Below are 144,179 nucleotides of genomic sequence, written 5' to 3' on the forward strand. Positions count from 1 at the left end.
CCGGAATAGATGGTAAAGTGTACGCCTTTGCAACTAAAAACAGCATTTACAAACGCGTTGAAGTCCCCTCCGGTGGTACTAGCAATCTAAAAGCGATATAGTAGATACCTCAAGAGCGGCAGTCAACACTAAGTACACCCTTGTCAACACCGGTAATGATAATTGGATAATATACCCATCGTTCGGTGGCAAACTGCTCGACTTAGACGATGTTGAGAGCAACGTGACGGCTATCACAAAAAATAAACCATATACACTCGTCTTCACCGACGATGACAAGTGGGTGTTATTACCCGATAAAGCCGACTGGATTCTCAATATTAAGCTCGGCTCCCCCTACGTGTTCACGGATAATAAAGACAACTACCTAAACAAAGTCGTTAACAACGGAACCCTGCTAGTGGCTTACGTTCCGGCTCAGAGGCGTAGTGTAATCATCAGTCCAGTCGCCAGTACACCATCTCACATGCTATCGAGTAAACCGAGCATGCAAAACGTGGTATTGCAGTTGGTGTCTGAATTCGAAGGCGTGATCAAGATCCTGGAGAGTATACCGGCGAACTCAACACTTATCATCCAAGTCTACCTAGGGGAACCATCGCGGAATGATGTAGAGATCGTGAAGGGGGTCAAACTCCGGTGGGGGAAACAACAACAGTATCACGTTTGTAACATTTACGTGCGGGTGGGTGTCAACTCCAAAACCAGTCTGCAGGGAGTCAACGTGATCGTGGAAGACGTGATATCACTAACCAAGATATTCCTACCCGACAATATACATTTTATGGGGTTGTACTTCACCCCTGAACTATTATCAGAAAAACAGTTGGAAATTATATCGTAATAGTATTATAGCAATGTCTTGGCTTCGTCCCAACACTACACTTAACGACTTAGGTGACACGGAGGGATTGGATCAGACTGGTGAGGAAGACGACTTGTACATCCTGCACTTGAAAGACAACGTGTATAGACGGGTGTCGTTATCAGATTTTAAAGAGCCTGAATGGTTACTAAACTTAACCCTCACCGCACCTTATATCTCCTTGAAACAAAATAATACTATCTCCGAGATAAGGAACAACGGTATGATTATAGGATCGTTCGTTCCGGAATCTAGTGTACAAGTCATACCAATACCAGACCACTCTGGCAACATGTTAGCTTCCAGTGGGGAGGTAAAGACAGAGATAAAATTACTCGAAGACCAAGCGGTCTTTAGAAATGTAGCGGAAAACTTCACATTCCTCATAGACGTCTATCTCGGAGATACCTCGTTTCCTGGGCATCGTAACATTATAGATATGATTATACGGTGGAAAGATAGGGCTAGTAACAAACGTTGCCTTATTATTAAGGTATCGGGAAATAACCCTGTACCAAGTCTTGAGGGGGTTCGTCTCTTTAATGGGCGTAGAGCTAAGACCCCGTTTTTTTACACGCACGCTGATCTAAGTATTATCGGCTTTAAGTACATTAATCGAAGGTTAAATACAACCCAATTAAAATACATCACGGGGTTGGACTATATCCCCGAACTAGTACCAGAACACTAGTTGGAAACTAGATCGGCTATTAACTGAAACCCAATTAAAATATCTTTTGTAATATATATTATAGGATGGGACTGTACCCAGGCGTAGATGAAGTAGCGAAGACCCTGGAAACCGTAGACGGGTTCCGCTTGAGACAATTATGCGATGTAAGACGTGAATTAGAACAAGATCGTGATAAGCGGAAAGCACTTTATAAGAAGTACCATAGAGCTTTCAATGCCGTGGATGGGACTGATACCACCCTTATGACAACCAGCATGGGTCTAGGGGTGACAGGTGTTGGGCTGTTAGCTACCATCGTGGCCGCACCTATAGTGATGGGACTCGAAATAACGGCTGGAGTGACAGGAGTGTTGGGGTTGATACTTAAGCTGGTATCCCGTAGACTGCATCGTAAGGCATTAAAACACGACGAGATAAGGGTTTTGGCTGAAGCGAAGTTAAACACGGTGAGTGAACGTATTTCCACGGCACTCGCTGATAGTAAGATCTCCGAGGAGGAGTTTCGTTTGATCCTCTCTGAACTCGCAAAATATAACGAAATGAAACAAGAGATTCGATCCAAGTCTCGTAAGTCTGCTATAAGCGAGGACGAGAAAAAAAAGTATATAGAACAGGGGGTACAAAAAGCCCGGCAAGCCTTTATAACGAACACCAAAAATATAACAGACGATTTACATTAAACTGTTTCGTTGAGGTCAACGTGACATAGCGGCACGTGGACATAGATAAAACGAACTATTTGATGGATGGCCCCGGCAGAGGGTTTGTGAGAGAAGAATTATTAATCATACCGTATGACACAATGCTACCTCCCGTCAACACGACATAGAGGATATTTGATCAAATAAACGTTTTCATAGCTTGACCCAACTAAAGTATTATTTGAGAAATAAGGCTTTCTGTATAGGTAATAACAGTAAAAATAAGGTATCCGACTAAAGCTTCATCTATGTAATGAAGCTTTAGCTACCTTGATCCCGGACTGTCATCCTGTCTACTACTCAGCCATCAACCACGGCATCAGGGGCAGCGACAGCGACATCAGCAGCAGCGACATCGGCGTCAGTCAGCGTAACCACTCAGACAGTGCCAGTTGTAAGTATGATTCCTTCCTATACTGATTATGACTAATGACTGATAAACAAGCAGCTTTATACGACATAATATTTACAATCTTTTATATATTGTTAAATGTTAAAATGTGACCTGAATGTTTCCTTTCTACAATAAATTACAAACGTCTTACTGGAAAACATTCACTTAAATCACCTAGACGTTCTCCATAATTGGATGTACAAATAGTAGTGCAGTCTTAGTGTGTAAATGTTAACGAATGCACTCTATGAAAACTATTTTATCCCTGCAGGTTTTCCTTCCGTATCCGGCATCGTCTTTGGCATCGACCTCCGCTTTGGCATGTACCTCCGCCTCGAATTCCGCCTCAGCCTCGACTTCGGCCTCCACCCCAGCATCAGCATCTGTAGCGACAGTCACGCTGGCGACATTGGCAACGGTGCCAACTGTGAGTAACCAAAATTTCAAGAACAGTTAAACCCGCTTTTACCATGTTTAACTGACATACCTGAATGACCTTAAACACTGCAATAAGGTTATTTTGTTATCTGTCTTCCCTTGATCTTGATGCCCACATTCTGTTTAAACGGCATTTTCCACACATGTGCAGAGCAGTATAATCAATATGCTACCCCATGAGGATGTTGGGTTTGAAGTTATCCCTGGTAGTCGGTGCTGGACCATCTGATCAATTAAGTAGTCTCCTCCGACCAGCACAAACACTTGGCAGATTAATTATCATGGACCCCGATGATACTGACCATTGATCACATTCAGTTTTGTCTGTCTTATCCATATGGCATTATTTTCAGTCACGGCTACCTTCTCCAACACCCCTGCCAACTACACCGCTTCATGTTTAGGAATTGATACCTTCAGTTAGTCCATATTCAACTCTCTACATATACTTTTTCCTCCATCTCTACATGTAGGTATGAACTCAGTCTGTTTTGTATGTACACCTGGCACGATCGTCCACACATACAAATCCTTTATGGATGTCTTGTGAGAGCCTACTGATGACTCGGCAGCTTTGAGGTGTTGAGGGGTCTTTCATGTTTCATGGCTCACATTCCTACCTGAAATACCCGCTACCACCTTCTAACTGAACGATGATTCGGTTTACATGCACACACATCTTCTGGGTAACTTGTAGGTGAACGTCTGTGTATGTCTGAAAGTCGTAAATTACCTGAACAAATATTTTAGTATCCTTGATATTGTAAGTCCAAAAGGGACATTCCGAACCATGTGCGGTGCTACAGAATGGTGTTGGCTTTATCACGCTTCCCAAAGATGCATGATAGCAACAAATTCACAACAGTATAAGGTGAGTTTTATACTGCCCTTATCTGATTTTTACAAACACTGAAACGTAATGGTCCCAGCAACCTTTTTTGTAACGTATGGAAGACTTTAGCCTTTCTTCTCCTCAATTGAACAAACCTGACAACTGTTATTCTAAATATTTGTTTCTAGCAATTTTAAAATGACATTTGATCAAAATCTATCCATTTACAGGTGCCCTTGCCAAAGCTGTGCACACCACATCCACGACACCCGGCCCCACTCTTGTACATGGTGAGTAATAAGGCCCATAGCTGCAGTTAATTAAATACCATATATTCAACAGAGACTGAACATTAACAAACAACACTTACCGCGTTTATCATTCTACTTTCCTCTCTGTATGTCCAGGTCATATATTACCTTAATAATGTTGACTGCAGCGTTTAGCAACTTTCCCCTCACACTTGAAAGAGTCCATTAAAACCTAAAGATTTATTTGTTTAACATTGCTCTCAATGTTCAAGCTATATAGCAGCAACCAAACTGCAAACAAAGGTCCACACTCGTGAATCCATTACTATGGTTCTTTATTGAAGTAACTAATACCGAAAAACTACAAATACTATGGTTTTTTTCAGATAGCAAGACAATGTTCATCCTCGATCAACTGCCACCAAAACCGCTTCACATGCAGGAATTCATTCCCTCTGATACTCGCTATATTCATGACTAACTAATCCAGACCAGTTTCTATATAAACTATTTTATTGTGTGTGAACTTGGACCACTTACAATATCCTATCGAGGAAGGAAACTATTTCCGCAATTTGAAATTCCCATTACGATCCCAAGATTACGTCTTAGTGTAATCTGTTTACAGTTGAAATGTGAATTGATCGTCCATTTACAAACCCCAGGTGGTGTCCCGTGAGTACCTACTGATGACTCGGCAGCTTTGAGGTGTTGAGGGGTCTTTCAAGTTTCATGGCTCACATTCCTACCTGAAATACCCGCTAACACCTTCCAGCTGAACGATGATTCGGTTGTATTCTGAAGCATCTTCTGGGTCGCTTGTACTTGGTGAACGGCTTTTGGCATATAATCGTTTCAAAGCTTTGGCAGGAAGAGATTGTTCTAGTGTTTATAAACATATCAAATTACCTTTGACTGAACAATCACTATATATGAAAGTTTTTTTTATTATCATGCATAATGAGTTGAATACACTTGTTCCTAATGATGAGCGGCACTAAGGTATGGCGATGGCACATACCACTAAGATGGCACCTACCACTAGGATGGCACCTACCACTAGGATGGCACCTACCACTAGGATGGCACCTACCACTAGGATGGAATCTACCACTAGGATGGCACCTACCACTAGGATGGCACCTACCACTAGGATGGAATCTACCACTAGGATGGAATCTACCACTAGGATGGCATCTACCACTAGGATGGCATCTACCACTAGGATGGCATCTACCACTAGGATGGAATCTACCACTAAGATGGCATCTACCACTAAGATGGCATGTACCACTAAGATGGCATCTACCACTAGGATGGCACCTACCACTAGGATGGCACCTACCACTAGGATGGCACCTACCACTAGGATGGCACCTACCACTAGGATGGCACCTACCACTAGGATGGCACCTACCACTAAGATGGCACCTACCACTAGGATGGCATCTGCCACTAAGATGGCACCTGCCACTAGGATGGCACCTACCACTAGGATGGAATCTACCACTAGGATGGCATCTACCACTAGGATGGCATCTACCACTAGGATGGCATCTACCACTAGGATGGCATCTACCACTAGGATGGCATCTACCACTAGGATGGCATCTACCACTAGGATGGCATCTACCACTAGGATGGCATCTACCACTAGGATGGCATCTACCACTAGGATGGAATCTACCACTAAGATGGATATATGAACGGAATGAGGTAATAAGGTTAGTATAACAACTGCACTTATGTATGGATATGCTAGAAAATATACCACTCCCTTCACCTTCTGCCTTCAGTCTGTCGTCATTGTCTTAAGGATAAGCTCCAGTAGACTGTTTACCCAATGACTGCTACGTCAATCTAGAAATATCACTGGAATTAACTTACAACCTTGAACTTTAGTTGTTGAATAACCCCAATTGTCAGAATCTATTACCATAGGAATATGTCCATTATCACTGAAAAATGAGCTTTCATGCAGATATTGTCGGTATAGAGTACTTTGCTCATCAAGACATCACCCGTTATAGCAGTTGCTACAATATGTCATTCGGTTCTAATCTCTAAAATCTTTCATTGATATTATATCTAGAACTTGTCGTGCATCTCTAATGATCTACCATATGTCGCCAACAGGCATTTGCTCCAGATCAAATCTCAAGGAATGGACTGACCCAATGGCCATGCTGCCCTCCCCTGTCGATGAAGACAACAATACCACAATCATCATCATCATCAGTACGATAGAGTTAACATGAATGCATGAATGGATGCCTCTATTTCCTCAGATAGGTCTGAACGCCGAAGACCCGGGTTCGATTCCCCACATGGGCACAATGTTTTAAGCCCATTTCTTGTGTCCCCCGCCGTGATATTGCTGGAATATTGCTAAAAACGGCGTAAAACTAAACTCAGTCAGTCAGATAGGTCCGAAGATCATCAAAACATAATGCTTATATAATTATATAATTAACAGAACACTCGACATACACTCACATATATGTACATACATAGAATATGGGAACATTTCCCCAAATATATACAGGTTATTTACAGTCGGGTATCGGTTAGATTATTACCACTGGTGGTCGAGTATATCTTTTAGCTTTTACAAATACATTGAGAATTCTATAATAGTAAAATGCCATGTTATTTTATCAATATCATTGTTATTGGCCCGAAGAAAGAATGCCAGCATGTCATGCTCTTCCATCATCTCTATTTTGATATACATGTCAATATCAAGATTATCTATTAGAGTTGAGAAAAATACATCACTCTCTGAAAGTAGATGTCCACAGTTTAGGATAACATGGTGATAGTAATCATTAGCAAAGATATTACACTTTTTAAATTCTGTTAGTTTGCTTCCGGATCCAATCCTCATTACATATTGCAATTCTTCTCTCAGTTCTAGATATATAAATGCCATGCTGTATGGATTTTAGAATATTGAGACAAGTCAGCTCTTCATGATAGTTACATTTCCATACTTCTTCCTCGTGGTTACTTATTTCATTTACTACAATCTTTCTCCACTTATGTTTCGCCGGGAATTCTCCTGTGCAGATGTAGTGCAATACATAATAAAGTAAGTTATATTTCTTAGCTGTTGAAAGCTGTGCTCCACAAACTGTCTAAGTTCTTGGTATGAGAATAATAAAGTGTGGTAGATGCCCTGTTAAATTATACATTGCCAGTAAACTTTCTTTTTAGTTCAACGTATGCTTGGGTTAAATGGACACCAACCCTATTGTCAGTGTTCCATAACACCATCACAACATATATAGAAACCCTATTGTTTGTCAAGACAAATTGCCCATGTTGTGTTACCGCTTTTTAAATCCTCACTTGAAATGTATATTGGTCTCTATTGGGAGAATGGATATATACGGGTGTAGTTGAGCCATGCTGCCCTGGATGTATACATTCAAATTTAAATATGCACTGAATTAATCTCAGTGTTTTTCTAATGTACAGAATTTAATTTCTAGTTTAGTCTGTATACCTGTAAAGGTTCACATACACTCCCAAATTCTCCCCTCATTGGTCAAGATCATATTATAACACTTTACTTCGTCCTCGGTTAGAAAAATGAATATATACAGATGTGGTGGAGCCATGCTACTCTGGATGTATTCATTTCATACTATCAAACAAACTTTGGAATTTACGATGGGAGTCTCAAAAGGATTACACTGTATCGAAGTCACTTTCATAGAAACTTTCAATAGATCTTTGTTAACAATTTCCAATTGTACTATCAAATACAATCGCCAAAGTCTTAATTTAGTCATTAAGTATTTAGTTTACTAAAGGGGGACATCATGGCATAGTAAATTCGGTAGTTGCGGTTCGTTAGCTAACATAGTAGAAGATCTCTATTGATATTTTGGAATGCTATTTAAAGCGGCAACAATGCCACAAACTTTCAATATATATCCATATGCAAAGCCTGTTTCCTTGTATCAAAATGGTTTTATCCCGTCGTTCGTCAAACTTCAGTAGCATTGAACGAGCGCAGTGTTGAATAGACGTTTGTATACCACATAATTGCGTGCTTATTTGTAAGTTGTGCTTTCAATAAAGTTTTAATGAATAACTATGTAGTTTTGTTAACTTTCAACCTGTTCACATGTCGTACCAGGATCCATCGTTCGTCAGGTCGAATTCTACATAAGTTTGTAAGCATCACGGCACTATCCGCTCGGTTTCTGGTGCCATACGTGCACGAACGCCATCACTTCAGAAATGTGAAGATATAACTAAAATACTGTACACAAGTGTGTGATCCTCTCCAATAGGGTCCCATTGCTTGACTGTACACTAGTTTGGCATGAAATGCATGTGGACCCGGTTTTTTGTAAATATCTCTCCATCCAATGACCCAATCGATCTCAAACTGTGCACGTGGATGTTTTGTCACACAACCTAATCACATTGTAAATCACCGATTGTATGCATTTGTATTAAAGAATCTGTCTATGTAACTGTCAACAAAATAAACAGCAGAACGGAGACTGCTTGAAGAGGGAAGGAGCCAATGACCTGTAACAGCGGCAGTGTTTGGTTATAAAGGTAAATGCACGTGCAGTTCATGATAGTTACCTGTACACTGCACAGTGATAGACCGTTTGGATCATTCACATTGACTACTTCTAGCTGTCATCATGAAAGCTTATTCAGATGATGCTAAACGTTAAATTAGAAATATGTTGAGTTTTTTTTAAAAGAGCAAACGTAGCAAACCGATTTATAAGGTGTCGGATTAAATGAAACGTACAACTTTTGCTCTTGGCATGCAAAAGAACATCGTGCTAAAAATTGTGAAAAATAAACCAATAACAACCAATTAACAAAACCTTGTACAAAAACGTAGGTATCCAAAGTTAGATTCTTTTGACATCAGGGTCATCAGAGATGTCATTCGCCAGCTATATGCTAGAAATGAACACCTCTTCATACCTGTCACGTGCATAGCTGACCTACATTGACGAACGTTGACCTTTGACCAAACACTGCCGCTGTTACAGGTCATTGGCTCCCTCCCTCTGCAAGCAGTTTGCGTTCTGCTGTTTATTTTGTTGACAGTTACATAGACAGATTCTTTAATACAAATGCATACAATCGGTGATTTACAATGTGATTAGGTTGTGTGACAAAACATCCACTTGCACAGTTTGAGATCGATTGGGTCATTGGATGAAGAGATATTTACAAAAAACCGTGTCCACATGCATTTCATGCCAAACTATAGGACACGTGCCTTTAGTCCTTAGTAACCATTACACAACCCCTGTGGTCGACGTACGAACATGATTATGTACACGCAGATTGAAAACCTTTCGTAAATCAGGCTAACTCCGACGTCCAAGAGCCCAGGCGCCAAACCTGTTACAGACAGGTCACCAATTAGCCCAGGGAACCAACTTCACGTCGATGGGCAACATGTGCATGGGTTGTGCATATGCAACGTCTAATAGAAGTTTTAAACGACGGCACCCAATGTGCCTGACCCATGTCATAAACCGCCGTCAGTACGGATATCTATAAATCTATAAATATATATGCACTCTATAGTGCATAGGCCATATATTTGTCGAGTGACGGAGCTATGCTAGCCCGCCATTTCTATTTACAGGTGGGTTTTCTCGCTGGCATAAAGCCAAGGTTGTGTTTCTACTTTCGGTTTAGTGAGATCGTAGTTGTTGACACGGACGTCCAGATATTGCTGTGGAGACTTTCACATCTGTGATATCCTGGTAAGTGTAACAGTTATAATAACACGATTATATTCATAATACATGCCCATGTTATGCTGCACCCACTCATGTTACGTTGTGTTATTGTGAGAATGTATGAACTGTACCTATTCGATCTTGTCATGTACAGTGGCGTAGCTACAGCGTAGCACAAAAAGCACGTGCTCACACTTTAAAATTGACCAAAAAAATGTTGTGATTCAAGATGCTAAAAAATATATAACATTTAATTTGTGTTCATGTTTTCTGTGTGGTTTCTGGTACAATACCGTGGTACCCGAACGCAACTTGCCCCGCGGATCATTTATAGCAATATACATTATGCAATAAGTTATGTCTGGAAACAGGTTGACACTTCAGTCCGAAATCGTTCCTTCTATAGGCGACATTGTTGATCTATTCTTTGAAATTGTTTTACCCCCTTAAGTATTGTATATTTTGTTATGTGCAGAAATGAGGAAGAAATCAGCAACACGTTCATCAGGTCCATTGATTATTACTTCGTTAAACAACCCAAATTGACTGAAACAATCGTTACCTCTTCATGACCACATCTCTCAGGAAATGGGGCAGAGGTTGATAAAAATTGTCCTTAACGGTCGTTTTGAAGCACACTACCTAGTGCCTAGCTCACTGCACAACCTTACTGATGAAATGTAGGGGCATGTTGCGTCAAAGCGACATTGTGCAACTAAAAGTTGAAGTCCGATGTAGGAAATGCCGTTGGCAGGACATAGCCATCGAAGAAAGGCCATCTTATCTGCTAACAACTCTCTACTTTGCCAAGGAGGATCTTTATCCTCACATCCATTGGCCGTGAAAACCTTGGCGACAATGCCAGTGTCCTATGCAACAGGGTGCGGTCTTTCAGCACAATGAGACGCTTTAAGACTTATCTCAGGTCAGCATCTGTTAACTGGCAGGTTGTCTTCACTTGCACTTATTCACGTATATTGTGATTTCGTGGTACACATTGACAAATTAGGTCAATTATGCTTTGAAGCTGAAGTGTTTCGAGTTTTCTTTAAGATGTTTTAGTACTTAACTATTTACAATATGAACTTGGTCAGGGTCTGCTTCAGTTCGATCTGGTAGATTGGAGTGAATTTTTATAGTTTACATGTCTTACCAGGTTATTGATGTTTGTCTTAACTTTGTCTCGTGTTCAGAAGAATGTTTTACTTTGAGTGTGATATACTCTCCCTGATTTCAAAATGTTTCATCATTTGTGCCTGCACTCTGCATTATCCTTGCTATGTGCCTGATGTAGAAATGTAATAATGCACAATGGCATATCACGACAATGATATATATACAATGTAAGTAATATATAGGTGTTCCTTAACTAAAACATCAGCTTAAACATGTTTGATACACTTTTTTTGTATAAACGTAAAATGTTGAACTGGCTGAGTTGGAGATATGATAGATGACCTGATCACTGACATTTCAATAGGGTTCTGTTTACACTTGACCGTGAATCTGTTTACCAGTCATACGTCCGAGGTGTATCTTATCGCTAATGCATTTTCTTTCCTTGTTCTGGTCTTTATTGGCTGTACAACGATTCGCTAATTCACGTTAGATGCTCGTGTTGCCGGGTTTCCGTTTTCCGTTTTCCGGGTCATGTGATCAGCTAATGTATTCGCTGTTCCGGGTCATATTGTCACCATGCTCCACACACAAATCCCCACGCTTTTCACACCACACACCAGTCACCACACACTAATCACCACGCTCCACACACCAATCCCCACGCTTTTCACACCACACACCAGTCACCACACACTAATCACCACGCTCCACACACCAATCCCCACGCTTTTCACACCACACACCAGTCACTACACACTAATCACCACGCTCCACACACCAATCCCCACGCTTTTCACACCACACACCTGTCACCATACACTAATCACTACGTATATACACCTCTCCCCACGCTCCACACTCCAATGCCCACGCGCCACGCTCCACACACACGTGGTCAACCAGCAAGGAGCCCCACGTCGACCCCGTGACAACCTCAGATACTTCATGCACATGGCATCATTTTGATATATGATATGCCTGCATATATATCTTTCTCCCTGTGTGAGACAATTGGGGCAAACGGGATGTCACTGATCAAACATGTTTGTTATCAAATCTGAGCTGTTTTGGCCCCCGTCACACGCATAGGACTTGCCTTCGGGTGGCTTGAGAGTGGGAAAACGTGACATCATCCAAACATGTCACAAATGACGTGAAAGCTAGGACACGTGCCTTTTAGTCCATAGTAACCACACAACCCTGTGGTCGACGTACGAAACATGACATGTACACGTAGATTGAAAACCTGTCGTAAATCGGGCTAACTCCGAGTTCCAAGAGCCCCGGCGTCAAACCTGTTAAAGACAGGTCACCAATTAGCCCAGGGAACCAACTTCACGTCGATGTGCAACATGTGCATGGGTTTGTGCATATTCAACGTATAATAGATGTTCAAACGACGGCACCAATGTGCCTGACCCATGTCATAAACCGCCGTCAGTACGGATATCTATAAATCTATAAATAAATATGCACTGTATACTTCTGTAGGCCATATATATGTCGAGTGACGACATTTCTATTTACAGGTGGTTTTCTCGCTGGCATAAAGCCAAGGTTGTGTTTCTACTTTCGGTTTAATGAGATCGTAGTTGTTGACAAGGACGTCCAGATATTGCTGTGGAGATTTTCACATCTTTGATATCCTGGTAAGTGTATCAGTTATAATAACACGATTATATTCATAATACATGCCCATGTTATGCTGCACCCACTCATGTTATTGCCAGGTTATTGTGAGAATGTATGAACTGTACCTATTCGATCTTGTCATGTACAGTGGCGTAGCTGTACAGCGTAGCACAAAAGCACGTGCTTACACTTTAAAATTGGACCGAAAAATGTTGTGATTCAAGATGCTAAAGAATAACATTTAATTTGTGTTCCTGTTTTCTGTGTGGTTTCTTTTACCATACCGTGGTACCCGAACGCAACTTGCTTCAGTGGATCATTTATAGACAAAGCGTGTTTTGTCTACTCTACTCAATGCAAATAAGTTATGTCTGAAACAGGCTGACACTTCAGTCCGAAATCGTTAGTTCTTTGAGATTGTTTTACCCTTAAGCTATTGTATATTTTGTTATGTGCAGAAATGAGGAAGAAATCTGCAACACGTTCATCAGGTCCATTGATTGCTACTTTGCTAAACAACCCAAATTGACTGAAACAATCGTTACCTCTTCATGACCACATCTCTCTGGAAATGGGGCCGAGGTTGATAAAATTGTACCTAATGGTCGTTTTGAAGCACAGTACCTAGTGCCCAGCTCACTGCACAACCTTACTGATGAAATGTAGGGGCATGTTTCTGTCAAAGCGACATAGAGATTGAGACACTGACATGTTGAAGTCCTGATGTAGGAAATGCCGCTGGCAGGACATAACCATTGAAGGAAGGCCATCTTTATCTGCTAACAACTCTCTACTTTGCCAAGGAGGATCTTTATCCTCACATCCATATGGCCGTGTCCTATGCAACAGGGTGCGGTCTTTCAGCACAATGAGACGCTTTAAGACTTATCTCAGGTCAGCATCTGTTAACTGGCAGATTGTCTTCAACTTGCACTTATTCACGTATATTGTGATTTTCGTGGTACACATTGACAAATTAAGTCAATGACATATTCGCACAATGTCAAGCTAGAAGACTGGCTCTTCTATGACCAACAACTGTGATGACCCGATGCTGCTGTGATAGTTTGTTGAATCCCTCTGTCGAGATCCAACGTATGCTTTTGAAGCTGAAGTGTTTCGAGTTTTCTTTAAGATGTTTTAGTACCTTCTAACTATTTTTTACAATATGAACTTGGTCAGGGTCTGCTTCAGTTCGATCTAGTATATTGGAGTGATCTTTTATAGTTTACATGTCTTACCAGGTTATTGATGTTTGTCTTAACTTTGTCTCGTGTTCAGAAGAATGTTTTACTTTGAGTGTGGTATACTCTCCCTGATTTCAAAATGTTTCATCATTTGTGCCTGCACTCTGCATTATCCTTGCTATGTGCCTGATGTAGAAATGTAATAATGCACAATGGCATATCACGACAATGATATATATACAATGTAAGTAATATATAGGTGTTCCTTAACTAAAACATCAGCTTAAACATGTTTAATACACTTTTTGTATAAACGTGTAAATGTTGAACTGGCTGAGTTGGAGATATGATAGATGACCTGATCACTGACATTTCAATAGGGTTCTGTTTACACTTGACCGTGAACCTGTTTATCAGTCATACGTCCGAGGTGTATCTTATCGCTAATGCATTTTTTTCCCTTGTTCCTTGTTCAGAGGCTGTACTACGATTCACTAATCCACGTTAGAAGCTCGTGTTGCCGGGTTTCCGCTTTCCGTTTTCCAGATCATGTGGTCCGCTAATGTATTCGCTGTTCCGGTTCATGTGATCAGCTAATGTATTCACTGTTCCAGGTTATGTGATCAGCTAACATATTCGCAGTTCCGGGTCATGTGATCTGCTAATGTATTCACTGTTCCAGGTCATGTGATTAGCTAATGTATTCGCTGTTCCAGGTCATGTGATCAGCTAATGTATGCGCTGTTCCAGGTCATGTGATTAGCTAATGTATTCGCTGTTCCAGGTCATGTGATCAGCTAATGTATTCGCTGTTCCAGGTCATGTGATCAGCTAATGTATTTGCTGTTCCAGGTCATGTGATCAGCTAATGTATTCACTGTTCCAGGTCATGTGATCAGCTAATATATTCACTGTTCCGGGTCATATTGTCAGTTGATTTATTCGCTGTTCCAGGTCATGTGATCAGCTAATGTATTCGCTGTTCCAGGTCATGTGATTAGCTAATGTATTCGCTGTTCCAGGTCATGTGATCAGCTAATGTATTCGCTGTTCCAGGTCATGTGGTCCGCTAATGTATTCACTGTTCCGGGTCATATTGTCAGTGGATTTATTCACTACTGCAGGTCACGTTGTCAGTTGACTTAGTTACATAATTGTCAGGTTATCTATTTAATTTTTCCGGTCTTTATGTCAGGTTGTTTTAGTGATTGTTTATGGCCATTTTGTCGGATGGTTACGTTTGTTATTTCAGGTCATTTTCTCAGTTGATATGATATTAATTAATTGTTGCGAGTCATGTTGTCAGTTGGTTAATCGTGGGACGCTGTTAGCTGGTTTATTCACTGTTTCAGGTCATGTTGTTAATTGATAAACAAATTGTATCTATTGTTTCAGGGCATATTGTCAGGTTATTGGTTCACTTTGGCGGGTCATGCTGCAGGTGTATATTTACGTGTCATATCATGTCAGTTAAATGTGTATTTCTTAGGTAGTATTGTCAGCTGCTTGTTGTATTGGCTCAGACCATGTTTTCATTTCAAACTGATCTTGACGTCATTTGCTTCTTTTGCTTCTGTGATGTTGTCATCTGATTGTTTGAACATGTCAGGTTTTATAATGATTTATTGTATTTTAGTCCATAATTTATTGTTGATATACCAATACTGACAATTACGATTATGGCTCTCGCAATCGCAGGACTGTGATCAGGCTATATCGGGGATTCGAACTGATGAGCATAGCTTTCGCAGTCGGCTAACACTTAATGGCAAAAGATTACACAGGCACTTCCGGTTGAGGTGATGTGGCATCGCAACCACGAGAAATGGTTGCATGATGTTTAACCCAGAGCATACTTTTACATTTTCTCTTTAATAAACATGTGTCTACTCATTGCCTCTATAGTGTCCCCAAACGATGACTGCTACTGACCCTTTCCGAGTATGAGAGTGGTCACATGTAGAACTTTACCACCGTTTCAAGCTAATGCTGATTTTGAAACTTATTCTCTATCATTGCTCTTCAGTGTGTCCACTCACGATGACCGCTACCTACCCATGTCCGGGCATCAGAGTGGTCAGAGGTCCCGACTGGGCCGGGAGAGATCTAGATGGCGGCGAAGGTCACGTGGGAACGGTTGTGAAGATAGAAGATTCTGATTGGCAAAAGGCAAAGTGTCTGTTGGTCTGGGACAGTGGCCGAGAGATCCAGTACCGGGCAGGATATGATGGCAAGTTCGAGCTGTTGGTGTTTGACTCAGGTCCTACAGGTATGATACTGAAGATTGAAGATTGACCGAATGTCAGGAAGTTTGCACTGAAAATGAACGATGTCAAAGCGGTGTTCAAACTCGTGTGAACGAGCGAGTTTACGAGCGAGTTCACGCGAGAGTTTGAACAACGCTTTGACATCGTTCATTTTTCAGTGCAAACACACAAACTGACATTCAATCTCCTTATATGGCCTTCGCACTTTGAAGTTTACACATATGTTTTCCAAATCCAATTTGTAGATGATCATTGTTTAGTGTGTTTTAATACCTGTAAAATGTTGTAATGCCATTCGGTTCAAGAACGTACGTATTATTAAAGCGATGTTTGTATACACAGCGATTATTTTACACATGTATCCCAAACCCTTGAAGAAATAGTTCTCAAAGTATTCGATCTTTAAAATATAACAACAAATTCGTTATGAGGTTTGAAACTGCTTTAATAAATATAATCAATAACAGTATCAAACAGAAACAAATATCAGAAGCAATAACAATACCATTTTAACAAACTGGCATTGTACCTTTCACTTGTAAATACCTTGTTTGACCGCGTAATAATACACTGACCGACTTCGAAGTTGTGCGGCGTGGCGAATGGGAAACAGATCTTGTTGTATTCTATTTATTTGTGATTGTTTATTGTGAAATTTATTGAGCAGTTGTTAAACAGACCTCGGGCAGAAAACCTGCGGGATTAACCCGCAACTGCGAGACATTAAACTCCTGTGAAAAGGAACAATGTTCGGCAATCCGTTTGGTAGTGACATTGCCAAACTTGGGGTGACTTGAAACAGGTTCGTTCGCGAAATTGGTATAACCAATTATTGGGGGTCCTTGAAACCGAAGCGAAAAACGTTCACACACGTATGAACGGTGTTTACACGAGTATGAACGATTAGAGGGGTTCAAGAGTAATGAACCTTGAAATTTAGATCACATGACCGCTCTCTCAACCAACCAACGTTCGGGAATCTGTGTAAACTTGAAAGCACGAAATTATATGAAGATGATATCTTGAACTCTGCTCATTGACAAAAATTGCGTACTGTTGAGCAGTGACATTTGAAAAAATATCCTGCCCAAAATTCAAACATATTTATTACCCTGGTGTGTAAAGCTGTGATATATAGAAATATTCAGAGTTTTAGAACATGTTATGTGACCAGTTGTAATTTGCTGTTTCCGATTAAAGGCAGCTATCACACATGCACAACAGTTAGTGAGTGAAAGTCAGCTCAACGCTGCTTTGAGTAATTTCCAGTTATATTACGGCATGTAAGCTTTACGCGGGAGGAAAGTTCAATGCAGTTCTCCGAGTTTACTACATTAATAAAATCCACCAGCAGGGTATGGTGTTTAAAACCCAGAAACACAATCAGGGCGAATCGATATTCGAAATCTCAAACCGTAGGCTCCTTGTTTCACCCAGGGACGCAACTCATAGTTCATAAGATGACTGGGGATCCTGGGTCCACAAAACCATTATAAATTACATACCATGTATTGAATGGAAGATTTATTTCAATAAAAGCACAGATCACCACAATATTAATTTTAACTTCCTGAATTGTTTTACGAGATGATTTTAATTAAGAATTATATTTATATTATTATTATTTTTACCTTTTAATCGTCTAGAATCAAAAATACATTCTGTGTTAAGTTACAGTTATGTTTGCATCTTACTAACATGCCTTTGTATATTGTCCAGGAGACCAACAGAAAGGCGTCATGTGTGATGGATGTGGAGAAGTTAACTTTTCAGGGATGATATGGACGTGCTCGACATGCACGGACTTCGACTTGTGCACCCTGTGTTACAACACAGAACGCCACGACACAGACCACGCCTTCCTCCGCTGTCTCACCAACAACTCACCACTGTGAGTACGCGTCTCAATGTCACGCATACACAATCTTGTGGTGTTAGCAATTTCTTAAGCAAGTTGTGTTGGAGAGGTGTATATCTAGGCACTTTTATAGATAATAAACATATTTCAGTCTCCATATTTGCCATAATGTAATCAGTTATATCTAGGGCATCATCACGGAAGTCATGAAACTGTTGTAAATTTTTTTTTAAGCTTTTGGGTTTAATTGTCATATAGAAAGCTTCGTGTGTGTTTTTTATCATAGTAACTACTAAAGTTGGCATCTTCTGCGCTTGACGTGTTAAAGTCAACAGATGAGGCTCATTTCTTTGTCATATTTTAGATATCGTGTGATACTGGGGTCAGGGTTATTCTGTCTCACAGTCCCTCAACCTTAGTATTTTCCCTATAGCAGAGCCCTCCCTGCAAAGCTAAAACCCTAAATGAAGCAAGTTTAATTTATATGGGTTTATTATTAATAAAATCCACCAGCAGGGTACGATGTTGATAAACCCAGAAACACAATGAGGGCGAATCGATATTCGAAATCACAAATTAGGCTCCTGGGTTCACCAAGGGACGCAACTCATAGTTCATAAAATGAGAGAAACAAAAATGTGGCGGATATTGTTCCCTTCGCTCTTTGATATTCTTAATTTTGTCACATATGTTAGGATGTTTTAAGTTTCAAAAGCACAATCTACAGTATCTTGTTAATAGTGCTGATCATCAGAGGAGTAATAATTTTTATTACTCGGAAATATAGTCAGTGTCAGCAGTTGCCTATCATGCAAAATCCAAATATCAAATTAATTCATATGGGTGCCTATAAAACGATGCTTTAAATATTTCAGAATTTTTATAAAGAGTTGCATGGGACCTTCAATTGAATTATCATCCTCCATGTGGATCGAATACAAAAACTATGTGAGAAGAATAGTGACTTTCTGGAGTAATGGACGGAGTGAAATACTGTGTATTTCTTAATTATGAGAACATTATTTGAAGTTTTGTTACAACATAAATTATTCGCATATATTGGTATATTTTAGGAGTATTACTACAACAGTATTTTGATTAATTCACTGGAAATGATAGCAAGGTATGTTTTAAGATTCTTTCTTTCTTAAGTAAATGTGGGCGGGTAATAAAATAAATAATAATGTAATCAATTATAAATAATTATTTAATTGATAGACATATCCTATTCATATGATTTTAAAGCAGAACTAGACAAACGAACACTATGCATATCATGGCAGGACAATCACTTGGTATTAACTTAGTTTGTTGGCTCCTGCTTTTAGATATTTTTTTTAATTAATGTATTTACTAATAAGATAATTCTAAAAGTGAATGCTAGTACCATAACTCATCAAAGTTATCTCAACGTTCAGAGAATCTGAAAAAGCAAAGTCTACGTTTTGGTCACGCCCTGGTCACGCATTATCCAATCCTGGAACAGAATAACTTTATTAAGTTACAAAAATCTAAGTTGACTTTTCTTTTAACGGAATGAATATTGAAACATATATTTAACCCAGATTTGATGTAATTCGATCTTCTTATAAATCATCAGCTTTTGGGGAGGTTACTAATATTTGAAGACTCAGCCAAAGCTAGTGTTTTATTCAGATGTTGGTTTTGGACAAATTGTACAAGGTTTGTAGGAGGTGAACGCTTCAGGACAATTTCATGTGTGTTTTCCTAAACTTTTGTTATGACTTTTACCAAATTTTGAATCAACTTACTATAAATTTTATGACACTACTAAGCATCTCAGAAAAGGAAATAGTGTTATTAGTGTTATGTCCTCTAGGGTTATATTCTCAGATCTGATAAAACAAAGATTATCATTGTTTAAGAAGCAATAATGTCAATATGTAATTGTATTGACGAGAAGCTTTGAACTTAGGGTATATTCTTTGCACCTTATTTACACTAGTAGTTAGCAGTGAAATATCTCTGATGAAAAAGCAATGTATTTTATTTTGTATTTTGTGTAACATTCTATTTCAATGCTAGTTCTTTGTTCGGATAACTGTGGATCCTCTTTTCAAAGATTTTGCATCACAGGTTTCCTATTTCTGCAAGATGGGTCTGCTAGTGTACATGTGCAGACTGTATCTGGGATCTTCTTTGTGTTCTGGTGCTATGGCATACCTTTTCATAAACGCTGGCAGTTCAGGAAGTCCATTATTGTATTACAACTCTGTCCTTCCAAGTCACTTGTAATGATGACCCGGGGTCATGCACGTTAATTGCGCTCTGACCTAACCGGTAAGCTGTTACGTTTACTGCGACTACATCCCGTCTCTTGACACCAAAACAAACATACATTTCACTGATAGTTACTGAAGTAGCTTTTCCCCAAGTGACCAACAAAATTTAAACTATTTTTTTCTTATTACGTCCAAGGGGATCATTAAGATATACGTTAATGGCATGTGGTCAGTTGGTGTTATTAGGAAGATATTTCACAAAAAGGGTTCCCCAGCACCGCACCAAATGTCACATACTTGAACATATCTGTACTCAAATTAAGCATAAGTCATGGTGATGAAAATGACAGCACTAAATACTTAAAACTGTGGTTAGTTGTAATTACTATAATGTATGTGCTTTTGAAAAATATAAAGGTCTTACACTATTTCATCCAATCACAGATGACACATTTCCCTATCACTTCAGATGTCTACAAACGCTATTCGCTCAAGGAGCCTATGATTCTGATTTAGTGTAGTGGAATCTGTAGGAACATTAGGAAACATGTGACGTAGGCAAATCTGTGATTCATGTATTGTATATACATGTAGCTTTTCAGAAAAAAATATCGGATGAAGCTTCAAAACGTTTTCTTGTCCTACATGTCTATATGCCACAAGAGAGCTTTGAGAGTTTATGTTTATTTCATCAATGCTTTGGAAAATGTATTTTTGCATTAATATAGAAAATTAATAATCATACATATACCATGGGACTTTACTCATATTTCACACTAGAAGGCTGTCCTGGGTTAATTCCATGCATGACTGGGGCTGCCTAGATCATATCAACCCAAAATATATTATGAACGACAAAAATCATGGAATTCAGGCCAGAAATTGGATAGGTTTCACATTAAGCAGCTTTAACATCCTGACATATGAAAGGCTGGATGATGAACTTTGCCAGAAAGTTTAACGAAAGGGGTTGGATTATACCCAGCAGTCTAAAACACTCATTAGAGAACCCTACCGCGTGTTAGGCGAGGAAGGAAAATGACCCCTTAAACAGATGGAATCGTTTTCAGCACACAACATGGTAAGGACTTACACTTGATTTTATTGATTCCTCAAACTAAGACTTTGTAATACTTCCAGGAAATCAAAATTATTACTGTGTCCCGAAAATATTGATACAGGTTAGTGTAGTGGAACCTGGAACCTGTAGGGAGGATTTCTGCGTTGATCTCAAAACGAGACTTGTGATTATTCATGGCAGCCTGAATGCTCGAAGATACAGAGTTAAAGTTTTGCGACCGGATGCGTTGCCAGTTATCCGTCTACAACCACGTGGCATTGTCTACCAACGCGGTAACGCAAGGCCTAATACACCAAGACTGACAAACGACTTTCTGCATGACGCTAACATCGTTGTTTCGCCGTGATCAGCATGTTCTCCCGACATGAATCCGAACACCTGGATCGACAAATCAGAAGACTACCAGCGCCTCCTGTCACCGCTCAACAACTGGAATAATTCCTGCCAGCAATGGCAACGGATCACGCCTAACGTCATTCGTCGTCTTAAGTCATCAATGCGTCCACGTGTTTTGAAGCCAATGGTGCTCACAATCACTATTGATTCAACATTTGATGACATTTTGCAGAATAAAACGGCTTGTTGAGTTGTATAAAAGTTCAGACTACGACACTACGTGTGTTTTAATGTCAGTCAAACGGTACGTTCGACTTTGTAGGAAATGAAACTGTGCACATTTGCTGTAGAATTGAATAGTCACTCAATTGAAATTCAACATTTCATTTATAAAATGATGTTCTCTTCTTTTTAGGTTTGGTCAAACACACTGTATACTTTCTTTTGAGCACTTGTTTTATATGAAAACAAAAAGTTTAAAGGCTTTACTGGAATGACCTAGAGGATCGAGCTGATGTGAAAAACTAATCTGTTTCTATTCACATTTTCAGGGTGCGCGTGCCGCCTCGTTCTGGCGCTCAACGAATAGCTGCTATTGGTCTATTCAAGAATGCAAAGGTCATTCGTGGACCGCACTGGAAATATGGAGATCAAGACGGTCAGTTTTGAAAAGGATTGTCCTTTCAAAAGGATTGTAACCGGAGTGTCAATATTCCGTGAATGTTTCACGAGTCTAATAAGGCAAAAAGCTTAACCTATAACCAGTTCATCATTCTCTCATAAGCCAAGGTCATGTATCATTATCAATATCTATATTCGAATGGTCAGTTTCTCAGTGTTGTATATGACAAAGGCCTGTGTCAGTTTCAATATTTATATCCGAATAAATAGTTCTTCAATTCAATATAACTTTAGAGCCTGTATCAATATATACGCTCCCGTATACGTCAGGTGACTCTGTGTCAATATCGATATATGTTTCCGAATGATCAGTTTATCTGTATTAGCATCAGCATCTGTCGTTAAGACAACCGTTACTTCCATCTTTTAATACACACCCGTGTCAGTCGTTGTATTAAGTACCCTTTGTTGTAAGGGGGCCTCGATAAAAGGGCGATCTCACCTTAAGTTTACATTTGTAGTCTTAAATTTGATCAAGTCTTGACCTGTAAATAAGCATAGAATCATCAGCTATATGACTTCGATCTGCACATAATCGAATCTGGACGAGCCAAACCGGTGATTAACAAGAGCATCAATCTACACAATTGAGATACGATGACATGTGCCAACCTAATCAACGACCCTGACCACCCCATCCCGTTAGTCGCCTCTTACGAGGCATGGATTGCTGAAGACTAGTTCTAGAATCTTCAGGAGATATTCTGGTGCACAGAGAGTATCCAACCATGACATGACTGTGGTTTCTACGTTTGCAGGTGGAGAAGGAACCACCGGGGACGTCGTACAGCTCGGGGCGTTGTCGGGAGGGTACAGTCGGGGGGCTGTCAAAGTGAGGTGGAGGGGTGGACAGGACAGTCTGAAGGGATACCGTATAGGAGCCCAGGGCAAGGTAGACGTCATCACAGTGGACGAGACTCAAGGCTGGAGGTACTACAAGGACCATCTCCCGCTGCTGGGTGAGTTGATTCTAACGACACACCACCTTTCTGGGCATCCAGGATGTTAAACCAACATTACTGACAGGCGAAGCCTGAAGTAAAAAAATTTCATGTTGCGGAAGCAAATGATACTTTTGTCATTGTTGTCAATAACGTGGATATCAAAATTTCTTGATGCATTTCAAAATACCTGATACACGTTCAAATTGATTTTCTGAAAGACCAACAGGTTTGGAATCTATGGATGTTATTTGTGTAACATAGGAAAACGAACTGACGAAGTATATTATATTCTTAGGATCACGAACTTAGGGTTTTGAGATTTCCGTTAAAATGGTGTGTTAATTGTAATGATTTTCTGGCTGGTCAGTAATGCTGTTTGATAACATATGAAGGAATATGTTCACTGGACGAATGTAGAGGCCAAAGCGTATTAACTACTTGTTCTCATTTGTGCCTTTAGTTTCTGGACATTTTAATACATGATGTTGGTTCCAGTTGTCGTTGTTTATGGTGTCGTCCTTGTTCAGAAGGGGGGAGATGAGGGGGAGGGGAAAGGAGCGCTTTTCTATCAAATGCACCAGTTAAAGAAAACCATTCCCGACAAACCTTATTTTTTTCTGCTATATGAGCTAGGTTATGAGTCAAGTTTGGTAAAATTTTAAGCGATTCCAGAAAAGACTCCTTAATTTGATATGTGATTCCAGCAACATTTGATAGTCGAAATAGATATAACTTGATTGAAGATTGAAAGTATTATTCGAACATATCATAATTCTTTTTTTAATTTTCTTATTTATTGTGTACGCTCAGCAAAAAAACGGAAATTCCACCATATTTAAGACAAAAACACAGTACGCCAAAACGTATTCTGCTTCGCGGAAAACATTTACTTTTAATGTTAATTATCCTTTAATTATTGATTTTCTAAAGAAATATAATTATTAGATAATTTTTGGTAAATGGTTTGTAAATAGATAAATATTCTATTATTAGTAGTTTAATTGAGCAGCTGAGATTGATAGTGGTTGTATCTTCAAAGGGGGTTAAAGTGGTAAAATTATTGTCCTGCTGAGAGGGTACGTAAGTCCCAAAAAGTTCGAAGTAAATTTAAATCTACCTCTTTATAATCGTAGAATATGTGTTCTATTGGTGTATGGCTAGATTTGTCTAAATTGCTAACTTGTTTGATAGGCAGTTAGAATTTGGTGTGATGAACAACGAGGATAGTTCTATGGATATACATCTTCTTTGATATACTATGAGCGACGTTTCGGTGTAGCTACTAACGTTGCTTGATAACGGTGTTAGTAGCTACACCGAAACGTCGCTCATATTATATTAAAGAAGTTGTTTATTCATAGAACTCTCCTCGTTGTAAATTGCTAACAGCTGCAGGGACGGTTTAAATCCAGCTAGGGTCCATGCAAGAAGCAAATGTACTGTAAGTCACCATAGTCCCTGGTATGGTGATGCACCTTCAGTAGTTGACGATCTATAGCCTGTGTTTTATAATGGTTGAGAATAAATTATTACTTTTAAATTTATATCTGTGATAAACAAGTTGTTTTACAGTCCATTGTTGACAGGTTTTTATAATTTACCTTTAATTATTATTAATCTATAACTTGATATAGTCAGGATATGGCTGAAATACTGCCGATGAGAATTAAAACTTTAGCTCACTCACCCACCCCATGTGCCTGCAATCCCATGTACACTGTCAACTTATCTCGTGTCCCAGTGCCGTTTTTTCTCAATTGATCAAATGTTCCCGGATTTTTTGATCGAATACGATAGGTTTGGAGCATGGGAAACGCTCAACATTTTGGGCACTTTTTCGAACAGTTTGAAGATAAATTATGCAAATGTGACATGGCGACATATCATTATGGTACAGTTACACATTTCTACTTGCTGACACCCTAGACTGATGAAATATACAAGTTTTATTAAAATATATTGATTGCTTTTTTTTTCCAACTAGTTGGACAATCGGTATTATTGTCCCGCTACATAACCAAGGGAGTATGGATAATCCAAATAATTACAGAGGCATTATTCTTTTGAGTATTTTTAGTAAGGTTTTCACTTCTTACATTAACAGAAGATTAGTAACTTGGGGAGAGGCATTGAATAAAATAAATGAATCCCAGGCAGGATTTAGACACGGATATACGACTCCTGACAATATGTTTATATTACAAAGTATTATACAGAGATACCTCAACACCAAAGGTGGTAAACTCTATACACTTTTCGTTGATTTCGAAAAAGCATTTGATTCAGTTGACAGACAAAAGCTATGGTCTATTTTAATACACACGGTCTAAGTCCTAAAATGAAAAAGTTGATTCATAATATGTATGAAAATGTTAAAGCTTGTGTTAAGAATAACAATGAATTCTCAGATTCTTTTGAACTACAACTCGGGGTAAGACAAGGCTGTATAGCCCATTTTTATTCTCATTTTTCATAAATGAATTAGCAACCCAAATTGAAAGCAATTGTGAGTTTGGAATACAGTTACACCCTGACCTGGTACATATCTTCCTTCTGCTTTTTGCAGACGATATCGTGCTATTCTCAAGCACTGTTGCAGGTTTACAAAGAGTTATACAAGAACTTGAGAGTTATTGTGACAAATACAAATTAACTGTAAATAGAAATAAAACTTAAGTAGTAGTTTTTAAAAAAGGGGGACGTTTATCAAAAAAGGTATAAAGGTAAAGAATTAGAATGCACCAGTTCGTACAAATATATGGGAATGTTCTTCAGTAATTGTTTATCTTGGACAGCACATGTTAATTACGCTTGTTTGCAAACACAAAAGGACATGATAGATATCTTTAAACAATTAAATGCACTTGGAGACATAGATATAAGTTCATACTTTAAAATATTTGATGCCAAAATTAAGCCAATTTTATTGTATGGAGCCGAAATATGGGGTAATATGCACTTATTTCCAAATATCAGCGTTATAAAATACTGGTTAAAATTACTGAAGATGCCTTCTTATAGGCTACCAAAGAAACGTTGCAATATGATGATGCTATTCGATGAAAATCGACCCACAAATTGGGTTTCTTTTGTTAGAAATTTTCTATTCTCGAAAGGGTTTGGTTTTGTATGGAACGATCAGTATGTTGATTCTGAGGGTAAGTTTATTTTAGAACTAACACGAAGATTAAAAGATATCTATTTGCAAGAATGGTTTGAAAAGTTATCACTTTCCAGTAAATGTTTGTATTATATGATGTTTAAATGTACTTTTGACGCCGAAATTTATCTTTCATGTCTAAACGTAAAAAACGTATAGGATAGCCTTAAGCAGATTGAGATGTTCTTCACATGATTTATTTATTGAAAGTGGACGTTTTAAAAATGTCAAAAAAGAAAATAGAACTTGCAAACTATGTGATCTTAACCAAATAGAAGATGAATATCATTTTCTTTTAATTTGCCCTGCTTATAATTCCCTGAGAAAGTTGTATATCAAGAAATATTATTGTGCCCATCCAAACCTTTTTAAATATTTCAGCATTCTTAAAAAACAACCAAAACCATACTATACTTCAAAACTTGTCCATGTTTGCTTACTATGCCATGTTGTTTAGGACAAAGTATATCTCAGAACACAATGTAACCTACAGTTGATTATTTTCTCTTCTTCATGTATATTACATGTGCGTATAAATATTGATTTTATAAATGTGTTGTCTTACAGACCTGTGGCCTTTCAGTACCGGAAATACATATATATATATTACCTTTCGCATATGAAAGAAAGGCACTATAATCCCGAAATACTACATTTTGCAATGAAACTTATACATATTTTGGCATATTATTGCGACTTCTTAATATCAGTGTATTTCAACAGACTTTATAATATTTTAAGCTCTATGATGCAATAGTTTCTAACCTTTTAGTTCAAAACTGTCTGTGTAAGATATGGACGAGCAAATCAAGGGTTTTTCTGAAAAACCCGTCACATGTGGGGACCAATTAGGTCTAAAACATCATGCCAATCACAGAATAATGAAAGTATGACAGAATTTAGAGTGTTTCCCTTTTATCAACTTACAGTAGCATTGATAACAAGTAAAATCCCAAATCTAAGACATGAACTGGGGCGATCCTCAAATGATGGTCGATTTGAACTGGAATTCTTATAACGTTATTTTAATTACTTTAGTTTCACAAAAGCGTTGTTATTAGTTCATGAAATGTCTCAAAAGATAAAACCAATTTGGAAACAGACACATATTATCGAAACGTGTTCACAATTGTAGTTTGGCTGTTACAGATGTTGTGAATCCCACTGAAGTTCGCCTGAAGGTTGGGGACAAAGTGAAAGTAGAGGTGGACGCAGATATATTTGAACGCACGCACAGGGACTTGACTGGTTATCGTGACAGCATGGCACAGGTACGTACCGGTCTTCTCCATCATGCTGATTTCAACATTGATAAATTCACTAATTACTCGTCCTCCGTTGAGGTCACAGATGACGGGTGTGACTTCGTAAATAAGTGAGTTTGGTTTTACGCCGCTTTTAGCAATATTCCAGCAATATCATGGCGGGGTACACTGGAAATGTGCTTCTCACAGAGTTCCCATGTGGAGAACCGAGCCCGGGTCTTTCGCGTGACGAGTGAACGTTTTAACTACTGGGCTACCCACTGCTCGTGTGACGTCGTAATTGCATCTGCCATCAATGACATGCTGATTAAGTCTTCTGTGTTTTGATGTGATGATCTACAACGACGTCCTTCTTTAACACAGCTTTCCCAACAAATTAAGATTTTTATATTTCCAGTGTTTGGTAGAGGTTGGTACTCTCATCGGTCTTCCCTCTCCAGACGGACGCATCATTGTTGCACATGTACAGTACCCGGATGCTGAGAAGCACCATCTGGCGAAGAAGACTTTGACAAGGGTAGGTAGTGTCTGGGCAATATGAGTCGTGACATGATCTGTTTGATTGGCATTTCAGAAGTAGATGAATAATAAGAAAGGTATGATACTCTTATTCCTGCTTAACAAAGGAGTAAGAATCTGGTTTTGTTCAGAGCTCAGAAAGTATGTATAACCTGTGTTAACATTTTTTAAAGTCTTCATCGTCCACAAAAGAGTCTACTGACTGTAATCTTGAATGTCAAAGAAATAGGTACACATATTGTACGTTCAACCTTACATTACAATCTTACTGTACGTTTGATCATGCATTCACTCAAACGGATAGTAAATAGTTTGCCTTCACAAAATGTAAATTTGCAGTCTTCAGTTATGACTGAACAAGTTCGGCATCGAGGTGTTTGGCATTTTGTTACACTGGCTGAAAATTTCTTTTTCATAGTATCACTTTTATACAAAATTGGAAGATTTGCTTTTATAATGGGCATAATTGTACAGTTATTAGGAGTGTAGGTACAAACAAATAGAAGAATTCCCATTTCTTTTGTTTAAGTGTCTCTCCTGGGACTTTTACTGCTTTATGAACAGTATTTTCAACTACCTAAGAAGATATGTCTTATATATCTATTACATATTACCTAGTGTCAGTAACGTCATACGCATGATGACGACATAGCTACTACCGTTATGCTTCGCCTATGACGACACTTACTTTTCATTGTACACATGAAGAACCGTTGACCGGCGAAAGATCTTGTGCAGATAAAGTCTGGAGTTTTATATATAGATGTCCAGATAGTTCGTCTATAGATAGGCTTATATATATAGTGAGATAATTTAGTGTCACTTTCATCCTCAGTGTTCAATCTGATCCATGCAGAACTAGTTTAGCCCAGCTTCAATAAGTAGCCAACTGCATCGAGGTCCTCGGATGCAGTCTATAACAATACTATTTTAACTTAAAAACTCATTCGTTTATATTTCGCCTTACTCTAATATACCTTTATCTTTACTCCAATATATTAAGCTTGGCTTGTTTTCTTTCTATCATAGGGGTGGTGGGGTAGCCTAGTGGTTAAGGCGTTGGCTCTTCACGCCGAAGACCCGGGTTCGAATCCTCACATGGGTACAATGTGTGAAGCCCATTTCTGGTGTCCCCCGCCGTGATGTTGCTGGAATATTGCTAAAAGCGGCGTAAAACCAAACTCAGTCAGTCAGTCTTTCTATCATATGAATACAAGAACATTCACTAACTACAGCATACCCTTCGCTCTTGTCCTTTACTTTCTGGTTATTAGATTACCTTTATAACAACATAAATCTTTCCTTATCCTGACTCATGCTTATTGCTTGTCTCCCTTTCCTTCCGAATGCTAGTGGAACGCTTGAAGCTCCCTTCAAAAAGCGGACGTAACATCACTTACCAGGAGTCACCTCCCTTCCCAGGTTTTGGCGGGAAATGGCGCCACCTGTCTTCCATGCTCTTCACTGTCTCCTGATTCGCCCGAGTGGGTGGTTGTGAGAGCACCTGGTCCCCTATACGGCTTTATATCCTTTTATTATTTAGGCCTTTCTTCTAAATTAGCTGTATAAGGCTTTAGTTAACATTTACCTACAATATTCTACGTAATTAATTCTCAAATTTCTCTGTTTTTATCACGTTTTTACGTGATTATGCACATTGTTTACAATTGATGAAATCTTGTTCTGGTTGTAGGTATCGATTGTCTGCTGTTGATTCACATAACCTATGTCCTAATTGCATGCCCGTATGTTTATCTGACACTCGTTGTCAGTTTTGTTTTCACCTGTCTGATATTGCATTTTACAAATATTCATATTATCTGTCTAGACGTGCAAAGGACAGGTCCAGACGAGAATTACACGACATGTCTAAACCGGCTAAGCTTGCAGAGGACCGGCAGTTGGTGTCTGCGCAGATGCACCATTCCAGTGGTCTACCGGGGTCGTCTACGGAGGAGGTTGCCGCCATAGACAACGCTGGTTCGAGGAAGAGGTCATCTACATCTGATACACCTTCTTCGCAGTATAAGAAGACTAGGGCATCATCTTCCCAGAGAAAGAAGTCAGCTACAACTAAGACTTCGTCGAAGTCTCACCACGGGGCAACGCAGAAAACGAGGTCCTTTTGAGCTGAGATCATCCCTCTGGAAGAAATAGATGTCTACGATGAGCCGCCCATCCTCATCCCTGAGATCACATCTAAGAAGAAGACGAAGACGTCTTCTACAGTGACCACGCAGGACAACCTTTCAACGCAGACGTTCGGCACGAAGGATCAACGCCCTTCGGAAGAAGCCTCATCCGTCTCAGTAAATCAGCGTTGTCAGTACAACAGACAATGCAGACCTTCAACCCGGGCGCCTTTATGCAACAATTTACCCAACAGATGTTGGATCTGATGGAACAACGGTTCACATGCGAGAGAGCTGCGATGAAGACGACGTCTGCGACGAACCCGACTGAGCTGCACACCATGTCCGTTGGGAACCAACGTCCTGCAGAGCATACAGGAAGATTCCAGCTCGACTACAGCGTCCGCACGAATACCTGGCAGCCATACCAACGTGGAACCCGCACCAACTACGTTCGACGGAAGGACCAGACGTTCGCCGAACCCACGTAGATCATCATCGACGTCAGATACGGACGTTCGTCACGAACCTGCACGTAACGGTTCGTTACCAAGGAGAAGAGAATCAACATCCGTGTGAAGGCATAGAGATTCGTCACAAGACTCCAACCCTCGACAAAGCCGTTCACCTGCACGCAGGTTCACACGAAGGCACGCACGGTCATCTCTATCTTCACGCATGTCCCCACGAAGGAAGTCACGAACACATTCACGAACCAGACCACAATAGAAGACATCCATTCTCAGAGCAGGAAGATGACGGCGGAATAATATTTTCCGACTCGGAAATCAAGTCATGGATAGCCAATGGTTTGGCACTCGCATCCCCCTCTAAGGAGACCAACGAAGCACTTGATGGTGAATGATGATATAGACTCACTCATGATGCCACCTATCGAGCCTGTCTTAGACATTCCAGACAACCTCAGCACAGCCGTCAAAAAGGCAACTAAATACCAGACTCAGAGTATTCAGTCGTTCAACGCTAAGAAGTTATCATCCATTTCATGAAGGCAGGATTAACATAAGATCATCAACGAAGGCTTACAAGATAGAAGACTGGCACAGTTAGACACAGTATGAACATTCTTCGGCCTGTCAAGAGCTATCAACGAGAGCATCTGGAAGAAATTTTCAGAGGAAGATCGAAGTTTACAGCTCTACTACAGAGATCATCCCCTTGGTCAGCATCCATCCATTTTTGCAAGGACAATTGAGCGAGAAATTTTCCAAGTCGCCATCCATTTTGCAGGAAGTGAAGTCGCCAAGGAAGTCGCTAAAGATTCCTGAGAAGTGATGATGATCAAGTCTATCGATACACTGGCCAGTGTAACACGTCAGACCTCCCAACGTTATTCCGGCAAATCGAAGTTTGCAGGCATCCAGAGAGCAAGGGATAAGAAACAAGCAACGCTAAAGGGAATAAGGATTCTTTTCGTTGCCCATCCGCAGCTCCAAGAGGTAACTACGGAAGAGGTCGGCCCTTTCGCCAGAAGTTCCAGACGATGAAATACAGGTTCAGAATGACTGGAGTCTTCCACCCCCAGCCATTCCAGTACAAACCTCACAAGTGGGTGGACGTCTGCAACTCTACTGGAAGAATTGGGGAATTCTTCAAGACGACTTCGTATCTCAGATTCTACGCAAAGGTTACAGGATACAGCTACAAGCAGTACCACCAGTAACAATCAACACACTGGTTCACAACTACGCTGCAGACCAGAAGGGAATTCTACTAGAAGCCATCACATCTCTACTAGAGAAAGAGGCAATAGAAGAGATAAAACAAGACTGCGTCACACCAGGTTTCTACTCCCCAATTTTTCTGGTACCAAAGAAAAATTCAAAAGAAAAGTTCCGACTCATTTACAACATGAGGAAATTCAACAAAGATTACCTCCTACCACCCGCAAAGTTCAAGATGATACATCAACCACAACTACGACATCTCATACGTCCGCTAGACTATCTCGCCAGCATAGATTTACAGGATGCATACTTACACATCCCGATCCATCTGGAGTCAAGGAAATATCTGCAATTCCTGTTCAACAGACGTCATTTCCAATGGAAGGTCTTGCCATTTGGAATATCGTCGGTCCCCTGGTTGTTTACTCGAGTGACAAAGCCCATCAATATATATCTACATCGTCGAGGTCTACGCAGGTCAAGCTCAGCAAGATCCCAGTCAACTCAGACTGCAATTGAACTTCACCATCAGACTTCTCACTCAACTAGGATGGCTAGTAAATCTCCTCAAGTCGGAACTAGAGCCTACTGAGGACTTACAATTCCTAGGAATACGGCTTATAACAACGAAGAATCGCATTCTCGTTCCAGAGGATCGTTGGATCGAGATTCAACAAATGGTCTCTCAAGTTTTACTCTCTCCGTTACCACTACGAGAATGGCAGAGCCTATTAGGTCTCCTCACGTCAGCTCAAGACATGATGCACAGAGGGAGACTACAACTGTGTCCACTACAGAGATTTGTGAACGCCCACTTACACAGTCTGGATCCCTTCGAAATACCAGACAGGCTAAAACCATACCTACTATGGTTGACTCAGAAGTCGAATGTTTGCGGCGGAAATTACTTAATAGAGCCGGAGTGCAACGTCCACCGCTACGTAGATGCATCACTGCAAGAAAGGGGAGCACACCTCGACAACGAAGTGGCTACCGGGAAATGGTCGAAACAAGAAATGAATCTGCATATCAACATGCTCGAGATAAAAGCAGTAGTAAAAGCTCTACTACATGGTTCAATATGCTAAGGAACGCTAAATTGATGATCCATATGGACAACTCAACAGTGGCGTTCTACATAAACAAACGAGGATCAACAAGATCTTGGAATCTTCTAGACCTCAGCTTTCAACTATTCAACATAATAGACAATCTCAACATTTATGTGAAAGCATGTCACATTCCGGGAGCCAGGAATGTAATAGCAGATGCGCTATCTCGACCACATCAACCATCCCCAACAGAATGGATGTTACATCCACAAGCATTCAGATGCATCATACAGACGATAGGATCTCCACTCATAGACCTATTCGCCACAAGATTCAACAATCAACTGGCAACATTCGTCTCTCCAATTCCCGATCCGCAAGCAGGGGCGACATACCTCTAAGCATCCCATGTGAAGGACTAAACGCGTATGCGTTCCCTCCGCCAGCGTTAATACCACAGGTATTACAGAAAATCAGGCAGACAAACAATCTACAACTGATTTTGGTCGCACCTTACTGGCCGGCAAGAACGTGGCTTCCCGTTCTCTTACAAGAACTCGGAAAAGTAACAATACAACTTCCAGTTTGGTCGAACCTACTAATTCATCCTCACACCAAGCAAGTTCACAAGTATCCCAGATTATTCCACCTACACGTATGGAACGTATCACGAATTGCTTGTCAAAAAGAGGATATTCCGCCAGAGCAGCGAAAGCAGTTACACTAGCTTTACGCAGATCTACTCGTAACTTGTATGACGACAAGTGGCAAAGCTTTGAGAAATATGCATCGAGGAAAGGTTTCACAGGAGTGAAAGCAACACATCCTCAAGTGGCGGATATCTTTGTCATCTCAGACAAATGAAGAAATTAAAAGGTTTGACATTATCTACATACCTAGCGGCTCTCAGCTCAGTTATCACTATGAAGACAGGCGTGAAACTGACGAAAGTGCCAGAGTTACTGGGCTTGCTATGCTCTTTGAAACTGGAAGACCAACAAAGGAAATATAAAGCGCCGGCTTGGGATCTCAACGTGGTGTTACGACATCTCACCAGTGATGTGTATGAACCACTAGAAAGAACTTCTTACGAATTTCTTACACAGAAAACGCTATTTCTGATCGCCTTGGCAACAGCGGCGCGGATGTCAGAAATACATGCTCTGGACTTCGAACGAATACGTTTTGACACACGTCACAACATGGTTCATCTAGGATTGAGGTGGGATTTCATATCTAAGAATCAACTGCCAGGTCAACCAGACAGACAATTCCACATCCCAGCATTATCTACAACCCTTGATCCACAGGATATACAAGACTTATGTTTATGTCCAGTCAGAGCGCTGAAAATATATCTACAAAAGTCTAAAACCAGGAGACAAAAATTCAAACGCCTTTTCATCCCCATATCGTCGGAGGTGGCTTGACCCACCACCTATACCGTGGGATTCTACAAGCAATAAGCATGAGTCAGGATAAGGAAAAATATGTAATTTTCTGAATAAAATTGATATTTTATACTTATCCTGACTCATGAGGAACACCCTCCCAACCTCCCCTCAAGGCATTCTGGATTTCCCAGTAAATCAGTGTGTCAGGCTATAAAATACGGAGAGAGTGAAGAGCGTGGGAGACAGGTGGCGCCGTTTCCCGCCAAAACATGGAAAGGGAGGTGACTCCTGGTAAGTGATGTTACGTCCGCTTTTTTGAAGGGAGATTCAAAGGAGAGTCAAGTGTTCCACTAGCATTCGGAAGGAAAGGGAGACAAGCAATAAGCATGAGTCAGGATAAGTATAAAATATCAATTTTATTCAGAAAATTACATTTCCTTTTAGAGGCAAAATAATTACTGATCAAAAGGATTTTAAGCATGTAGTTCTACTGGGAAAGCTGATGTGCTGTGCTCATTACATGCCATGGGGGTGCCTCTACTCAGATGATTAATCACTAATTACTCCCTGTAGTTAATTTGGGATGTAGTTCAAATGGGATGTAGTTTTTATGGGAGTAAACCCACTCGGAGGCTCTGACAAATTACAAAGAAAACAAGTTTTTATGAAAATGTATTCCAAGGTTAGTATAAGTATCAGGCATGCTCAAAGGTATACATGACCAAGATAATCTTTTGGAAAATTAACTCTTGCAGTTCCAGAGCCAAATACGACTACTTTAGTCTTTTCGATTTTTAATTTTAACTTCCACTTAACACAATATTAATACTATGCTGTAACTCATCCGGACTTTCAACAAATGAGACCATGTCATCAGCATACATCAGTACAAAAATCTTACAAATCCAAATATATCATCAATTTCTACATCATCACAGGTACTAGTCTCAAGATATGATTCAACGTCATTAATAAACAGTGAAAAAAGTTTCTCCCTGGCGTACGCCTTTACAACAGTCAAAATAGGTAGAGTCATTTCCACCTGTGGAAACTCTTGGTATTATCATACATATTATAAATAACCTTGTAAACTGTCCCAGTAATTCCGTGTTTAACAATTTTTTGCCAAAGTCTCACACACCAGACATTATCAAAGGCTTTTTGAAAGTCTATAAAAACACAATATAACTTTTTCTTCTTCGATTAAAGTATATCAATTAATCCATTTAAAACAAAAATATTATTTAAAGTAGAGTATCCTTTCGGAAACCCGAACCATAAACAAGCGAAGATTATAAGAATGTTTTGAAAAGAAATCTATCTACTCATGGATTATGCCTAGTGACTATTATTCGAATGCTTTCTTATAACTGAATGCATCTGAAATATAATCGCCACTTATATACACTTCTAACGTTTCAAAAATAAATGGCTTAGCCAGAAGCCAACGTTAAACCCCCCAAATCTATTCCCGACATGGATTATGTTTCTCGGCACCGTATCTTTAGCTTTGGCGGTACTCCCCTACTCCCTTTGAAATAAGCTCTCCCGGGAAATCCGAAATATATATTTTAGCCTTCCCGGGGCATCTGAAAAATAAATTTTAGCCTTCCCGGCACGACACCACTCAAACACCATCCATTCTCAGATGAAGACGTTTTGATGACGTCTTGGTTGAACTAATTATTGCAGCTTCACACATTTGCTGTCGGGGACGTTGTGAAGATTACAAACAACTACAACGCTGCCGTGGAGCTCCAGAACGGACATGGTGGATGGAATGACAAAATGGAAAATGTATGTAGACCGATGCAACAGTAACACGTCATTACTGTATTTTCTTTCTTCTTGTCGTCGTTGACGAAAAGGACATGACAAACGTTCGATTTATCCAATGTTCGACCAATCAGTTTAGAAACTGTCACCGGGAGTTACTGTAAAGTGTTTACTGTAAAGTGTTTTGGTGATTAATTTAAGAATGAAAAATAAAGATTGAAACCGTGAAATTCTGTTCAGGTATGATTGGACTAACAAACTTGTCCCCATACTTGATTGCAACTCTTCTTTACCGACAGTGTCTGGGAAAGACCGGCCAGGTCGTTGAGATCGACAAGGACGGGGATCTGAGGGTGGCCTTTGGGCCAGTCAAGTGGTTCTTCAGTCCCGTCAGCTGTGATCCTCAGGACAAGGAGAGGCCTTGTCAAGGTCCGGCATCTCTTTCGGGGCTAATAAAAGCACCAGTTCAGACTCCTCTACATCTGATGTCGATGGTACTCATAAATATGCATCAGCAGGTATAATACAATATTTAAACAGTAAACATCATGAATTACGGATAGGAAATTACTTGCTAAGAGTACATATCACTGGTTATAATGACAACCAACAACTCCGTGGTTGACAAATAGCATTTACCATTATTTTTCCTTATCTGGCTCATGCTTATTGCTTCTCTCACTTTTTTCCGAATGCTAGTGGAACACTTGAATCCCCTTTTGAAGCTCCCTTCAAAAAAGCGGACGTAACATCACTTACCAGGAGTCACCTCCCTTCCCATGTTTTGGTGGGAAACGGCGCCATCTGTCTCCCATGCTATTCACTCTCTCCTGATTCGCCCGAGTGGGCGGTTTTGACACACGTCACAACATGGTTCATCTAGGATTGAGGTGGGATTTCATAGCTAAGAATCAACTGCCAGGTCAACCGGACAGACAATTCCACATCCCAGCATTATCTACAATCCTTGGTCCACAGGATATACAAGACTTATCTTTATGTCCAGTCAGAGCGCTGAAAATATATCTACAAAAGTCTAAAACCAGGAGACGAAAATTCAAACGCCTTTTCATCCCCATATCGTCGGAGACACCCACAGAGATCTCACGTACTACGATATCAGTTTGGATGAGAGAAATCATACTACGAGCCTCATGAGTGGCCCTCCCAACCTCCCCTCAGTCACTCTGGATTTCCCCAGGGGGGTGGGGTTGCCTAGTGGTTAAAGTGTTGGCTCGTCACGCCGAAGACCCGGGTTTGATTCCCCACATGGGCACACTGTGTTGAGCCCATTTCTGGTGTCCCCCGCCGTGATATTGCTGGAATATTGCTAAAAGCCTCGTAAAACTAAACTCGGTCTGGATTTCCCAGTAAATCAGTGTGTCGGGCTGTAAAATACGGAGAGAGTGAAGAGCATCGGAGACAGGTGGCGCCGTTTCCCGCCAAAACCTGGGAAGGGAGGTGACTCCTGGTAAGTGATTTTACGTCCGCTTTTTTGAAGGGAGCTTCAAATGGAGATTCAAGTGTTCCACTAGCATTCGGAAGGAAAGGGAGACAAGCAATAAGCATGAGTCAGGATAAGTATAAAATATCAATTTTATTCAGAAAATTACATATTTTAAAAAAAAAAAAAAAAAATTTGAGCTGTTCAATATTGTTACAATTATTTTGTTTTTTTCAAAAACAGCATGAAATCCTAGTACGAAAACGAACAAAAGCCATTCGTACGCTGATAGGAACATCTGCTAGAGATTCCTTTGGCGAACTGTTGCAATTTTGGGAAATTGGATAGCTCATGGATCTAAGGCAACCAGTTGCGTTTGTGTGAAAGTAGGATCCGCTGGAAAGAGAGTTGTTCGCTGGTCAGTTAGCGGTTCATCTGATGTGGTGGATGAAAATGAAAATGGCAAACCTTGAACTTTCCCACTCTCTGCAATCTTAATGAGTATAACGTTCCTTGTTTTCAAAAAGTCCTTCCAAAGCTCATACACTGCATTTTTCTTTCTCAGACATAGACAAAGGTGTGGCTGAGGTTCTGTTCGGCCTTCGGAAGCCTGGAGCGAGTGCTCTGTTCAAGCCCAACCCATCATCCAGCAGCACCGTAACAGCCCGAGACCTCGTCATTGCTGTCAGCAACGGCGACACGGAAACAGTGAAAACATTGTCAAGTCTATTGGTGACAAGGTACCTGTGCCGGCTTAACGAGATTAGCATTGTTCATTCAGGTTTTTACGACATAAGACAAAATTACTGCCCGTACATTGACAGGATCTGCTGATTGTGGGTTTGAATTCCTGATTCGTCCCAATCATGATTCTTGGTTCTTGGCACGTCCTCTACAAGGGTCCTTTGATGACATGTAATAGCTGTGCATGGTTCAAAGCAGCGTCATGGGCATGTCACTCACAGAATTTTAAGAATAACACTGAACCACCAAGGGACGGTGCAATATGTTTAGCCCTGTGTCCCATACTGGCTATTTGCCATCACAAACAAACAAACTCGCGTTACAAACTCTACATTTGTGATAAGCGTCCATTGCTTAAATGCAGTTAAATACTGCCATACTGGTATGTATTGCACCTTTACCAGGTAAGCTGATCCAAAATTGTGTTAAACGTTGCGTTCATAATTCTATCACTTCTACGTTCTTGACAGCACATTAAAAACAATTCACACCTTACAAGTATTGGCTGGCGTAATTCGTACTGAATCTAATCTATTCTTATTAGTAGGTGATTATTATTATAAACCTACTGATCAAATGATCATGATTTATTTATGAATCAGGTGAACGAATCAGTGGATGGTCTGACGGCATTGCAGACGGGGTGTTACAAAGGTCATGCTGACATAGTCAAGCTTCTGATCGGTGCTAAGGCTGATCTGAACAAGGCCGACGATGAGGGAGACACACCTCTGCACTTTGCTGTGTCAGGGTGAGTAGGGGGATAGAGTAGTGGTTAACGCACTGCTTTTATCAGAATACCACTTGTGATTAAATCACAATGTGTCAGAATTTACCACTAAAGGAGGGACGGTGGGGTAGCCCAGTGGTTAATGCATTCGCCCGTCACGCCGAAGACCCGAGTTGAATGGGTACATTGTATATGGGTACAACGTGTGACGCCAATTATTTCTGGTGTCCCTGCCTTGACATTGCATGAATATCTTCGTGAAACCATATTCAATCACTCCCTCACTCACTCAGAATGAGTATCCTGTGACGCTTAAAAATGTCACCCACGTGACTCTAACTTGTCACTCTTTTACTTGAGACACCCTCATGACGGTTGTCCTCAGTATGTCTAAGTCTCAATATCCACATTCCTGTTGATGTGACATAGAGACCGGATGGCTAAAGAAATATGTCAGGTTTATATTGAGACAATGCTGGTCATGTTAACAGAGAGCAGCCCAATATGGTAGGGATACTGCTGGACGCCAAGGTACGGGGCAACACGAAGAACAACAAGGGACTGACACCATTACATCTGGCAGTGGCCAAGAAGGACCCCAGCACCCGGTGTCTGAAGACACTCATACAGTACAAATGTGATCCTAACACACAGGTAGGCGCAGCTTTGTAATAGTTTTGAGAGTCAGTAAGTGTTAGCCAATACATAAAAATGAGTTTATATAATTGTATAACAAGCATTAAAATTCACAAATGTATCTATTCTTTAGGATGAGGAGGGAGATACGCCCCTTCACGATGCACTCAGAACCCATAACCAGCATCTTCTTGATCCCTTCCTGGAGTGTGCCCAGCTGAATCTGAGACTCGCCAATTCTAAAGGCAGCAACCCTTTCCATGAAGCATGTGTGTCGCTCTCTGGGGCAACAGAGTAAGTTAACCAACTGAAGCTTTCTCCATTGACAGATCACTGAATCATTGAAAATGATGCCGAAGCGAGTTTTGTGTATTGTCAGTTGATAGATCATTTGACAGATTGACAATTGTGCCTTGATATATTAGCAGAGCCTGTTTTACTGGTACCGTACGATAGATAATTTAATCATTGGAACTTGTTTTGAAATGATTTGGGAACCTAACTGGGTAAACCGCCCCAAAACGATCTTTATCTTTGGAAATAACTGTCATGTTTTGTGTTGTTAAAGAGTATGTATGTTACGGTTACTAATTTGCCGTGAGAAAAGGTTTAAGAGTCCCCTTTGAACCAGCAAAATAGAACTCAGACAAGTTTAAATTATTCAATAATATATTGAACAAACAATGAGCAAGCTACAATGAATGAGAATACAGATATCTAGTACAATGCAATTGAGTCACAAATCTAAACTATTGGGTCACAAATATAAAATGTTAACTCACCAGAGTCTTGACATTCACAATGAGAACAAATATATCGATTGAAGGTTGTTTACAACGACAGCAGGTGAATAGAAAAGCACCTTGAACAACTTGATGATGGCAGACAGATGTGTATAAATCCATCCCAGTCGTGTGTAAAGTCCCGTCGCACAACTCAACAACCAGCTTTTAAATAGCTCTTACACAGTTCTCGAGCATTCTAGCAAAGCTAGGCTCCATCATTATTCTCGCAGAACGTTATGGGAGTTTCTCGAACACACGATGTGACAAGACCCGGAAGTCAAAACAAAATAAAGCCAACCAAGGGAGGCAACTCTGAAGCACTTAAAAAAGGCTTGCCGCTACAAATACTATTGCCATTGAACATATATGATGCGAGATGCGATCCAAAACACACACTCAAAACATTGTGACCCATAATAACTATCACTTAATCAATGTGATATTACAAATTACAAATTATGAAGAGAAACCTCTCATAACACGTTTAACTGGTAAACGATCTACATAACCCGGAAACCTTGCAAAGAAATTCCACTAAGTCCAATTACTGATTGATACAGCTCCTTAATTTTACAGATTTCCACAAGCACTGATAAAGAGAGATCCGAAGATTGTCAACGTCCCCATGAACAACGCCCTCACCCCGATACATATCGCAGCCTTCCGGAGTTTTGTGGCCCTGGCAGGTGTCCTGGTGAAGGTAAGGTTAATCGAAAGGCTTAAAAGACAAATCTACTTCTACGTTTTTCCAAACCTCTGCGGCAATGAGAGATACATGTCTGTTTCTAACGATACGGCATTATTCGCAAGTTCTTTAAGTTCCAAAAGATGACCCGCTGTGTTGATTTTGTAACATCATCCCTAGGCTGGCTGCAATGTCAATGCTCGGGACGACAACGGCAAGACAGCTCTTCATATGGCTGTACAAAGATGTAATCTTCAGATTGTGCAACTGCTCCTTGAATCCGGTGAGTGAAGCTTACATGTGAACATACAGTCTGTTATACAAGTCTGTAATGTGCAGAATGCCAAGCTGTTCATGGAATCTGGTAAGATCCACATGCAGGCAGTATGCTATACACGTCTGTAAATTGCCCCTGGAACATTATGAGTATAGCGATATACGAGTCCGTAAATTGCAGAATGTCCAACTAAACGTGGAATATGAAGAGTATAGCTTTTATGCAGAATGACAAAAAAAGTTTGTAAATTGCAGAATGTCCATATGCCCTGGAATATGATGAGTATTGTTTGTATGCAGTATGATTTACAAGTCTGTGAATTACAGAATGCCCAACTGCTCCTAGAATATATAAAGTAGGGCTTACATGCAGTATGATATACAAAACTGTACAACATTTACTGATCTGCAGGGGCGGAGATCAACGTCCAAGACCAGGAAGGAAATTCTCCTCTACACGCCACCCACATGGACAGCACGCTGCCCAGAGCTGTGAGTCTTTCGTGTATATAGGGCGAGATAAATTGCGTCAAACATCTATTTGTGAGCTGTCGTCACTATCTATAGAAATATCCTAGTCTGTGTTGAACGTTTTCGATAATACTGTCTGCACGGTCTATAGGAAGGTCCAAAAGACGCGGATTTGTCCCTGGAAATCCATTGTCATCTTGTAGAACGAGGAGGGGACATCAGATTGACGAACAAAGCCGGGAAGACACCTCTAGATTTCGTGAAGAACAAGGAAGTGCGAGTAATGTTGGAGAGGTAGGACAGATCCCATAGATCAGACAAAGTTCCAAAACCTTTAACAGAAACGATGCAGCAACAGCACTCTATCACTGACAGTAAGAAACAGATAATCCGTGGCAGCCATATTGACAAATCAGTGACCTTTCTGATGCCATTTCATTTTCATATTTAAGAAACCCTAACCATTTGCCATTAGGTATATGTGTAGTTATCAGTGTTCTGTTCCTTACTAAGTATAGTTTGGGCTTTGGGGTAGCCTAGTGGTTAATGCGTTCACTCGTCACGCTGGAAACCCGGGTTCGATTCCCCACATGGGTACAATGTGTGAAGCCCCTTTCTGGTGTCCCCCGCCGTAATATTGCTGGAATATTGCTAAAAGCGGTCTTAAACCATACTCACTCACTCATTCTTAGTATGGTTAAATCGTTAGAAATCACTTACGATTGTTCTGCAGAATGCTCAAGCTGTGAACAATTTGCAGTTCAATGTCATACTGAAAAGGAGTTCCTTTTTCAAATTAAAATGTAAAACGATACATATACCACGTAATTCGTTATTATGATAAGAGGCTGTTGTACCTGTACCTACACTACCGCATCAGTTATATGTAAGTAAAAATATGATTGATAATGTCAATATGACTTTTCAGAATTGCAAAACGACCCTTGCCCTCGTCAGTGAGCCAATCAAAGCGTCTACCAGCACACTGGGAAACCATAGGACAGGATGGGTTCAAGAAGGTGGAGCTGAGTGAGTCCAACCCGGTGACGGCCTTTGAATACAGACATGTTGAGTCAAAGGTGGAAGAAACGCTGTCCAATAAGAGCATCGTGTCCATCTACCGTATCCAGAATGTCGCATTGTGGGAACAGTATACTGTGTAAGTATATACGATGTGTATTTGTGACTATCATCAAAAGTTGTAATCATATTGTATGCTTGGCGGGGAACTGTTACAGTTGAATAGGTTCGCACGAGACCTTGACTGTTCTGGAGGTAAAGTTGTACAGCAGGGAGACTATTCCATACTCTCCCAGAGCCATTTTGTTATTTGTATACGTATTCACTTTGAGAAAAGACTTGCAGACTTTCATGGGCACAGTCTCAATAATACTACAGGATGCTGATCACAATAACTCAGATCCATAACATCTAAAGTCTTGCGAGGGGTGTCCCGGAGGTTTCCAGCCTGACCATGAAATATACGTTATGTATGAAACTCTTTCTACCTATTTGTCAACAAAGTTACCCTTGACTTCTATAACTTTTGATCCAACGTTTCTCCGACATTTGTAACCCATCCAAAAACCACAGAAAACCCTACAAAGTCCCCCAAGGTAGTAATAACGTGCTCATTCGTCTCAAATTTCATACAGTTTTACGCCAGGACGCAAGTTGTTTATGTTTATGTAAATTAGAATATACAGAAAGTTTATTTAAACTTATATGTCCCTGCATGATACCTGAGTGAGCGAGTTTAGTTTTACGCCGCACAAATTCCAGCTGTGTAGCGGCGGTCTGTAAATAATCCAGTGTGGACCAGATATTCTAGTGATCAACAGCATGAACATTAATCTACGCAATTTGGATACGATAACATGTGTGAACCAAGTCAGAGACCACCCGATCCCGTTAGTCGCCTCACAGCATTGGTTACTGAAGATCAATTCTAACCGGATCTCCACGTGTGCATGGTGCCTGACATACGCCATCCCATGTGTATAGATGCATGTTACAACGTGAGGATATTGCGTAAATGCGCACGATTCATCCATTTTTAAAAAACAACTTGCGCACTGACATATGTATGTCAGAATGCTTTCTTGTAGACGTGGTATCAATGGATGGTTAACACCTTATTCTCATCACACACGTCCTCCTAAATAGGAGACTTTACGACCTTTGTTGTTTTCAGCGCAAAGGTCAACATGGAACGTGAATACGGTCGGGGTCTTGCCAACGAAAAGCAACTCTTTCACGGAACCACACCAGACTCGGCTGATCTCATCCCGCACCAAAACATCGACTTCCGGTTAGCCGGAAGTAGAGTAGGCGCCTTCTATGGCCAAGGAGCGTACTTTGCTGTGGATGCCAAGCACTCGGATGGTTATGCTAAAGAAGACGCACGGCGTCACAGGTTCATGTTTTTGGCTAAAGTTCTGGTGGGGAAGTCGAGGCAAGGGAACCCAGAGTTAAAACGTCCCCCAGTGTTGAATGCCAGCAACAAAACTAAACTCGCTGACTCAGCATGTGATAAGGAAACAGACCCGAGAATCTACGTGATTTTCAGCGAAGGTCAAATATACCCCGAGTATCTGATTGAATATCGTTAAATCTCAATTTATCGTGTGTGTATTTACCGGGGGGCGGAGGTTGTGCCAGGAATGCAGACAGCAAGCCTTCAATATGTCCCGCTCTTATTGGCAGGATTCATTTTGTCTTTCGATAAAATCCTTATCAATTGACTCTCTACGTAAGTAACATATTTCTTTTAATCTTAGACATGTTGTATCTTAAATGTTCTCCCTGACTTTTTAAAGGCAAATAATATTTGAACGGTCTGTGAGCGCTACGTTTCAAGAGGTGTTTCATCATTGCAAGATGGCGTAGGGAGTAAATGATTTGGGCAGTCATACGTAATATTGCAGGATCTATTTTAGTTCGAAAATGCTCATTTTATATTGTAAAAGTCTTTGCGAAACGCTGAAAATGTGAATGCTACAGATCAACGTACATTATTAACATTGAATTTTATAAATAATTAACGCTTAATACATGTTTTTAATTCACCATAACATGCTCCCTACACTAATATATTAGACTGTGGTAAGCCCATTTTGGTTGTCCCTCACCGTGATATTGTGAAAAGCGGTCTAAATCCGAAATCACTCACTCACTCTTCTTGAACCTGCGAATTGTGACCAACAGCGTACAGACAAAGGACCACCATCGGCTGGTTCCTTTCAGGAATGCGCCAGTGAAGAATCAAGCAACTTCTTTTTATATATAAGCATATTATTCTAGTTTAACTACACCTGTTGTAATTGATGTGAGGAAAAGTTACATTTGAAACCTATTAACCACTAGTTGTTTGTAAGGGAACTTGTTGATATTCTACTCACAATGTCACCTGACATTTGTATTTCATACATTCTCTAGGCGTTGGGAATTGAGAACTAATGAAATAAAAACTATGATAATTCACGTAACATAACATTTGATATATTTGTTTTCATCGTACAGTGTTAGAATTATTGCAACAATATCTGATGGTTTTTATGGGCGTTTGTCTATGGAACAAAATAAGAAGTATTATAATTGTTCATAACTCTTTTTACAATACGCTCAGTACTGAAAATAATGTTTGAGTTTGTTGTCAGTAGAGTGATCAACGATTTGTGGGAAAAGTAATCTAAAGGACAAGTCACGGGCGAGCAAGACGTCCAGCGTGTTACAATTCACTATGCTAAGTTCCGTCCCTTATTATTCGAGTGAGTGAGTATAGTTTTACGCCGCTTTCAGCAATATTCCAGCAACATCACGGCGAGGGACACCAGAAATGGCCTTCACACGGAGTACCCATGTGGGGAATCGAACCCGGGTCTTCGGCGTGAGGAGCGAACGCTTTAACCACTAGGCTACCCCACCGCCCCTTGTTGTCAGTAGAAGGAGTAGGACATATGCAATGTATAATTGATGACTTTTTAATTTCCAATTAACTCATATCTCTGACTGTGTAAAAGTATCTCATGCGCATGCACATCCTAAGAAAATCAGTCTTAACCGAGATTTGATGACATATTTCTGTCTATTGGAAACTACGAATGTCAGTCATACTTTGTGTTGAATCCTACAAGTTGTTTTGTTTCGGATTCATAGATAATGTATCAAGGAAAACATTAAAATAGTAGTTTGTTTAACGAAATATCAATGCTACAAACATGTTTCTATTATGTACCTTGATTTAAACAACTGCTCCAATAAAATATGGATGTACTCTGTCGTTCTTGTGAGTTTTAATTGTTCAATAGCACGTGTGAGTTCCTTGATCAACGGAAGACCTTACTTACTTACTCAATCTTTTTCGTGCTTTTAGCACTTAAGGCTGTTACTAGAGTTTTCCAATGCTGTATATCCTGGGCCCATTGCTGCACCTGTCCCCAGGTCCACCCTGCGACCTTCATCTCTGCCTCCACAGATCTTGCCTCCATGTCTCCTTTCAACGTGGAGAGCCCACGCAAACTAAAGGCGCAAGGCACAGCTGTGCTGCCCGTATCAACAACACTCCCATCGAATGACCATTTGCGGTTTGAATGCACAATGTCATTTAGAAAGTGGATAAATTCAACATTTGTTATATCTAGGGGTACAGGTTCTCAGAAAAGAACCGATTCTACTACTTTTGTTGGGTTGAGTCGAACCCACACTCTACTGAGAAGGTGTAATCCGAAATATAAGTCGTGTTTCAACTGACCGCTTTCTAAATGACATTGTGTATTCATAGTTTCAGCCGTGGAAGCCGTGCCTGTATGTGTTCTGCTCCGTGTCCAAAGTCAGACACCTAATCGCCGGCACACAAAGTCTGCCATCTAACCCACTCAGTCACAGCGGCTTCCAAGTTGCATTTGTGGGTTCATTTAGTTTTAGCTCTTCATGCATTTAGTATTTCATCCGTGGGTGACCAAACACATGTGGTCAGATGGTCAGTTAACTTGTTTACATGTTCATGGACAGCATGAGGTGTTTCGATGAAGAGCCAACCAAGTACGCGACTGGAATCATCTCCTTTTCATAGTGATCAATGAACAACTGTTTGTGGTACAGAAGGGGAGTACGTTTACTTTCTGAATGTCAATTGTGTGTGTGGAGGGTGCTTCTAGTTTGACAGGACATGATAGCTCGCGAAAAGAAAACTACTACTACTTACGTACGGATTCCATTTCACACATGAGTGTGGTGAAGGCAATTTCCAGTCTCTGCGATGAGACTGATGTAATATTGCTTTAAAAGGCGTAAAACCATACACACTAAAGCCGGGTTTCCATGTGCGCGCAGTGTGTGATGCGTAATGCGTAATGCGTAGTGAGTAATGCGTATACAACACTTTATACTAAAAAAGTATAGCGGTTTCCATGCACGCGTAAAACGCTTACGCTCAAAAAGTGTCCGAATAGGCATCACGCAGCTATATGGAGACCGGTAGTAGGAATTCTCAGCGGGTTTTCCCAATGTCATGTGGTTTTAATTGCACACACAAGTTGTAAACTGCTAAGGAATTCGGAGGCCAATACACTTCTTGAACAACTAGTTGAACTCGTCAGATGCAATCTAGCCATCCAGGAAGGACCTCAAGGATATAACGAACATAAGCAATATTTGGAACGGAATTACAAGGAAACTTCAAACGATGACAAAGAAAGGACTGTTAAGTGCAAAATTCCGTTTTGAATATGCGTTAATAAGAAAGTTGATTAAGTCTCATCACATAGCTTTTTTACACGTACACATGGACTGGGACACTACGCACACGTAATGCGGACTACGCATCACGCAATTACGAAGACAATACGCACACATGGAAACCTAGCTTAAGACTTGATGTCCGATGTGATGTCCGACACAACCGAGAAGAAAAACAAGAAAGCGTGTGAAGGAGCTGTTAGGCTGTTGACCATCACAATAACGAACCTATATTACCCTGTACAGATGCCAGTAACTATCCAACTGCACAAACATAGGTTCACACGGGTTTTAGCTGTTCCGGAAAGCCTCTTTCGATGTTATTATTGTGCGTCCAACAGCTGCTAACCTGGAAGCACACTACTTAGATCACCATCATACATGACAGTACTTGATCATGGCGTATTTATCAATGTTCTTTGTGACTGTCTCATCTTTGATGTTGCAGTGCAGATGCAACAAGCCATTCGCCATAGATTATGATGTAACAACAGGCCACATCTACTGGACTGATATCATGATGTATCATATTAGGAGGGCGACTAGTGCTGGCTTGGACGATGTGGTGGTTGCCTCTTTCAATTCGTGTAAGTACATGACGAGTGAGTGAGTGAGTGAGTGAGTGAGGTCAATATAGACATTATCATTTTCTATCACGGCGTGCCAGCTTGATGTTGGAGGAAAACCTGGAGTGGTGCAGGTTTTTCTTGGCTAGAATTGCCCAGAACAACTGTGTTGGACGTAATGGATCGTGTGGTCACTCTCGTGTGGTGACTGAATTAATTGTACCCTAACCTCGGTACTGGTTGTTCATAATATCACTCTCTGGATTGTGTGGTCTAGATTGGATTTAGAAAACTGCTCAAAACAAAAGTCAAACCTGCCTCAGACATGAAGCAAGTTTGTACTGCAAGTACTCGAGTTAAGATTCACAATGTACTTACTATGTGTGAAGCCCATTTCTGATGTCCCCCGCGGTGATCTTGCTGGCATTTTGCTGAAAGCGCCGTAAAACTAAACTCACTCACTCATTTTCCTCCAACAGCGTCTTTACTTGGAGGCCTGACACTAGACGGCACCTCACGGAAACTGTTCTACACTGATGAAGGTAGTAAAATCATCGGCCTGATGGACATGGACAGTCTGGAGTCTACAGTGATAGTATACACAGACATGGAACAACCACGGGGGATCGTAGCAGATACAGTATTTAAGTATGTCATCTAAAATTCATCACCACGTTTGAGAGTGAGTGAGTGACTAAGTGAGTGACTGAATGAGTATGGTTTTACGCCGCTTTTAGCAATATTCCAGCAATATCACGGCAGGGGACATCGGAAATGGGCTTGACACGTTGTACTCATGTGGGGAATCGAACCGGGTCTTCGGCGTGACGAACCAAAGGTTTTACCACTAGGCTACACCACCACTCTTTAGAATTAATAGCTTGATGCTCATGGTGTCGATCACTGGTCCAGACTCGTGTCATCGTACCCCAGTAGCGTAGATTGGTGTTCATAATGTCATTCACTGGTTTGTCTGACCCAGACTCGTGTCGTCGTGCACAAGTAGCGTAGATTGAGGTTCATGAATTCAGTCACGTGTTTGTCTGACCCAAACTCGTGTCATCGTATCCCAGTAGCGTAGATTGATGCTCATGATGTCAGTCCCTGGTTTGTCTGATCCAGACTCGTGTCATCGTACCTCAGTAGCGTAGATTGATGCTCATGATATAAACCACCGGTCCAGGGCAATTTATAGACCATCGTCACATAGCTGCAATATCGCCCAAGGAAGGTAAACAAGAATCACGAAAAACGCATACAGTTAGCATTACAAAAATACGGTGTGTGGGAACCTGGTCATATTTAACAATCTCTGCTTATATACAGAAACATCTACTGAACGAACCTGGGCAAGGAGGAAAAGATCGAGACATGTGACTATAGCGGTGGAAGTCGGAAGTCAGTTGTAACATCAGGACTATCTGTACCAAGCGGAATAGCCATAGATGAGAAAGGTAGGTGCCATCAATGTAGACAAACCAAGGCGCATTATAACACACAACATCAAGTTCAGGTTTAAAACACTGAAATTCCTCGTAGTTGTCAAGTGGGGTCCTAATGGGCTCTATATATATTTTTCCACACAAGGAACAATGAGAAATACACTCAACAAGCAGCTAAATATGATATAGACTCAAGTAGTTTTACAGTGGCCGCTTCCCCTTCCTTGTCCACGACTCGCGTGATATAGCGTCAGTCTAGTTAGTATGCGCGTCGTGAAGGAGCTCTGGTGGCGCAGCGATGCGAGTATGGGGTTGCGTTCCAGGATCCGCTTGTCATGAGTTCGAATGCAAAACATCCATTATGTAACATCGACAGGGTCACACAAAATTTCACGACAAAGGTTAGTTGGTCGGTTGTTCAACGCCGCACTTAGCCCAATTCCTGTTATATGGCAGCCGTCTGAAAATAATCGAATATTTTCAAGACAAGCCAATGATCAACATCATGAGCATCGATCTACGCAATTGGGATATGATAACATGTCAACCAAGTCAGCGAGTCTGACCACCCGATCCCGTTAGTCACGTATTACGACAAGTATGGGTTGGTCAATCACCTTAGTCTGTGCGTAGTGTAGGAGGTCTGGTGGCAAAGCGATGCGAGGCATGCTAGATGTGTGGAGTTGTGTTCCAGGATCCGCTTGTCGTGGGTTCGAATACAAAATGTCCAAGTTACCACTACAAAGTAGATCACTCTCCCAAAGCTAATCCAATGTTAAGGCGAGTCAGCATAATTGGATCAGCTGGTTCGAATCCCAAATTATCATACCTGGTTATTTCACAACCATCCCCGTGCCCATTCTACAATCGATATCACCTTCGACTCCACCCAACATTGGGGCACGGGTAACCCAGATTTTGTCAAACTGCCCTCCCTCATAAAACTGGAATACTGTTTAAAGCGGCGTTAAACTCACTCCAACACTGATATAGCTGACGTATCTTTTTATAAATACATACTGTTCAATTCTGATACAATCCCAACTTCTTACCGACAGCGTCATACCAAAAGACGTTAAAATATGGTACTTGTTGGTTCCTGTCTGGCGCTCGGCATTAATGGGTACAACAAGGACTGGTCGGCTCGGGGTCAGTATAATGTGTCTGAGTGGGGTATTCATACTTCACTGCGGCATGGCATCTCAGTGGGCTAGCACTATAAAACCATCTTCAGTCTGGGCTAGTACAAGCAGCCGCACAAACACATACACACACATGCACGTCGTCTTATGAGCGAAATATTCTCAAGCACGACGTTAAACCCAATTTCACCTCACCTCACCCAACTTCTGACCTACTATTCACCACTTCTGATTCCAGCCACGACAGCCGGTAGGGTAGCTGAGTGGTTAAAGCATTCGCTCGTCTGACCGAAACCCAGGTTTTGATTTCCTAAAGTCTATTGTGTTAAAACCTATTTCCTGTGGTTCCTAGGCTGATATTTCTGGACTCATGCTATTAGCAGCATCAAATCATGCTCACTCACTTTCTCAAATGCGGAATAGCAACTCCTCAGCAACGTTACCTTGTAGCACATGGCGACATCGTAAGTGACTCTGTCATCTGCCCGATAGTTGCTCATAATATCAACCACGAGACCTGCTCGGCCATACGATTATTTACCGGCTGCAACCACAAATGCTGGTGACATATAACAAACAACACTACATAGTTCTCCGTTACCCCCGTATTTCTGTCATCAACAGCTGGTCGACTGTTCTGGTGTGGCAATGGTTTCATAGACTCGGTTCTACTGGATGGTTCTGGGAGGAGGAACGTCGTTACTAATACACCAATGTTAGACGTTACCGTATTCAATGGACTACTCTACTACACGGCACTACAAGACAAGTAAGAATACTCAGGAACAACGTCCTGTGTAGCAAGGCGTGGAGACATCCATGGATGACGTCCTTACCCTCTCTTCTTTAGGGTTATCTTCTCTGATCATGTGGACAAGGCGTCCGATCGCGGATCGGAAGGTCTGGGGTTTGAACCTCATAACGGGATCGGAAATTGTATAGCCGCTGCACCTAACTCGTCAATACCTCTCAGTCATGTGTACGAGTGCGATGTCATCTGTGAATACATAATTGTCGCAGTCATCTGCGATTATTATTGCAGTAATTTGCAATTAAGATTTTACTTTTATATTCAGCTTTTAACTTCTGATCATGTACAATGCTGCCAAATGTCTCCAGCAAGGTGCACACTGGTAAATGCCTTGAAAAACCCAAAATGTCTAACTGGGAATTTCATGTACTGAGATCCAGGTATACTGATGCAGTTAGCATATTGATTAACAATCTACGGTCACGATAACAGACCATACCTAATTTTGAACACTTTCTGAAATTTGAGCTCAGTGAACTCAGTAGGATTTCTGATTTTACTGTTTATTAGTACATGTACACGAGAGACTGAAATATGTTTTCACTTCGATATTCTAGCATTACCTTCATCAATGTCTTTAAACGGGTTATTCAAGGCTGGCATCTTTATGTATATCATTAATATGTGAACATTTTCAGGAGCATCAATATCGTGTCAGAGAACGGACAACACATGGCCCCACTGACGTCACAACTCTTTCACAAACCTATCGGTATTCACGTCTTCTCGCCGAACACCAACAAGTCAGGTACAAATATCAAGCTTCAATTGTAAACTCGGATCTTCAAATGTAGCTCGGATGTGTTATGTCATACATTTTACAAAGTGTTAACTGTCAAGGCTTCTAATATGCCTGTGAGAACCTTTGGTTTACAATGTTTTACAACGTTTACACCGATGTGATGTCCACTTAGATGTCAACAAATCATATGATAATGCATAACAAAACAGGCTGTTTGACTGAGCGTTTAATAAAATACTTACAACATCTATCCATGACATCAGCTAAGGACATAAAACCATGTCATACCCAAATGTCACGTGTATGCCAGTTAGATAACGGGAAGAAGGACTTTTTTCGGCAGCGCACGCAATTGGATTCGAAAGCTAAATGTTCCTTCAGTCTCGATTATTTTTACCATGACACACAAAGAAACAATAATAACCCTTAACTGTTCAGTCAGTACAATTGATATTCTTAATGTACGATATTTCCATCACGTAAACACTCGGCTTACAGTATCTAAACCTGAGGCTTCTTGTACGATTGATGTGGCGATGGAGTATTCTAATGGTAGAACGTCCGCTCGTCACACTGAAGCCTATTACTGGTGTCACCCGCCGTAATGTTGTTGAAATATTGCTAAAAGCGGTGTAAAAACTCGCTCACTCACTCACTCACTCACTCACGCTCCCACCCACCCACCCATCCACCCACCCACTCACTCACTCACTCACTCACTCACCCACCCACTCACCCATCCAGTATGATTGATACTGCTGAAGTGGCAATGGGAACATTGGAGTGGGGAAACTAAGGAGAGGACAGAGGACCTTAAATGACATCTATGTATTGTGTAGGACCTGTTTCTCCCTCGAAGATGAGAGTCATGTATTCTGCAACTGCACCTTATTTACGGACATAAGAAAAGAACAAATTCCAAAACAAAAAAACGATGGACATTACATATCTGTTTATTCACTATTCAATTTTCGAAACTCCGAAACCATTAAAAAATTAAGCTAAATATATTTTCCATGTGTTTAAACAACGAGGAGAACTGTAAACTCTACCTTACTGTTGAATTGCTCTGAATGTTTAATGAATATGTACAATGGTAGGTATGGCCTTTTATACGAATAAGCACCCGTGAAGATCTGGGGTAGAATAGGTCTTCAGCAACCCATGTGTTTGCCATAAAAAGGCGACTATCTTGTCGTAAGAGGCGACTAACGGGATCGGGGGGTCAGTTTCGCTGACTTGGTTGACACATGTCATCGGTTCCCAATTGCGCAGATCGATGCTCATGCTGTTGATCACTGGATTGTCTGGTCCAGACTCTATTATTTACAGACCGCCGCCATATAGCTGGAATATTGCTGAGTGCGGCGTTAAACTAAACTCACTCACTCACTATACGAATAAGCATACTCAACTCAATCGGAGATTCGAATCCACTTTCACATAGGGGACGCAACTCTATATGAAGGCTTTCCACCCGTGGAAATATACTTTGAAAGGAAATCATTCCACACTTCAACGCTGTTTCATTATCGGAGACAGTGAACAAGTTTCATTACAAGAATCATCGCTAATGTCAACGATGATCAGTTCCAAATTACTTCAATCCGGAACTAATATAGACACGGCAAATGTGTCGCGGATAGATGTTCCTCGTTAATAAATAAATTCTCAATAACAAAGGAACAATCTCCCAACAGGAACTGACACGCTTTCATACTATGACTACAAGTATTGAAACTTGATATCAAACTAACATTGTTGATATAAACAGAATTCTACCATGACTTCAGTAAACACTGGATTGTGATTGGTTAATTAAAGTCATTCAGAGGTATATAATCACGTTATACAGGTCTCTGTTTTCCGTGCGCAATCATACATGGTTTACGGTAATGCACTATTTTTGTCTGCCCACTAACATGGCGGACACCGAACAACCTACCGATGCATCGATAAATTACGGCGATTTTACTGTCGGAAATTACACATATGTCTTTAAAGATGGATTAAGCGATGACGGGCACGACTCACTACTTGCATAAATCACAGCAATAGGTGTTTATACATACAAAAGTACTTCGAAAGCATGGAAACAAATATCCAGTCGAACAAGATCAAAACATCGTCTGCTTTCCGAATAAAAATTCAGCAAAAACAAATATGTTTACGTTGATTCTATGTTATGTCAGAATAGATCCAGCAATAGACTGCTACAAAATTTCCGTGTTAAATTTATTATCAGCTTTCGTCAACGATATCGCCACTGATCTTGATCCGGTAACGGAGGATGCATTAACATCGAACGCCGAAGAAATTTTAGATTCCAATGCCTTCCGTCCACATAAATAAACAGTTGGGTTATCAATTCAAACAAAATGATATTTTGAAATTTGTACTGTTTCAAATTTAGCGGTAGTAAAACACAATTAGATCTACAGAATCTGCAAACCGTTCTGTTTAGCCCAACATATTTTTTTCTAAATGTATAATATCGTTGAAAAGTTATTTAGCTTAGTCATGATCCTCTTATCCATTACACTGCTTGATCTAAAGTAGTCTATTAAAGTATAATTAATTACCTTACCGTGTTTATGCCAGAGGTACACCCTCGTGTCCTGATCCATCCTTTCGGAAATATCACCACAAATCTGGCTCTTTGTCAACAGACTCGCGAACATGCCAGCCAATCCGATTCAATTTGAATTCACTACACTTTGAAGCCACTAGGTCACAAAACACTTTCCAAAATGTAGAAAATAATATCCGTAGAATCGAATTTGAGCACAAAGTACACACATGAGTGTGTAAGAGTCACCACAGCTGTCGCACGCAGACGTAGAGGTGCGTGAAATCCTCAAGTTGACAGGGCGCAAAATTCAACAGTATCTAAATTCGGTACAACACGGACTTCTCGTTACAGCAAAAGCGCCCCTACTCTTAAATTTTGTACCAGTACCAGTAATTAGATATCAAAGACTATCTCAGTCATACAATCAGGTTAACCTTGCGCAAACTGTCAGTGGCTCTCCTGTCGCATCTTTCCAAATGTAAACAATGACTTCGAGAAAGGTCAAGGCCATGAGGTTGCTGCCACTATTCTGGTGGGGAAAGGGTCTACGGTGGAATTTTCAAATGTGAACCAAGCTTTTGAAACTTATTTGATATATGTTTTCCAACTTATCAGTTAATGATTGGTGATTGATGCATTGAAAAACAAAACGTGATTTGTTATTACTGAATCTGGAGTTTGTTAGTCATTGACGGTTTGCCACCAAACACCCCGTTTCGGGCGATACCACTTGAGATTGGAATGCGAGGCCGCTTCACTATTGACTCGTAACCAAAGAAAGAGCTCCACCTGAAATTGTTCATAAAATTGTCATAGAATGGAGCTAAACCTATTGTGTTGGAAAATCAGAGAGGTATATAACGAATTATAATAGCTCTAAATTGTTCATTTAAAACCTCACGCTACGCGTTCGGTTTTAAATGAAATTTAGAGCTATTATAATTTCGTTATATACCTCTGATTTTCCCACACAGTAGGTTTATCTCCTAATTCATTCCCCGTTAAGGTGTCATACTCCCAGCTTAGATCAAGTGTTCCACATGTAAATCAAAAGCTTTCAAATCGTTCCTTACAGGTTGTAACGCTGGCACATTTGGAGTGAAGTGTCAGTCAACGTGTTTCAATTGCAAAAGAGGAAGTACTTGCGATCACGTGACTGGACGATCTCCTATTGGATGCATACCCGGATGGAGGGGAGACAACTGCCCTTTAGGTAAGATTATTATCAGCACATGATACGGAAGGAATGGGTGCTTTAAATATATGTTTTAAAGTTATTCTACAAAGATTGTATACAAGATGATATTTGGTCCTTTCTGGCGAATCTTGAATCGCTGATGTTTAAAAATAATATTAATGAATATAACAAAGATCAAGTTAATTAGAAAACGTCCAGTCGTCACTGACTTTGCTGACACTTCTGTTCTTTCAGTTCGTTTGTTTGTTGTTTACCGTTGTTTATCAGCAATATTCCAGCTATATGGCGGCAGTAAATAATCGAGTCTAGACCTGACAATCCAGTGATCAACAGCATGGGCATCGATCTACGTAATTGGGATACGAGGACATGTGTCAACCAGGTCAGTGAGTTTGACCACCCGATCCCGTTAGTCGCCTCTTACGACAATCATGGGTTGCTGAAGACCATGGATCTAACCTGGATCTTCTCGGTCTCTGTTCTGTCAGAGAGCGTTCAGCTACTAGAAAACTGTCATAGGTCAAAACTGTTTTCCTTCCAAATCAAGCTGACACTTTGTCCTTTAACTGGCAGACAAATCAACACCAACTTCACTCATGAATAGACACGAGCGTCCTGTCGTGTATTTTCGAGTTAACACAGATTGAATCTCAGACTAAATCCTTAAAGAATACATGAATGAATTCAGGGACATCAGTTGTTATTGTATTCAAATCAAGAATCGAACCCAACTAAAATGTCAAGATCTTGTATTCCGGCAGTTTGCAATGTTATAAAAATACATGACAGTCAATGCAAATAGAATGTTGTAAACTATACTGATCATCTTATAAACATAAAAAACAAGCAAGAGAACTTCTAGGTAAGTCTTAAATGTGAAATGTAAAGTCAAAAGAGTATTCTACTATTTGATTATGATTATATGATACTTCATTAAAAACAAATTTAACCATTTAAGGTTTATGTTAAGAAAAATGATCAATATTTTCTTATTGGTGGTGGAAGCCCTGAAATCATTTGCTGATTGTATACTGAAAGGCAAAAGAAACGCAATTTTTTTAGGAATTCAGTCTGACATATTTAGTATGAAATAAACATTGCGAATACATTTCCTGGGCTTAAACGTTTAATTTTGTGAATTGTTCCATTAATAAGATTACTAGTCACTTTTAAAACATATCGCTAAAACACACCATGGTACCGAGAATTCGAAGTTTCACGGTGAAATGAACATGCACGTGCATTTGCTGAATGAAATGGCTGTAAAATGGTGAAGATTGTTGGTCTCTGTCACTATTCGATAGCTGATGCTAAGATTACATGCATGTCAAAGGGATCAAGCTATTGGTAGACTGAATGCAGGCCAAAGCGCGGATGACGTTGCCCGTACTTTTAACGTCCATGTTACGACCATTTATCGCCTTAAACTTCGTTATGCAACCACGCAGACCACAGCTGACCGTCCCAGAAGTGGTAGACCAAACGTGAGCACGCCCAGACAAGACCAGTTCATCTGTCGTCGACATCAGGCAGATTCATTTCTCTGTGACAGTGAAACAACCCAAAGGACCATTGGAGCTCACCAACAACCATTAGTGACCGTACTGTACGACGTCGACTGAAGTCCAACAACATGAAATGTCGCCGCCCAGCTCGTCGGCCTATACTGACCCCACGTCACCGTCAGGTACGTCTTCAGGGGGCAACACAGCATCTGAACTGGCGTCACAGCCAGTGGAACCGTGTGATCTTCTCAGACGAGAGTCGATTTTGTCTTTCCCATGCTGACGGACGTGACAGGATATGGCGAAGACGAGGTTAACGTTATGCTGGTCAGTGTGTGATGGGAAGGAACGCATTGGACAGCCCGAGTGTAGTGGTATGGGCAGGTATTGGCTACAACCCGAGATTAGGGCCAGTTGTGTTTCAGAATATTGATCCTGGGAGGGGGAATGGTGTGAATGCTCAGCGGTACATTGATCAGGCTCTCCAACCCCATGTTGTGCCATCTTTTGCCCGACATCAGAACCACATTTACCAGCATGATAATGCGAGACCGCAAAGGTAACACAACAACATCTGCACCATCACAACATTGTTGTTCTGCCCTGGCCATCCATGAGTCCCGACTTAAACCCAATTGAACATTTGTGGGTCAACTCAAAGACGACTGAACCAAGTTCGTCCAAGGCCAACAAATGCTGTTAAACCTTGAGCAGCAGGGCTACAGACAGTTACCAACATTCCACTGAACCTTACCAACAATTTGGTGCATTCCATTTACAGGCGTTCTACCGGAGTGGTAAATGCAAATGGCGGTCATACACGGTACTGGTATATAATACACGGTATATAAACGATATGAATTTCTCAAAAACGAGATAAGGCAAATTATATGATTTCACTTATTTGATAAATAGTTTTCGACGGTTATGTATGACCAGTTGATAGAACGATAGTATATCATGATCTAACCTCTACAATGTGTCCGAACAGCACGTATGGTGCATGTACGCCGTGTGGCCTGTGTGCCGAGGATGATCCCTGTAATATCTGAACAGGTCACTGCCCACGGGGATGCAAGTTTGGATGGACAGGACCCACGTGTAAAACAGGTAAAGGTATCAAATACATAAATCTATAATTGAGCGACGCGTGGTGGGGTAGCCTAGTGGTTAAAGCGTTCACTCGTCACGCCAAAGACCCTGGTTCGATTTCCCACATGGGTACTCCGTGTGAAGGCCATTTCTGGTGTCCCCCGCCGTGATATTGCTGGAATATTGCTAAAAGCGACGTAAACTAAACTCTTGGTAGATATTTTAGCGTAGATCAGGAAAGACACCACTGCAAACTTGACTCAAGTGATTATCGTCAAAGATTAGCGTGAAAAATTCACAGAACCCGCTCAGCCTAACTTCAGTTAAGATAGAATTTCTAAATTGTCGCTTGACCAAATGGCATAACAAAACAAATCGATCGGTGTTTAAAAACACGAATGAAAGAAATAAAATTAAAATAAACGTAAGCGTCTCCGTGGAAGCCCCAACCTTTCAGATCATTTTAATCTCCATCGGGTTTGGTACCCTCTACTGGACATCAGTCAATCTTCAAGTACGCAAGTAAACTTGTTCTGTCCTTCAGATGCCTTCAATGAAATATGTTAATTACATAAATATTATACACAAATTATAGTGCATTTGTGTTTCATGGTTTTAAGATTAAAAGATGAATGACATTTACAGGTTGGCTGATGTTTGGCGCCTCTGGTGCATTAATACTCGTCATCGTTGCCGTCGTCATCGGTGGCGCTGTATACAATGTCAGGTATGCCAACAACTCGAATTTGAATCTCATATGAAAATATATTTTATACCAAATTATAAAACCAAATACTCTGCAGGAAATACAGAGGAAATGGGAACATGCTTGTCTTTCTCATGCTGGAATCATCGGAGGATGAACATTGTTAGTCTCTATATATACAAAGAAATTGTTAAGAGGGTCAACATGTGCCTCATTACGATGTTTTCTGTTGGATTACGAGTGAAATAAGTTCCGAGAGAGCACTACTGCCACGTTTTGGGAGGGAGGCAATCTCAACTTCCGGGCGGACCACAAACAATCAGCCATCTTTTTGATAGACAACAACTTAAGCCCAGATTCTCGGTAAAAACTCGCCATGCTCTAAGCGCAGAGATGCCAACTTTGGACATAAATAATTGAGAGTTATCTGCTTGAATATCCCATTATAAACAGTATTCTCAGAATTTATTGAGCTATATGTTATTATTAATAGTAACGTACGAGTCCTAGATTTAATTTAATCAAAGTAGGAGACATTTTCTCTCACTATTAATTGTTGTCTATCATATGTATATATTTTATGTCATTATTATCTGTGATTTGTAACCATGACGAGTAGTTACAACGAACGGACAAATTCTCATTGATTTCTGGGAGTACTGTAACTTGTTAACTGTACCTGTGTGACGACTTTGCTGCAACATCGTTAGTTTCATGGAGCCAGGTGAACGTGGTCCCTGTGTCTCTCCTCATCTGTTCAGCATTAGATATGTAAAGACACTTTATACTGTATAGTTATGCTATTTACTAATATGGTTTGTGTGGTACCTTTTCAGAAAACTCGAAAGGAGATACCAAAACTCGTATGTGGAATTTGCGGAGAGATGCAACCGACTGTACGAATTGTAGTGATAAAGGATCGACCCGGAATAGGGGACAGACAGGATCGCGATGCAACAGATCTAAAGTCTGTTTGCAGTGCACTTTAAACAAAAAAGTAAATCACAGATTGCGAATCCTCATGATTTTACCTTGCCAATTAAACTTTTAAATCTCAGAATTTTATTCAACTTAGGATAAAAGTTGTTTAACAAACGATCATAGTTTCAAATCGCTATTATTGGTTTGTATTACAAGGGGGTATTACGAGCGAGCTTTGAATGACAGTCATGAACCTCCCTTCTGTCAGAGCTTTACAATGCCACATGAACTGGTGAACCAGTGAACTATCAGATATTATCGTAAGGACTGAGGCAAACCCAAAAATTCTGTATTCATGACGGAAGCTGCCCGTGAAGGTCCGGGTTAGAATGAACCTTCAGTAACCCATGCTTGTCGTAAGAGGCGACTAACGGATCGGGTGGTCAGGCTCGCTGACTTGGTTGACACATGTCATCGGTTCCCAATTGCGCAGATGCTCATGTTGTTGATCACTGGATTGTCTAGTGCAGACTCGATTATTTAAGGACCCCCGCCATATAGCTGGAATATTGCTGAGTGCGACGTAAAACTGAACTCACTCACTCACCCATAACTTCATTCTACGAAGCGGCTGTAAAATCTTCTTAACATCGCGCAAGAGATGATCTCGAGTAGAAATACGTAGGGCAATATCTGTAATTACGGTAACAGCCAAAGGCTTGAGCAAGCAGGATGGTAAAATGATCAGTGGCAGCGGTGCAGTCTCTCCTACTGCTAGCATCATCGGCCCAATCCTTACGGTCAGCATCGCCTGTCCAATCTGTACTCCCAGCATCTCCGGCCCAATCCTTACTCCAAGCATCACCGGTCCATTTCTTACTGCCAGCATCAACAGCCAACCCTTACTGCCAGCATTACCGGTCCAGTCCTTACTGTCAGCATCACCGGTCCAACCCTTACTGCCCGCATCACCGGTCCAGTCCTTACTGCCAGCACAGCCCAACCCTTACTGCCAGCATAACCGGTCCAGTCCTTACTGCCAGCATCACCGGTCCAGTCCTTACTGCGAGCATCACCGGTCCAGCCCTTACTCACAGTAACACCAGCCCAACCCTTACTGACAGTATAACCGGTCCAGTCCTTACTGCCAGCATCACCGGTCCAGCCCTTACTCCCAGTAACACCAGCCCAACCCTTACTCCCGTCATCACCTGCTCAATCACTTCCACACAAGAAGCGATATTATTTAACACTGACCACATAACATGGCATTGTAAGTTTATCTGTGTTTCGTATGGGACTTACATATGAACATCTTGTCTCAATATGAGAGATTAGCTCGGGTGATGGGTTTACCAGGTGTGGTACTGACAAAACAGGGATACTTATTAGGGATTCGAACCCAGGAGCCTAGATCCTAGTATGTCTTAGAATAACCTAAACAACCCGTGTCCATCTCGACGGTTTCAATATCTAGATTTGAAAAATATCTAAATACACAGTGTATAACTATTTTCTTGGTTAACGAATAAGTGAAACGTGATAAATCGCGTTATTAACAAACTCAAAGAACTTGGTTAAAATATAGAATGGCACTTAGAAATATTCAGAACCGAAATGACATTTATACACTTCCTCATTTTGTGATGTGTATTTTCCTTGGACTGCCTGAAGAAGGACGGTCTACAGCACTTGGCTACGCCCCCAACGCAGAGAACAATCCCGATTATCGATGACGTCACAGCGCTGGCCGTGCCTTGAAATGTGTAAAGCAGTTTCATAAATTTATTGTTTTTCTCGTACTTTATGTAACACACTATTTGTTTATAATTGTGCTGGTCTATATTTTGTGACATCTTGTGAATCTATACCAAGACCTCACGCTTGCTGTGTCTGAAGAATCTTGGTAAATGTAATGTGGATTGTACACTCTCTAACCAGCCTGAAATGCTGAAAGGTTGTGAAGCCAGACATTCACATCTATGCCCGCCCATTATCCACCCACTCACACTTTCTACCTAGAACAGTGAACTCTACAACATATTGGAAATGTACTTACGTTGTAGGGCGTTGTACTCCCCTGAAACAACATCAAGCATATATATACAGATAGATATACATATACACGTTAAATGGCCTTGTTTCGATTGACAATCTTGGCATGTTGTAAATCACATTTAATCCACCAGTTGTGTTTAACGGTTGACTTTGTCTCCGCTTCGTTTCCTTGATGGGTACAATGTAAGTTGAAGATTACTGGTGTTCACCGCCGTGATATTGAGGGAACTAAAACCTGAGTATATCCATATTCAATCACTCCCTCTAAGATATAACATAGCTTGACTATCCCATCCTAGTATTTCAGGACATATGACTTCATCATTCGTCAACCATCCACCCTTCCACCCATCATTCCACACATCCATCCATCCATCGTCGTGTCCATCTTCCACTTACCACCAATCCGGCCACCCATCCATTGATTACTTCATCCATCCACCCATCAATCATCCATGCTCCGCCCATTTGTTCATTCATCCATCAGCCATCATTCATCCACTATTCCATTTCTCAATTCAATCCGCCCGTCGACCATTCACCCGCCCATCCGTCTGCCTTTCGATCATCTGGTCCTTCAGTCCTTCATCGGCCTATACCAAACCCTCTCATCCATCCACTCACCACCATCCATCCTTCATTCCTCCTTCCGCTTATCCGTCCAAACATCCTCACATCACAATCTATCCATCGACCCATCCATCAGTCCATCCATCATCTGCACATCTATCATCCATTCAATTATTCACCCTTCATCCACCAATCGATCAAGATGTTACCATTTATGCTCTTCCATCACTGACTTATCTTACCAATCTACTAATTGATTGTTGTAAATGTTCATATTGATTTTATAACTCCACAGGGACGCTGGGGTGAACTGGGTATTTTCTGTGGAGTCATATGGTTAAAGATGTTACATTTCCATTGCATTTATGTCAAATATGCCAGAACCCCTGTGACTTATCTGATCTTTACAGCAAACATGACATGATAACATAAGGAGTCATAGTTTACATTAATGATTATGTTCCATTTGATGTAACGTGGTAACAAACCAGCTGGAAAGAACAACTGGGTATATACTCACGTCTGGTTCTGACATAACTATTGAAATACGTTCATTTGGAGAGACTTCTTAACAACCAATTGGAAGTAAAATTGTACACTCACGGGCTTTGTTGTAACTGCTTCCTGAAGGAAAGGAAAGATTCAGTTAGGGATAGCTTTCAAGATTTACACAAATCTCTGCACAACCATTCATTGTCCAGGCATCCATATGAGTCAGAAGGTGGAACCTTCAGTGCAAAATGCTGACACATTTTGGATAAATCACAAGTGGTATTCTAATACTAGGGTTATGCATACATCCTTTCAGTGTGACTTCGATAGAATCAATGTTGTTGAGAGCGACAGTCAGCAATATTTGGCTATATCACAACAGTATGTTGTTGATAAACCAGTCTGGATGAGACTGGCATCTATTTTGTTGTTGTTGTTGTTGTTGTTGTGCAAATTGTGTTCGTATATATATTGTGTCGTCTCGTGAATCTATAATAAAACTTCAAGTGCCCTGAGTCTAATGCATGTGGCATAGCTACCCCTGTCAGTGGACGGTCATGATTCTCACATTCATGGACTCTAAACGACCTAACCAGTCTGAAAGGCCAGAAGGTTGTGAAGCCATCCAATCACATTTCCACCCAACCTATCCTCCACCTATGCATCCCTCTACCCACTCCCGCATCCAACTATTCGTTACTACTTCTGCTCGTCTATCTTTCCATCCGCCCGACCGCCCATCCACTGTTTCACCCATCCATTCGTCCATGAATCAACACATACACACTCTTCTCCACCCATATAGCCATCACTCCTCGGATCCGGATTCTTAATACCACCAACTCATCCATCTGCCAACTCATCCCTCATTCGGTCCCTCCTATAATCCACCAATAATCTACTCGCCAATTCATCATCCATCCATCCTTCCATTCAATCTTCAAATTATCCATGCGACGGCGTTTACAGTCCATGAATGTGATAATCATGACCGCCCACGGACAGGGGTAACTATACCACATGAATTAGACTGCATAACACCAACACTACATCACAATATTGCACCATAATACAACACCTCACCACACCTATCACCACGCTCCACACACCAATCCCCTCGCTTTTCACACCACACACCAGTCACCACACACTAATCACCACGTTCCAGACACCTATCTCCACGCTCAAGGCTCACACACCACATTCCATACACCTCTCCCCACGCTCCACACCCCAATGCCCAAGCGCCACGCTCCACACACACGTGGTCAACCAACCAGGAGCCCCACGTCGACCCCGTGACAACCTCAGATACTTCATGCACATGGCATCATTTTGATATATGATATGCCTGCATATATATCTTTCTCCCTTTGTGAGACAATTGGGGCAAACGGGATGTCAGTGATCAAACATGTTTGTTATCAAATCTGAGCTGTGTTGGTCCCCGTCACACGCATGGGACTTGCCTTCGGGTGGTTTGAGGGTGGGAAAACCTGACATCATCCAAACATGTCACAAATTACGTGAAAGCTAGGACACGTGCCGTTTAGTCCATAGTAACCACACAACCCTGTGGTCGACGTACGAAACATGACATGTACACGCAGATTGAAAACCTTTCGTAAATCGGGCTAACTCCGACTTCCAAGAGCCCCGGCGTCGAACCTGTTAAAGACAGGTCACCAATTAGCCCAGAGAACCAACTTCACGTCGATGTGCAACACGTGCATGGGTTGTGCATATTCAACGTCTAATAGAAGTCTAAACAACGGCACCCAACGTGCTTCACCCATGTAATAAATCTATAAATAAATATTCACTGTATACTGCATAGGCCATATATATGTCGAGTGACGACATTTCTATTTACAGGTGGGTTTTCTCGCTGGCATAAAGCCAAGGTTGTGTTTCTACTTTCGGTTTAATGAGATCGTAGTTGTTGACAAGGACGTCCAGATATTGCTGTGGAGATTTTCACATCTTTGATATCCTGGTAAGTGTAACAGTCATAATAACACGATTATATTCATAATAAATGCCCATGTTATGCTGCACCCACTCATGTTACGTTGTGTTATTGTGAGAATGTATGAACTGTATCTATTTGATCTTGTCATGTACAGTGGCGTAGCTACAGCGTAGCACAAAAAGCACGTGCTTACACTTTAAAATTGACCGAAAAAATGTTGTGATTCAAGATGCTAAAAAATAACATTTAATTTGTGTTCATGTTTTCTGTGTGGTTTCTGGTACAATACCGTGGTACCCGAACGCAACTTGCTTCGCGGATCATTTATAGACAAAACGTGTTTTGTCTACTCTATGCAATAAGTTATGTCTGGAAACAGGCTGACACTTCAGTCCGAAATCGTTAGTTCTTTGAAATTGTTTTACCCCCTTAAGTATTGTATATTTTGTTATGTGCAGAAATGAGGAGAAATCTGCAAAACGTTCATCAGGTCCATTGATTGTTACTTTGCTAAACAACCCAAATTGACTGAAACAATCGTTACCTCTTCATGACCACATCTCTCAGCAAATGGGGCAGAGGTTGATAAAAATTGTACTTAATGGTCGTTTTGAAGCACAGTACCTAGTGCTTAGCTCACTGCACAACCTTACTGATGAAATTTAGGGGCATGTTGCGTCAAAGCGACATAGAGATTGAGACATTGACATGTTGAAGTCCGATGGTGGAAATGCCGTTGGCAGGACATAGCCATTGAAGAAAGGCCATCTTGTCTGCAAACAACTCTCTACTTTGCCAAGGAGGATCTTTATCCTCACATCCATATGGCCGTGTCCTATGCAACAGGGTGCGGTCTTTCAGCACAGTGACACGCTTTAAGACTTACCTCAGGTCAGCAGATTGTCTTCACTTGCACTTATTCACGTATATTGTGATTTCGTGGTACACATTGACAAATTAAGTCAATGACATATTCGCACAATGTCAAGCAAGAAGACTGGCTCTTCTATGACCGACATCTGTGATGACCTGATGATGCTGTGATAGTTTGTTGAATCCCTCTGTCCAGATCCAACGTATGCTTTGAAGCTGAAGTGTTTCGAGTTTTCTTTAAGATGTTTTAGTACTTAACTATTTACAATATGAACTTGGTCAGGGTCTGCTTCAGTTCGATCCGGTATATTGGGGTGAATTTTTATGGTTTACATGTCTTACCATGTTATTGATGTTCGTCTTAACTTTGTCTCGTGTTCAGAAGAATGTTTTACTTTGAGTGTGATATACTCTGCCTGATTTCAAAATGTTTCATCATTTGTGCCTACACTCTGCATTATCCTTGCTATGTGCCTGATGTAGAAATGTAATAATGCACAATGGCATATCACGACAATGATATATATACAATGTAAGTAATATATAGGTGTACCTTGACTAAAACATCAGCTTAAACATGTTTAATACACTTTTTGTATAAAAGTGTAAATGTTGAACTGGCTGAGTTGGAGATATGATAGATGACCTGATCACTGACATTTCAATAGGGTTCTGTTTACACTTGACCGTGAATCTGTTTATCAGTCATACGTCCGAGGTGTATCTTATCGCTAATGCATTTTCTTTCCTTGTTCTGGTCTTCATTGGCTGTACAACGATTCGCTAATTCACGTTAGATGCTCGTGTTGCCGGGTTTCCGCTTTCCGTTTTCCGGGTCATGTGATCAGCTAATGTATTCGCTGTTCCGGGTCATATTGTCAGTTGATTTATTCACTCTTTCAGGTCACGTTGCCAGTTGACTTAGTTACTAATTGTCAGGTTATCTATTTACTTTTTCCGGTCTTTATGTCAGGTTGTTTTAGTGATTGTTTATGGCCATTTTGTCGGATGGTTACGTTGTATTTTCAGGTCATTTTCTCAGTTGATATGATATTAATTAATTGTTGCGAGTCATGTTGTCAGTTGGTTAATCATTGGACGTTGTTAGCTAGTTTATTCACTGTTTCAGGTCATGTTGTCAATAGACCGATCCAGTCTGTCAATCAAAACTGACGCATGCGTCAATTTTGGCCAATCAGCAGGCCGGGCGCGCTTTGTGGATTTGTCAGACTTATTTCCGGGGTCAAACGATGCCTCCAAAGCGATGTGCTTCGAATTATGCCATTCACACTTGCTATATCTATTACATATTGCTGCGATTTCATGTGTACCTTTAACACAACCATTACGATCAAGACAAAAGATTTGAGGCCGATCAAGTAGTGCGATAGGTCTCGCGATCAGTTAAATGTCGGCATATATCGTTCACGAAACCTACGTTTGCTCGAAGGTGAGAATTTGCACGAATTTGCACACTTTCGCACACGTGCAAAATCATTAGCAATGAATGACAACAAATAGCAGTTTAAGTCTTTGCAAGTGTTATAAACACGGACAATTTTTGTAACTACAAAAATGTTTTTGCTTAACGTTTTAGTCAATACTGGGCATTGAGTTGGCACGCCATGAAGCTGAAATGAGACAGGCGAGAAAGCCGTGACACAATGTTAACAAATCTGACAGCGATCTGATTTCGGTTAGGTTCGACCGAAATAGCAAAACTTGTTACATTAAAGGACAATGTGGTGGATATTGTTGCCTTCACTCTTAGATATTCTTAAATTTGTCACACATTTTTGGATGTTTTATAGTTTCACAAGCACAATTTGAAGGCCTACTCACAGTATCTGTTAATAGTGCAAAATATTCGAGGAGTAATATGTTTTTATTCAAACGGAAATGTAGTCAGTGTCAGCAGTTGCCTATCCAAATATCAAAATTAATTCAAATTAGTGTCTATAAAACCATGCCTTAAATATTTTAGAATTTCTTTAAAGAGATGGGACCTTGAATTGAATTATACCTTACTCTGTGTGGATCGGAGATGAAAGCTATGTGAGAAGAATAGTGACTTTCTGGAATATTAAACGGAGTGAAATAAAAGTATATTTCTTAACTATGAGAACATTATTTGTTTTGAATTTTTGTTACAACATAATGTTTTTACATGTAGGGGAGGTATATTGGTACATTTTAGGAGTAATAACAGAACTGTCAATTTAATTAATTCACTGGACATGATAGCAAGGTATGTTTTAAGAATCTTGCATCCTTTAGTAAACGTGGAAAGGTAATAAAATAAATAATAATCTAATCAATTATAAATAATTACTTAATTGACTGACATATCAGATTCATGTGATTTTATATAGGCAAACAAATTAAACACCATATACATATCATGGCAGAACAATCACTTGGTACTAACTAACTTGTTGACTCTTGTTTTAAGATATCTTTGCTTTTTTAAATAATATATTTACTAATAAAATTATTCTGAAAGTGATTACTAGTATCATAACTCGTAATAAAGTTCACAGCAAAAATAACTGAGTTTCCGTTCTTGCGGAAACCTAATGCATACTGGGTAATGTACGTTTCCGCTAGGTTTCAGTATCCGGAAACAGACAATGCGAGTTTCCGCATAGTTTACAAAACTGAAACTAACAAATCTAGGTTTCCGTCAAGTTTCTACAACTGAAACTATCATTATGCGTTTTCATTTAGTTTCAGTTCGCTGAAACATTCATAGCAAAATGCGGAAACCTTCCATTGGGGACTATATTTACTTACTGTTACATTTGCAAGATAATTTTGTATATATAGAATCCTTCTAGGGTCCATGCAGGAAGCAAAAGTACTGTACGTGCCGCAGTCCCTAGTATATTGATCAACCTTCAGGTGTTGGCAACCTATAGCCCATTTTTATACTGTACCGTTATAGTGTTTATGGTTACATGCCAGTTTGTAGTGTACATTTGTGATAGACTAGTTATGTTACTGTCCTTCGAAGACAGGTAAGAAATAAGTTTGTTTTATTTCATGTACACATTTACAAATTTAGAGTTACGACTTTCATAGTCACGATATGGCTGCCGATGTGACTTTGTAACTCACTCACTACCATTCTGCATAACTTGTGAATGTACCATTTATTATATTTTACACGAAAAACAACAAACGCAGTAACACAGTCACTGTTATGATTCATCTGTTTCATTATTTTGAATAGCTCACATTTCAACAGAACTCAACAATGTATGTGTGTGTGTGTATGGCCACATCAAGAGGTAATCTTCAGCATTGGAGAACACAAATTCTGTATGAATATGCAAATACAAATATGTTAAAAAACTACAACATTTTATGCATATGATGAAATGAGGTCTACTAGTGCAGGCATAACATATTTGCTGTGGTATTTATTAAACAGATTTCAAATTAACATTCAAATGTTTATTGTATGAAAGGTCATGGGCCCATATACATATACATGAAGTTACAGTTGAAGCTGCCTCAATGTATCTTAACATATACACACTAACAATCTCACATAAAAAGACTTGGCAACTTGCTGACAATCATGAAGCTTCTGTTGCACTCATACTGAGCAGACAGCAATCCTCTGATCTGGTACATATGAAGCAGAGCCTGAGTTGAGACATTTGTTTTGCCACACAGAGAAAGGGGAAATATAACCAAGTTGATTACAACAAGGCTTGAACCAGTCCACAACCGCAAACAGATGGTGTATGCTCTACTTAAGATCTGTGGGTGAATATGAAGAGTCCTGGTTGATGTCTGGCACAACATCGTTGCCATCCTCATCATCCCACACAGACTCTGCATCATCCTGCAAATACAATACATACAATGCTTAGTAAAACTACAAAAACAGCCAAAGTAACACACTGATACATATTCAAAAACATGCACAGTGGTACATCTGATCACAATGAAATTATAAAATTAGAACGACTAATTTGTAGATGTAACCAAAAGATTTTTTTCACAATCACAAAGGAAAGATCTGTAGTGTACGTGTATATTGTATCTTCCATTGGACATGTCACTTATTTGATTGATTGGTACCAGAAAATACTAGCCAAACCAGTATTCTGAAGCAAATTGTGGTAATATTTATTACTGTTACTGTAATAATCTACTACCAAATCGCCAATTGAAATCTAAGCATAGGTAAAACGGTACATACATATTTTAAATAGATACGAATCCGGTTTAAACACCGAATGTACACCTGATTATATATGTGATCTTATTCAAATTGAAATGACCAACTCAACTGAGAAAAGCATACAAAACCTAACATTTCCCATGAATGAAAAATCGTGGGTATTTCTTAGTTTTATCAACCCTCTAAGGGAACATTCACAACAATATAATAACATAAAATATTATTATTTAATGTGACCTTTACTTTAATTTAAAAACTGTAAAATGTGTAACACAAGTTATTCACTTTCAGTTACAGTTACATATCTGATATACAATAATTAAATATATTCATTATTGATATATGATGGATAGCAAAGGGACAGATCAAACTGAAGTCGTTAAGTGAAACCTATGAAGTGAAGTATCTTTGACGACTAACCTGATGAGAAACTGCCGTCCATTCAAGACGGATTCCTTGTTTCCTTGAAACAAACGACTGGCAGTGCGGACAGAAAACTGGGTCTTTTTCTTGGAACTGAAAAACATATCAACTTATGATTACACTGGAATCCACGCAATGTTACATTTGATTGAATTCTATGTATCTATTTAGTGTTTACTTGTTTTTGACTAAATGCTGATGAATAAAAAATATTGTTTTAAGATTTCCTTTAATGAAATTAGGAGAATGGTATGGTGTAACTATAGATGATTACCAAGCCAAGCCTCTTGTCAATCTCCAACAAGTCAGTGGATCCACAATACGCATCTGTAAATCAAATAATTGAAACAATGATTCTTTTAGAAGTGTTATACGTGACTTGTGTCAATGCATTGTAAGGCTAAGAAGTTTAATAATTGAGTACACAAATTATTACACAAAGCTATGAGTGTAAAGTATATGTAATAATTGTTTTAATGGTTATAAAATGCTGAAAAAGATGAACTGGTATAATTGGATCAATACCGCCTTATAGCTGGAATATTGCTGAGTGCGGCGTAATACTAAACTCACTCACTTAGATGTTGAGTTGACATTACATATAAACTAGTAATATATGCTGCAAAATTAGATAAGTAAACTGATAATACATGGGAATAGTATACGTAGATCTAGGTGTAGAACTGAAAAGAATGAACATGATATAAGCATATCTAATACACTTGCATGTTTTGAGCTCAATAGGTAAATTACTTACATGACGACGTTTTACGTCCAGCAGAAATATTTTCGTATATTGCCTACTCCTGACAGAGTTTTGAAAAATCACCTATTTGCCACTAACACAAGTTCTCATGAGTAGGACTCATGAAGCTCGATCTGGGTGCCGTTCCACTAACCGATCTTAGCCCTACGCCAATCGTAAACACATAAAATCCCAATCTTAGCGTGACGTTACGATCGGCATACCGTTCCACTAACCAATCTCACCTAAGTCAATCGTAAAGTTAAGATTCAAAGTCTAAGTTGCTCATGACCAACTTAGGATAGCTAAAATCAATCGTAGAGAAACCAAAATGGTGGCTTTCCTATTCTATGTGACAAATAAGAGCGAGCATTTCAACGTGAGCGTCCCCTAAAATCACCCATGAAATGAATTTTTATATTTCTGTGATGTAAACAAACACTGCCCTGAAGCCTTACAAATGTCAGGCCAGTCTGACCACTGTCGTCATGGGAACACAACCGAGCGAGTCGGTGTAACACATTTGTATTGTACAACAATATTGCAACGTCATGGTTAAGAATAGGGACAGCCGTGAAGTGAACAATGTTCTGAAGCAAAAAAGATACAAATATGTTTGATTTCACTGCGCATATTTGGTGGGGGATTCTAAAGGCAGACCGCGTGTTATTCAGGCACATATTAAAAGCTCTGACACAACTGACATTTTTAAAGTCCAGACTTAAAACCTGTTCTCAGTTTATTACCTCGGCAGTAAATGCTCTCGTGTAAATTATCTGTACATGGCGCATGCCCCAGGATGTGGAATAGGCGCACTATAAATATGCATTATTATTATTATATTATGCCTGATACCCAGCGTTCACACGCACTTGCACCTGAAACCAAGGTGCTCACTACCGTAATATTTTGCTCCAGCCTTTTTCTCCACTTTTACACTTGGTTGGAAAAATACCAATGAAGGCCCGGGTTAGAATATTGAACTTCAGTAACCCATGCTTGTCGTAAGAGGCCACTAACGGGATCGGGTGGTCAGGCTCGCTGACTTGGTTGACACATGTCATCGGTTCCCAACTGCGCAGATCGATGCTCATGCTGTTGATCACTGGATTGTCTGGTCCAGACTCGATTATTTATAGCTAAGATACATAGCGTTAACTAACATGAACGCTCATGTTAGTGAACGCTATGCATCTTAGTTAGATTATTTACAGACCTCCGCCATATAGCTGGACTATTGCTGAGTGCGGCGTAAATCTAAACTCACACACTCAGTTGGTTCGTAAACTACTTCCATCATTTGCTAGACTATGCAAAGGGAGATAACTCGTGCCTCGCATTCCTTTATCTCTCGCACGAAAGATTCTCGATCTAAGCTTGGATCCGGTCGTAAGATCGGGACCGGCTACAATCGGCCTAAAATCGGTTAGTGGAACGGGTGTAACTTTTAGCTAAGACGATTGTAAAATTGGCGTAACTTGCTAAGATTGATCTTAGAAAGGATCAGTTAGTGGAACGGCACCCAGGACTTTTAAAGTAACGTGAATATGTTTTCAGATTTATTCACTGTTAATTATCCTAGGCCTACATGTTGATGCTTGACACTGAGGAGGAGCAATTAGTGCCAATTATGCGATGAAAAGACCCGTAAGCCCATAACAGCCCACTGTTGTCACTTTGGGTACTCACATTCAATCTGCTCATTTCCACCTTACACGGTCTCCTTTGATGTCGGCAATGTAAACAAATAAAACAATGGCGACCGGATCACGTCCACGCGAGATACTACCTAAATCATTATAAAAACACACAGCTGACATTTTAGGTGTATAGTGTATGTTTATTTTGTTGTATAACGCGGAAAGATATTGTCAAACTGTAATGTTAGATTTAGATTAAAAAACAACAAAGTGTTTTTCCCGTGAGTCTTTGCGAGACGCCATTTTCATAGCCGCCTCGGTTTCCCTCAAAGCACTGGAAGAGAGAATTCGCTACCAGGAAAAGAAAGATGGAAATGGCTGCGAAAAACTCGCAGTACCACGACCTTGTCAGGTAAGACCAATTTATTTTGTTGTCAAATGACGTTTTATGAATTATTTACTTTAAGTACAGAAATCCGGATTGGTAAACAAGCTAATCTATCGAATTGATTTTACATATTTTTATTCATGAAGATGAATTGGGATTGGTGAACAAGCATTACTGCTTATATTAACACCGCTCTCATGCAACATAAAATACAACATGAAAATGAAGGATTTGACGTCATCGGTACTGACCATTGCATAAATATAATATTTTTAAAATGTATAAATATATACAGATTACATGAAATACAACTATTCTCTAAGTAGTCATAAGTTAGAGAGTTACAGTTGTGTGTGTGTCACAAGCCATTGTAGAAATATAAATCAATCATGAGAAGGTTGTTGAGTCAATTTAATTATTTTCCTAAGAAAATTTAAAGCGTTGTGTCTTGGTTATATAATCGTGGACGGATTCAACTATTTTCTGGTTTACACAGGGAGTAAGTTCTCTGTTTCCCTTAAGAATGGTATCCAGGTTATAACCGGTAGTGTAAAAATACATATTAAGTCTTATCCGAGTATAGTTACGGCAAGTGAGGAAATAGTGTAGGGCGTTTTCACTCTGATGTCCACAAGAACAACAAGGGCTGTCTTTTAAATGTCTGTTGTACTTCTCGGCGTTTAGGTCGCTACATCCGAGCCTGAGGCGACAGTGAACGATTTGGCAAAAACAAGTGCCATAATTAAGGTCAATTAAATCTTATTTTCAGTTTTTGTAATTAGGTTTTTAAATTCTGTGAGATTACATGACGCTTTTGAAATTTGGTAGGGCATTCCATAAATTTATTGTCGAATCTATCGAATTACAGCCACTGGCCATAGGTATTCGTCACTATGCATTATTCGACTTACATGTTAATTTGGTGCAGCTAGAAATATGTCTTGAATTTATTTAATATCCGTTTGATATTGTTTATATTTTGCACATGGGTCATGAATGATCTCAGCTACAAAGACATAATTTCCGTTTTATTTTCAATACAGTGCGTGTCATGGTTATGGCAATTTTTAACATGGCGGTCTGTGGGGAAAGAATACGCAATGTTGTATATATGTTGCTCATGTAACTACAATGCGGAAAATTATGTATCTGTGACCAAGATGATTTCCTAACGACCTGCAAAATTTGACAACCAAATACTGAAAACTGAATTAATGAAAATTACACAGCTACACTAAAATAGCATGCAAGTCTATGAAAATTTTGCCGACTGACGTATATTTAAGTCCCATGACTGTATAAACAGTTTTGCTCGAACTATTTTCAAAGGTTGGTGAAGTAAAATAAGTGTCTATCCAAAAATATACTACAAAAAAATACAGCAAATAGATTATATATGAATGGATTTGTTTTATTCATTTAGGCTGTTGTGAGGAAACATGTGTCACGACTACTCCTGGAGGAAATGATCACCCTCTCTTACTGAAGGTATGTGTTTATGGTACTACGAAACATAGACATAATTTCACTTTGAATATTTTATTATTATGCTTCCCTAGATACATTTTCACAAAATGAACCATACTAAAGTTGCATTTGCAAATGGATTTGAATAACCGGTAACTTAATCATGATTTCAAATTGGACCAAATAAATCTTAACTTCACACCTGTGTGAAATTGCAGTCAAACTGACCCCTTGATTTTACAATACCGTAATTACTCCAAGGTTATGTCACATGAGATAACTAAACTTCATTCATCAGGATGTTTATGTCAGGCCGTTCACTTACTGATTGCGTAACCTAAAGTGATAAATCTGTAGTTTGCTGCAATTGTTTGGTTTTTTTTTTAAAACTCGAATGAATGAATGGGGAAATGCAAAGAAAAGTAACGTGTTATTGCTTATTTTTTTCAGCAAAGCTGATGATGAGTCTGGAGACTTTATAAAGCATGACCAAAGATGGTCAGCAGGAACATGTGAAGGTAATTTTGACCTATCTGTAGTGACTTTCATTATAAATAGTAAATAATTTCCAATAGTGTAGAGAGAGAAGGTTTATGGATGACAACTCCTTTATTGTGTGAAAACATGTTTCAGAGTTGACATCCGTAAACATTCATGTCTTGTATTATTCACTTCTAAATACACCTCAAAGACTTAATGGTGTAAACATACAGTCACTACTGGGTGAATATATTTGTGCCTTCAACAATACGACTGACTGACTGAGTTTGGTTTTACGCCGCTTTTAGCAATATTCCAGCAACATCACGGCGGGGGACACCAGAAATGGGCTCAACAATACGATCTGTAAGAGATTGAATATAGCAATTTGATGAAAATCTATTATGCAATAAATCTTCAGATATAATTATATATATAACTCGTATTCAACCTCTGATCTGGGAAGCATGTAACTCCATGCAAATTTTGTATAATTGTGTCCTCTTTAGAGATATTTGAAAAATGAAGTGTGAAAGTATAATTTGAGTTTTGTTGCAAGTGTGATTGTTCAATTTAGTTCTCTTTTATTCAAACTTCCTTTTGGATTTTATTCAAACTTCCTTTTGGATTACTCATTTTAAATCATCCTTGGCATTTGTCAGTTTCTTGTTGATTGATGTTTGTGTAATTTATGAAAAATAACCTAGTAATTCGTTATTACCTGCCATTTTTTCAGAAACCTGCACAACGCCTAAACAGACTTGCATCTATCGATTGGCCAGATAGACGTTAAAAGCAAAAAGGTAGTGACAACACTCACCATAGACATGACATCACCAGTCGTGAGTGACGAAGATGACGTCAATTAGTTGCATTCCGTCGTGAGTGACCCCTTTGTCTGGGAGTCCAGCAAGCTTAGAGCATACACGACGACACTGGACTTTGAAAGAATCTACACCTCCACTGCTCTCGTCGAGGCCAACATGAGGACGAGGATGAGGCATCCAACCAAAGTAACAGAGGGATCTCCGCCCAGGGATGCCCCTTATTGGGCTAACTGACCAACTCTTGCAATTTAATTTAATTTATTTTCAATTTCATAATGTAATTTTTGTTTTATTTTATTTTTGTATTGTAAGCTGTATGTTGTGTTATTGTATGTGTATATCATAGTGGATGTTTGGAGATAGTTGTGACATAGAGTGTGTGGCTGAATGCCAAATGTCCGATGCAGCTATGTTTTATTACTGTGTTAAGTTGTATGTTATTGTTTTTCACCATTAGCATGATTTTAGAAATAAATTTCATATCTAACATGCTATTTCAAGATAATAAGTGAATGAAAGTTTAACTGATGAACAATTACTACTTTGTTATAAATGATATATGATTTCTTAAACTGGACTGAGTTATGCCAAAATGTTTTGCCCTGTTCTTTAGTGCTATATTACTAGTTATATGTATGATCCTTATTTGCCTTAAATGCTAATTCATATTCATGTTGAGAAAATAAAAAAATGAATCTTATTATATATTCTGTTTTTCTTTAAGTAAATGTCATGATAATAACAAATTGCTTATATTGTTTTTAACAAGAGTTTATGATATGAATAAAGAAGAATGTTTACATTTAGCTCTTTGAAACGCATATGAAAACCTGTGAACCTGAAATTGAAACCGGTTACTGAAACTATGCGGAAACTATGTCGGATTGTTGGTAACTGAAACTATGCGGAAACTATGTTGGATTGTTGGTTACTGAAACTATGCGGAAACTATGTCGGATTGTTGGTAACTGAAACTCTGCCGAAACCAGTTGGAGTCTTAATAACTGAAACCTTGCGGAAACCTGATGGATTCAAAGTTAACTGAAACTCAACGGAAACTTCTTGGAGTGTGGGTAACGGATACCTTGCGGAAACCTGTTGGAGTGTGGGTAACGGAAACCTTGCGGAAACCCTTAGAAAGTGGGTAAATGTAAGTTTCCGTTATTGCGGAAACTCAATGTAAAAGAACGGAAACTTACTGGATTCTAGGTGGAAACTTAAGTTTCAGTCCACTTTCCACCAGGTTTCCGCATTGCGGAAACCAAGTTATTTTTGCTGTGGTTATTTCAACATCCAGAAAATTTGAAAAAAAGGCTACGTTTTTGTCACACCCTGATCAGGCATTATTCAGTCTTGAAACAGAATAAGTTACAAAATTCAAAGTTGACTATTCATGTAAGTGGAATGAATATTGAAACATATATTTAACCCAGATTTGATGTAATACTTCTTAGAAATCATCAGATTTTGAGGAGGTTACCAATATTTGAAGACTGAGCCAAAGTAGTGTCTATTAAGATATTGATTTTGGACAAATTGTTCAAGGTTTGTTGATGGTTATTTGGAAAATGAGCTTCATATTAAATTGCACACTGGTTTGAAGGAGGTGAAAGCTTCAGGACATTTTCATATCTGTTTTCCTAAACATTTCTTATGACTTTTATCAAATTTTGAAACAACTTTAATATATTTTTTGACACTGTTAAGTATCCCAGAAAAGGAAATAGATCAAAATCAGTGTTATGTCCCTTAGGGATATGGTCTCAGATGTAATAAAACAAAAATTATCATTGTTTAAGAAACAATAATGTCAATATGTAATTTTATTGACAAAAGCTTTGAACATAGGATATATTCCTTGTGCCTTATTTACATTAGCAGTTAGCAGTTAAATATCTCTGAAGAAAAGGCAGTATATTTGTATTTTGTGAAACATTCTCTTTCAATCCTAGTTAATTGTTTGGATAACTGTGTTATCCTCTGTTCAAAGATTTTGCATCACAGGTTTCCTATTTCTGGAATATGGGTCAGTGTACAGGTGCAGCCTGTATCCTGGATCTTCTTTGTGTTCTGGTGCTGTAACGTACCTGTACATAAATGCTGGCAGTTCATGAAGTCCAGTATTGTGGAAGTTTGTAAATTTAGTTTCTACAACAAAGTACACATAGAAAAAACATTGGAAAGGATTTCCTTATATTCAGTGTCATTTCAGGATGGTGTACAGATTTTGAAGAAGGAAATTTTACTGAGAATTGCTGCAGATTAGCTGCTGAATATTTGCGTCTTGGTACGTCAGATACATCCATGAAAACATAATGTTTACAAGCCCAATCACCTTTTATAGATTCCCCCAAAAGATCAAATATAGGTTATGCTGTGATTGATTTGTTTACATTAATATATACAGACAAATATGGTGCACGAAGTAGTAGACGGGAAATATTTTTCTGCTTTGTTCATTAAAAGGTAGGAACCAATGTTTTCACATTATTGATGCAACTAAATTTAAGCAACGGATAAATGAATACACGCGCACTGTTGACAATCTATTTTTAGATACCGAAAAAATCTGCAACTTGAACATGTGGCGCTGTGTTCAGGGATTTTCTAAAATAACAATGGGAATGTTTGAGAAAAACAAACAAATAACATAATTCAGTTACCCCTCCCCTGCTAATATCTTATATTTAGACGGACGTGAATTGCCAGATAGAGTATTTGGCTCGAAAGAAAATACGCTTCGGGGCAGGAGCAGCAGCTGGCCGAGACGATTTTTCATCGGGAATGTAACTCACTTTCACTCGCCAATTGCAATCTGTCAACTAAAATCTATTAAAAATAAAATACGTATAACTTTCCTCTTTAAATATCATTCACAAACGACGGATACCACAAGAGAATTCATCAACAACGTTCGCAGTCACGTACGTTTCGCCGGCTGTGACGCCATTGTGATTAGTCAGTAGTATACACAATGGGGATACTAGATAAATTCCAACAAAAGCCTCTGTAAAGCTTCATTCACGAAATAAAGCTTTTGTCAGGCCCTTATCTCTCCCCGCTATTGTATATACCAGTTTTGAACCCCCAGTTAACTTCCTGGTCACTATGACCGCGAACCAACACTTTCCTGATCACGTGGCACTATTGTGATCGCCCTATGTCGTGTTGACAGGAAACAGTTGAATGTGAGCTGGTTACAGGATACTATTGGGATTACTTGGTAAGGTAAGTGTTAAATATTTTCCTTGACGGCGGCCCTACATGATGTTGATCTCAGCAAAACAGTTTAACATGAATCTCCTATGATTTCTTTGGTTTTCGTAATGAAGGCTTGCTGGGCTTGTTGTATCCCCTGTTCTATGTACTTTTTTTCTCGTCTTTGCTGATGACAGTGCTTTTACGAGACTTAGTTCGCATCTCTCGTTTCATTTCATGATATTTTGTGAGTTCAGAGAGGACCAAACGAAACTCTTCCTCTGAGATTTCATTGTCAGTGAGTGCGGTGGAAATATGGTCGTCTATGGTGTTTAACTTTGCATCGGCTAGGATCCTTATCTCGTCATGTTTCAATGCCTTACGATGCAGTCTGCATGACACAAACTTGAACACCTTTCCAGCCAACCCTGACACCCCAGCTGTTATTTCGATGCCTAGCACTACGGGTGTGGCTACAATGGTGGTCAACAAACCGACACCTACCGCCCCTAGTCCCATGCTGGTTGTCATAAGGGCAGTATCAACCCCATCCACGGTATTGAAAGCTCTATGGTACTTCTTGTACAATGCTGCCCGTGTGTCGCGGTCTTGTTCTAGTTGGCGTTTTACGTCGCATAATTGTCTCAAGCGGAACCCGTCTGCGGTTTCCAGTGTCTTCGCTACTTCCTCTACGACTGGGTACAGCCCCATCCTGTATGTATATAATATATTCTATGAGATATCTTCTAATTGTGTGCTATTTAATCCTTGCACAGTGTATTTGAAGCTTATAAGGCTCAGCCCATTGTACAGGAAAATAGGTGAGAGGCTAATAGATAACTCTGTGTCCACACGAGCACCATAGGGGCTTACTGAAGGGACTATAGAACCCGTTAAGGGGTCCGGTCGTATGACGATATGGCAACGTTGGTTAAAGTTTGGGGGGTACCAGCGTATTGTCACCCCGGGTAAACCTTGTAGTCCTGTTTCATCAAAACGCATCCCGAGGTAGACTTCTATGGCGAGTGTGGAGCCTGGTTTCACAGTCATAAGGTCCAATTGGCAATCGGGGCTGTCAACCCCCAATATTAACTCCTTCTTGAAGTCTGGAACAACTAACATGTTACCCGTGTGATCTGGCATTAGCTGAGTATTTATACCAGGCCCCAGAATGAAAGCCCCGATCAAGATACGGTTATTCCTAATTTCGGAGACATACCTATCTTTGTGGAACGAGATATAAGGTGCGGTGAGGGTCATGTTGATCAACCATTTGGGCTCTTTAAAGTCGTCTGCCAGAGCCACCCGCACGTACACGTCGCCTCTTAAGAGCAGGACGTACGAGGTGCCGTCCACTCCGGGCTGATTGAACAGCCTTGTGTCTCTTAGGTCCCCGAGTGTGATGTTGGGCCGATGATCGGGCATTGCCGCCCGTCTATACACGTTGTCTTTCAAGTGTAGGACGTACAAGGCGTCTTCCTCGCCGGGCAGATCGAACCCTTCCGTGTCCCCTAGATCGTTAAGCGTGGCGTTGGGCCGATGATGATTGGACATTGCTATAATACTATTACGAGATAGTTTCCAATTGTTTTTCTGATAATTTCTCAGGGGTGAACTTCACCCACATGAAGTGTATGTTGTCGGGTAGGAAGATCTTGGTGAGGGATATCGTGTCTTCCACGGTCATGGTGACCCCCTGCAGACTGGTGTGGTAGTCGACATCCACCCACACGTAAACAGAGCAAACCTGATACTGGTGTTGTTTCCCCCACCGGAGTTTGATCCCCTTCACGACTTCGACTTCGCGCTGTGGTTCACCTAGGTAGACTTGGATGACCAGGATGTTGACCACGCCTTCGAATTCAGACACCAACTGCAACCCCACGTTTTGCACCCCGGGCTTGCTCGATAGCATGTGGGCTGCCATACTGGAGAGTGGGCTGATGACTACGCTACGCCTCTGTGTCGGGACCTAAGCCACGAGCAGGGTTCCGTTGTTCACGACTTTGTTTTGGTAGTTGTCTTTGTTTTCCATGAACACGTGGGGAGCCGAGTCTCATGTTGAAAACCAATCGACTCGAGAGGGTAACAACACCCACTTGTCGTCGTCGGTAAAGACGAGGGCATACTGCTTGTTTCGAGCAACAGGCGTGGTCTCGACGTCGCCTAGGTTGAACAGTTTGCTCCGACCGAACGCTGGGTATAACATCCATTTATCCCCATCAATGCAGACTAGTGTTGCTGTTCGTTCCTTCGGTATTGATGATATCACTTAAGTTACTCTCGGATCCCCCGGCGGGGACTTCAACGCGTTTGTAAATGTTATTTTTAAGTTGCAAGGCGTACAGTTTACCATCTAATCCTGGGGCGTCGAACCCGCGTGTGTCCCCGAGGTCGGAGATCCCTACATTGACGCATCTCTTCACCCTTCCGGGACCTTGTGCGGCAGTCATCTTATGTGCAGCGTTATGCTGAGGTATCCTATATTAGCAGGATTATGCTTTGTATCTAACACTGATATTACCAACTCAGGGATGGTGCCCCGAGTTAACCTCTTGTACTGACGCGATGAAAACGACTCAGTTCTGCCGTCGTTGTATTTCTCCGTTTTCACCGGTACGGTTCTCAGTATCGTGGAAGGGTGGCCACCTTGAATGTTATCTGTTGTGCTCAACTGACCGAGATGAATGCACAGCTCTCGGTACGGTACTAGGTCGGGTAACTTCGTGCCTGTGACCGCCATTGTGGGTTTTATCCCGTTAGAGTATATATACCCATTATATAATACTTTAAAAATGTACAAACCGGGAGTGTTTCCTAAACTGGACATAGATCCACACATGAAGATCGTGGTCGTGGCTGGGTTGTATTTCGGAGCCCAGTTCATAGATGTGTGTGATAGGTATAGGTTTTCGGTGACTAACGCCAAGGCAGTCCACGCCTCGTTCAACACCCTTGTGCAGTTCTGGCAGAATCAACTCAACTTCGCCGTGTGGTGCGCTACAACAGGGTGCGGCTTGACATTGACCGACACTAGGTGGGGACCGCTGAGTCAGTCTGTGTTCACGTTCCACGTGTACTACCAGGTCAGGCGTATCCTCAAAGAGATCAGCACCCCGCTCCCACAGGACAAAGCATGGGACGCAGTAAACAACCCGTACGATAGACAGGCCTACGAAATAATTTGCAATGAATTCGAACTAGACCCGAAGACGGATTGGCGTTTGCGGGGCCCGAACTACGGGTTGGGTATCCCCATCGTTCACAACATGCCCCTCGTGGAAGCCAGCGAAAAGATGAAAGAATGGGGGTACAAGTCGTATCATCACATCACAACAAACGAGTGGGATGACCGTTACATGGCTTTTGACAACAGCAAGGATTACCGAGTCTGGAGGTTCGAGCAGGGGCCCGCGGATGACTGGAAAAAGTTCATTCTGGACACGTCGAGAGGGTTCACTTGTGCCGGCACTGAACGCTTGAACGACTCGATTCGAACGTACAGGTGGGCGCTGTTGGAGGATGCAATGCTCCGCAGGCACAAACGCGCCTGGTTCGACCAACGTCCTCGGTAAGGGGACTGCTTACGACGCTCAGAAACAGTTCGTTGTTAACGTTGAGGATGCTATCAATGCTCCAGTTGATTTCCCGAGTGCCATCAAACGTATTAGAATACGCCTGGTCGAAAGTCGACTACGTGTTCGACGTGGGATTGTACATGGCTCCGAGCGATATGCAACTGAGAGTAAAAAAAGTGGTGGGTTACAACAACGAAATAGTCATAGCCACGGCCGACCAGAAGTTGGGTGTCAATGCAGGCATCAACGTGAGTCACGTCCCACCTCCCATGACGGCCCTGGCTGCTTGCAGATCTTGGACGGCCTTCAGGGGAAGCTTGGGCCGATAATCTATGAGGTTTAGTGTATCGCGGATCCATTGCCCACCATGGCGATTGATGAGTGTTGATAAGGCAAGCGGTTCTCTCGTGCGTTTGTTTACGAGATTGATCTCCCTGTGAGCCTTCAATCGCAGGGTGCCATTCTTGTCGATAGTGAACCTGGAATAGTCTCGTCCTAATGGCACGACGTTGTGTTTATGCCTCAACTCGTCGTAGTATTCGTCGACGGCCTGCTTCACGAGTTCGTTGACTTGTGTGAACGAGGTTTCCTCCTCTCCGAACGAGTGGGCACTATTATCCCACAAGTCATCCATCTGCATGTCCTCATGACCACCTTCAGCCATATTTAATTATGTTAAACTTATATATTTCATGTATATAACAATGTATGGTAGGAAACTAGATCCTTTCCGAAAATCAAGAGAGCCTCTAGGCGTCAGAACCGTGCGCCAGTCGGTGACCATCACCAACAATCCCAGCAAGATAGACCAGAACCAAACGCTGCTGGTTAGATTGCCCAACCTGGGTGAGAATGACCTCATCGTACCAGGCACGGTTCGACTGACGTTCAACCTCACGTTGACCTCCAACAACGACAAATGCGAGCTTGTGCGGACGTAGGTCGAGCCATCATCAAGAAAACCACCATCAAGATCAGCGGCAACGAGGTGCTGAGCATCGACGACAGCGACATATTTTACTGCTACGGGACCTCTGGAAAAGCGAGGGAGAACGCGTCAATGACGTGTAGCAAGGTATCAGCAAATCGACTCAGTTGCGCGTGGGGTACGGCTTCACGCAAGGCCAGCTAGACAAGATCTCAGCGTGTGAAAAGGCCATCGCTGAAGCGTACGGGAACAGGTTCTGCGTGTCGTGCGACAGCGAGTTGCTCACAGGACACGCGCCATTTTACCAGGCCGCGCTGGGCGATAGGCTTGAATACGAGCTCACGTTCAACGACTACATCAAAGTCGTGCGTACGCCAAACGGTGATGAGGCGAGTTACGCCATCGCCAACATCTGTCTGGAGTTTGACATGGTCACTAGCCCGGAGCTGGCCAGGCAGGTTCGAAACCAGTACTCTGGGAAGGTGGCCATCCTGTACGGCCGCATACTGCGGCATAGGGCGATCACACAGGATAAGAGTGACATGCTGTGGAACATCAACCTAAACGTGCCGGCGCGATCGGTGAAAGGTATCCTGATCATCCCCTTTGAGGATTACGAGCCGTTCCGAAGGGACAGCGAGAAGTTTTTCAACCCCGCCATTGAAAAGGTGGAAGTGACCATCGAGGGCGTGCCAAACCAGGTGTTCAGCGCCGGTATGAGGGCACACCAGCAGTGGGACGAGATAACGAAACTACCGACCCGGCACCAACACGTCATCAAGGACCTGGACCTATCCTCCGTGCAGATCGGTGAATACCTGACCACCAAGTAGGCGTTATGGTTGGACATGCGATCCACGGGCGATGATAAATTGCACGGTAGTGGTCGCCGCATCTACTACGGCAGCGAGGGGATAACCATCCAGAATACCAAGAAGGCTTAACCCGCGGGCAAGTTGAAATTATATCTGTACGTGATTATGGACGCGCAACTTAATATAGAGAATGGGAGATTCGTGCAAGCCATCTATTGATCTACCCCGCGACCTGCACTGCGCCATAGTGTGCGGGCAGACGGGCTGTGGGAAGACCGTTTTCGTGTTGGATATGCTGGAGGGGTACTACCGGGATGTGTTCGACAACATCGTTGTCATGTGCCCTACTTTGCACATGAATAGAACGTACACGGAAAGACCTTGGGTGATGACGGACCCGGACGTACATAGAGTCGACCCGGGAACACGTCTGCAGGACTGGTTGAAGGCTTATCACGGGAAATTTAAAGGGGAGTGGACGCTGTTCATCCTGGACGACTGCAGCGCTAATATAGAGATAACAAAAAAGAGAGACATGCCATCGTACCTGGCCTTCTCTGGCCGGCACGCAAAGCACAGCGTCTGGGTGCTAACGCAGAAGTTCAACTCGGTGTTGAAAGACCTCAGGGAGCAGACGCGATGGGTGGCCTTATTCCACTGCAAGGTCAGGGATTCGTTGGATGAGTGCTTGAGAGAGAACGATATGATGAGCAAACTAGAACGGGAACAAGTGAAAAGGCAGCTATCCGAGATGAAGCATGTTAAGCTCGTGCTCAAGACCGAGCAACCCGTGGACTATAGTGTGTTTTAGCTTAGCAATGGCAAGCAAATGCTAAGCAATACCAAGCAAATGCTAAGCAATACTAAGCAAAGCTAAGCAATGCTAAGCAATGCTAAGCAATGCTATGCAAAGCTAAGCAAAGCTAAGCAATTAAAAGTTACTATTATGGTTTGTGAAGTGCTCATTGTGTGCAATTTAACCTTCATCTCGCTGTGTTTCGCCTGTATCGGTTATTATATCATTAGAGTTAAGAATCGCTTGTTATATTATAAGATTCATTGCGACGACCTGCTCAAGCAACTGTTGGTGGAGGGGGATAATTGAGTGATGCCTGATGACAACAAGCGAGAGAAACTAATGGCGCTGGGGGACTATGCTCCCGATAAGATTCAGAAACTACCCGCCGATGATGTCAATAAGCTGTACGCGAGATACGAGTCCCGGCTCAGGGCCGAGATGATGAAGACTATAGGCTCGACAATGACGCAGATCTACACGGTTTGGCATCGTATGTCCTCCCCATTCCCCCGGAATGCCGGCTTTACCTGTGGGAGGACCTCAAGAAGGACCCCTTTATCCAACACGCTTTGAGCGCCGTCAGCTGCCTGCTGTACCATACATATGGTATGTTCTTAACCCCGGTGACAGCGGCGAGCATCACGGCGAAGCATTGTCAATTTAAAGAGGGGAATAATAATAGTAACGGTTTACAAGATGGATCAAGAAGTGACTCCGACCCCAATGGGGGAGACCCCAATAGAGGAAACACCGACACAAGGCAAACCCCGTACAGGAGGGAACCCCTACAGTAACCAAGAAGAAGAACCCTAAGAGAGTCGCTGCCAGTAGAAAAATGTGGTCTAGCCAAGATAAGAGTAACTACACTCTGTGGGTTGCAGGCGCAGCTGCTGCAGCTCTCTCATTATTCATGTTATATAATAAACGCCCAGCCCCAGCCCCGGCACCACAACCACAATTAGAGGTCAACCCCCATATTATGTTATAAATATATATTTCTATATCATATACATCATGTCTGAGGGGAAAACGTTCGTTAACGAAACATACCACGCCACCGTGGTCGCCAGCCTAGCCGTAGGATACGCTCGGTTGACCAAGATGGTCCTTAAACAACCGACTATCAAGCTCGACTTCGACTTGCCAGATATGGGCATGCTCATCATGATTTTGGGTATGGCGATGGCCACCAAGGATATCCTTGTGAAGCAAGGGATCATACCGGGGAATATTTTGAAGTAAGTATATAAACATATATAGGATGGCTACGATCGCTATGATGGTCGGCGGGGCTTTAGTCAACGCCCTGGCATTTTCCGGGAGTAATTACCTGTTTTCGAAATTACGGGAGTCGAACGCGGCCGAGGTAGAAGCGGAACGAAAACGGCACAACATAGCCGTGGAGCAATTACAAGCCGCGCAAGCCGAGTACGCGAAGAAACGTATGCAGAGGCTCGATTTCAATAACGAACGACTCCAAAGTGAGAACCATGCCGTTAAAACGTTCCATGACGTCGACGACGCAGTGAGAGAATACTACCTACTAACCGGCAAACAGCTCGAACCAATCGGGGAACCCACACTTGCTCAGTACAACACACCATGCCCGGGGCAAAAGGACCGAGAACTGACCTTCGTCATGCTGGGTCTAGCAGCGACTGTGTTGATCCTAAAGCAATTAAACTAAGTCCCCATATGAGTATACCAAAGATGAGACCTCCCCCGTACCGATGCCAGTACATACTTATGGGGAAGACCGAGACCTGCGGTAGGAAATGTAGGATGGAGGGGTACTGCTGTTTTCATAGGAGGTGTTTCATAAACTACACGTGTTCCGTGTGCAGTATTGGAGTGAAATGTCAATACTGTTTATGTAAAGCCCACGGGGCAAACGTAGTCAGGCACCAGCTTATCTACGAGAAGAAAAAGGACTACATAAACGAATGTAGGCGCCTCCTTAGTATGGAGGTGTAGCTCTCATTATTTTTTACTTAGAGCTGGGGGAGTTACCTCTCTTCCATAGCCAGTGACCCAATTAGAGACTGTGTACACCTAGGTATAATAATGCATGCTATTCAATTCATTAGCATTCCACCCCTGGTTTTTGGCCTGAGAAGCTGGTTGATGTTTCCGGGTAAATGTAGTATTGATAACATCAGACCTCTGGTCATTAGCAAACTCGAAGAGGAAATAAACGAATTGGGACACATCAACTTTCAAATGATTGTTACTACAAAGCTGGATGTCTTCAGAGAACAAGTATTGACTGAATCAGCTAATATATATACGTGTATCCCCAACGTTCTGGAAATAATAAAACGGGAAAGCTATCCTGAACCCAGAATCGATACGGTTATTCTAAATATAGCGCTTGGACTAGATTAAGGTTGGAGGAGTTACCTCCCTTGTTGGCGGCCCCATTAGAGATTTTATACACCTGGATTGCGAGAGAACGAGGTGTAGTGGGTTACTCCCGAATGAGGAGACCCCAATTGTTTAGATTACTCGACATACAACCCCCTCCCATGGTGAAACAACTCAAACACCAAGCCAGAGAGCTGGGGTTGACTGGTTATTCCCGTATGAGGAAAGCTGGGCTAGTCGAGCTGTTAAATGACCCCGTACGTCCCCACACTGTGAAACAACTCAAACAGGAAGCCCGAGAGCTGGGGTTAGTAGGTTATTCCCGTATGAGGAAGCCTGAGCTTGTTGAACTGTTACATCATCACAGAGTCGTTGATCTACAGTTCGTGCGCACTGAACACGCTGTAGGTAACTATCTGAGAGGCTGGCGCATGCATGTGGATAAGAACATAGACATCGGCGACGTCAAGCCACTGATCGCTGCCAAATTTAATGAGGAACTGAATGATTTGGGAAGTCTAAAGTTTCAAATAACGACAAAGATGTCGCTCGATAAACAGCAGAATGGTGTCGTTGAGTACGTTCAGCCTTACTTCTGGGGTAAACAAGAAGTCGTGACTCATGCCGAGACTATAGACGAGTCCATCGATACCAGTCTTCAGCAAATACAAGAGACCCTGGAACGCTTCACGCACAGGGGTTCCTGGTGGGCTGTCAACATCAAAAACAGAGGGGACGATTGAATGAGGTTAGCGATCAGGTCAGCCTTGTTTCCAGCCAACGTTAATTCGAACATGCCTTCTAGCTATCCCCAAAATGATGGACTCAACTGGGCTGGTATAGACGAACCCACCCCAATATCCCAGGTCACCAAAATCGAGAAACAGAATGATATAGCCGTCAACGTCTTTGGGCACGAAGGCAACAAAACGATCGTGCACAGGATCAGCCCAATGGAGGGTCGCCGCGTGATCAATATATTCATGATCCAGCGAGGTGATAAATACCACTACGCGTGGATTAAACACTTCAGCAGGCTGTTGTACGACCAATCGGCACACCGAAAAAAGAAACACTTCTGCGAACGGTGCCTGCACGGTTTCACCCGACCCGAGCTGCTGGAATTCCACCGGGAGTATTGCCTAGGTTTGGGCAGACGGCCATACGAATCGACATGCCCAAGGAAGGCGACAATATCCTAAAATTCGACAACCACAAGAACCAGCATCCGTACCTTACATCATTTACGCCGACTTCAAAGCCCTCATGAAACCCGTTGACATCAGCCCGACTCCCAACACATACAAAACACAGGAGCACGAGGCCTGTGGGTTCGGATACGTGGTCGTCTGATGTGATGGGGAAACGAAAGCTCCCGTTGTGTACATGGGTACCTTTCCCGGCTGAAAAGTTTCTAAAGTGCTTGCAGGAGGAAGAGAAAGCCATCAGGAAGAAATTGTACAATGTCGTCCCCATGCAAATGACCCAAGCCAACCGACGAGCCCACGGCTGCAGCACTCACTGCCATGTGTGCGATGGCCCACTGAACGGCAGTTCGGTGAGAGATCACTGCCATGTCACCGGTGAGTACAGAGGCGCCGCTCACAGCGCATGCAACCTCAAGCTCAGAATCAACCCCAAAAGGATCAACATCCCCGTGGTCTTTCACAACTTGACAGGGTACGACTCCCACTTGATCATGCAGGCCATCGCGAAGGTCGACGGCAACCTGACGTGCATCCCCAACAACATGGAGAGATACATCTCCTTCTCCTGAACGGCCTGAGGTTCATAGACTCAGTTCAGTTCCTGCTGTCGTCTCTCGATAGTTTGGTCAAAGCCAACGATACCTTCCCCATCACTGATCGATACACTGACGCCGAGACTCGGCCCCTGCTGATGAGGAAGGGTGTTAACCCCTACGATTACATGGATGGCTGGGCCAAGTTCGCCGAGACCCGACTACCCCCCATCAGGGAATTTTACAGCAACCTGACCGACTTGGCCATCACCCAAGACGATTACTCGCACGCGATTAACGTATGGAATAAACTGGGCTGCAAGAATCTGGGCAATTACCACGACCTGTACTTGAGAACGGACATGCTCCTGCTGGCTGACGTGTTCGAGACGTTCAGAAAGACGTGTTTCAAGCAGTATCAACTCGACCCCGCGTGGTACTACACCAGCCCCAGGCTCTCTTGGGATGCCTTGCTGAAGAAAACCGGAGATAAGCTGGAACTCCTCACCGATTACATGCACCTGTTCATCGAGAAAGTATTGCAAGGTGGGATCTCCATGGCTGCCAAACGCTACGCAAGAGCCAACGATAAGTACGTGAAGGGCTACGATGCTAGCAAACCCATTAATCATCTCCTCGACGCCAACAACCTGTACGGTTGGGCCATGAGCCAGTATCTACCCACCTGGGGATTTCGAGTGGGTGCCTGAGATAGACGTCATGAGCATACCGCCGGATTTGGGGGTAGGTTACATACTCGAAGTTGACTTGGAGTACCCAACAGCATTACATAAGTCACACAACAGCTACCCCCTGGCCCCAGAACGTTTGATGGTGAACCCGGACTGGATGTCCGACTACCAACGGAGGGTGGGGGGTAATAAGCTAGCCAACGTTGAAAAACTCGTACCCAACTTGATGAACAAGACCAAGTACATCATTCACTATTGTAACCTGCAGCTGTACCTGTCGCTGGGTATGAGGCTGACTAAAACCCATAGGGTGCTCAAGTTCGACCAGAGCCCGTGGATGGAGCCCTACATCAGAATGAACACAGACCTGCAAAAGCTGGCCACCAGTGTCTTCGAGAAGAACCTCTACAAGCTCATGAACAACTCGGTGTTCGGTAAGACAATGGAGAATCTGCGAAAACGCGTGACCATGAAGCTGGTCCGGTCGAGAGAGGAAGACAAGCTCAGGAGACTGATAGCCAGCTCGGCATTCAACCAGAGCAAGATATTCACCGACGATCTGGTGGCCCTACATATGAGGAAGAGCCACATCAAGTTCAACCGGCCTGTTTACGTGGGGATGAGCATCCTCGACTTATCCAAACACCTGATGTACGACTTTTACTACAACGAACTGATGAAACAGTACGGCGACAGGTGCGAAGTGCTGTACACGGACACGGACTCCCTGCTGATGGAGATTCGAACCGAGGACGTTTACAAGGGCATGGTAAAACACATCCATTTATACGACACCAGTGACTACCCCAAGGACCATGCCATGCACAGCACGGTTAACAAAAAGGTCCTCGGTAAGATGAAGGACGAGTGTGCTGGCACGCCCATAGCAGAGTACACAGGCTTGAGACCCAAGATGTACTCCATCCTGAAAGCCGACAATAGCGAGATCCTGAAGGCGAAGGGTGTCAAGAAGTACGTGGTGAAACAACACTTCAAACACGCCAGGTTCAAGGTGGCCCTGTTCAGGGCCCGCACCTTCAAGCATCAGATGAACACGCTTAAAAGCGACACAGGATATACAGACTGACGATAAACAAGACGTCCCTGTCGCCGATGGACACGTAGCGTTGGATAGCCATCGACGGGATCAACACGTACGCATACGGGCATGAGAAAATTGAACCAAGAACATAGGTGTATATACGATGTCACGGAAAGAGAGAAAGTTTGAAGCTATTTGCTACAGCCCGCGTGGGTACTGGAAAGGAGCGAGCGCCATACATAAGCTTGCCGAAATGGCGAGAGTGCCCCCAGACGAGGCCAAAGCGTGGCTTGAAAAACAAGCCTTGTGGCAGATCTATTTACTGGCACCACGCTACGTGCCTAGAAGAAAGTTCGGTATTACTGTACCCAATAGCGTTTACCAGGCCGACCTCCTGTTCCTACCCCACGACAGGAGGTAAAAGTATGCCCTAATCGTCGTGGACGTGGCCAGCTGCTACAAAGAAGCCGAACCCTAAACCGCGAAAGACTCGGCCCAGGTAGCCCGCGGATTCGAACGCATATACAAGCGCAGCCCGCTGACATGGCCCACCGAACTGCAAGTCGATCCCGGACGGGAGTTCATGGGTGCCATGTTACAACTGCTAGCCAAGCACATCGTCCAGGTCAGGCATGGCGCGGCCGGGGCTCATCGCAGTCAAGCCATCGTTGAGAGATTCAATAGGACTTTGGCCGGCGCTTATTCGGACACCAGTATGCGAGAGAGATGGCCAACCTGGGAAAATGATCTATGGAATGGGTAGCACGGCTACCTCAAGTGGTGTCAGCCAACCGGGAGAACATGAAGGGGACACTCGGAAACGAGCCACCGACCCAACATGGTCAGTCAGAACTTACAACGTAGATAAAGTGGACATCAAAGCCGACGAGCCGAACTTGTACTACTTGAAAGATGGACCAGGGAGAGGTTTCGTTAGAGAGGAATTATTGGTCATACCATACGACACAATGTTACCCCCCAAGCAAAATATTTAACACTTACCTTACCAAATAATCCCAATGGTATCCTGTAACCAGCTCACATTCAACTGTTTCCTGTCAACATGACATAGGGCGATCACAATAGTGCCACGTGATCAGGAAAGTGTTGGTTCGCGTTCATAGTGACCAGGAAGTTAACTGGGGGGTTCAAAACTGGTATATACAATAGCGGGGAGAGATAAGGGCCTGACAAAAGCTTTATTTCGTGAATGAAGGTTTACAGAGGCTTTTGTTGGAATTTATCTAGTACCCCCATTGTGTATACTACTTTAGTCCCGGGGCTTATCGGCCGGGACTGGATCGGTCTATTGATAAACAAATTGTATCTATTGTTTCAGGGCATATTGTCAGGTGATTGGTTCACTTTTGGGGGTCATGCTGCAGGTGTATATTTACGTGTTTTATCATGTCAGTTAAATGTTTATTTCTCAGGTCGTATTGTCAGCTGCTTGTTGTATTGGCTCAGACCATGTTTTCATTTCAAACTGATTGTTGTTTTTAAGGTCTTGCACAAGTTTCCCCATATTTCCTTCCTTTTAAAGGTATCAGTTGACTATTGACTGCATTAGATCTTGTCATTTGCTTCTTTTGCTTCTGTGATGTTGCCATTTGATTGTTTGAACATGTCAGGTTTTATAATCATTTATTGTATTTTAGTCCATAATTTATTGTTTATATACCAATTCGGTGACACTGACAATTATGAGTATGGCTCTAGCAATTGCAGGATTGTGATCAGGCTATACTGATGAGCATAGCTTTCGCAATCGGCTAGCACTTAATGGCAAAAGATTATACAGGCACTTCCGGTTGAGCCGATGTGGCACCGCAACCACGAGAAATGGTTGCATGATGTATAACCCGCTGTATACTTATACATTTTCTCTTTAATAAACATGTGTCTACCATTGCCTCTATAGTGTCCCCAAACGATGACTGCTACTGACCCATGTCCGAGTATCAGAGTGGTCACATGTAGAACGTTTACCACCGCTTCAAGCTAATGCTCATTTTGTAATTCTTTCTCTGACAGTGTCGTCATAGTGTAGACTCACCGCTACTTAAACAATGTCCAAGCATCAGGATGGTCCAATAAGGAACTTTTACCACCACTTTCAGCTAATGCTGATTTTGAAACTTATTCTCTATCATTGCCTTCAGTGTGTCCACTCAAGATGACCGCTACCTACCCATGTCCGGGAATCAGAGTGGTCAGAGGTCCCGACTGGGCGGGGAGAGATCAAGATGGCGGCGAAGGTCACGTGGGAACGGTTGTGAAGATAGAGGATTCTGATTGGGCAAAAGGCAAAGTGTCCGTTATCTGGGACAGTGGCCGAGAGTTCCAGTACCGGGCAGGATATGATGGCAAGTTCGAGCTGCTGGTGTTTGACTCAGGTCCTACAGGTATGATACTCGTGTACATATGAAGATGATTTCTTGAACTCTGCTCGTTGACAACGTACTGTTGAGCAGTGACATTTGAAAAAATATCCTGCCCAAAATTCAAACATCTTTATTACCCTGGTGTGTAAAGCTGTGATGTTTTCAATGAAATATAGAAATATTCAGAGTTTTAGAACATATTATCTGTACAGTTGTATTTTGCTGTTTCCGATTAAAGGCAGCTATCACACATGCACAACAGTGAGTGAGTGAAGTCAGCTCAACGCTGCTTTGAGCAATTTTCCAGTTATATTACGACATGTAAGCTTTACGCGGAAGGAAAGTTCAATGCAGTTCTCCGACTTTACTACTTTAAAAAGATCCACCAGCAGGGTATGGTGTTTATAAACCCAGAAACACAATCAGGGCGAATCGATATTCGAAATCTCAAACCGTAGGCTCCTGGTTTGACCAAGGGACGCAACTCATAGTTCATAAGATGACTGGGGATCCTGGGTCCACAATACCATTATAAATGACATACCTTTATTGAAAGGAAGATTTATTCAATAAAAGCACAGATCACCACAATATTAAATTTTACTTCCTGAATTGTTTTACGAGATGAGATTAATTAAGATTTACCTCTGACGTGCAGGAATCGAATTTTATTATTATTATTTTCACCTTTTAATCCTCTAGAATCAAAAATGCATTCTGTGTTAAGTTACAGTTATGTTTGCATCTTACTAACATGCCTTTGTATATTGTCCAGGAGACCAAGTGAAAGGCGCCCAGTGTGATGGATGTGGAGAAGTTAACATTTCAGGGATGATATGGACGTGCTCGACATGCACGAACTTCATCCTGTGCACCCTTTGTTACAACACAGAACGCCACGACACAGACCACGCCTTCCTCTGCAGTCTCACCATCAACTCACCACTGTGAGTACGCGTCTCAATGTCACGCATACATAATCTTGTGTTGTTAGCAATTTCTCCAGCGAGTTGTGTTGGAGAGGTATATATCTAGGGACTTTTATAGATAACAAACATATTTCAGTCTCCATATTTGCCATAATGTAATCAGTTATATCGAGGGCATCATCACGGAAGTCATGAGCCCTTTTGCGCTTCAGCAGATGACGCTCATTTCTTTCTTTCGATATCGTGTGATACTGGGGTCAGGGTTATTCTGTCTCACAGTCCCTGAACCATATTATTTTCCCTATAGCCGAGCCCTCCCTGCAATACTAAAACCCTAAATGAAGCAAGTCTAGATTTCCCCAGGTTCTGAATCTCTCTCCCTGGGGCTCCTTTTTAATTTATATGGATTTATTATTAATAAAATCCACCAGCAGGGTATGGTGTTGATAACCCAGAAACACAATCAGGGTGAATCGATATTCGAAATCTCAAACCGTAGGCGCCTTGGTTCATCAAGGGAGGCAACTCATAGTTCATAAGATGACAGAAACAAAAATGTGGCGGATATTGTTCCCTTCGCTCTTTGATATTCTTAAATTTGTCACATATGTTAGGATGTGTTAAGTTTCAAAAGGACAATCTACAGTATCTTGTTAATAGTGCTGAATATTCGAGGAGTAATATTATTTATTACTCGGAAATATAGTCAGTGTCAGCAGTTGCCTATCATGCAATATCCAAATATCAAAAATAGTTCATATGGGTGCCTATAAAACCATGCTTTAAATATTTCAGAATTTTTATAAAGAGATGCATGGGACCTTGAATTGAATTACCATCCTCCATGTGGATCAAATACAAAAACTATGTGAGAAGAATAGTGACTTTCTGGAGTAATGGACGGAGTAAAATATAGTGTATTTCTTAATTATGAGAACATTATTTGAAGTTTTGTTACAACATAAATTATTATTCTTCGCATATATTGGTATATTTTAGGAGTAATATTACAACTGTTATTTTGATTAATTCACTGGAAATGATAGCAAGGTATGTTTTAAGATTCTTTCTTTCTTAAGTAAATGTGGGCGGGTAATAAAATAAATAATAATCTAATCAATTATAAATAATTATTTAATTGATTGACATATCCTATTCATATGATTTTAAAGCAGAACTAGGCAAACAAACACTATGCATATTATGGCAGGACAATCACTTGGTATTAACTTAGTTTGTTGGCTCCTGCTTTTAGATATTTTTGTTAAATAATATATTTACTAATAAGATAATTCTAAAAGTGATTGCTAGTTATCAAAGTTATTTCAACATTCAGAGAATCTGAAAAAGCAAAGTCTACGATTCGGTCACGCCCTGGTCAGGCATTATCCAGTCCTGGAACAGAATAACATTATTAAGTTACAAAAATCTCAGTTGACTTTTCTTGTAACGGAATTAATATTGAAACATAAATTAACCTAGATTTGATGTTATTCGATCTTCTTATAAATCATCAGCTTTTGAGGAGGTTACTAATATTTGAAGACTGAGCCAAAGCTAGTGTTTATTAAGATGTTGGTTTTGGACAAATTGTTCAAGGTTTGTTGATGGTTATGTGGAAAATGAGCTTCATATTAAACTGCACAATGGTTTGTAGGAGGTGAAAGCTTCAGGACAATTTTATGTGTGTTTTCCTAAACTTTTGTAACGACTTTTACCAAATTTTGAATCAACTTACTATAATTTTCAGGACACTAGTAAGTATCTCAAAAAAGGAAATAGTGTTATTAATGTTATGTCTCAAGGGATATATTCTCAGATCTGATAAAACAAAGATTATCATTGTTTAAGAAGCAATAATGTCAATATGTAATTGTATTGACGAGAAGCTTTGAACTTAGGGTATATTGTTTGCACCTTATTTACACTAGTAGTTAGCAGTGAAATATCTCTGATGAAAAAGCATTGTCTTTTATTTTGTATTTTCTGTAACATTCTATTTCAATGCTAGTTCTTTGTTCGGATAACTGTGGATCCTCTTTTCAAAGATTTGGCATCATAGGTTTCCTATTTCTGGAACATGGGTCAGTGTACAGGTGCAGACTGTATCTGGGATCTTCTTTGTGTTCTGATGCTGTGGCATACCTATACATAAACGCTGGCAGTTCAGGAAGTCCAGTATTGTATAACAACTCTGTCCTTCCAAGTCACTTGTAATGATGACCCGAGGTCATGCGCGTTAATTGCGCTCTGACCTAACCGGTAAGCTGTTACGTTTACTGCGACCACATCCTGCTTCTTGAGACGTAAACAAACAGAAATTTCAATGATAGTTACTTAAGTAACTTTTTCCCCAAGTGACCAACAAAATTTAAACTATTTTTTTCTTATTACGTCAAAGGGGATCATTAAGATATACGTTAATGGCATGTGGTCAGTTGGTGTTATTAGGAAGATATTTCACAAAAGGGTTCCCCTGTTCCGCACCAAATGTCACCTACTTGAACATATCTGTACTCACATTAAGCATAAGTCATGGTTGTTGAAAATGACAGCACTAAATACTTAAAGCTGTGGTTAGTTTTTGAAAAACATAAAAGTCTTACACTATTTCATCCAATCACAGCTGACACATGTCTCTATCACTTCAGATGTTTACAAACGCTATTCGCTCAAGGAGCTTATGCTTCTGATTTAGTGTATTGGAATCTGTAGGAACATTAGGAAACATCTGACGTAGGCAAATCTGTGATTCATGTATTGTATATACATGTAGCTTCTCAGAAAAAATTATCGGATGAAGCTTCAAAAGGTTTTCTTGTCCTACATGTCTATATGCCACAAGAGAGCTTTGAGAGTTTATGTTCATTTCATCAATGCTTTGGAAAATGTATTTTTGCATTAATATAGAAAATTAATAATCATACATATACCATGGGACTTTACTCATATTTCACACTAGAAGGCTGTCATGGGTTAATGACTTGGGCTGCCTAGATCATATCAACCCAAAATATATTATGAACGACAAAAATCATGGAATTCAGGCCAGAAATTGGATAGGTTTCACATTAAGCAGCTTTAACATCCTAACATATGAAAGGCTGGATGATGAACTTTGCCAGAAAGTTTAACGAAAGGGGTTGGATTATACCCAGCAGTCTAAAACACTCATTAGAGAACCCTACCACGTGTTAGGCGAGGAAGGAAAATGACTCCTTAAACAGATGGAATCGTTTACAGCACTCAGCATGGTAAGAACTTACACTTGATTTTATTGATTCCTCAAACTAAGACTTTGAAATACTTCCAGGAAATCAAAATGATTACTCTGTACCGTCAATATTGATACAGGTTAGTGTAGTGGAACCTGGAACCTGTAGGGAGGATTTCTGCGGTGATCTCAAAACGAGACTTGTGGTTATTCATGGCAGCCTGAATGCTCGAAGATACAGAGTTAAAGTTTTGCGACCAGATGCGTTGCCATTTATCTTGTTTCGCCGTGATCAGCATGTTCTCCCGAAATGAATCCGAACACCTGGATCGACACATCAGAAGACTACCAGCGCCTCCTGTCACCGCTCAACAACTGGAATAATTCCTGCCAGCAATGGCAACGGATCACGCCTAACGTCATTCGTCGTCTTACGTCATCAATGCGTCCACGTGTTTTGAAGCCAGTGGTGCTCACACTCACTATTGATTCAACATTTGATGACATTTTGCAGAAAAAACGCTTTGTTGATTTGTATAAAAGTTCAGACTACGACACCACGTGTGTTTTAGTGTCAGTCAAACCGTACGTTCGACTTTGTAGGAAATGAAACTGTGTACATTTGCTGTTGAATTGAATAGTTACTCTATTGAAATTAAACAGATGTTCCTTTATAAAATGATATTCTCTTCTGTTTAGGTTTGGTCAAACACACTGTATACTTTCTTTTGAGCACTTGTTTTATATGAAAACAAAAAGTTTAAAGGCTTACTGGAATGACCTAGAGGATCGAGCTGATGTGAAAAACCAATCTGCTTCTATTCATATTTTCAGGGTGCGCGTGCCGCCTCGTTCTGGCGCTCAACGAGTACGCGCTATTGGTCTATTCAAGAATGCAAAGGTCATTCGTGGACCGCACTGGAAATATGAAGATCAATACGGTCAGTTTTGAAGCATGATTCTGCTTGCAATTGCATGAAAGTGAAGTGTTAGTTGTACACTCCATATTTGTTTGCTGATACAATGACGCGTCATTCTTTACCAGCAAATTGATGATAAGTTGCACTGTTGTGTGCTTTCAAAAGGATAGTAACCGGAGAGTCAATATTCCGTGAATGTTTCACGAGTCTAATAAGGCAAAAGCTTAACCTATAACCAGTTCATCATTCTCACATAAGCGAAGGTCATGTTTCATTATCAATATCTATATTCGAATGGTCAGTTTCTCAGTGTTGTATATGACAAACGCCTGTGTCAGTTTCAATATTTATATCCGAATAAATGGTTCTTCAATTCAATATAACTTTAGAGCCTGTATCAATATATACGCTCCCGTATACGTCAGGTCAGGTAAGGTGTATCAATATCGATATATGTTTCCGAATGATCAGTTTACCAGTATTAACATCAGCATCTGTCGTTAAGACAACCGTTACTTCCATCTTTTAATACACACCTTTGTCAGTCGTTGTATTAAGTACCCTTTGTTGTAAGGGGGCCTCGATATAAGGGCGATCTTACCTTACGGTTACATTTGTAAATTTGATCAAGTCTTGACCTGTAAATAAGCATAGAATCATCAGCTATATGACTTCGATCTGCACATAATCGAATCTGGACGAGCCAAACCGGTGATTAACAAGAGCATCAATGTACACAACTGGGATACGATGACATGTGTCAACCTAATCAGCGACCCTGACCACCCGATCCCGTTAGTCGCCTCTTACGAAAGGCATGGATTGCTGAAGACTAGTTCTAGAATCTTCAGGAGATATTCTGGTGCACAGAGAATATCCAACCATGTCATGTCTGTGGTTTCTACGTTTGCAGGTGGAGAAGGAACCACCGGGGACGTCGTACAGCTCGGGGCGTGGTCGGGAAGGTACAGTCGGGGGGCTGTCAAAGTGAGGTGGAGGGGTGGACAGGACAGTCAGAAGTCATACCGTATAGGAGCCCAGGGCAAGGTAGACGTCATCACAGTGGACGAGACTCAAGGCTGGAGTTACTACAAGGCCCATCTCCCGGTGCTGGGTGAGTTGACATTAACAACACATCACCTTTCTGGGCATCCAGGATGTTAAACCAACACTACTGTCAGGCGAAGCCTTAAGTAACAATGCTTTCATTTTGCGGAAGCAAATGATATTTTTGTCATTGTTGTCAATAACGTGGATATCAATATTTCTTGATGCATTTCAAAAGGATACTGTTAATTCTTTTTCTGTCTTACATGGGTGTCTGATAGCATATGTACAGTGTTTGAGTGTTCAGATATGTCTGGAGTGTGTGTGTGGGCGCCCTTTGTGTGAAAATACCTGAATACACGTTCAATGATTGGATTTTATGAAAGACCAACAGGTTTGGAATCTATGGATGTTATTTTCTGTAACATAGGGGAAAACGAACTGACGGAGTATATTATATTCTTAGGAGCACGAACTTAGGTTTGGGGATTTCCGTTAAAATGGTGTGTTATGTGTGATGATTTTCTGGCTGGTCAGTAATGCTGTTTGATAACATATGAAGGATTGTGTTCACTGGACGAGTGTAGAGGCCAAAGCGTATTAACTACTTGTTCTCATTGTTGCCTTTAGTTTCCTCGACATTTTTATACATGATGTTGGTTCTGGTTGTTGTTCTTGGTGTCATCCTTGTTCAGAGGGGTGGGGAGAGGGGGAGAGTGTGTAGGGGTGGGGAGTGGGAGGTGGGGGGAGGGAGTAGCGCTTTTCTATCAAATGCACCAGTTAAAGAAAACCATTCCCGACAAACCTTATTTTTTTCTGTTATATGAGCTAGGTTATGAGTCAAGTTTGGTAAAATTTTAAGCGATTCCAGAAAAGACTCCTTAATTTGATATGTGATTCCAGCAACATTTGATAGTCGAAATAGATATAACTTGATTGAATATTGAAAGTATTAATCGGACATATTATAACATATCATAATTCTTTTTTTAATTTTCTTATTTATTGTGTACATTCAGCAAAAAAACGGAAATTCCACCATATTTAAGAAAAAAACACAGCACAGTCATTAAACTTTTATCATTAATATTTAATTACATAAACACTAACATATTAAAAAATCTGTTAGTTTTTGAGAAATTGATATTAATAGATATAGCCTATTAGAAATATTAAAAATGGGGATTGATTTCAGGAAAGCTTCCTTTGTACTAATGCCAAGTGTATTGGTACTGCATGATCTCTAAATACAACCGAATCAAAGCACTGTTGTCCATAAGCAAATATTCATGTTGAGCTTGATTCTCTGAAACGCGAAGAAGCTACGGTTTTGAGAACGTTTGTGTCAGTTAAGAAACACCAATAAACGCATTATGGATACATTGCTAAATACGTACTGCATATGGGACACGTACGCCAAAACGCATTCTGCTTCACGGAAAACATTTCTTTTTAATGTTAATTATCCTTTAATTATTGATTTTCTAAAAGAAATATAATTATTAGATAATTTTTTGTAAATGGTTTGTAAATATATAAATATTCTATTATTTGTAGTTTCATTGAGCAGCTGAGATTGTTAGTGGTTGTATCCTCAAAGTGGGTTAAAGTGGTAAACTTATTGTCCGGCTGAGAGAGTACTAAAGTCCCAAAACATTCAAAGTAAATTTAAAGCTTCCTCTTTATAATCGTAGAATATGTGTTCTATTGATGTATGGCTAGATTTGTCTAAATTGCTAACTTGTTTGAGTGGCATTTAGAAGTTGGTGTGATGAACAACGAGGATAGTTCTATGGATATACAACTTCTTTAATATAATATGAGCGACGTTTCGGTGTAGCTACTAACATCGTTATCACCGTTGCTTGATAACGGTGTTAGTAGCTACACCGAAACGTCGCTCATATTATATTAAAGAAGTTGTATATTCATAGAACTCTCCTCGTTGTAAATTGCTAACAGCTGCAGGGATGGTCTAAATCCAGCTAGGGTCCATGCAAGAAGCAAATGTACTGTAAGTCACCATAGTCCCTGGTTTGGTGATGCACCTTCAGTTGTTGGCGATCTATAGCCCGTGTTTTATAATGTTTGAGAATTAATTATTACTTTTAAATTTATATCTGTGATAAACAAGTTGTTTTACTGTCCTTTGTTGACAGGTTTTTATAATTTACCTTTAATTATTATTAATCTATAACTTGATATAGTCAAGATATGGCTGAAATACTGCCGATGCGAATTAAAAGTTTAACTCACTAACCCACCCCATGTGCCTGCAATCCCATGTACACTGTCGACTTATCGCGTGTCCCAGTGCCGTTTTTTTCTCAATTGATCAAATGTTCCCGGATTTTTCGATCGAATACGATAGGTTTGGAACATGGGAAACGCTCAACATTTTGGGCACTTTTTCGAACAGTTTGAAGATAAATTATGCAAATGTGACATGGCGACATATCATTTTGGTACAGTTACACATTTCTACTTGCTGACACCCCAAACTGATGAAATATACAAGTTTTATTACAATACATTGATTGCTTTTATTTTTCCAACTAGTTTGACAATCGGTATTATTGTCCCGCTACATAAACACGACAGTATCGATAATCCAAATAATTACAGAGGCATTATTCTTTAGAGTATTTTGAGTAAGCTTTTCACTTCTATCATTAACAGACGATTAGTAACTTGGGGAGAGGCATTGAATAAAATAAATGAATCCCAGGCAGGATTTAGACATGGATATACGACTACTGACAATATGTTTATATTACAAAGTATTATACAGAGATACCTCAACACCAAAGGTGGTAAACTCTATACACTTTTCGTTGATTTCGAAAAAGCATTTGATTCAGTTGACAGACAAAAGCTATGGTCTATTTTTAATACACACGGTCTAAGTCCTAAAATGCAAAAGTTGATTCATAATCTGTTAGAAATTTCTATTCTCGAAAGGGTTTGGTGTTGCATGGAACAATCAGTATGTTGATTCTGAGGGTAAGTTTATTTTAGAACTAACACGAAGATTAAAAGATATCTATTTGCAAGAATGGTTTGAAAAGTTATCACCTTCCAGTAAATGTTTGCACTATAAGATGTTTAAATGTACTTTTGACGCAGAAATAGATCTTTCATGTCTAAACGTAAAAAAGTATAGGATAGCTTTAAGCAGATTGAGATGTTCTTCACATGATTTATTTATTGAAAGTGGAAGATTTAAAAATGTCAACAAAGAAAATAGAACTTGCAAACTATGTGATCTTAACCAAATAGAAGATGAATATCATTTTCTTTTAATTTGCCCTGCTTATAATTCCCTGACAAAGTTGTATATCAAAAAATATTATTGTGCCAATCAAAACCTTTATAAATTTTTAGCATTGTAAACAACCAAAACCATACTATACTTCAAAACTTGTCCATGTTTGCTTGCTATGCCATGTTGTTTAGGACAGAGTATATCTCAGAACACAATGTAACCTACAGTTGATTATTTTCTCTTCTTCATGTATATTAAATGTGCGTGTAAATATTGATTTTATAAATGTGTTGTATTACAGGCCTTTGGCCTTTCAGTACCGGAACTAAATATATATATAGATTACCTTTCGCATAAGAACGAAAGGCACTATAATCCCGAAATACTACATTTTGCAATGAAAATTATACATATTTTGGCATATTATTGCGACTTCTTAATATCAGTTTATTTCAACAGACTTTATAATATTTTAAGCCCTATGATGCAATAGTTTCTAATCTTTTAGTTTAATCTGTGTAAGGTATGGACGAGCAAATCAAGGTTTTTTCTGAGAAAAACGTCACATGTGGGGACCCATTTGGTCTAAAACATCATGCCAATCACAGAATAATGAAAGAGTGTTTCCCTTTTATCAACTTACAGTAGCATTGATTACAAGCAAAAATCCCAAATCTAAGACATGAACTGGGGTGATCCCCAAATGTTGGTCGATTTGAAATGGAATTGTTTCTTATAACGTTATTTTGATTACTTCAGTTTCATAAAAGCGTTGTTATTAGTTCATGAAATGTCTCAAAAGATAAAACCAATTTTGAAACAGACACATATTATCGAAACGTGTTCACAATTGTAGTTTGGCTGTTACAGATGTTGTGAATCCCACTGAATTTCGCCTGAAGGTTGGGGACAAAGTGAAAATAGAGGTGGACGCAGATATATTTGAACGCACGCACACGGACTTGACTGGTTATCGTGACAGCATGTCACAGGTACGTACATTGAAGCAGTCTTCTTCATCATGCTGATTTCAACATTGATATATTCAGTTATTACTCGTCATCCGTTGAGGTCACAGATGATCGGTGTGACTTCGTAAATAAGTGAGTATGGTTTTATGCCGCTTTTAGCAATATTCTAGCAATATCATGGCGGGGGACACTGGAAATGGGCTTCTCACAGAGTTCCGATGTGGAGAACCGAACCCGGGTCTTTGGCGTGAGCGCTTTAATTACTGGGCTACCCACTGCTCGTGTGACGTCGTAATTGCATCTGCCATCAATGACATGCTGATTAAGTCTTCTGTGTTTTGATGTGATGATCTACAACGATTTCCTTCCCCCAAAAATAAGATTTTGTATTTCTAGTGTTTGGCAGAGGTTGGTACTGTCATCCGTATTCCCTCTCCAGACCAACAGATCATTGTTGCACATGTACAGTACCCGGATGCTGAGAAGTATGGTCTAGTGAAGTCGACTTTGACAAGGGTAGGTAGTGTCTGGGCAATATGAGTCGTGGCATGATCTGTTTGATGGGCATTTCAGAAATAGATGAATAATAGGAAAGGTATGATACTCTCATTCCTGCTAAACAACGGTGTAAGAATCTATAGCGAATGAAGCGGTTGTCATCCCTAAAGTATCATACTTGTCTTATCAGTCGAGATATGCTGTTCAACATAACGGCTTAAAGCAGGTTTGTTTCTATCAATTCAGTCCTTTTGAATCTAAAACCAAACGGTTCTGGTTTTGTTCAGAGCTCAGAAAGTATTATAACCTGTAACATAATTTAAAGACTTGATCATCCATAAGAGTCTACTGACTGTAACCTTGAATGTCAAAGAAATATGTACACATAGTGTACGTTCCACCTTACATTACAAGCTTACTGTACGTTTGAGCACGCATTCACTCAAACACCATCCATTCTCAGATGAAGACGTTTTGATGATGTCTTGGTCGATCTGATTATTGCAGCTTCACACGTTTGCTGTCGGGGACGTTGTGAAGATTACCAACAACTACAACGCTGCCGTGGATCTCCAGAACGGACATGGCGGATGGAATGACAAAATGGAAAATGTATGTAGACCGATGCAACAGTAACAACCCATTACTGTATTTTCTTTCTACTTGTCGTCGTTGCCGAAAAGGACATGACAAACGTTCGATTTATCCAATGTTCGACTAATCAGTTTAGAAACTGTCACCGGGAGTTACTGTAACGTGTTTCGTGATTTATATAAGAATAAAAAATAAATAATGAAACCGTGAAATTCTGTTCAGGTATGATCGGACTAACAAACCTGTCCCTCTACTTTATTACACCCTTCTTCATCCACAGTGTCTCGGAAAGACCGGCCAGGTCGTTGAGATCGACAAGGACGGGGATCTGAGGGTGGCCTTTGGGCCAGTCAAGTGGTTCTTCAGTCCCGTCAGCTGTGATCCTCAGGACGGAGTGGCCTTGTCAGGTTCCGGCATCTCTTTTGGGGCTAATAAAAGCACCAGTTCAGACTCCTCTACATCTGATGTCGATGGTACTCATAAATCTGAATCAGCAGGTAAGATACAATATTTAAACAGTAAACATCATGAATTACGGATAGGAAATTACTTGATCAGGGTACATATCACGGGTTATAATAACAACCAACAACTTTGTGGTTGACAACTAGCATTTACCATTATTTTAAATAAAGAAACAATATTTTTGAGCTGTTTAATATTGTTACAATAATTTCGGGTTTTTCAAAAACAGCATGAAATCCTAGTACGAAAACGAGCAAAAGCCATTCATACCCTGATAGGAACATCTGCTAAAGATTCCTTTGGTGAACTGTTGCAATTTTGGGAAATCGGATAGCTCATGGATCAAAGGCAACCAGTTGCGTTTGTGTGAAAGTAGGATCCGCTGGAAAGAGAGTTGTTCGCTGGTCAGTTAGCGGTTCATCTGATGTGGTGGATGAAAATGAAAATGGCAAACCTTGAACTTTCCCACTCTCTGCAATCTTAATGAGTATGACGTTCCTTGTTTTCAAAAAGTCCTTCCAAAGCTCATTCACTGCATTCTTCTTTCTCAGACATAGCCGAAGGTGTGGCTCAGGTTCGGTTCGGCCCTCTGAAGCCTGGAGCGAGTGCTCTGTTCAAGCCCAACGCATCATCCAGCAGCACCATAACAGCCCGAGGCCTCGTCATCGCTGTCAGCAACGGCGACACGGAAACAGTGAAAAACATTGTCAAGTCTATTGGTGACAAGGTACCTGTGCCGGCGTAACGAGATTACCATTGTTCATTCAGGCTCTTACGACATAAGACAAAATTACTGCCCGTACATTGACAGGATCTGCTGATTGTGGGTTTGAATTCCTGATTCGTCCCAATCATGATTCTTGGTTTTTGGCACGTCCTCTACAAGGGTCCTCTGATGACATGTAATAGCTGTGCATGGATCAAAGCAGCGTCATGGGTAGGTCACGCACAGAATTTTAAGAATAACACTGAACCACCAAGGGATGGTGCAATATGTTTAGCCCTGTGTCCCATACAGGCTATTTGCCATCCCACAACAAATTCGCGTTACAAACTCTACATTTGTGACAAGTGTCCATTGCTTAAATGCAGTTAAATACTGCCATACTGTCAGGTATTGCACCTTTACCAGGTAAACTGAGTCAAAATTGGGTTAAACGTTGCGTTCATAATTCTCTCACTTCTACGTTTTTGAGAGCACATTAAAAACAATTCACACCTTACAAGCATTGGCTGGCGTAATTCGTACTGAATCTAAATAATTTATTCTTATTTGTAGGTGATTATTGTTATGAACCTACTGATCAAATGATCTTGATTTATTTATGAATCAGGTGAACGAATCAGTGGATGGCCTGACGGCATTGCAGACGGGGTGTTACAAAGGTCATGCTGACATAGTCAAGCTTCTGATCGGTGCTAAGGCTGATCTGAACAAAGCCGACGATGAAGGAGACACACCTCTGCACTATGCTGTGTCAGGGTGAGTAGGGAGATAGAGTAGTGGTTAACGCACTGCTTTTATCAGAATACAACTTGTGATTAAATCACAATGTGTCAGAATTTACAACTAAAGGAGGGACGGTGGGGTAGCCCAGTGGTTAATGCATTCGCCCCTTACGCCGAAGAGCCAGTTGAATGGGTACATTGTATATGGGTACAACGTGTGACGCCAATTATTTCTGGTGTTCCCTGCCTTGACATTGCAGGAATATCTTCGTGAAACCATATTCAATCACTCCCTCACTCACTCAGAATGAGTAGCACGTGACGCTTAAAAATGTCACCCCCGTGACTCTAAACTTGTCACCTTTTTACTTGAGACACCCTCATGACGGTTGTCCTCAGTTTGTCTAAGTCTCAATATCCACATTCCTGTTGATGTGACATAGAGACCGGGTGGCTAAAGAAATATATCAGGTTTATATTGAGACAATGCTGGTCATGTCAACAGAGAGCAGCCCATTGTGGTCGGGATACTGCTGGACGCCAAGGCACGGGGCAACACGAAGAACAACAAGGGACTGACACCATTACATCTGGCAGTGGCCAAGAAGGACCCCAGCACCTGGTGTCTGAAGGCACTCATACAGTACAAGTGTGATCCCAACACACAGGTAGGCGCAGCTTTGTAATAGTTAAGGCAGTGAGTTTTAGCCAATACATAAAGTGGGTTAATATAATTGTATCTATTCTTTAGGATGAAGAGGGAGATACGCCCCTTCATGATGCACTCAGAACCCATAACCAGCATCTTCTTGATCCCTTCCTGGAGTGTGCCCAGCTGAATCTGAGACTCGCCAATTCTAAAGGCAGCAACCCTTTCCATGAAGCATGTGTGTTGCTCTCTGGGGCAACAGAGTAAGTTAACCAACTGAAGTTTTCTCCATTGACAGATCACTGAATCGTTGAAAATGATGCCAAAGCGAGTTTGTGTATTGTCAGTCGATAGATCATTTGACAGATTGACAATTGTGCCTTTATATATTAGCAGAGCCTGTTTTACTGGTACCGTACGATAGATAATTTAATCATTGGAACTTGTTTTGAAATGATTTGGGAACCTAACTGGGTAAACCGCCACAACAGATCTTTATCTTTGGAAATAACTGTCATGTTTTCTGTTGTTAAAGAGTATGTATGTTACGGTTAATACTTTGCCGTGACAAAAGGTTTAAGAGTCCTCTTTGAACCAGCAAAATAGAACTCAGACAAGTCTAAGTTATTCAATAATGTATTGAACAAACAATGAGCAAGCTACAATGAATGACACTACAGATATCTAGTACAATGCAATTGAGTCACAAATCTAAACTATTAGGTCACAAATATAAAATGTTAACACACAAGAGTCTTGACATTCACAATGAGAACAAATACACGTATGGAAGGGTGTTTGCAACGACATCAGTTGAATAGACAAGCACCTTGAACAACTTGATGATGGCAGACAGATGTGTATAAATCTTCCCAGTGGTGTGTAATGTCCCGTCGCACAACTCAACAACCAGCCTTTATATAGCTCTTACACGGATCTCGGGCATTCTAGCAAAGCTATACTAGGCTCCATCATTATTCTCGCAGAACGTTACGGCAGTTTCTCGAACACACGATGTGACAAGATCCTGTAACAAAATAAAGCCAACCAAGGGAGGCAACTCTGAAGCGCTATCAAAAAGGCTTGCCGCTACAAATACTTTTGCCATTGAACATATATGATGCAAGATGCGATCCAAAACCCACACTCAAAACAGTGTGACCCATATTAACTATCACTTAATCAATGTGATATTAAAAATTACAAATTATGAAAAGAAACCTCTCATAACACGTTGAACTGATAAACGATCTACATAACCCGGAATCCTTGCAAAGAAATTCCACTAAGTCCAATTACTGATTGATACAGCTCCTTAATTTAACAGATTTCCACAAGCACTGATAAAGAGAGATCCGAAGATCGTCAACGTCCCCATGAACAACGCCCTCACCCCGATACACATAGCAGCATTCCGGAGTTTTGTGGCCCTGGCAGGTGTCCTGGTGAAGGTAAGGTGAATAAAAAGGCTTAAAAGATAAATCTACTTCTACGTTTTTCCAAACCTCTGCGGCAATGAGAGATACCTGTCTGTTTCTAACGATACGGCATTTATTCGCAAGTTCTATAAATTCTAAAAGATGACCCGCTGTGTTGATTTTGTAACATCATCCGTAGGCTGGCTGCAATGTCAATGATCGGGACGACAACGGCAAGACAGCTCTTCATATGGCTGTACAAAGATGTAATCTTCAGATTGTGCAACTGCTCCTTGAATCTGGTGAGTGAAGCTTACATGTGAACAAACAGTGTGTTATACAAGTCTGTAATGTGCAGAATGCCAAGCTGTTCATGGAATCTGGTAAGAACCACATGCAGGCAGTATGCTATACACGTCTGTAAATTGCCCCTGGAACATTATGAGTATAGCTCACATGCAGCATGATATACGAGTCTGTAAATTGCAAAATGTCCATATGACCTGGAATATGAAGAGTATAGCTTTTATGCAGAAAGACATACAAGTCTGTAAATTGCAGAATGTCCATATGCCCTGGAATATGATGAGTATTGTTTGTATGCAGAATGATTTACAAGTCTGTGAATTACAGAATGTCCAACTGCTCCTAGACTATATAAAGTAGGGCTTACATGCAGTATGATATACAAAACTGTACAACATTTACTGATCTGTAGGGGCGGAGATCAACGTCCAAGACCAGGAAGGAAATTCTCCTCTACACGCCACCCACATGGACAGCACGCTGCCCGGAGCTGTGAGTCTTTCGTGTTTATAGGACGAGATAAATTGCGTCAAACATCTATTTGTGAGCTGTCGTCACTATCTATAGAAATATGTTAGTCTGTGTTGAACTTTTTCGATAAAACTGTCTGCACTGTCTACAGGAAGGTCCAAAAGACGCGGATTTGGCCCTGGAAATCCGATGTCATCTTGTAGAACGAGGAGGGGGACATCAGATTGACGAACAAAGCCGGGAAGACACCTCTAGATTTCGTGAAGAACAAGGAAGTGCGAGTAATGTTGGAGAGGTAGGACAGATCCCATAGATCAGACAAAGTTCCAAAACCTTTAACAGAAACGATGCAGCAACAGCACTCTATCACTGACAGTAAGAAACAGATAATCCGCGGCAGCCATATTGACAAATCAGTGACCTTTCTGATGCCATTTCATTTTCATATTTAAAAAACCCTAACCATTTGCCATTAGGTATATGTGTAGTTATCAGTGTTCTGTTCCTTACTAAGTATAGTTGGGGCTTCGGGGTAGCCTAATGGTTAATGCGTTCATTCATCACGCCGGAAACCCGGGTTCGATTCCCCACATGGGTACAATGTGTGAAGCCCATTTCTGGTGTCCCCCGCCGTAATATTGCTGGAATATTGCTAAAAGCGGCGTTAAACCATACTCACTCACTCTTAGTATGGTTAAATCGTTAGAAATCACTTACAATTGTTCTGCAGAATGCTCAAGCTGTGAACAATTTGCAGTTCAATGTCATACCGAAAATGAGTTCCTTTTTCAAATTAAAATGTAAAATGGTACATATACCACGTAATTCGTTATTATGATAAGAGGCTGTTGTACCTATACCTACACTACCGCATCAGTTATATGTAAGTAAAAATATGATTGATAATGTAAATGTGACTTTTCAGAATTTCAAAGCGACCCTTGCCCTCGTCAGTGAGCCAATCAAAGCGTCTACCAGCACACTGGGAAGCCATGGGACAGGATGGGTTCATGAAGGTGGAGCTGAGTGAGTCCAACCCCCTGAAGGCCTTTGAATACAGACATGTTGAATCAAAGGTGGAAGAAACGCTGTCCAATAAGAGCATCGTGTCCATCTACCGTATCCAGAATGTCGCATTGTGGGAACAGTATACTGTGTAAGTATATACGATGTGTATCTGGGACTATCATCAAAAGTTGTAATCATATTGTATGCTTGGCGGGGAACTGTTACAGTTGAATAAGTTCGCACGAGACCTTGACTGTTCTGGAGGTAAAGTGGTACAGCAGGGAGACTATTCCATACTCTCCCAGATCCATTTTGTTATTTGTATACGTATTCACTTTGAGAAAAGACTTGCAGGCTTTCATGTGCACAGTCTCAATAATACTACAGGATGCTGATCAACATAACTCAGATCCATAACATCTAAGGTCTTGCGAGGGGTGTCCCGGAACTTTCCATGAAAAATACGTTATGTATGAAACTCTTTCTACCTGTTTGTCAACAAAGTTACCCTTGACTTCTATAACTTTTGATCAAACGTTTCTCCAACATTTGTAACCCATCCAAAAAACACAGAAAACCCTACAAAGTCCCCCACGGTAGTAATAACGTGCTCATTCGTCTCAAATTTGCTGCCTCGGAGCTCAGATTTGGGCCGTGGAAAGAGGAGGAAATCAGAGTGGCAAGATCTGGATGTGGGAGGATCATAAAGCTACAGTCCTGTGCAAAGCTGACTGCTACTTGAGCAGTTGTAGTTTGTGCAGTCCATGCTTTTCATGTTACATGTTACACGTCTTCATGCTTTAGTACTGTTCTATACACACAGGCAGGTTTGTTGTGTCTGGAAGATCCGTTCATGGTCAGACCTTAAGTGTATGGGACACCCCTCGTACCGCCCCTCCACACAGAATGCCGACTTTATGTCTGATGACAATATGTAAATGATACTTCATTCTTCATATGTTAAAAATGTGAATTCATACAGTTTTACGCCAGGACGCAAGTTGTTTATGTTTATGTCAATTAGAATATACAGAAAGTTTATTTAAACTAATATGTCCCTGCACGATACCTGAGTGAGCGAGTTTAGTTTTACGCCGCACAAATTCTAACTGTATAGCGGCGGTCTGTAAATAATCCAGTGTGGACCAGATATTCTAGTGATCAACAGCATGAACATCAGTCTACGCAATTTGGATACGATAACATGTGTGAACCAAGTCAGAGAGCCTGAAAACCCGATCCCGTTAGTCGCCTCTTATGACAAGCATTGGTTACTGAAGATCAATTCTAACCGGGATCTCCATGCGTGCATGGTGCCTGACATACGCCTACCCATGTGTATAGATGCATGTTACAACGTGAGGACTGTGCGTAAATGCACACGATTCATCCATTTGTAAAAAAACTACTTGCGCAATGACATATGTACGTCAGAATGCTTTCTTGTAGACGTGGTATCGATGGATGGTTAACACCTTGTTCTCATCACACACGTGCTCCTAAATAGGAGACTTTACGACCTTTGTTGATTTCAGCGCAAAGGACAACATGGAACGTGAATACGGTCGGGGTCTTGCCAACGAAAAGCAACTCTTTCACGGAACCACACCAGACTCGGCTGATCTCATCCCGCACCAAAACATCGACTTCCGGTTAGCCGGAAGTAGAGTGGGCGCCCTCTTTGGCCAAGGAGCGTACTTTGCTGTGGATGCCAAGTACTCGGATGTCTATGCTAAAGAAGACGCACGGCGTCACAGGTTCATGTTCTTGGCTAAAGTTCTGGTGGGTAAGTCGAGGCAAGGGAACCCACAGTTAAAACGCCCCCCGGTGTTGGATGTCAGCAACAAAACTAAACTCGCTGACTCAGCATGTGATAAGGAAACAGACCCGAGAATCTACGTGATTTTCAGCGAAGGTCAAATATACCCCGAGTATCTGATTGAATATTGTTAAATCTCAGTTTAACGTGTGTGTATTTTCCGGGAAGATGACTCTCTACGGGGGATTTCTTTTAAGGAAATCTGAAATGTTCTCCTGACTTCCGTAAAGGCAAATAAATATATTAACGGTCATTGGCGATCGTTACGTTTCAAGTGGTGTTTCATCATGCTGTGATGGCGTAGTGAGTAAATGATTTGGCCAGTCATACGTTCCTATAAATGGACGTAATATTGCGGGATCTATTTTAGTTGAAAATGCTTTTTATATTCAAAAAATCTTAGCGAAACGTTGAAAAAGTTAACGCTACAGATCGACGTAAATTATAAACATTGAATTTTATAAATATTTAATGCTTAACACATGTTTTTCATTTACGATAACACGCTCCCTACATTAAGACTGTGGTAAGCCCATTTTGGTTGTCCCTCGTCGTGATATTGCGAAAAGCGGTCGAACTCCGAAATCACTCACTCGCTTTTCTTGAACCTGCGAATACTGACCAACAGCGTACAAAGGACCACCATCGGTTGGTTATTTTCAGGAATGCACCAGTGAAGAATCACGCCATATCTTTTTATATATAAGCATGTAATTCTAGTTTAACTACGCCTGTTTTAATTGATGTGAGGAAAGTTACATTTGAAACCTATTAACCACGAGTTGTTTGTAAGGGAACTTGCTGATATTCTACTCACAATGCCACCTGATATTTGTATCTCATACATTCTCTAGGCGTTGGGAATTGAGAACTAATGAAATAAAAACTATGATAATTCACGTAACATAACATTTGATATATTTGTTTCCATTGTACAGTGTTAGAATTATTGCAACAATATCTGGTGGCTTTTATGGGCGTTCGTCTATGGAACAAAAGAAGAAGTATTATAATTGTTCATAACTCTTTTTACAATACGCTCAGTACTGAAAATAATGTTTGAGTTTGTTGTCAGTAGAAGGAGTAAGACAAATGCAATGTATAATTGATGACTTTTTCATTTCCAATTAACTCATATCTCTGACTGTGTAAAAGTATCTCATGCGCATGAACATCCTAAGAAAATCAGTCTTAACCGAGATTTGATGACATATTTCTGTCTATTGGAAACTACGAATTTCAGTCATACTTTGTGTTGAATCCTACAAGTTGTTTTGTTTCGGATTCATAGATAATGTATCAAGGAAAACATTAAAATAGTAGTTTGTTTAACGAAATATCAATGCTACAAACATGTTTCTATTATGTACCTTGATTTAAACAACTGCTTCAATAAAATATGAATGTACTCTGTCATTCTTGTGAGTTTTAATTGTTCAATAGCACGTGTGAGTTCCTTGATCAACGGAAGACCTTACTTTAGTTACTTACTTAATCTTCTTCGTGCTCTTAGCACATAAGGCTGTTACTAGAGTTTTCCAATGCTGTATATCCTGGGCATATTGCTGCACCTGTCCCCAGGTCCACCCTGCGACCTTCATCTCTGCCTCCACAGATCTTGCCTCCATGTCTCCTTTGAACGTGGAGACTTTACATTCCTGAAAATAGTCTGTGAAACACTGCAAACTAAAGGCCCAAGATACTGCTGTGCTGCCCGTATCAACAACACTACCATTGAATGGCCATTTGCGGTTTGAATGTACAATGTCATTTAGAAGGTCGATAAATTCAACATATGTTATATCTGGGGGTACAGGTTCTCAGAAAAGAATCGATTCTACTACTTTTGTTGGGTTGAGTCGAACCCACACTCTACTGAGAAGGTGTAATCCGAAATATAAGTCGTGTTTCAACTGACCGCTTTCTAAATGACATTGTGTATTCATAGTTTCAGCCGTTGAAGCCGTGCCTGTATGTGTTCTGCTCCGTGTCTGAAGTCAGACACCTAATCGCCGGCACACAAAGTCTGCCATCTAACCCACTCAGCCACAGCGGCTTCCAAGTTGCATTTTTGGGTTCATTTAGTTTTAGCTCTTCAGCATCAAACTGGACTTACTATTCCTCGATTATGTTCTTCCATGCATTTAGTATTTCATCCGTGGGTGACCAAACACATGTGGTCAGATGGTCAGTTAACTTGTTTACATGTTCATGGACAGCATGGGGTGTATCGATGAAGAGCCAACCAAGTACGCGACTGGAATCATCTCTTTTTCATAGTGATCAATGAACAACTGTTTGTGGTACAGAAGGGGAGTACGTTTACTTTCTGAATGTCAATTGTGTGTGTGGAGGGTGCTTCTGGTGAGACAAGACAAAACTACTACTACTTAAGTACGGATTCCTTTTCACACATGAGTGTGGTGAAGGCAATTTCCAGTCTCCGCCATGAGACTGATGTAATATTGCTTTAAAAGGCGTAAAACCATACACACTAAAGCCGGGTTTCCATGTGCGCGCAGTGTGTGATGCGTAATGGGTAGTGCGTAGGGCGTAATGCGTATACAACACTTTATACTAAAATAGTATAGCGGCTTCCATGCATGCGTAAAACGTGATGCGTGATACGCAGTGCGTAGTGCATGAATTTGCTTACGCTCAAAAAGTCTCCGAATACGCAACACGCAGCTATATGGAGGCCGGAAGTAGAGATTCTCAGCGGGTTTTCCCAATGTCACGTGGTTTTAATTGCACACACAAGTTGTAAAATGCTAAGGAATTCGGAGGCCGATACACTTCTTGAACAACTAGTTGAACTCGTAACCATAAACTCTCAATAGAAACAGGTAGATGGTATAATATTATTAAAGAAGAAAGATTATGTACACTGTAAGAACACAATAGGAGATGAACTCCACTTCATGTTATATTGTCCATGTTTAGGTAATGTAAGAAATTCATTCCTACCAAACTATTATTGTAAATATCCATCATTAGATAAATTTATATCCCTCATGTCTTGTACGCATAAAGCACTCTTGTTAAAAATAAGCAACTATGTGAAAACCGGACTACGTATGCTCCTATGAAACAAATATGTACATTTGTATTTTTGTCTATGTCACTATTGCGTGATCTTAATGAGAATAAACCATTCATTCATTCATTCAACAACAGCCTACCATGCTGCATGTACAGGTCCCGGCACAATCACCAGACGTTTGGCACTTGCAACACGGGAGAGGAATTGGATCTTCACTCGGACATGATTTCGGCACCACATTCGGCGAGCTTGTCGATGACGTTGTGTCAGGATAGGCCGTATGGCGGGACGTCGTGGTCTGATCCCGTGATGACATAAACGTTGTCGAACTGTGTTGGGGTGGATACGGCGAAGACCTGGGATGGTTCGGGCAGTCATCACTGCAGTTTAAAACCTGTGGCGAAGATGGGTCACCCTTATCCATCTGTCCTGTATTGGCGTTGTTACACGTGGACGTCCAGAACGTGGCCGATCGATGACGTCATTTGTGTTCTGGTAGCGTCTCACCAGTGCAGAAATGGTGTTCCGGTGGCAGTGGAAATGTGAAGTCACTTGTCGTTGAGACATTCCCTAACGGACCATCCCAATGGCCTCATGACGTTGTGCAGACGTGAGCCTTGGCATGCTATGCGTTTCAATAGCCGTTTAATTTTTTGAACGATCGCAAGGGCAGGGTTTGAGCTTTCCAAAGTGACAGTATTGTGTGACATTCATTTGCTCTGTTTCTCTTTCCCGGAATGCACGTGCAACAACGTATTGCACGTATCAAGGACGAACCCACTGACGTCACGGAACGTGGCACGTGCATGCATGTTGGATACATGTCACTAATCTCTGAGTTTAAATCTTTATGTGTCTACACAGGTATGATAAATTTAGATTTTAAATTTTTGTATGCACAGTTTCTTTATGTGCCTAGTATAGTACGCTATCATAAAAAAGATATCACTATAGACAACAATACAATATAAAAACGGGCCATAATTCACCAGCAATTGAAGGTTGATCGCAATACTAGGGACCATGGGGACTGACAGTACTTTTGCTACCTGCATGGACCCCCACATGGGCACATTGTGTGAAGCCCATTTCTGGTGTCCCCCGCCGTGATATTGCTGGAATATTGCTAAAAACGCCGTAAAACCATACTCACTCACTCATTATGAAAAATAGAAAGAGCAGTTGATTGCCATACTACAAAGTACTGTCGGAAATGCTAGAAAAATGCTTTTCAGCCTTAATATCTTTATAAAGGTGATAAATGTACTATGTTGTCAATATATCAACTCGCCTATAGTGTACCTAATTTTTAGTTCAATCGATTTAACATTCCCATGCATTTAAAGGGAAGTTTACAGGAGAGAATTTGGTACCAAAACAACAACTCAAAATTTTCTGTTCAACAACAGAAATCTGAAATAGTCTTTACATTAATGCTAATAATACAGGCGGTGTACAAATATGAATTAGCGTTTTTCTTAAACAAATAAATGTTGAATGTTTCTGTTACTTTAATTTATTATCGTTTCTTTATTGAAGAAATATTAATATAAATGTTAAGTCTTGATGAATAAGTTTCCCGTCATGCATGCACATCTTTATCACAGCGTTCACTATGGCCAACTATTTGCAGTCGATTGTTGCAAAGGTTTATAAGCTTTTTGTGCGTGAAAAAGACAGAGGTATACCTTTCATTAGTTTAGAAAGGGTATATTACAGAACTTGTAGAGCTGTTGTTGTGTCTTACCAACAAGTTTACAATATTGTAAATCAGAAATCAGATAAGACAGGGACCGTCTCAAGAGCAAAACCGGGACGTAAAAACCATCCTTGACAACTTTGACAAGGGAGTACTTAGGCGGGCGGTCTACAAACTTTATGAGAAGAAGAATATAATATTCCAAAGAAGCTACACCAGTGACTTCGTTAAATCTTTGGCCAATGTTCACAACTAGATTAAACTGACGGAATTACATACATATTTTTGCAATGAAATATACTGTTGACATGCAAAACATTTATTCTACCATGACTTCAGTAAAAACTGGATTGTGATTGGTTAATTAAAGTCATTCAGAGGTATATAATCACGTTATACAGGTCACTGATTTTCCGTGCGCAATCATACATGGTTTACGGTAATGCACTATTTTTGTCTTCCCACCAACATGGCTGACACCAAACAACCTACCGATGCATCGATAAATTACGGCGATTTTGCTGTCGGAAATCACACATATGTCTTTAAAGATGGATTTAGCGATGACGGGCTTGACTCACTACTTGCGTAAATCACAGCAATAGGTGTTTATACATACAAAAGTACTTCGAAAGCATGGAAACAAATATTCATTCGAACAAGATCAAAACATCGTCTGCTTTCCGAATAAAAATTCAGCAAACACAAATATGTTTACGTTGATTCTATGTTATGTCAGAATAGATCCAGCAATAGACTGCTACATAATTTCCGTGTTAAATTTAATATCAGCTTTCGTCAACGATATCGCCACTGATCTTGATCCGGTAACGGAGGATGCATTAACATCGAACGCCGAACAAATTTTAATGCCTTCCGTCCACATAAATAAACAGTTGGGTTATCAATTCAAACAAAATGATATTTTGAAATTTCAAATTTAGCGGTAGTAAAACACAATTACAGAATCTGCAAACCAACATATTTTTTTTCTAAAAGTATAATATCGTTAAAAGTTATTTAGCTTAGTCATGATCCCTCTTATCCATTACACTGCTTGATCTAAAGTAGTCTATTAAAGTATAATTAATTACCTTACCGTGTTTATGCCAGAGGTACACCCTCATGTCCTGATCCATCCTTTCGGGAATATCACCACAAATCTGGCTCTTTGTTAACAGACTCGCGAACATGCCAGCGAATCCGATTCAATTTGAATTCACTATACTTTGAAGCCACTAGGTCACAAAACACTTTCCAAAATGTAGAAATAATATCCGTAGAATCGAATTTGAGCACAAAGTACACACATGAGTGTGTAAGAGTCACCACAGCTGTCGCACGCAGACGTAGAGATGCATGAAATCGTCAAGTTGTCAACTTGACGATTTCACGCACCTCTACGTTTGTCAGGGCGCAAAATTCAACAGTATCTAAATTCGGTACAACACGGACTTCTCGTTTCAACAAAAGCGCCTCTACTCTTAAATTTTGTACCAGTATTAGTAATTAGATATCAAAGACTATCTCAGTCATACAATCAGGTTAACCTTGCGCAAACTGTCAGAGGCTCTCCTGTCGCATCTTTCCAAATTTGCACGTAAATGTAAACAATGACTTCCGAGAAAAAGGTCAAGGCCATGAGGTTGCTGCCATTATTCTGGTGGGGAAAGGGTCTACGGTGGAATTTTCAAATGTGAACCAAGCTTTTTAAACTTATTTGATATATGTTTTCCAACGTATCAGTTAATGATTGGTGATTGATGCATTGAAAAAACAAAACGTGATTTGTTATTACTGAATCTGGAGTTTGTAAGTCATTGACGGTTTGCCACCAATCACCACTTGAGATTGAAATGCGAGGCCGCTTCACGTATTGACTCGTAACCAAAGGAAGCCCTCCACCTGAAATTTTCCATAAAATTGTCATGGTAGAATGGAGATACACCTACTGTGTTGGAAAATCAGAGGTATATAACGAAATTATAATAGCTTTAAATTGTTCATTTAAAACCTCACGCTACGCCTTCGGTTTTAAATGAAATTTAGAGCTATTATAATTTCGTTATATACTTCTGATTTTCCAACAAAGTAGGTTTATCTCCTAATTAAAACGTTGCACATTTCTACAATCAATCGATAAGATAACACAAGTGATAGGATTCTTTCCAATTGTACAGTCATTCGTATGTTTATTTCAAAACAAACACACACACACATATACATATATATATATATATATGCGAAATGTGGATATCACATGATCCCCTACATAACCAACACGTATACTATACGTACACATATTCAACTTATGAAGAAAACATCTATTGAGATGACCCCTCGCCCGAGCTTGTGCTCAGGTGTCAATTTCACCTGTCGATACCGTGCATGCTGATGATGTAATACAGGCGGGTAAAGTTTGTATCAAATAACGTCCCACTACCGCTTATTTTTCTAAGTTTTGGGTATTTTCATCAGTAAAAACACATTTAAGGGCATGTCTCAAAATTTATTCCCTCGGTCTACATTAGGTAGATGTTTCTTAAAGTGATATATGTTATTTAAGTAACTGTTATACCTCTTAATTTTAAATATGAGTCAAAAAGCATTTTTCTAGCATTTCCGACAGTACTTTAGGGACCATGGGGACTTACAGTACTTTTGCTACCTGCATGGACCCTAGCTGGATTTATATTATCCCTTCAGCCGCTGGTGATTTTAGTCTAATTTAGCCATAAGTTAAAGCACAAAAATACTACGTTGTTCAGAAAAGACGGCAAGTAACTTTTAAACAGGCAGAAGTTCAAAGCTTCTTAGGTGCTGTTTGTCAGTTTGTAATTTGTATTTGTTAGCAATGGATATAATGGCAAAAATTAAATTACATATTTGCATGGCATTTATAAGCGCTACACATAAGGAAGAGAATTTTATGGATATTAACGTCGTTATAACAAAAACATACCAAAGACTAAGTAGACTACAAAATGAAAAATAGAAAGAGCAGTAGTTGCGTTTCGTGTGAATATAGGAGCTGACTGCCTGACTGAGTTTGGTTTTACGCCGCTTTTAGCAATATTCCAGCAACATCACGGCGGGGGACACGAGAAATGGGCTTCACACATTGTGCCCATGTGGGGATTCGAACCCGGGTCTTCGGCGTGACGAGCCAACGCTTTAACCACTAGGCTACCCCACCGCCCCATATAGGAGCTGAACTGACAGTATCCGATGCAGATTGTGACAACATTCTTCATTTGGCTATTTTGCGGCGAGATGTGGAGATTGTCTACATTTCAAGAGAAGAAAACACTCAGTATTGACAAGCCTCAGAAAGCATGCAGGACCATGCTGACATCACATCCGTTTTGAAAAAAAAACCCTTCAAGTGTACACTCGAGCATTGGGACAAAAATTAACATTTTGATAGGGATTTTGACTGCAGTCAGGCTAACGGGTGATAGGTTAACAAGGGCTTGCTGTCTTTGTACCGTTCTATGTGAATTAATGAAGGTCAAATATCGGATGTGAGTTTGGAAGCTGAATATATGTATTGAATCTGGAAATATATTTCGGCACATAACCGCTCCAAATGCACTTTGTGCACAATGAACTTACTTTTTGACACCTGAAGTTCACACACTTGATATTCAAAATGAAGAAAGGTTGATTATTCTTTAGCACTTGAATGTTTTGGAAAGCACGTTACTGTTAACCTTAACTGCGTGTATGTCATGCCAGTTCTACCCCGGGTTGACACGGGGGAAGAGCTATTAGCGTTACCCAGCACTCACCATGAGGAGGTTCTTCACGAGTGACGCGTATAGAGACATACATTCACATTGTATATGTGTGTATTTAGACACATTCACAAATGATATGCTTATAAAGACAAGCATTCACAAAGGATGTGTTAAATAAGACACACATTCACAAAGGACATACATATAGACACAACGTGTTTGTAGTTGCTGTATGTGCCCATGCCGTCTTGTTTCACGCTGCAAAACAGTAACGAGGCCATGTCACGTGACCCGTAACAGCTGTGAAACCATATCAAGGAGATATGACTGCCAGTGTAAACACTGCTTTGTCAAAACAGTCAGTGTACAGAGCACAATATAGTTCAAAGCCTACAAACTAAAGTCATCAGAACAGTGTGCGAAATAGCCACTGGCCCGCTAGCCCGTGGCTAGTAAAAATCAAGTCGGGCCAGTAAATCTCTACAGTCATTTGCCCGACTGGCTAGTGAATTTTTATGTTGTCATTTTGTAAATATATCACTCTCTCCGACTTTTTAAGTTATAATACACTTTTAAATCATGCAATTATGGCTGGATGAAAATGTTCATCATATTAGCAGCTTGATGATGACTTATGTCGGAATAGTAAATTATTCTGGGGGGTAGTAACTTTCAGGCATAGCTATCCCGACTGGCTTTCAAAATTTGGAAACTCTTTCGCACACTACATCAGAAGTGTAATGCAGTATGTGATACCATATCGCGTATCGAGCGGGTCAAACCGTCAGACATGTACATTACGATGTACCACAAGGGAGAATGTTACTGTGATATGAAACCTTCCACGCCAGTATCTGTTATCTTCCAGTGGCGTGGGAGATTACTATAATGAAATCGGTTCTTCTCGGGAACTGCCCTTTGTGTACAGGTTTATGTTATCAAAGTGTATATATTATCTTACAGGACTTGTTCCAGTCACCAAACGGCTCAGGTACATCAATATATAAATACAGCTGTAGCCATACTTATCCCGTGTGGTCAGGATCACAAACTCAGTTGATGTGTATCTATATTACATCATGAAATTGGGGCGGTGGGATAACCTAATGGTTAAAGCATTCGCTCGTCACGCCGAAGTCCCGGGTTCCTTTCTCCACATGGGTACAATGTGTGAAGCCCATTCCTGGTGTTCCCCGCCGTGATGTTGCTGGAATATTGCTAAAAGCGGCGTAAAACTATACTCACTCACTCACTCATGCGTATATTGACGCTCGTGACGTTATTCACTTGATTGATTGTTTAAGACTAGATCAATTACAAGTCGCCTTAATACAGCTGGAATATTGCTGGGTACGTTGATTAACACCAAACGTCCATCTGAACAAACAAACAAACAAACATAAATCGTTGTTATATGCAGTTCGCCTAGATTGTGCTAAGTGACGGTTGGAGACAGACCTGAAATCAACCAACTAATGTATCTTGTTTTACTAAAAACTGTATTTTGTCAACTAAGGGCAATATATTCCTGAAAACCGGGATTATGATTGTTGACACAATATATGTTTAATTCAGCCAGACCTCTGTATACTCGGATGTTGTGTGATTCTGCCATCCAAACTAATTTGTAATGTCAATATTGATCCTGTGTCTTGAGTAAGTGTTAATAACAGAAATATATAAGGAAGTTCATGCTATTTCTCTTGCAGCAATGGGCCCAGGATATACAGCATTGGAAAACTCTAGTAACAGCCTTATGTGCTAAGAGCACGAAGAAGATTAAGTAAGTAACTAAAGTAAGGTCTTCCGTTGATCAAGGAACTCACACGTGCTATTGAACAATTAAAACTCACAAGAATGACAGAGTACATCCATATTTTATTGAAGCAGTTGTTTAAATCAAGGTACATAATAGAAACGTGTTTGTAGCATTGATATTTCGTTAAACAAACTACTATTTTAATGTTTTCCTTGATACATTATCTATGAATCCGAAACAAAACCACTTGTAGGATTCAACACAAAGTATGACTGAAATTCGTAGTTTCCAATAGACAGAAATATGTCATCAAATCTCGGTTAAGACTGATTTTCTTAGGATGTTCATGCGCATGAGATACTTTTACACAGTCAGAGATATGAGTTAATTGGAAATGAAAAAGTCATCAATTATACATTGCATTTGTCTTACTCCTTCTACTGACAACAAACTCAAACATTATTTTCAGTACTGAGCGTATTGTAAAAAGAGTTATGAACAATTATAATACTTCTTATTTTGTTCCATAGACAAACGCCCATAAAAGCCACCAGATATTGTTGCAATAATTCTAACACTGTACAATGGAAACAAATATATCAAATGTTTTGTTACGTGAATTATCATAGTGTTTCTTTCATTAGTTCTTAATTCCCAACGCCTAGAGAATGCATGAAATACAAATGTCAGGTGGTTTGTGAGTAGAATATCAGCAAGTTCCCTTACAAACAACTCGTGGTTAATAGGTTTCAAATGTAACTTTTCCTCACATCAATTAAAACAGGCGTAGTTAAACTAGAATAACATGCTTATATATAAAAAGAAGTGTCGTGATTCTTCACTGGCGCATTCCTGAAAATAACCAACAGATGGTGGTCCTTTGTACGCTGTTGGTCAGTATTCGCAGGTTCAAGAAAAGCGAGTGAGTGATTTCGGATTTAGACCGCTTTTCGCAATATCACGGCGAGGGACAACCAAAATGGGCTTACCACAGTCTTAATGTAGGGAGCATGTTATCGTGAATGAAAAACATGTGTTAAGCGTTAAATATTTATAAAATTCAATGTTAATAATGTACGTCGATCTGTAGCGTTAACATTTCAACGTTTCGCAAAGACTTTTAGAATATAAAATGAGAATTTTCGAACTAAAATAGATCCCGCAATATTACGTCCATTTATAGGAACGTATGACTGGCCAAATCATTTACTCACTACGCCATCACAGCATGATGAAACACCTCTTGAAACGTAACGATCGCCGATGACCGTTAATATATTATTTGCCTTTACGGAAGTCAGGGAGAACAGTTTAGATACAACATGTCTAAGATTAAAAGAAATATGGTACTTACGTAGAGAGTCAATTGACAAGGAATCTAACGAAAGACAAAATAAATCCTGCCAGCAAGTGCAGGACATACTGAAGATTTCCTATCTGCAGTCCTGGCACTCTCTCTCTCTCTCTCTCCCCTCCCCCCCTGGAAAATACTCCCACGTTAAACTGAGATTTATTGATATTCAATCAGATACTCGGGGTATATTTGACCTTCGCTGAAAATCACGTAGATTCTCGGGTCTGTTTCCTTATCACATGCTGAGTCAGCGAGTTTAGTTTTGTTGCTGGCATCCAACACTGGGGGGCGTTTCAACTCTCGGTTCCCTTGCCTCGGCTTCCCCACAAGAACTTTAGCCAAGAACATGAACTTGTGACGCCGGGCGTCTTCTTTAGCATAGACATCCGAGTACTTGGCATCCACAGCAAAGTACGCTCCTTGGCCATAGAGGGCGCCCACTCTACTTCCGGCTAACCGGAAGTCGATGTTTTGGTGCGGGATGAGATCAGCCGAGTCTGGTGTGGTTCCGTGAAAGAGTTGCTTTTCGTTGGCAAGACCCCGACCGTATTCATGTTCCATGTTGATCTTTGCACTGAAAACAACAAAGGTCGTAAAGTCTCCTATTTAGGAGGATGTGTGTGATGAGAATAAGGTGTTAACCATCCATCGATACCACGTCTACAAGAAAGCATTCTGACGTACATATGTCATTGCGCAAGTTATTTGTTTACAAATGGATGAATCGTGCGCATTACGCACAGTCCTCACGTTGTAACATGCATCTATACACATGGGTAGGCGTATGTCAGGCACCATCCACGCATGGAGATCCCAGTTAGAATTGATCTTCAGTAACCAATGCTTGTCATAAGAGGCGACTAACGGGATCGGGTTTTCAGGTTCTCTGACTTGGTTCACACATGTTATCGTATCCAAATTGCGTAGATTGATGTTCATGCTGTTGATATCTGGTCCACACTGGATTATTTACAGACCGCCGCTACACAGCTGGAATTTGTGCGGCGTAAAACTAAACTCGCTCACTCAGGTATCATGCAGGGACATATTAGTTTAAATAAACTTTCTGTATATTCTAATTGACATAAACATAAACAACTTGCGTCCTGGCGTAAAACTGTATGAATTCACATTTTTAACATATGAAAATGAAGTATCATTTACATATTGTCATCAGACATAAAGTCGGCATTCTGTCTGAAGTGGCGGTACGAGGGGTGTCCCATAAGCTTCAGGTCTGACCATGAACGGATCTTCCAGACACAACAAACCTGCCTGTGTATATAGAACAGTACTAAAGCATGAAGACGTGTAACATGTAACATGAAAAGCATGGACTGCACAAACTACAACTGCTCAAGTAGCAGTCAGCTTTGCACAGGACTGTAGCTTTATGATCGTCCCACATCCAGATCTTGCCACTCTGATTTCCTCCTCTTTCCACGGCCCAAATCTGAGATCCGAAGCAGCAAATTTGAGACGAATGAGCACGTTATTACTACCTTGGGGGACTTTGTAGGGTTTTCTGTGTTTTTTGGATGGGTTACAAATGTTGGAGAAACGTTGGATCAAAAGTTATAGAAGTCAAGGGTAACTTTGTTGACTAATAGGTGGAAAGAGTTTCATACATAACGTATCTTCATGGTCAGGCTGGAAACTTCCGGGACACCCCTCGCAAGACCTTAGATGTTATGGATCTGAGTTATGGTGATCAGCATCCTGTAGTATTATTGAGACTGTGCACATGAAAGTCTGCAAGTCTTTTCTCAAAGTGAATACGTATACAAATAACAAAATGGCTCTGGGAGAGTATGGAATAGTCTCCCTGCTGTACCACTTTACCTCCAGAACAGTCAAGGTCTCGTGCGAACTTATTCAACCGTAACAGTTCCTCGCCAAGCATACAATATGATTACAACTTTTGATGATAGTCCCAGATACACATCGTATATACTTACACAGTATACTGTTCCCACAATGCGACATTCTGGATACGGTAGATGGACACGATGCTCTTATTTGACAGCGTTTCTTCCACCTTTGATTCAACATGTCTGTATTCTGTTAGAGGGTTGGACTCACTCAGCTCCACCTTCATGAACCCATCCTGTCCCATGGTTTCCCAGTGTGCTGGTAGATGCTTTGATTGGCTCACTGACGAGGGCAAGGGTCGCTTTGAAATTCTGAAAAGTCACATTTACATTATCAATCATATTTTACTTACATATAACTGATGCGGTAGTGTAGGTATAGGTACAACAGCCTCTTATCATAATAACGAATTACGTGGTATATGTACCATTTTACATTTTAATTTGAAAAAGGAACTCATTTTCGGTATGACATTGAACTGCAAATTGTTCACAGCTTGAGCATTCTGCAGAACAATCGTAAGTGATTTCTAACGATTTAACCATACTAAGAGTGTGTGAGTGAGTATGGTTTAACGCCGCTTTTAGCAATATTCCAGCAATATTCCAGCAATATCACGGCGAGGGACACCAGGAATGGGCTTCACACATTGTACCAATGTGGGAAATCGAACCCGGGGCTTCGGCGAGACGAGTGAACGCTTTAACCACTAGGCTACCCCGAAGCCCCACCTATACTAAGTAAGGAACAGAACACTGATAACTACACATATACCTAATGGCAAATGGTTAGGGTTTTTTAAATATGAAAATGAAATGGCATCAGAAAGGCCACTGATTTGTCAATATGGCTGCCGCGGATTATTTGTTTCTTACTGTCAGTGAGAGAGTGCTGTTGCTGCATCGTTTCTGTTAAAGGTTTTGGAACTTTGTCTGATCTATGGGATCTGTCCTACCTCTCCAACATTATTCGCACTTCCTTAATCTTCACGAAATCTAGAGGTGTCTTCCCGGCTTTGTTCGTCAATCTGATGTCCCCTCCTCGTTCTACAAGATGACATTGGATTTCCAGGGCCAAATCCGCGTCTTTTGGACCTTCCTGTAGACAGTGCAGACAGTTTCATCGAAAACGTTCAACACAGACTAACATATTTCTATAGATAGTGACGACAGCTCACAAATAGATGTTTGACGCAATTTATCTCGTCCTATATACACGAAAGACTCACAGCTCCGGGCAGCGTGCTGTCCATGTGGGTGGCGTGTAGAGGAGAATTTCCTTCCTGGTCTTGTACGTTGATCTCCGCCCCTACAGATCAGTACATGTTGTACAGTTTTCTATATCATACTGCATGTAAGCCCTACTTTATATATTCTAGGAGCAGTTGGACATTCTGTAATTCACAGACTTGTAAATCATACTGCATACAAACAATACTCATCATATTCCTGGGCATATGGACATTCTGCAATTTACAGACTCGTATATCATGCTGCATGTGAGCTATACTCATAATGTTCCAGGGGCAATTTACAGACGTGTATAGCATACTGCCTGCATGTGGTTCTTACCAGATTCCATGAACAGCTTGGCATTCTGCACATTACAGACTTGTATAACAGACTGTATGTTCACATGTAAGCTTCACTCACCGGATTCAAGGAGCAGTTGTACAATCTGAAGATTACATCTTTGTACAGCCACATGAAGAGCTGTCTTGCCGTTGTCGTCCCGAGCATTGACATTGCAGTTAGCCTAGGGATGATGTTACAAAGTCAACACAGCGGGTCATCTTTTAGAACTTATAGAACTTGCGAATAAATGCCGTATCGTTAGAAACAGACAGGTATCTCTCATTGCCGCAGAGGTTTGGATAAACGTAGAAGTAGATTTGTCTTTTAAGCCTTTAGATTTGCTTTACCTTCACCAGGACACCTGCCAGGGCCACAAAACTCCGGAATGCTGCTATGTGTATCGGGGTGAGGGCGTTGTTCATGGGGACGTTGACGATCTTCGGATCTCTCTTTATCAGTGCTTGTGGAAATCTGTAAAATTAAGGAGCTGTATCAATCAGTAATTGGACTTAGTGGAATTTGTTTGCAAAGATTCCGGGTTATGTAGATCGTTTACCAGTTAAACGTGTTATGAGAGTGGTTTTTTTATAATTTGTAATATCACATTGATTAAGTGATAGTTAATATGGGTCATGTTTTGAGTGTGGGGTTTGGATCGCATCTGGCATCATATATGTTCAATGGCAATAGTATTTGTAGCGGCAAGCCTTTTTTTATAGTGGTTCAGAGTTGCCTCCGTTGGTTGGCTTTATTTTGTTTTGACTTCCGGGTCTTGTCATATCGTGTGTTCGAGAAACTCCCGTAACGTTCTGCGAGAATAATGATGGTGCCTAGCTTTGCTAGAATGCTCGAGAACTGTGTAAGAGCTATATAAAGGCTGGTTGTTGAGTTGTGCGACGGGACATTACACACCACTGGGAGGATTTATACACATCTGTCTGCCATCATCAAGTTGTTCAAGGTGCTTGTCTACTCAACTGATGTTGTTGTAAACACCCTTCAATCGGTATATTTGTTCTCATTGTGAATGTCAAGACTCTTGTGTGTTAACATTTTATATTTGTGACCCAATAGTTAAGATTTGTGACTCAATAGCATTGTACTAGATATCTGTATTGTCATTCATTGTAGCTTGCTCATTGTTTGTTCAATATATTATTGAATAACTTAGACTTGTCTGAGTTCTATTTTGCTGGTTCAAAGGGGACTCTTAAACCTTTTGTCACGGCAAATTATTAATTGTAACATACATACTCTTTAACAACACAAAACATGACAGTTATTTCCAAAGATAAAGATCGTGTTGTGGCGGTTTACCCAGTTAGATTCCCAAAACATTTCAAAACAAGTTCCAATGATTAAATTATCTATCGTACGGTACCAGTAAAACAGGCTCTGCTAATATATCAAGGTACAATTGCCAATCTGTCAAATGATCTATCAACTGACAATACACAAAATCTGCTTCGGCATCATTTCAACGATTCAGCGATCTGTCAATGGAGAAAGCTTCAGTTGGTTAACTTACTCTGTTGCCCCAGAGAGCGACACACATGCTTCATGGAAAGGGTTGCTGCCTTTAGAATTGGCGAGTCTTAGATTCAGCTGGGCACACTCCAGGAAGGGATCAAGAAGATGCTGGTTATGGGTTCTGAGTGCATCATGAAGGGACGTATCTCCCACCTCATCCTACAGAATAGATACATTTGTGAATTTTAATGCTTGTTATACAATTATATAAACTCATTTTTATGTATTGGCTAACACTCACTGACTCTTAAAACAATTACAAAAGCTGTGCCTACCTGTGTGTTGGGATCACACTTGTACTGTATGAGTGTCTTCAGACACTGGATGCTTGGGTCCTTCTTGGCCACTGCCAGATGTAATGGTGTCAGTCCCTTGTTGTTCTTCGTGTTGCCCCGTGCCTTCGCTTCCAGCAGTATCCCTACCACAATGGGCTGCTCTCTGTTGACATGACCAGCATTGTCTCAATATAAACCTGATATATTTCTTTAGCCATCCGGTCTCTATGTCACATCAACAGGATTGTGGATATTGAGACTTAGACATACTGAGGACAACCGTCATGAGGGTGTCTCTAGTTAAAAAGTGACAAGTTAGAGTCACGGGGGTGACATTTTTAAGCCCCACTTTTTAAGTGCTGCGCACTCTGAGTGAGTGAGGGAGTGATTGAATATGGTTTCACGAAGATATTCCTGCAATGTCAAGGCAGGGGACACCAGAAATAATTGGCGTCACACGTTGTACCCATATACAATGTACCCATTCAACTGGCTCTTCAGCGTGACGGACGAATGCATTAACCACTGGGCTACCCCACCGTCCCTCCTTTAGTGGCAAATTCTGACACATTGTGATTTAATAACAAGTTTTATTCTGATAAAAGCAGCGCGTTAACCACTACTCTGTCCCCCTACTCACCCTGACACAGCATAGTGCAGAGGTGTGTCTCCCTCATCGTTGGCCTTGTTCAGATCAGCCTTAGCACCGATCAGAAGCTTGACTATGTCAACATGACCTTCGTAGCACCCCATCTGCAATGCCGTCAGGCCATCCACTGATTCGTTCACCTGATTCAAAATTAAATCATTTGATCACTAGGTTCATAATAATCACCTTCAAATAGGAATAAATTATTTAGATTCAGTACGAATTACGCCAGTCAATGCTTGTAAGGTGTGAATTGTTTTTAATGTGCTGTCAAGAACGTAGAAGTGAGAGAATTATGAACGCAACGTTTAACCCAATTCCGACTCAGCTTACCTTGTAAAGGTGCAATGCATCCCAGTATGGCAGTATTTAACTGCATTTTAAGCAATGGACACTTGTCACAAATGTAGAGTTTGTAACGCGAATTTGTTGTGGGATGGCAAATAGCCTGTATGGGACACAGGGCTAAACATATTGCACCATCCCTTGGTGGTTCAGTGTTATTCTTAAAATTCTGTGAGTGACCTACCCATGACGCTGCTTTGAACCATGCACAGCTATTACATGTCATCACAGGACCCTTGTAGAGGACGTGCCAAGAACCAAGAATCATGATTGGGACGAATCAGGAATTCCAACCCACAATCAGCAGATCCTGTCAATGTAATTTTGTCTTATGTCGTAAGAGCCTGAATGAACAATGTTAATCTCGTTACGCCGGCACAGGTACCTTGTCACCAATAGACTTGACAATGTTTTTCACTGTTTCCGTGTCGCCGTTGCTGACAGCGATGACGAGGCCTCGGGCTGTTACGGTGCTGCTGGATGATGCGTTGGGCTTGAACAGAGCACTCGCTCCAGGCTTCAGAGGGCCGAACCGAACCTGAGCCACACGTTCGGCTATGTCTGAGAAAGAAGAATGCAGTGAATGAGCTTTGGAAGGACTTTTTGAAAACAAGGAACGTTATACTCATTAAGATTGCAGAGAGTGGGAAAGTTCAAGGTTTGCCATTTTCATTTTCATCCACCACATCAGATGAACCGCTAACTGACCAGCGAACAACTCTCTTTCCAGCGGATCCTACTTTCACACAAACGCAAATGGTTGCCTTAGATCCGTGAGCTATCCGATTTCCCAAAATTGCAACAGTTCACCAAAGGAATCTTTAGCAGATGTTCCTATCAGGATATGAATGGCTTTTGTTCGTTTTCGTAATAGGATTTCATGCTGTTTTTGAAAAACCCGAAATTATTGTAACAATATTAAACAGCTCAAAAATATTTTTTCTTTATTTAAAATAATGGTAAATGCTAGTTGTCAACCACAAAGTTGTTGGTTGTTATTATAACCAGTGATATGTACTCTGATCAAGTAATTTCCTATCCGTAATTCATGTTGTTTACTGTTTAAATATTGTATCTTACCTGCTGATGCAGATTTATGAGTACCATCGACATCAGATGTAGAGGAGTCGGAACTGGTGCTTTTATTAGCCCCGAAAGAGATGCCGGACCCTGACAAGGTCTCTTTGCCTTGAGGATCACAGCTGACGGGACTGAATAACCACTTGACTGGCCCAAAGGCCACCCTCAGATCCCCGTCCTTGTCGATCTCAACGACCTGGCCGGTCTTTCCCAGACACTGTGGATGAAGAAGGGTTGCAATAAAGTACGGGGACAAGTTTGTTAGTCCGGTCATACCTGAACAGAATTTCACGGTTTCAATCTTTATTTTTCATTCTTATATTAATCACGAAACACGTTACAGTAACTCCCAGTGACAGTTTCTAAACTGATTGGTCGAACATTGGATAAATCGAACGTTTCTTTTTCGGCAACGACGACAAGAAGAAAGAAAATACAGTAATGGCGCGTTACTGTTGCATCGGTCTACATACTTTTTCCATTTTGTCATTCCATCCACCATGTCCGTTCTGGAGATCCACGACAGCTTTGTAGTTGTTGGTAATCTTCACAACGTCCCCGACAGCAAACGTGTGAAGCTGAAATAATTAGATCGACCAAAACATCATCAAAACGTCTTCATCTGAGAATGGATGTTGTTTGAGTGAATGCGTGCTCAAACGTACTGTAAGATTGTAATGTAAGCTGGAACATACAATATGTGTATATATTTCTTTGACATTCAAGGTTACAGTCAGTAGACTCTTTTATGGATGATGAAGTCTTTAAATTATGTTAACACAGGTTATACATACTTTCTGAGTTCTGAACAAAACCAGAACAGTTAAAGTTTTAGATTGAAAAGGACTCAATTGATAGAAACAAACCTGGTTTAAGCCGTTATGTTGAACAGCATATCTCGACTGATAAGACAAGTATGATACTTTAGGGATGACAACCGCTTCATTAAATATATTATGATGCCCCGTTTCGCTATAGATTCTTACACCGTTGTTAAGCAGGAATGAGAGTATCATACCTTTCTTATTATTCATCTATTTCTGAAATGCCAATCAAACAGATCATGTCACGACTCATATTGCCCAAACACTACCTACCCTTGTCAAAGTCGACTTCACCAGACCATACTCCTCAGCATCCTGGTACTGTACACGTGCAACAATGATCTGTTGGTCTGGAGAGGGAAGACCGATGACAGTACCAACCTCTGCCAAACACTAGAAATACAAAATCTTAATTTGTTTGGTAACTTGTGTTAAAGAAGGACGTCGTTGTAGATCATCACATCAAAACACAGAAGACTTAATCAGCATGTCATTGATGGCAGATGCAATTACGACGTCACACGAGCAGTGGGTAGCCCAGTAGTTAAAGCGTTCACGCGAAAGACCCGGGTTCGGTTCTCCAAACGGGAACTCTGTGAGAAGCCTATTTCCAGTGTCTCCCACCATGATATTGCTAAAAGCGGCGTAAAACCATACTCACTTATTACGAAGTCAAAAACCCATTATCTGTGACCTCAACGGATGACGAGTAATTAGTGAATATATCAATGTTGAAATCAGCATGATGAAGAAGACTGCTTCAATGTACGTACCTGTGACATGCTGTCACGATAAACAGTCAAGTCCGTGTGCGTGCGTTCAAATATATCTGCGTCCAAGTCTACTTTCACTTTGTCCCCAACCTTCAGGCGAACTTCAGTGGGATTCACAACATCTGTAACAGCGAAACTACAATTGTGAACACGTTTCGATAATATGTGTCTGTTTCCAAATTGGTTTTATCTTTTGAGACATTTCATGAACTAATAACAACGCTTTTTTTTTAAACTGAAGTAATTAAAATAACGTTATAAGAAACAATTCCAGTTCAAATCGACTAACATTTGGGGATCGCCCCAGTTCATGTCTTAGATTTGGGATTTTTGCTTGTAATCAATGCTACTGTAAGTTGATAAAAGGGAAACACTAAATTCTGTCATACTTTCATTATTCTGTGATTGGCATGATGTTTTAGACCAAATGGGTCCCCACACGTGACGTTTTTTTTCAGAAAAACCCTTGATTTGCTCGTCCATACCTTACACAGATTAGATTAAACTAAAAGATTAGAAACTATTGCATCATAGAGCTTAAAATATGATAAAGTCTGTTGAAATAAATTGATATTAAGAAGTCGCAATAATATGCCAAAATATGTATAATTTTCATTGCAAAATGTAGTATTTCGGGATTATAGTGCCTTTCGTTCTTATGCGAAAGGTAATCTATATATATATTTATTTCCGGTACCGAAAGGCCCTCAGGCCTGTAGTACAACACATTTATAAAATCAATATTTACACGCACATTTAATATACATGAAGAAGAGAAAATAATCAACTGTAGGTTACATTGTGTTCTGAGATATACTCTGTCCTAAACAACATGGCATAGCAAGCAAACATGGACAAGTTTTGAAGTATAGTATGGTTTTGGTTGTTTACAATGCTGAAAATTTATAAAGGTTTGGATTGGCACAATAATATCTTTTGATATACAACTTTGTCAGGGAATTATAAGCAGGGCAAATTAAAAGAAAATGATATTCATCTTCTATTTGGTTAAGATCACATAGTTTGCAAGTTCTATTTTCTTTGTTGACATTTTTAAATCTTCCACTTTCAATAAATAAATCATGTGAAGAACATCTCAATCTGCTTAAAGCTATCCTATACTTTTTTTACGTTTACACATGAAAGATCTATTTCGGCGTCAAAAGTACACTTAAACATCTTATAATACAAACATTTACTGGAAAGTGATAACTTTTCAAACCATTCTTGCAAATAGATATCTTTTAATCTTCGTGTTAGTTCTAAAATAAACTTACCCTCAGAATCAACATACTGATTGTTCCATACAAAACCAAACCCTTTCGAGAATAGAAAATTTCTAACAGAAGAAACCTAATTTGTGTGTCCATTTTTATCGAATAGCATCATCATATTGTAACATTTCTTTGGTAGCCTATAAGAAGGCATCTTCAGTGATTTTAACCAGTATTTTATAACTCTGATATTTGAAAATAAGTGCATCGGGTATATACCACATTCTCCATACATTATAAAAACCTGTCAACAAAGGACAGTAAAACAACTTGTTTATCACAGATATAAATTTAAAAGTAATAATTAATTCTCAAACATTATAAAACACGGGCTATAGATCGCTAACACATGAAGATGCATCACCACACCAGGGACTATGGTGACTTACAGTACATTTGCTTCTTGCATGGACCCTAGCTGGATTTAGACCATTGTATTCTAATTCTTTACCTTTATACAACCATTTCTCGTTTTTTGATAAACGTCCCCCTTTTTTAAAAACTACTACTTTAGTTTTATTTCTATTTACAGTTAACTTGTATTTGTCACAATAACTCTCAAGTTCTTGTATAAGTCTTTGTAAACCTGCAACAGTGCTTGAGAATAGCACGATATCGTCTGCAAAAAAGCAGAAGAAAAATATGTACTAGGTCAGGGTGAAACTGTTATATACTCACAATTGCTTTCAATTTGGGTTGCTAATTCATTTATGAAAAATGAGAATAAAAATGGGCTAAGTATACAGCCTTGTCTTACCCCGAGTTGTAGTTCAAAAGAATCTGAGAATTCATTGTTATTCTTAACACAAGCTTTAACATTTGCATACATATTTTGAATCAACGTTTTCATTTTAGGACTTAGACCGTGTGTATTAAAAATAGACCATAGCTTTTGTCTGCCAACTGAATCAAATGCTTTTTCGAAATCAACGAAAAGTGTATAGAGTTTACCACCTTTGGTGTTGAGGTATCTCTGTATAATACTTTGTAATATAAACATATTGTCATTAGTCGTATATCCATATGTAAATCCTGCCTGGGATTCATTTATTTTATTCAATGCCTCTCCCCAAGTTACTAATCGTCTGTTAATGATAGAAGTGAAAACCTTACTAAAAATACTCAAAAGAATTATGCCTCTGTAATTATTTGGATTATCGATACTGCCTTGTTTATGTAGCGGGACAATAATACCGATTGTCAAACTAGTTGGAAAAATAAAAGCAATCAATGTATTGTAATAAAACTTGCATGTTTCAGCAGTCTGGGGTGTCAGCAAGTAGAAATGTGTAACTGTACCAAAATGATATGTCGCCATGTCACATTTGCATAATTTATCTTCAAACTGTTCGAAAAAGTGCCCAAAATGTTGAGCATTTCCCATGTTCCAAACCTATCGTATTCGATCGAAAAAATCCGGGAACATTTGATCAATTGAGAAAAAAACGGCACTGGGACACGCGATAAGTCGACAGTGTACATGGGATTGCAGGCACATGGGGTGGGTGAGTGAGTTAAAGTTTTAATTCTCATCGGCAGTATTTCAGCCATATCTTGACCATATCAAGTTATAGATTATTAATAATTAAAGGTAAATTATAAAAACCTGTCAACAAAGGACAGTAAAACAACTTGTTTATCACAGATATAAATTTAAAAGTAATAAGCAATTCTCAAACATTATAAAACACGGGCTATAGATCGCTAACACATGAAGATGCATCACCATACCAGGGACTATGGTGACTACTTACAGTACATTTGCTTCTTGCATGGACCCTAGCTGGATTTAGACCATCCCTGCAGCTGTTAGCAATTTACAACGAGGAGAGTTCTATGAATATACAACTTCTTTAATATAATATGAGCGACGTTTCGGTGTAGCTACTAACACCGTTATGAAGCAACGGTGATAACGGTGTTAGTAGCTACACCGAAACGTCGTTCATATTATATTAAAGAAGTTGTATATCCGTAGAACTATCCTCGTTGGTCATCACACAAACAAGTCAGCAATTTAGACAAATCTAACCATACATCAATAGAACACATATTCTACGAATATAAAGAGGTAGATTTAAATTTACTTTGAATGTTTTGGGACTTACGTACACTCTCAACAGGACAATAAGTTTACCAATTTAACCCACTTTGAGGATACAACCACTAACAATCTCAGCTGCTCAATTAAACTACCAATAATAGAATATTTATTTATTTACAAACCATTTACAAAAAAATATCTAATAATTATATTTCTTTTAGAAAATCAATAATTAAAGGATAATTAACTTTAAAAAGAAATGTTTTGGCGTACGTGTCCCATATGCAGTACGTATTTAGCAATGTATCCATAATGCGTTTATTGGTGTTTCTTAACTGACACAAACGTTCTCAAAACCGTAGCTTCTTCGCGGAAAATGGAAGCCCATCGTTTCAGAGAATCAAGCTCAACATGAATATTTGCTTATGGACAACAGTGCTTTGATTCGGTCGTATTTAGAGATCATGCAGTACCATACACTGGGCATTAGTACAAAGGAAGCTTCCATGAAATCACTCCCCATTTTTAATATTTCTAATAGGCTATATCTATTAATATCAATTTCTCAAAAACTACAAGATTTTTTAATATTTTAGTGTTTATGTAATTAAATATTAATGATAAAAGTTTAATGACTGTGCTGTGTTTTTGTCTTAAATATGGTGGAATTTCCGTTTTTGTGCTGAGCGTACACAATAAATAAGAAAATTAAAAGAAGAATTATGATATGTTATAATATGTCCGATTAATACTTTCAGTCTGCAATCAAGTTCGACTTCGACTGTCAAAGGTTGCTGGAATCACATATCAAATTCAGGAGTCTTTTCTGGAATCGCTTAAAATTGTACCAAACTTGACTCATAACCTAGCTCATATAGCAGAAAAAAATAAGGTTTGTCGGGAATGATTTTCTTTAACTGGTGAATTTGACAGAAAAGCGCTTTCCCCCACACACACACACACACACACACACACACTCTCCCCTTCTCCCCACCCCTCTGAACAAGGACGACACGATAAACAACAACCGGAACCAACATCATGTACAAAAATGTCGAGGAAACTAAAGGCAACAATGAGAACAAATACATGTAGTTAATACGCTTTGGCCTCTACGCTCGTCACGTGAACACATTCCTTCATATGTTATCAAACAGCAAACTGACAGCATTACTGACCAGCCAGAAAATCATCACACATAACACACCACACAAAAGAATTAACAGTATCCTTCTGATATGCATCAAGAAATATTGATATCCACGTTATTGACAACAACGACAAAAATATCATTTGCTTCCGCAAAATGAAAGAATTTTTACTTCAGGCTTTGCCTGACAGTAATGTTGGTTTAACATCCTGGATGCCCAGAAAGGTGGTGTGTTGTTAATATCAACTCACCCAGCACCGGGAGATGGGCCTTGTAGTACCTCCAGCCTTGAGTCTCGTCCACTGTTATGAGGTCTACCTTGCCCTGGGCTCCTATACGGTATGACTTCTGACTGTCCTGTCCACCCCTCCACCTCACTTTGGCAGCCCCCCGTCTGTACCTTCCCGACAACGACCCGAGCTGTACGACGTACCCGGTGGTTCCTTCTCCACCTGCAAACGTAGAAACCACAGACATGTCATGGTTGGATACTCTCTGTGCACCAGAATATCTCCTGAAGATTCTAGAACTAGTCTTCAGCAATCAATGCCTTTCGTAAGAGGCGACTAACGGGATCGGGTGGCCAGGGTCGCTGATTAGGTTGACACATGTCATCGTATCCCAGTTGTGTAGATTGATGCTCTTGTTAATCACCGTTTGGCTCGTCAAGATTCGATTATGTGCAGATCGAAGTCATACAGCTGATGATTCTATGCTTATCAGGTCAAGACTTGATCAAATTTAAGACTACACATGCAAAGGTAAGATCGCCTTTTTATCGAGGCCCCCTTACAACAAAGGGTACTTAATACAACGACTGACAAAGGTGTGTATTAAAAGATGGAAGTAACGATTGTCTTAACGACAGATGCTGATGCTAATACTGATAAACTGATCATTCGGAAACATATATCGATATTGACACAGAGTCACCTGACGTATACGGGAGCGTATATATTGATACAGGCTCTAAAGTTATATTGAATTGAAGAACTATTTATTCGGATATAAATATTGAAGCTGACACAGGCCTTTGTCATATACAACACTGAGAAACTGACCATTCGAATATAGATATTGATACTGATAAATGACCTTGGCTTATGTGAGAATGATGAACTGGTTATAGGTTAAGCTTTTGCCTTATTAGATTCGTCAAACATTCACGGAATATTGACACTCCGGTTACTATCCATTTGAAGGCAATCAACAGAGCAATTTATCATCAATTTGCTGGTAAAGAATGACGTGACATTGTATCAGCAAACAAATATGGAGTGTACAAGTAACACTTCACTTTCATACAATTGCAAGCAGAATCATGCTTCAAAACTGACCGTCTTGATCTCCATGGTTCCAGTGCGGTCCACGAATGACCTTTGCATCCTTGAATAGACCAATAGCACGTATTCGTTGAGCGCCAGAACGAGGCGGCACGCGCACCCTGAAAATATGAATAGAAACAGATTGGTTTTTCACATCAGCTCGATCCTCTAGGTCATTCCAGTAAAGCCTTTACACTTTTTGTTTTCATATGAAACAAGTGCTCAAAAGAAAGTATACAGTATTCAGGCTGCCATGAATAATCACAAGTCTCGTTTTGAGATCACCGCAGAAATCCTCCCTACAGGTTCCAGGTTCCACTACACTAACCTGTATCAATATTTTCGGTACACAGTAATAATTTTGATTTCCTGGAAGTATTTCAAAGTCTTAGTTTGAGGAATTAATAAAATCAAGTGTAAGTTCTTACCATGCTGTGTGCTGAAAACAATTCCATCTGTTTAAGGGGTCATTTTCCTTCCTCGTCTAACACGCGGTAGGGTTCTCTGGTGAGTGTTTTAGACTGCTGGGTATAATCCAACCCCTTTTGTTAAACTTTCTTGCAAAGTTTATCATCCAGCCTTACATATGTCAGGATGTTAAAGCTGCTTAATGTGAAACCTATCCAATTTCTGGCCTGAATTCCATGATTGTTGTCGTTCATAATATATTTTGGGTTGATATGATCTAGGCAGCCCCAGTCATGCATGGAATTAACCCAGGACAGCCTTCTAGTGTGAATCATGAGTAAAGTCCCATGGTACATGTATGATTATTAAACTTTCTATATTAATGCAAAAATACATTTTCCAAAGCATTGATCAAATAAACATGATATAACTCTCAGAGCTCTCTTGTGGCATATAGACATGTTGGACAACAAAAGGTTTTGAAGCTTCATCCGATTTTTTTTCTGAGAAGCTACATGTATATACAATACATGAATCACAGATTTGCTTAAGTCAGATGTTTTCAAATGTTCCTACAGATTCCACTACACTAAATCGGAATCATAGGCTCCTTGAGCGAATAGCGTTTGTAAACATCTGAAGTGATAGGGACATGTGTCAGCTGTGATTGGATGAAATAGTGTAAGACTTTTATGTTTTTCAAAAGCACATCCATTATAGTAATTACAACTAACCACAGTTTTAAGTATTTAGTGCTGTCATTTTCATCACCATGACTTATGCTTAATGTGAGTACAGATATGTTCAAGTAGGTGACAATTGGTGCGGAACTGGGGAACCCTTTTGTGAAATATCTTCCTAATAATACCAACTGACCACATGCCATTAACGTATATCTTAATGATCCCCTTGGACGTAATAAGAAAAAAATAGTTTATATTTTGTTGGTCACATGGGGAAAAATTTACTTAAGTAACTATCATTGATATTTCTGTTTGTTTAGGTTTCAAGAGACGGGATGTAGTCGCAGTAAACGTAACAGCTTACCGATTAGGTCAGAGCGCAATTAACGCGCATGACCCCTGTTATACAATAATGGACTTCCTGAACAGCCAGCGTTTATGTATAGGTATGCCACAGCACCAGAACACAAAAGAGATCCCAGATACAGTCTGCACCTGTACACTAGCAGACCCATCTTCCAGAAATAGGAAACCAGTGATGCCAAATCTTTGAAAAGAGGATCCACAGTTATCCGAACAAAGAACTAGCATTGAAATAGAATGTTACACAAAATACAAAATTAAATATATTGCTTTTTCATCAGAGATATATTTCACTGCTAACTACTAGTGTAAATAAGGTGCAAAGAATATACCCTAAGTTCAAAGCTTCTCGTCAATACAATTACATATTGACATTATTGCTTCTTAAACAATGATAATCTTTGTTTTATCAGATCTGAGAATATATCCCTAGAGGACATAACACTAATAACACTATTTCCTTTTCTGAGATACTTACTAGTGTCATAAAAATTATAGTAAGTTGATTCAAAATTTGGTAAAAGTCATAACAAAAGTTTAGGAAAACACACATGAAATTGTCCAGAAGCGTCCACCTCCTACAAACCAGTGTGCAATTTAATATGAAGCTCATTTTCCAAATAACCATCAACAAACCTTGAACAATTTGTCCAAAACCAACATCTGAATAAACACTAGCTTTGGCTCAGTCTTCAAATATTAGTAACCTCCTCAAAAGCTGATGATTTATAAAAAGTTTGAATTACATCAAATCTGGGTTGAATATATGTTTCAATATTCATTCCGTTAAAAGAAAAGTCAACTGAGATTTGTGTAACTTAATAAAGTTATTCTGTTCCAGGATTGGATAATGCCTGACCAGGGTTTGACCAAAACGTAGCCTTTGCTTTTTCAGATTTATCTTATTAGTAAATATATTATTTAAAATTAATATCTAAAAGCAGGACCCAACAAACTAAGTTAATACCAAGTGATTGTCCTGCCATGATATGTATAGTGTTTGTTTGCCTAGTTCTGCCTTAAAATCATCTGAATCGGATATGTCAATCAATGAAATAATTATTTGTAATTGATTAGATTATTATTTGTTTTATTACCCGTCCACATTTACTAAAGAAAGAAAGATTCTTAAAACATACCTTGCTATCATTTCCAGTGAATTAATCAAAATGAAAGTTGTAATATTACTCCTCGAATGTACCAATATATGCGAATAATTTGTGATGAAACAAAACCTCAAATAATGTTCTCATATTTTAGAAATACACTATATTTCACTCCGTCCAATACTCAAGAAAGTCACCTTTATAAAACTTCTGAAATATTTAAAGCATGGTTTTATAGGCACTCATTTGAATTAATTTTGATATTTGGATATTGCATGATAGGCAACTGCTGACACTGACTATATTTCCGTTTTAATAAAAAATATTACTCCCAGAATATTCTGCACCATTAACAAGATACTTTAGGTCTTTAGATTGTGCTTTTGAAGCTTAAATATATGACAAATTTAAAAATATCTAAGAGCGAAGGGAACAATATCCTCCACATTGTTCTTTTTGTCATCTGATGAACTATGAGTTGCCTCCCTTGGTCAACCCAGGAGCCTACGGCTTATGATTTCGAATATCGATTCACCCCGGTTGTGTTTCCGGGTTATCAACACCATAACCTGCTGGTGGATTTTATTAATAATAAACCCATTTTAATTAAAAAGGAGCCTCAGGGAGAGAGATTCAGAACCTGGGGAAATCTAGACTTCCTTCATTTAGGGTTTTAGCATTGCAGGAAGGGCTAGGCTGTAAGGAAAATAATATGGTTCAGGGACGGTGTGACAGAATAACCCTGACCCCAGTATCACACGATATCGACAAAGAAATGCTCGTCATCTGCTGACTTTAACACGCCAAGCGCCGAGATGCCAACATCTTTAGTAGTTACTGTGATAAAAAAGACACACGATGCTTTCTATATGACAATTAAAGACAAAAGCTTAGAAGAAATTTACAACAGTTTCATGGCTTCCGTGATGATGCCCTTGATATAACCGATTACATTATGGCAAATATGGAGACTTAAATATGTTTGTTATCTATAAAAGTGCCTAGATATATACCTCTCCAACACATCTTGCTGGAGAAATTGCAAACAACACAAGATTGTGTATGCGTGACATTGAGACGCGTACTCACAGTGGTGAGTTGATAGTGAGGCTGCGGAGGAAGGCGTGGTCTGTGTCGTGGCGGTTTGTGTTGTAACAAAGGGTGCACAGGATGAAGTTCGTGCATGTCGAGCACGTCCATATCATCCCTGAAATGTTATCTTCTCCACATCCACCACACAGGGCGCCTTTCACTTGGTCTCCTGGACAATATACAAAGGCATGTTAGTAAGATGCAAACATAACTGTAACGTAACACGGAATGCATTTTTGATGCTAGAGGATTAAAAGGTAAAAATAATAATAATAAAATTCGATTCCTGCACGTCAGAGGTAAATCTTAATTAAACTCATCTCGTAAAACAATTCAGGAAGTAAAATTTAATATTGTGGTGATCTTCCATTCAATACAGGCATGTCATTTATAATGGTTTTGTGGACCCAGGATCCCCAGTCATCTTATGAACTATGAGTTGCGTCCCTTGGTGAAAGCAGGAGCCTACGGCTTGAGATTTCGAATATCGATTCGCCCTGATTGTGTTTCTGGGTTTATAAACACCATACCGTGCTGGTGGATTTTATTAAAGTAGTAAAGTCGGAGAACTGCATTGAACTTTCCTTCCGCATAAAGCTTACATGTCGTAATATAACTGGAAAATTGCTCAAAGCAGCGTTGAGCTGACTTCACTCACTCACTGTTGTGCATGTCTGATAGCTGCCTTTAATCGGAAACAGCAAAATACAACTGTACAGATAACATGTTCTAAAACTCTGAATATTTCTATTTTCACTGAAAACATCACAGCTTTACACACCAGGGTAATAAATATGTTTGAATTTTGGGCAGGATGTTTTTTCAAATGTCACTGCTCAACAGTACGTTGTCACTGAGTAGAGTTCAAGAAATCATCTTCATATATGTACACGAGTATCATACCTGTAGGACCTGAGTCAAACACCAGCAGCTCGAACTTGCCATCATATCCTGCCCGGTACTGGAGCTCTCGGCCACTGTCCCAGACAACAGACACTTTGCCTTTTGCCCAATCAGAATCCTCTATCTTCACAACCGTTCCCACGTGACCTTCGCCGCCATCTTGATC

The 144,179-nt window shown here is 40.5% G+C and overlaps 4 protein-coding genes and 1 long non-coding RNA gene across 7 annotated transcripts in view; 4 read left to right on the top strand and 1 right to left on the bottom strand.

Annotated features, from left to right (window-relative positions):
- The first annotated feature begins 12,552 nt into the window (after positions 1-12,552).
- Positions 12,553-111,396, top strand: LOC124290283 (E3 ubiquitin-protein ligase mind-bomb-like). Its single transcript, XM_046726994.1, has 18 exons — positions 12,553-12,681; positions 15,878-16,120; positions 17,838-18,009; positions 22,188-22,294; positions 23,076-23,276; positions 27,571-27,692; positions 28,084-28,203; positions 105,477-105,581; positions 105,844-106,060; positions 106,580-106,755; positions 107,363-107,511; positions 107,983-108,145; positions 108,229-108,389; positions 109,454-109,577; positions 109,744-109,846; positions 110,263-110,342; positions 110,473-110,616; positions 111,247-111,396. Exons 2-18 carry the CDS (start codon positions 15,892-15,894, stop codon positions 111,349-111,351), a joined length of 2,478 nt encoding a protein of 825 aa, XP_046582950.1. The 5' UTR covers positions 12,553-12,681; positions 15,878-15,891; the 3' UTR covers positions 111,352-111,396.
- On the top strand, positions 36,662-45,502 carry LOC124290295 (E3 ubiquitin-protein ligase MIB1-like). Its single transcript, XM_046727009.1, has 11 exons — positions 36,662-36,765; positions 38,263-38,431; positions 39,038-39,186; positions 39,657-39,819; positions 39,935-40,095; positions 41,163-41,286; positions 41,452-41,554; positions 41,960-42,039; positions 42,170-42,312; positions 42,947-43,177; positions 44,213-45,502. Exons 4-11 carry the CDS (start codon positions 39,670-39,672, stop codon positions 44,628-44,630), a joined length of 1,410 nt encoding a protein of 469 aa, XP_046582965.1. The 5' UTR covers positions 36,662-36,765; positions 38,263-38,431; positions 39,038-39,186; positions 39,657-39,669; the 3' UTR covers positions 44,631-45,502.
- On the top strand, positions 58,526-60,590 carry LOC124290298. The gene is made up of 3 exons (XR_006901882.1): positions 58,526-58,845; positions 59,473-59,554; positions 60,370-60,590. It is a non-coding gene; the product is annotated as an uncharacterized LOC124290298 (long non-coding RNA).
- Positions 65,446-95,091, top strand: LOC124290296 (E3 ubiquitin-protein ligase mind-bomb-like). Of its 3 annotated transcripts, none has more exons than XM_046727010.1 (3): positions 65,446-65,570; positions 93,904-94,146; positions 94,901-95,091. In XM_046727010.1, the coding sequence occupies exons 2-3, from the start codon at positions 93,918-93,920 to the stop codon at positions 95,074-95,076; spliced, it is 405 nt and encodes a 134-aa protein (XP_046582966.1). In that variant the 5' UTR covers positions 65,446-65,570; positions 93,904-93,917; the 3' UTR covers positions 95,077-95,091. The 3 variants fall into 3 exon arrangements, with proteins under 3 accessions (XP_046582966.1, XP_046582967.1, XP_046582968.1); XM_046727011.1 differs by lacking the exon at positions 65,446-65,570 and adding an exon at positions 79,766-79,812; XM_046727012.1 differs by lacking the exon at positions 65,446-65,570 and adding an exon at positions 79,777-79,807.
- A 13,111-nt stretch (positions 111,397-124,507) lies between the features above and the next one.
- Positions 124,508-144,179, bottom strand: part of LOC124290292 (E3 ubiquitin-protein ligase mind-bomb-like) — a 23,761-nt gene continuing 4,089 nt past the window's right edge. Inside the window, exons 2-19 of the mRNA XM_046727004.1 lie at positions 144,014-144,179; positions 143,108-143,279; positions 139,471-139,577; positions 138,385-138,585; positions 133,666-133,787; positions 133,166-133,285; positions 132,542-132,646; positions 132,069-132,285; positions 131,374-131,549; positions 130,635-130,783; positions 129,995-130,157; positions 129,718-129,878; positions 128,537-128,660; positions 128,268-128,370; positions 127,844-127,923; positions 127,571-127,713; positions 126,702-126,926; positions 124,508-125,317 (exon numbers count right to left, since the gene is read on the bottom strand). The exon at positions 144,014-144,179 is cut by the window's right edge and continues 77 nt beyond it. Of these exons, the coding sequence (XP_046582960.1) occupies positions 124,900-125,317; positions 126,702-126,926; positions 127,571-127,713; positions 127,844-127,923; positions 128,268-128,370; positions 128,537-128,660; positions 129,718-129,878; positions 129,995-130,157; positions 130,635-130,783; positions 131,374-131,549; positions 132,069-132,285; positions 132,542-132,646; positions 133,166-133,285; positions 133,666-133,787; positions 138,385-138,585; positions 139,471-139,577; positions 143,108-143,279; positions 144,014-144,179 (2,952 nt within the window). The 3' untranslated portion in view covers positions 124,508-124,899. The remainder of the gene's footprint in view (positions 125,318-126,701; positions 126,927-127,570; positions 127,714-127,843; positions 127,924-128,267; positions 128,371-128,536; positions 128,661-129,717; positions 129,879-129,994; positions 130,158-130,634; positions 130,784-131,373; positions 131,550-132,068; positions 132,286-132,541; positions 132,647-133,165; positions 133,286-133,665; positions 133,788-138,384; positions 138,586-139,470; positions 139,578-143,107; positions 143,280-144,013) is intronic.

Source organism: Haliotis rubra, unplaced genomic scaffold, assembly GCF_003918875.1.
Source record: "Haliotis rubra isolate DU_JTF1 unplaced genomic scaffold, ASM391887v1 Scf460, whole genome shotgun sequence".
NCBI classification, from domain to species: Eukaryota; Metazoa; Mollusca; class Gastropoda; order Lepetellida; family Haliotidae; genus Haliotis; species Haliotis rubra.

Coding starts and splice junctions, on each gene's coding strand:
- LOC124290283 (XM_046726994.1), top strand. CDS start 15,892: ATGACCGCTACCTACCCATGTCCGGGCATCAGAGTGGTCAGAGGTCCC. Junction 18,010..22,187: donor CTCACCAACAACTCACCACT/GTGAGTACGCGT, acceptor TCACATTTTCAG/GGTGCGCGTGCCGCCTCGTT. Junction 109,578..109,743: donor TGGCAGGTGTCCTGGTGAAG/GTAAGGTGAATA, acceptor CATCATCCGTAG/GCTGGCTGCAATGTCAATGA.
- LOC124290295 (XM_046727009.1), top strand. CDS start 39,670: ATGGTAGGGATACTGCTGGACGCCAAGGTACGGGGCAACACGAAGAAC. Junction 41,287..41,451: donor TGGCAGGTGTCCTGGTGAAG/GTAAGGTTAATC, acceptor CATCATCCCTAG/GCTGGCTGCAATGTCAATGC. Junction 42,313..42,946: donor GTGCGAGTAATGTTGGAGAG/GTAGGACAGATC, acceptor ATGACTTTTCAG/AATTGCAAAACGACCCTTGC.
- LOC124290296 (XM_046727010.1), top strand. CDS start 93,918: ATGACCGCTACCTACCCATGTCCGGGAATCAGAGTGGTCAGAGGTCCC. Junction 94,147..94,900: donor GTTTGACTCAGGTCCTACAG/GTATGATACTCG, acceptor TATATTGTCCAG/GAGACCAAGTGAAAGGCGCC.